The 144179-nt window shown below is 37.9% G+C and overlaps 3 protein-coding genes across 3 annotated transcripts; 2 read left to right on the forward strand and 1 right to left on the reverse strand.

Moving 5' to 3' along the window:
- Positions 1-12133: 12133 nt before the first annotated feature.
- On the forward strand, positions 12134-28985 carry LOC145988776 (8-oxo-dGDP phosphatase NUDT18). The gene is made up of 6 exons (XM_083123953.1): positions 12134-12509; positions 21203-21393; positions 22173-22293; positions 22640-22871; positions 26431-26536; positions 27808-28985. The coding sequence occupies exons 1-6, from the start codon at positions 12407-12409 to the stop codon at positions 28051-28053; spliced, it is 999 nt and encodes a 332-aa protein (XP_082980079.1). The 5' UTR covers positions 12134-12406; the 3' UTR covers positions 28054-28985.
- Positions 28986-42420: 13435 nt separating this feature from the next.
- Non3 (Ribosome production factor 2-like protein Non3) lies at positions 42421-60567 on the reverse strand. Its single transcript, XM_083123955.1, has 6 exons — positions 60406-60567; positions 58281-58413; positions 53935-54094; positions 47551-47830; positions 45664-45808; positions 42421-42879 (listed from the first exon to the last, which is right to left on the reverse strand). The coding sequence occupies exons 1-6, from the start codon at positions 60426-60428 to the stop codon at positions 42649-42651; spliced, it is 972 nt and encodes a 323-aa protein (XP_082980081.1). The 5' UTR covers positions 60429-60567; the 3' UTR covers positions 42421-42648.
- A 346-nt stretch (positions 60568-60913) lies between these two features.
- On the forward strand, positions 60914-119950 carry LOC145988778 (dnaJ homolog subfamily C member 8). Its single transcript, XM_083123956.1, has 6 exons — positions 60914-61104; positions 86366-86524; positions 111340-111406; positions 114093-114187; positions 115367-115606; positions 117783-119950. The coding sequence occupies exons 1-6, from the start codon at positions 60997-60999 to the stop codon at positions 117894-117896; spliced, it is 783 nt and encodes a 260-aa protein (XP_082980082.1). The 5' UTR covers positions 60914-60996; the 3' UTR covers positions 117897-119950.
- Positions 119951-144179: the final 24229 nt, after the last annotated feature.

A 144179-nucleotide genomic window follows, 5' to 3' on the forward strand; every position in this document is an offset into this window, starting at 1 on the left:
ATGCTAAGGCCTGAATCTGAACAATTTGTTGGGTTTCGGCTTTTATAAGAGCTGCAAACATGGGAGCACAAGACACGCTAGTGGTGTTCAGGCTCGAATCAGAGAGAAATATTCGAGAGCTGTCTGCGTCCAGTTCGCAGCCCACAATTTGAATCTCGCGTTGTCGAGTGGATTGTCCATCCCGTGCATGTGTAACAGCTTCGTAAAAACACTCAAAGACACCATAGATGATTTTATGCCTGATGAGAAGAAATGGACAAACCCACATACTGAGATGGTTCCGGCACAGAGGAGTCGAGTGGTAAAAAATGTTCCGATTTCACGTTCTGATTAAAATGATAGCCTTACAGTGGCAACGATTTAAGGGATAGTTGCTCCCCATTTTTATTTTTTTTGCCTGAACATTATGACCTCTTAATGTTAAGCCTTGGCTACCAAGAGAAAGTAAACTTTCCTTGCAACGCCCTCCGCACCCCCCCCCCCCCGTTTTGGAACCCAATTGCCACCTCTGGTCTTAAACACACAATTGTGAGGTTCTTACTATACCCCTTAAAAAAAATGATGTTGAGCCCCCCCCGAAAGGAATTCCTGGATACGTGCCTGGTCTGAGCATTCGGATGCTCGCAGACATGATGAACATTAACAAAGAGACAGTAAGACAAATTTTGCATGAGAATTTAAACATGACAAAAGTGTGTGCAAAAATTGTTCCGAAAAACCTCTCTCAGGACCAAAAAGATAATCGAAAGACCATTTGCTGTGACATCATGGAACGACTCAAAGCAGACCCAGAATTGCTAACACGTGTCATCACATGTGATGAAACATGGATTTTCCAATATGATCCCGAGACCAAGCGTCAATCCATGCACTGGAAGACTCCCACATCGCCAAGAGTGAAAAAAGCACGAATGAGCAAGTCGAAACTGAAGGCAATGCTCATCGTTTTGTTTCGATATCAGGGGTATCATCATGACTGAATGGGTGCCTCAGGGTCAAACGGTGAATCAGACCTACTACAAAGAAGTCCTAAGCAAACTGAGGGAAAGAATAAGGAAGAAGATACCGGACTTGTGGAAGAACGATGCATGGATCCTCCACCAGGACAATGCGCCTGCCCATAATGCCCTTTCTGTGAAGCAGTTTTTAGCCGCCAAGCGCATTCCTGTGCTCGACCATCCTCCGTATTCCCCAGACCTGGCCCCCTGTGACTTTTATCTCTTCCCAAAAGTGAAAAGTGCATTGAAGGGAACACATTTTCACTCCGTGGAAGAGGTGAAACGAAAAACGGCAGAGTTGTTGAACAGTGTGACATCTGATGACCTACAGCATTGCTTTGAACAATGGAAGACACGTATGCAGCGGTGTATTGCTAGGGGAGGGGAGTATATTGAAGGGGATACCAGTCAATTGTAACTTTCTTGCAATACATCACAGTTATGACACCAGTCTCGTTATTTAATTGCCACACCTCGTATGTATGAGAGAGGGAGAGGAGAAAAAGGGAGGAGAAGAGAAATAAAGAGAGAGGATAATACTGTTAGTTTCAGAATAGTCAGATGTATGGATGATGAGGAAGCCTCTCGAACGGTTCGTTTCGTACTACAGTACTACTACGTACGTACCACTACTCGCCTAAGGAATCTTTGTTCTAATCAATGGTCTATTTGTGTATGTATGAAACATGAATTTTTCAAATGAAGTGACGTTGAAAAGTATGACGAAGTTATGTAATATAATGTAGGGTCTCGTATAATTCTGCAAAGGACCACAGCAGGGCGTGCTCAGAAGTTTCGAAAGGATGGAGTTACGTATACTTTTTTTTTAAAATATATATAGTGAAAGTAACATTTTGCCATCTTTTCCTGCATTCGACATTATTATTTTTGAAATACTGAGCTAAAAGGAGGGGGTACGACCCTCATCAACCCTCCTTAGCACACATTTGAGGCTGGTGGATGCAGGATGCACGTAGTTAAAATCGTACCCGCGGACCAAAAGTTCCATTTTTGTTGGTGCGTCGTTTCGGTGCTAAGAACAGGGCCCATTTCGCCGCCTGAATGCTTGCACCATAACATTTGATCGCATCTGCGACTTTTCTTCCTGTTGTGAAGTGTTGCAAGAAAATGTACAGCCCACTTACACGTGATGGAAACGGTATGAAGCAGGGACGTCGTTAGGGGGGCACACGGGGGCACTGGCCCCGGGAAACGTCCACGTGGCCCCGGGAAATTGTTCTGTATTTGCTGGAAATTTTACTTTGATGACAAATATTGCAAAATAATTCTTCAGTAAATTTTTCTTGCAGTTTGAAACACTTCTTCAATTTTCAGTAGCACGAATCCAAGCAAGGAATCTTTTTCCTATTTCCCTGTTTCTTGCTTGCTGAACACAAACAGATGTATTGGGAGGGGATGCAGTTAATGATTTTGTGGTCCGCCCCGGTCAGGGAAGTCTGAGACCTATTGAAAATGCACTTTTCCTCCCTGCTGCACACCAGATCCAGGACCTCCCAAAACCCGCACTTTCCCTCATCTGGCCCTGCACTGGCACCATGGGCGTCAATAGGACGACACAAACAGGAAGATTTAGCTACGGGTGGCTAGAACTTTCTGCGTTAATTATTTTATGGTTCAGAAAGGATATCCCCATGCGTTTCACATTCCAAGAAAAGAATTCTATTGCTTGTCCCTTTTTCGGCGCAGGAATGAATGACATAGAAGTTCTTCTCACATGCACTCAACCCTCCTGCTAATGACCTGACCTGCAAAGGAGGGAAAGGCCACTTTCTGAAAATTCGGAGAAACATCGAAGCTGTCAGTTCATCTGTTGATTTGGTGGACAGTTGATATCTGTCAGATAGTTTGAAGTAGGATTTGTGGTCCGAGCGGTGTAAACTTCGGTAAACGCGAGAAGATAGCATCACGAAGTGTTTGTGATCTCGTTTTCCTCATCGCGAGTAAAATGTCGAATGAGAAGCTGGCAGATTGTCTTCCTCTGGAAACAATGGATCAGGATCGACTGATCGACCAAATATCCAACATATTGGCATTCTAAAAGAGAGTCTGACTACCACACAAGATCCTGGGTTCGACTCCCAGGGTGGGTGATCTCATGTTTTGTGAAGAATAAACCACGTTTCAATTAAGGAAGGAAACTAGGTATGTAGCAATTGTTTTTACAGCCGTCTGCATGCTCTATAAGTATTATATTACAAAATTTGTATATCTTTCTGACTTTCTGTGATTTTTCTTCATTTAGCCTCCACCTGCAAATGCGGGGCTAGGTTGGCTAGACATACAAATATAATAAATCCCTAGTCATACAGCGAATAATTGTTATATAATATAATCATGAGTTATGGAGAACCAAATAACTTATCAAGCATTTTCTGTTTCTATTTGAAGTGCAGTGGTTAACAAGGTGCATTACGATGCCAGGGATTCTGGTTTGAATCCCGGACTGGGCGTGTGTGTTCTTTATGATGGTCCTCTCATCAATTTCACATCACTCATTTTCATCTTCATCTTCACGATTAGCCAAAAAGTGTCAGAAAAACGAAGTAAAATAAACCAAATCAATCATTTATATATTTCTATATTACGTCGCTTTTTTACCTCTTGGGTTAAATGCGACGATGAGGATGAATGATGAGCCGAAGGAATGGCGATGGGACAGACATGGTACAACCATACCTGCCCAATGTCCGAACCTTGGACCTCTGGTTTCGTAGCGTCTTATACTCACGTCAGTGGAATTCTTAGGAAGAAAAAGTGTAAAAGTAGGGTGAAAGGAAGCAAAGTTGTACGATGCATAAAAAGCCATGTTTAGTTCTTCTAAAACCTTCCAATTATCGAGTTCGTGTTTTAAGTCCACTTTATGCACAGTAAGGCTAATCGGGGATCCGAACCACTATGTGCCTCCACCGGTTATCGAACCCGGGACCCCTTGATTGCAAGGCGGCGACGCTACCACTGCGTCATCGAGGAGGCCCAGAAAAACTTACAATTAGTAAATAAAATTAATATTGAGGGACAAAGCCTGCGAAGAGTTCTTTCATTCGGTTGCGCGTGGTAATCACCAGAGCTAGGAATTTTAGGTGCAAAAATTTGCCAATAAAGGTGCAAAAGAGGTGCCAATTTTTGTACAAAAAAGGTGCTAAAATAGGTGCTAATTTTCAGATGTAAAATTTATTGAGAGCAGTGCATACATATATGATTCAACTTGTCTGGATAAACACATAGAGTATTCTCTGGTTTTAATTCGTTTAATATAACTAAGCAAAGAAAATTCTCTGATACATTAGAAAGCGACATAAAGGAAAACATGCTTCTTCTTACTTGCTTAGAATTAGTCATCTAGAAAACTGTTAAAATAGATTACATTCAAAATTTCTATGTTCTTCTGAGTGAGGCTACATCTGTGGTCACTAAGCAGATACTTGTAAGTTGAAAAAGAACGTTCAAAGTCAACAGACACAAGTGGTGCGTATTTTGTTTTCAACCGGTAATCCACATCCTTGTTGGTTGCGACTTCTTGAATATCAGGGTTTTTGGCTAAACTTTGTTCTAACTTCTCTTTCCCGACCCCTTGCAGCTCTCATTGCACATCCATCAAAACAGACCACCGTGCTTCCTTTTCAGGACACTGCTCCTCCAGTTTTGTGATTGCAGTAGTAAGGAAAGAGAAGCCATGTACAATATAGAGTTCATCTTGCAATTCCTGTTTAAGAGCAATTTTTTTGGCTTTTTCTACAGCTGACGAATCACTAGGCAAAGCATCTAAAAATTTCGACATTGTATGGAGATGATTGCAAATAAACACTCCAGCTTTTAACCATGTACCCCATCTAGTGAGGATGGGAGAGGGTGGTAGTGGAAGTTTCGTAATTTCTACGTACTTCTGTATTCTAGAAGAAGCCTTTTTCAGTATTTTCTTAATGCTAGAAACAAATTCGTTCACATAAGTGTATTCATCTTTAAGAGCTTCACAAACTCGATGCAAAGCATGAACAATGCAAGTCACATGTTTTAAGTTAGGATACATATTCTTCAGATTTCTTCAGATTAGAAAATGCAGCTAACATGTAAGATGCTTGGTCTGTAAGAACTAACCACACTCTATCATATTTTACGCCCTCCGACCACAATACAAAACATGCATCATTGAAACTTTGCATTACACTTGCATTATCTGTTTTGCCGAGAAAATGAGTTTTAAAAAGCATGGGTTTTACTTGATGTCCATTGAGAGGTGCTACTAAAATGTTCAAAACGTACCTGTTTTGCCTATCTGTGGTTTCATCTAATATGAAATAGACTGGATGGTCAACTACTACTTGCCTGATCTGCGAGATTTTAGCTTCATAAAGAGGTTGAAGGTAAGATTTCCTTAAGGTGCTCTCATCTGGAACTGACTTCCCAGTATATTTTTGCAAATATCATTTCATGACAGGATTGTTAAGTTTCGGAAGAGGTATTCCACACGCTATAAATGTCCATGCTGTCTCACTGAAAAATACATTTGTATGCAGCGCCTCACCAATGAATTGCTGTCGCTTCCCACCTTTACCATCTCGTAGTTCTTTATTCCTGACATGCTTCCCACTTTGTAGATGCTGCACAACCCGAGTGCGTTGGTGTTTGTCATCAACAGCAATATAAATATCACACACATCACACCTCAGAACAGATCCATCACTCAGGATGCATTCACCGCTAAACTGTTTAACAATGGGTGCGTTCCGAAAGTCTTAACGAAACGAACGCATTCAACGAAAATAACTGGGCTCGTGAATCTGGTGAAACCAGTTATTTTACAGACTTATGGGACACGGTAGGCGAAAGCGCAGGCGCAGCGTTTTGTTTAGAAAAAAGTTTCCGGATGGCGTCAGCAGAAGGGATGTCCTTATGGCAAAAATAAACTCTTATTATGGCCACTGTTACTTATTTTAATCACATTCTAAGAACGGTCAAGGCATACTTATCTTGTGCATGTTGCCTTCATATCGCTATCTGTTAAAATTATAATACATTTTCCGAACTAGTGCAGTTTGAATCCATCAGCACGCACTTTGTCTGCAAGGAGCAGACGATTTTCACGGAACAAACCAGCATCCTGGCCCGTGCGTTTGGTGAATCTCGTTCGTGCACGAAACGTACGGAATGCGACTTTTGGGACAGCATAATGAAACTCACGAAACGCACGGAAGCACTTATGGAACGGCCAGTTACCATGCAAATCCGATGCATCGATCAGTCGATCACAGACTGCAGTTACCTTGCTCGCTGAGATGGGAGAAGGACGGAAACAAAAAAAAAACTTTCCTACAACAATTCGTAAACAGCATAGGACAAAAAGAGCTCAACTTCTAGCAATTGTAACGCGTCATTGTCGGCACTGTTTAAAGTCCACGCGCTTACTACATTAACGTCCAAAAACTGAAGAAAGCAGATTCATTGTTGTGCGGTAAACAAGAATCGCGTGCCAAGAAGCCGTGCCTCGAATGTGGGTGGGGTTAAACAGCGCGCGAGTTGTGTTAAAAAAAATATAAAGATGCAAAAAGGGCGAAAAGGTGCAAAAGGTACCGAGATTGTGAAAAAGGTGGAAAAGGTTCTGAGATTGTGAAAAAGGTGCAACCGAAACACCATGAGTAGAGTTCAATACGTGCTTATTTTGGGCTGAGTCACTTTTCTACCCATTTTCACACAAAAAAATTTAAGGTGCAGCACCTAAAATTCCTAACTCTAGTAATCACATCGAGTCCCATAGTTTCGAGAGCAGAATTTGCTTCCATATCGCTTTCAAGTACTTCCCAAATTGTCCTCACGATGTTGGAACAGCACAGAAATTTTGGAACTAATACAAGCAGGCACATACCCAGGGAAGGGGCTCGGGGGCTGCAGTCCTTTCCCGAAATCCTACAAATATTTGATTTTAATAATGTGTAGTAATAATTAAATTTACTTCATTAACAGGATTAAACATCTTGTATATGGTAAGTTTCAATATACCATATTGAAACTTACCATATAAATTTACCATATAAATTCATCTTCAGCGCATTTACCCCTCCCCCCAACCTTTTCGTCTTTAGATGGCGGCTGCCGATAAGGGATAAGCCTATTCCGAAATCAAATTATGGCTACCGGCCTGACCACCAGGGATCGAACCTTGAACCTTCCGATTGATTGATTAATTGAACTGGTGTTTTAAGTCCACTTTATGCACAGTAAGGCTAATCGGGACTGGACCTACAGTTTAAAGTGAGAGCCGAACAACTATGTGCCTCCATCGGGAATTGAACCCGGGCAGGTTGTTAAACCTGTCGAACCAAAGACGAGAGCGTAATCATTTGAGCGTGTGGGAACTTTGTTTTATCCAGTGCCATCATATATTCAGTTTTCCACACACAAATAAGATTAATTTTATGAAATTAGACGTGTGCATATAATTTCTTATCGTCATCATTTCCCAAGTGAACAATCAGCGGCCCGCCTTTTAGAATAGTGATTAACGCGGTCTCCTTGAACTAAGAGATACCGCCTTCGATTCCGGTATGAAATGTATCCATGAGATGCCTAGCTTGAACTCATTACGCACAAATTTCATATTTGCACTGTTGCCAATACTTGTAAATCTGGTTGCAGCACTTTATATCTAAAACCACGGAAAAGGGTTTTATCTACTTCTCAATTTTCTTCCAGCAAATTTACAAATCTATAACATTGTTCTTGGTGTATCAGCCATTAAGCTAATTAGTTCATTCTGCATTTAGTTTCCCGAATAATGGCTGTGTATTTCGCGAGAGTATATCCGTAGACTGTTGGGGGCTACAGAAGAAAATGATGTTCCTTTCCAATTTGTTGAGTTTGTGTTTTAAGTCCACTTGATACACAGTAAGGCTAATCGGGACTGGTTCTACAGTGTAAAGTGGGATCAACCACTATGAGCATCCACCGGGTATCGAACCCGGAACCCCTTGACTACAAGGCGACGATGCTACCATGCGCCACCGAGGAGGCCCTTGCTCCTTTTCTTTTCAACAGTGTCGTGCACTGAGGAGTAGCTAGTCTAGCAGAGATAGATCAATCAATCTCACATCTCGAATTATATTCAAATCACAATATTTATTGTCTTGTTAAAGCCACAGTTCATATGCAACACTTTCTTTTCGATGCGCATGTCGTCCATCGGTGTGATCTGCGGGTAAAGCTGGCTGGATACCCTATATATAGCTCGCTCTTCTTCCGCCTGACCAGTTTCCAGGTAGAAACAGCCGCCCGAAGTAAAAAGGAACATTTCTGCCTCTACCTCCCTTGCCCCCTCGCCCCCTGCTGCAATGATTAAAAGCCCAGGCTTTCAGGTCCCCCAGTCTATCTCCTATAGGACAGATAGGGGATTGGTTTCTCATAGATTTTTTTGTAAATCCTCTAAAGAACTCAGGGTAAAACTTTCTGCAGTACTTGTTCTCTGTATTTACACAACCTTTTACACGTTTTACAATATGTATGTATAATATGGGATGTAGTTTTATTATTTATGAAATGAGAACGTGATATGTACAGACAATAATGTTATGCTTTTTTTCCATTCTTTTTTTTCAATTATGGAATATATAATGATTAAATTACAAATATGTGCTCAAGCTCTCTCTCTCACTCTCGTTTTAGTAGTGCTTTATTTAAATATACTACTCTTGGCCGCTAACAGTCCTAAATACGGATGTATTTATTTGGGCAAGAGAACGCGCGTTCAATTTGTTGGTTTGGTTTATTTAACTCGCTTTTCTGCCACATTTGGTTATCACGAAAATGAGGATGAGTGATGATATGATGAAATTGATGAAGGGACCTCATATGAACAATCCAGGCCAGGATTTGAACCCGTGATGAGCGCACATTCTTGTTCCTATGTGTTGTACTCTGCAGTGAATAATGAAATAATTTGGAATGAAAAATGTATCTCAGAACTCAAAAAGCCAAATGAATATTATTGAAGAAACTACAAAAAAGTGTGTTTTGTTACCTGTTTTGTTTCTGTGCATAAAGTGTACTTAAAACACCAAATCAACCAACCGTGGGGAGTGGTTATCACAGCGCGCTACGACAACAGGAGTTCCGGGTTCGAACCCCGACCTGGGCATGGGTATTCTTTGTGTTTGTTCCTTCATTAATTATATCGCATCATCTTCGCAATTAACCAAATGTGACAAAAAAAACGACGCTAAGTAACAATGAAATCAAATCATTGATAGATTGCTTGATTTGGTTTATTTTACTTCGCTTTTCCGCCACTTTTGGCTAATCGCGAAGATGATACAATAAAATTGATGAAGGGACACACACAAAGAATACCCATGGTCAAGCCGAGATTCGAACCCAGGATCTCTGGCTTAGTAGTCAAATCAAATCGTTTTTTTTCGAATGTGGGTGGGGTTTACGTGTACTTCTTCTTAGTACTCTTTCATCATTTTGCAATCTTTTCCTGTTATTGACATTCTTTTTTTTTAGGAATAGGGGTGGGACCCGTACCAAGCCCACCTCTCTTGAGCACGCCACTGACTGCTACCCCAAGTGTCGACGTCACCGCACGTCACTGCTTTTCAAGACTATATATATATATATATATATATATATATATATATATATATATACACACATACATATATAATGTATGTATACAGTATAGGCCTGTATGGTGTATAAATAGTTTGTTAATTTATGATACTTTGCTAGAAAAAAATCTTACGTTTGGGCCCCCCAAACTGATCTACCTAGCTACGTCCCTGGTATGAAGGTATCTTAAGCACTGTGTGGTCTACGAATTTGATTAGCTGTATTTAAATATTCAAGCAAAATATAGATAGCAACAAGAGGTTTTTTTTTTGTGCGTTAACTGCCACCACTCGCTTTCTCCTAGTGTATTTTGTTGGATAACCAGAAATCGAAAGAGCCTGCAACTACCAAGACAATCTCAGTGTTCTGCGGTAGCATCTGCCATGTTTACCATCGACATTGGGCCACGATTTTTAATTCCATCATTTGTGTCTTCTGGATGCAACCCATTAAGTTTGCAAGTTTTTCTGCGAGATGTCAGGACAATCGTATCCAATGTTGCAGAGCTCATTTGATCGAACTTCGTGAAGTTCGTGACCCGATAATCGGTTCGAGAAACTTTAACCACCTCTTGCAACCCTGTGAATGAATTGAAAAGTAGGAGGGAGACAGTGTTGCCAGGTCTACTGATTTCGCAGGAGATTTCCTGATTTTCAGCACGATCTCCTGATCTCCTGACAAGTTTCAAGAAAATGTGGAAATCTCCTGATTTTTGCTTTCTTAAATATTTATAATGAACAATTATTTAAAAAAATCGAAAGTTGATTTAAAATTTACATATTCAGCTGGTGGAATGCAAAAACCCATGAATATTCCACAGAGAGAGAGAGTTTGGGCAGGAGGGTCATACCAGGCTTGATGATATTGGGAAAGACGCGCGGCTTCTTGAGCCCTTTATGCATTGGGAACTCCAAGACGGGTATACTAACTTTCCCCATCTGGTGCGGTTTTTGTCAAAGGGGAGGCAACTGAAAACTGGTTACAACTAAATACCAATGTTGCCACCCACACATACGAACAAGTATTCAGTTTTATGGTAGTGTTTAGTGCAAATGCTAGATACAGGTTCAGGTTTTTAACTGATAAAAAAGGGAGTCCACATTACAAATGCAGCCATAGGTTTGTTACAAATGCTCTTAGTAAACTGTCGATTGATTGATTTGGTTTATTTTTCTGCGCATTTCTTCCATTTTTTGGTAATCGCGAAGACGAGGATGAGTGATGATATGATGAAATTAATGAAGGGACAACCATGCCCAGGCCGAGATTCGATCCCGAAACGGGATCCCTGATGTCATAGCGCTGTGCTAGCCACTCAGCCACGGAGGTCGCCTTAGTAAACTGCTGTTGCAAACTTATACGTCGCAGTTTTATTTCTTCTTAATCGTCTCTTAACATAGAAATAGTAGTTCATGTTTTTAGAGCATTGTTTTTTTTAAAGATATTTCTGAGCGTAACTACTACTACAATTGCTCTTATGTCTCTTTATATTCAATCAATACTGTGGCGGTAGAAATTCTCTTTCCCGATTTTATATCACGTAATTTTCGAATGCAAAAACCTGATTTTATTAAAATTTACATTGTCTGGGGTGACTGGGAAAAAAGTTGAAGCAAAACCTGCGACTTGTCTAATGCTAGGTCACGGGTTCGAATCCCGGACTGGGCATGGGAGCTCTTTGTGAGTGTCTCTTCATCAGTTTCACATCTTTACGATTAGATGAAAGTGGCATATGCAAAGTAAAATAGAACCAAACCAATCTGTCTAATACTGGTTGGTTACCTTCAATGATTGAAATAAAAGTTTTAATTCGAGGGTATTTCGGGGGTTCAGTCATGATAGCCCTCCTCCATTACCATTAATGCGAGTATGCTTTGAATGTGTTGTTAAAAAAATTACATCATGTAACTTTGGCTAGTTTTAAATAAAAGCAATCTAAGGTGTTATCAGGTAGAGTATTTAAAAATATGTATCCCCGAATGCGTAGTGGCTGAAACTCTAAATCACAAAATGTTTCTATAAAGTTTTAAACGCCAAGTACATAAATCCACGCACAAAACCATTTATTTTCGAATATTTCTGAGAAATGAACAGAAAATCGAGGTCGGATTTTTTCCAGTAATGTCACAGCTTTTTGCAAAGTGTTGGGGAAGTGCCAGCGATTGGGGGGGGGGGCAATCCTTGCACCCCCTCAGTTTTGGCACCCGATCGTCGCCACTGGTTTGGGGAAACTGTACCTTTACCTTAGGTTAATTAAGGGGGTGGGGTTATTTGAAGTGCAAATTCATAATAAAATTTGTATTGACATAACAGTAATAAATTTATCTTTTGACATCTAAAATTAATAATTAACGTTCAATAATGATAGTGGAAAGCTTTTCTCACTCTACCCCCCCCCCCCAGAACGTTGTTAATCCGCTATAATTTGTTCTTCTGATTTTTAAGCAGATCTCCTGATTTTTCAGGGGACGATCTCCCGATTTTTGAAAATCTGACCTGGCAACACTGGAGGGAGAGGAGTGTTATTTGGAGCAGAATGTTGCCTGAAGGATTTAACGCACAAAGTTTGTAAAATTAAACCAAGTTGTCAGCCGCTTGTTCTCATATAGTACACGTTCTTGTTTTATATTTGTGTTGTTATTTGCTAAGTCCTATCCAGTACAAGATGGGCCACATTTAATTTTCGAACGAGAAGTTTATAGTTAATTTTGGGGCAAATTTTGACAGGTACGTTGACCCGGAACCAAGCCCAAGAGAAACCAAGAAGGGAAAGCTACGTTTTGTTTTTCATGGATAGAATAGAAGATGATATTAGAAGAATATTGGATGGTCATGCAGTTGAAAACCAAAATTTTTGCGACTTTACGTTGGAAGAGCAAAATGAAGCAACAGGTGAGCATCTTAATATGGAAGTTAATAACAAGTTACATACTTATGCCAATGTCGTATGTTAGAAATCACAATTTTTGTAATACGCCATGCGTGTGCCTTGCCACTGGATTTTGTTTCGTTTACCAGTGGCAATACACAGTTAAGTATAGCAGTGTGCTGGCATGAATCCTGTGCATGGAACAGTTAATTATGTAGAAAATTAATTGAGCACAAACGGATGCTAGAGTAGAAGTAAGAATAGGGTACTACTTTACTATACCGGAGACACCTATCAATGATTTATTTCGCAATTTTTTACATTGCGGAACATTTCTTTAGGTGAAATAATGAATTTCTAACGAAAATAATGTCTATTTCTTGCATTAACGAGTACTTACTGTTGTTCCTTATTTCCCACAAACCATCCACGGGCAGCCCCAAAAACCATTGACGTTAGCCCAAAAATTCACGAAAGCCCCAAGAACCATCATGGGGATGAGGTATGCCTACTAGGTTAGGTTAGGCCTGTTAGCTTAGGTTCCATTAGCACTCCTTTCGTTCAATTTAGCATATACGGACAATACGAGAGCGTATTGTGCTCTCGTGCAGAAAGCAAATGGCGGCAGCAGCAATAGCGCGTCGGAAAGAGATTTTCGTAGAAAACCACATGCATTCGCATGGATCAAAACTACATTCCCGAACATCAACAACGCTACAGAAAATGATTTGCGTAAGTACTTTCTCCTGAAAATTTGAAGAAATCCGTATCCGGTATAGTAAAGTGTTACCAAGAATAGTTCAAGGTAACAGTATGGTATAGGGAAAACACATTTCACTCGTTCATTTCGTCATTTTTTACATTCGTACTTACTTATTATGCATTGCGAAACATTGTTTAAGGTGGAATTTCACTTTTTTCACGAAAATAGCTTCAATTTTCCACATATCGAGTAATAATCGTTCGTTCCTCTCTCACAATATGATGCAGAAATCTTGACTAGCGTTGTCGATGATCAGTGGGTTTGCAGTGTTGCAACCTTCACCGAAAAATACCTACTTTCGTGTTACTCATTTTGTATTTTTTTGTGTGTTCGAAAACCCCACGAACCTTGCACGTGTAGCCCCACACACCCACGGATAGTCCCACAAACCATTCATAAATAGCCCCACGAACCATGCAAGCAAGATTAGATTAGGTTAGGTTCTGTGAGGTTAGGCAAACATAGTTAAAATTGTCATGTTCTGGCAGAACAATGGCGAGTTTGGAAACCCTGACCGGGGGTTACGTCATTGAATGCACGGAACAATTGGTTCACATAGTCGAACGTAATGGAGGCAAGAGCTTTTGTGTATCGGAGAGACATTAATGTTGAAAAATATATGATTTACTGGCCAAATAAGTTGAACGAAGGGAGAAAACACTTTCACGAGCTTTCAAAAGTCTAAAGAAACTCCGTTCCATAAGTAGTTTCGGCCCAAGTTCCTTTTGTTTTAGGAACGACTTGAGATGACCGGACGCCTCTCCGATTTTCTTCATATTCAGCATACTCACTAATTGAGGCCTCCTAATCACGAATCCGAAGTTAAAATTTGTCAGAAACGTCTAGAAATTGCAAAATAAGTGAAAATAAGGCGCTACTTTTCGGAATGGAAACTGTCTATTTTCGCGAAATTTTTTGTTTCACAACCAAATATATATATTCCTGATACTACCACGACACCAAATTTTAACTATGTTTGCCTAACCTAACCGAACTAACCTAACAGAACTAACCTAACCACGTGCCAATGGTTCGTGGGGCTAGCGTTAATGGTTCACAATTATTTCCAATTTCTAGATCCTGATACTACCACGACACCAAATTTTAACTATGTTTGCCTAACCTAACCGAAACCAACCTGGCGTCAATGGTTCGCAATTTCTAGGCGTGACCGACAAATTTTAACTTCAGATTCATGATTAGGAGGCCTCAATTAGTGAGTATGTCAAATATGAAGAAAATCGGAGAGGGGTCCGGTTATCTAAAGTCATACCTTGTTTAATTGTGATTTCATCATGCTACGAATGCAATTTTTACATGGTTCGATTTCGATTTACGTGTGTTAACATGCACTGCGGAGTTTTAGCAATTTCTTAAGATTTTCTTCAATATATTCTTTCGTGGTTAGGTTTGGTTCCCTTAGCATTAAAATAAAGTCCCTAAATACATTATAGTAAGATTCTGATTTACTTCTACATTCATTCCCACGCTTCTACGATATTTACTGTCGCTTGTCGACTGAAAATATCTTGTCCATGAGAAGTGCGTAAGGTAATTTTAAAGTTCTTTTTCAACATAAATAACTTTTTTTTCGAGTCGAAACAGTACTCATTACTTTAAGGAAGGTTCAAATTGTGACAATGATTTCCAAAATTCTACGACAATTAGTCTTTGTGCTAGGAGAAATCATAAAACAATCTGAACCGTCAGCGTAGTTTCTCCTGTAAATTTGAAGAAATGTGTTTTCCCTATACCATACTGTTACCTAGTTGAACACATAAGTATTACCACATAAGTCATTGGAAACACATGTGTTTAATTTATTTTTTGCGGCCCAAGTTCCTTTTGCTTTATTGCGATTTTATTATGCTACGAATGCAATTTTAATTTGGTTCGATTTTGATTTACTTCCGTTAACACATACTGCAGAGTTTTAGCGATTACTTAAGATTTTGTTCAATATATTGTTTCATAGTTAGGTTAGGCAGGCCAGGTTTGGTTCTCTTAGCATTATACCAAATAAAGTTCATAATTGCATTCTACGGAGCAAATCAAGAATGCGGAGAATGTCTCCAATTTCGTTAATTTTTGGTATACTAACTAAATTTGGTCATCTAATCACGAATCTGTTGTTAAAATGCGGATCTCACGTCTCGAAATAGGGAAAAAAGCCGATATAAGTTCAGATATTTTTTTAAAAAAAGCTGTATCGCATTGTTTTACGAACAAAATTTTAACTAAGCTTGCCTAACCTAACCGGAAATGGTTTGCGGGGCTATTCGTGAATGGTTTGTGGGTCTACCCGTGCATGGTACATGGCAACATATATATACATAAGTGTAGAATTTTTTCACGTGACCCCGCATTTTAACAACAGATTCGTGATTAGAAGGCCAAATTTAGTTAGTATACAAAAAATTAACGAAATTGGAGATATTCTCCGTATTCTTAATTCTTACCCAGTGCTCGAAAAATGTTCTTCAAAGCTAGGCGCAAGCTCTGAAAATCAGACGCCAGGAAACTACCTACTAGCAATTGTGCATACTACAGAGTGTTTCAAAAGTCACACAACCCAAACTTTGAACATGTATGTCATGAAAACCGTAAGAGGTATTTACACCATGTTTTTTTCACTAAACTAATCATGTACGCTATCACTGGGTTAATAAATTTATGTTAGCATGTATCCAAATAAAAGCAATTCATTATTTTAAAAAATATTGTTAATTTGCTGAAAACATCTGAGAATTGATTTTCAACAATATATATCAACATAGAAATTTTCAGCGAAAAATGCAGGTTCGACCTGAAATTTGAACACTGGTCTCTGATATACCATGCCATTGCTCTAACCACTGAGCTACTGACCCGTACCTGGGTCTCTGGCATACCGTACGATTTTTCTAACCACTGAGCTACTGAGCCAGCCTGGCCTCGCCTGATTTCTCGCTGTTGCTGTTTTACCTGAGTTGAATCTTCTCTGCCAGTGCTACCCCAACGGGATCTGTTGCCTTTGAAATTCAGTAGACTTTGACGTTGCCTGGTTCCTCCCAGTTTAGAGATGTTAATTATTGAAGATCAGGCACACACAGGAAATGCACTAAGTAGAAATTTTCAGTGAAAAATGAATTAACATCTCTACGCTGGGAGGAACCAGTCAAAGTCTACTGTGTTTCAAAGGGAACAGATCCCATTGCAGTAGCACTGGCAGAGCCGATTCCTCACAGGTAAAACAGCGACAGCGAGAAATCAGGCGAGGCCAGGCTGGCTCAGTAGCTCAGTGGTTAGAAAAATCGTACGGTATGCCAGAGACCCAGGTACGGTCCTGGTCGTGCCTGCATTTTTTGCTGAAAATTTTTACGTAGTACATCTTCTGTGTGTACCTAATCTTCAATAATAATACCAACTCTTAACAATTTGTGGGATCATTTGTTGGTGTTTGACTAGTCATAAAACAGTTGCTTTGTGAGGTACAGCAGAAGCAGGGATAAGTCATCAGACATCTAATTATGACCCTTCGATAATTTCTTATGTATTTTCTCATTCAAAAGTGTGTTTCTGGAAAAAATTTAACGCTGCCTTCCGCCAGTTATTAATTTATCTAAATTTTCTGTATGGAGAAAACTGATAATTTAAAGCATTGAAAAATATCTCAATGGATGAGACTTTATAATGCAGAAAACCCAGTGTAAATATCTCTTACGGTTTTCATGATATACATTTTCAAAATTTGGGTTGTGCAACTTTTGAAACACACTGTATAAGAAGCTGAGCATCACGGTATTCAAAACATCGCTTAATCATTTGAGATAACAGGAAATAGGGTGTTGGGGGGCATAGAGTAAGAAATTAGGTACTACTTTACTATACCTGAGACACCTGGAAATGATTTCTTTCGCACTTTTTTACATTGCTAACGTACTATTCTGCACTCCGGAACACTTATTTAGGTGAAATAATGGAATTTGTAACGAAAGTAATGTATATTTCTTACATTTACGAGTACTTACTGTTCTTGTTTATTTCCACACACAACATGGCGATAGCTTACCGTTGATCATTCGTTGTGCCAGTGTTTTGTCGATTTGGAGTGTGCATGCAGTGTTGCAAGCTCCTTTACCAAAAAATACCTACTTTCGGGCCAGATTTCAAAGTATGCTCAAATAAAAAAAAATAAAAAATTAAAAAAAAACACCTCAGGAACAAACCATTGACGTTATGTTAGGTTAGGTAAGGCAAGCATAGTTTAAAAAAAATTAAAAACACTTTAGGAATTTTAAATTGACTTTTTTACTTACTTACGGGGACGAGGTATGCCTACTAGGTTAGGTTAGGCCTGTTAGGTTAGGTTCCATTAGCATTCCTTTCGTTCAATTTAGCATATACGGACAACATCGGCTTGTAGCAGCAGCAATATCGCGTATAGCGCGTCGGAAATATTTTTTAAAAAATTAAAAACACTTTAGGAATTTTAAATTGACTTTTTTACTTACTTACGGGGACGAGGTATGCCTATTAGGTTAGGTTCCATTAGCACTCCTTTCGTTCAATTTAGCATATATGGGTAAAAAGCAAATGGCGGGAGCAGAAATAGCACGTTGGAGAAAGATTTTCGTATTAAACCACATGGATTCGCATTAAAATGGACCAAAACTACATTCCGGAACATCAACAACACTCCAGAAAATGAATTCCGTAAGTACTTTCTCCTGTAAATTTGAAGGAATCTGTCTCAGGTATAGTAAAGTGTTACCAGAAATTATTACTCAGTCTGTGGAATGTTCACAACGTTGATTTAAAAAAAATCATTTGTTAACTTACACTGTACTGCAATTTGAACTTAGAATCATCAAAATTTTGTACATATTACAGCATAAGATCACAGTTGCCAGGCTGAAATTTTTAGTTGCCCTGGCAACCGGGATTTTTCGAGCCTTGTTCTTACCCATTGTACTAAGGTTCCAATTTACATTAATTCCCATTAGTCTACAATACTTAGTCCCATTATCCATGGGAAGCACACATACATGTTTACCTAGGAGTTATCCCTTTAATGCTACCTGATAATGTCACTAATAAGTATTGCTGAACAACTTCTGTGTACTAATAGGTTTTCACTCACATGAGGAGTCATTTGTATTAATACTGGAACTTAAGAGATAATGTAAAGAGTGTAAGACTTCTCTCTACAAATAATAACAACAAAAAATACTTTGGTGGTGACTAACTATTTAAATTACTCAAGGTTTTGACACATTTCACATGTGCATGCCATGTGGTATAAGCAGAATAAAATGCAATGCTATATACAGCAGTGTTCCAAAACTGTTAACCACTGAGAGGATTATTTTCCTGTAGTTTACGGTTATTACAAGCATAAGAAAACAGTTTTTCTTTGTGACGTTTCAGGAGAACACACGCTCCTTTCAATAGACATTTATTTTCATTTTGACTAAAGATACAGTTATAACAATGGTTAGTAATTTTTTAAACAAAAAGAATCCGTTATATAATGGATGTTGTCAATGTTACAGTGTTGTAATATAGCAACTTAATGCTATATTAAGACTTGCTATAATTGAACAACAAACACCATTCAGTGTTAAAAATGCTTATGAAGTGAAACAGAAACTAAAAAATATTGTTTGGAATAATGAGTATCGTATTGCAAGTTTTGATGTTGAAAATTTATATCCTAGTGTCCCAATAGAAGGTGCAACAGATGCATTACACAGATGGCTTATTGAGATGAAGGTTAACCCAGTAGAATCATGGGAAATGGTTCGATGGTTTACTGTATGTGCAAATTACAATTACTTTATATTTGATGGCAAAATCTATCAGCAAAGTAATGGTCTATCAATGGGAAACCCAGTATCCGGAATCATCTCCAGCATTTTCCTTCATTACATAGAATCTCCAGTTGTTAATGCAATAGGTGCGGATATCAAACTCTACATCAGATATGTAGATGATGTGCTAATTATTGCTAAAAATGAGAACACCATCATGGACGTATTTAAATTGTTAAATGAATCACATCGTCGCATAAAATTCACTTGCGAACCCATGAATAACAATGTAATTTCTTTCCTTGATCTGCAAATTAAGACAACTGACTCAACAATTCAAACATCAGTCCATAGGAAAAAATTAGCGGGGGGGAAAATACATCCATGCCAATTCAGAACATTCGCGTATAACAATGGATAACATATTTTTAATTTTTTTCCTGAGAGCACAAAGACTATGTTCTAATAATGAGGATATCAAAAATGAAAAAGAAAGGCTTTTTAATATAGCAAAAGAAAATGGCTTTTACACTAACAGAATAAACCAAATCAAAAAACAAGTCGCAAGAAAACTAAAAGAAAAGAGAAATACAAAGAAAAAAATCTGTTGAAAAGAAATTTGTGTGCATTCCATTCCACAAGGGATTCTCACATAAAATTGCAAAATTTTTTAGAAGTTTTAATTTCAAAATTGTTTTTAAATCCCCAAGAAGTTTGGAATGTACATTTAATGAATTCAAAATGAGAAACTCTCTACCAGATGTGGAAACCACAGGAATATATAATATAAGTTGTTCATGTTCAAAGGATTATGTAGAACAAACAGCAAGGAAAATGGCAATAAGATGGCACGAACACGATTTGGACATTATAAATCTAAACCCAAGAACAGGTTTGTCAACTCATATCATCGAAGAGAAGCATTTGATTAAAAAGAGAGGGGTTTTAAAAAGATTAACGGGAAACACAGAGTTGAATGTCTGGGAAGCTTCGTTCATTGCAGAAGAACACTGGAATAAATTAAATAATGAAAATGGTAACATAGATCCAGTATGGAGTTTTCTTTTTCACAAATGGAGTAAGCCACCATCTTTAAAATTTAATGTAACAGAAAACATCAAGAGACTTTGTGAAAACAATGATGAATTTGAATTACCTGATGATATTTGGGACTCATAATTTAAAAAAAATCTGAAATAAAAATAAAACAGACTGCTTTTTTCACAGTTAAGTTGCTATATTACAACACTGTAACATTGACAACATCCATTATATAACGGATTCTTTTTGTTTAAAAAAATACTAACCATTGTTATAACTGTATCTTTAGTCAAAATGAAAATAAATGTCTGATGAAAGGAGCGTGTGTTCTCCTGAAACGTCACAAAGAAAAACTGTTTTCTTATGCTTGTAATAACCGTAAACTACAGTAAAATAATTCTATAATGCAAGCAATGCATACATACAAGAAAAACACTGAGAGAAGGTGCATGGATGAATCAGAGCTGATGTAAAAGTAAAGTAAAAGGAATCATGTTGCATGTACGCCACAGTCCACCCCTTTCAGTACCCTTCACATATTCTGGCTTACGTAATATTCCTGGAACCACAGTTACAAGAATTTCCTGTCACTTTTTCCTCGTCATGTCCATTCCATCCTACACTCCACACGCACAACTTGCTTCACTGAAATGTCATTTTGTTTTCACACTGACTGCCTCAGGAGTTGTCACATGACTGTTGCACTACATAAAATAGTGTAATATTTCTTTTAAAATAGCTTTATTGGCAGAAGCTTTCAGTATCCCCTGATGTACGTATTTTCCGCACATTTCTTTTCGTTCTATTCTATGCATTCTGAACGTCAAAACAATCATTTACACCATGTTCTTCTCTTGGTAAGATGTTAGAGATAGTCAGCCAACTAGTGTAGAAAATGTAGGTTCTTGAAGAATGACAGGAAGAAGAAAAAAATGACTGGTCTAAAATTCCCAGATGTTAATCACCATTATGCATGCCAACTCTTCTGGGTTAAAGTGCAGATACTTTTTTGAATATTAGTTGTGAATGGACATCTGTAAAAATTTTAAGATTTATCTAGTGATTGCATTTTGAAACTTGCAATTTAACTTTCATGTGTATGCATGTTGTATATTTTTAGCATCCAAAGGTGTTACTCCAGCTGCACCATCAAATTATGTCCCTGTAGTGAAGACTTCTGTGTGTTACATTGTGGCAGCAGTGTTGGTGAATGAGGATGATGAGGTACTGATGATGCAGGAAGCAAAGAGTTCCTGTGCTGGTCAATGGTATCTGCCAGCAGGTCGGATGGAACCGGGAGAGAATATTGAGGTAAGATTTTATTCACAGGGACATCTTTAAAATTTAATTGCTAAGGGTGGGATTAAGCTGGAAGTAACATGAGGCTCTCACATTTTGTTGCCTGCTTCAGAAACCGTGGATCTGGTTTTGAATTTATTTAAATAGAAGTAACAAGTCACAAAATGGAGTAACAACAGCTGTTGCTTATTTAGTGAGTAAGTAAGGATACTGATGTCTAATTTTGTTATGTGCCTCTTACTATGTCATTTTTACATGTAAGATTGTGTAGGGGGACAAAGGAATGCCATTGCATTTTCACACATGCAAAAAATGTATTATTGAAGAAAATGGCAAGGAATTTGAAGGATTTTTTTTATGTTCAGATTTTTACAATGACTAATTCTAATCCAGTACCATCAAGAGGTTATTATGCCACTCTTGTGGCTCTTGCAGTGGCTGGAAGCATGACTCATGCCAACAGAATCGTGTATACGTATGCCCTCAACATTTTTTTGTCCTTTTTTATTTGTATTTTTACATTATACAGTAGAACACCAGTTTTATGTTCCTGGATTTTACATTTTCGTGCATTATATATTCAATTTTCATGGTCCCAATACAGCAATATATTATAAAATTTGTGTGTATTTTAAGTTTTCTAACCTTGATTTCTAAAAAAACATAAACATGAGATTCCACTGTATTTTTTACCAAATGGTTCTTGAGGTTCTAAAGTTTAAATTGAATGCAACAGCTTATAAAAATGTATTTTACTATGTAGATGTTGAAATGCATTCCCCGTCTTACAGGATGCAGTGAAGCGTGAAGTTCTTGAAGAAACAGGTCTTGACATTGAAGCTACAACTCTTTTAATGGTTGAAAGTGCTAGTGGATCCTGGTTTCGATTTGTCTTAACAGGGAATGTTCTAGGTAAACCACAATTTTTACATTTATTTCACCTAATTTTTGCACTTTTGTAATTGTGGCTGTGATGACTTTTGTTTTTGTTCATTATTTTAATTACATGACAATTTTTTCACTTGAGAATGTAAGACTTGCAGATAACGTAAATTTTCAAGCTCTTTCAAGGAAGTAGTGTTTGATGAAAGATGGGCTCTATTGTATAATTAATACAAAATCTTTACTAAACCATGTCCACCATAATAGATTAGCCAGATTTGACGTCTGGGAAACCAGAATTTATGCGTGATATTTGTCTTGTCGGTTGAGTGGTAGTGTGCAGATCCGTTTTGATGATAGCTTATTTTCTTTCAAGGTGGGAAATTAAAAACTCCAGCAGATGCAGACTCTGAATCTCTTCAGGCGAAATGGGTAAAGGACATTGGCCAGCTGAGCTTACGAGCACGGGACATCGTTCCGCTGATCAACCGATGCAGACAGTATCACACGGAGAGAGACGAGCCTTGGCACAGCAGACTGCTGCCTGCCCTCAATCCACACAGACAGCTGCTCTTCAGACTCATTATTTGCATAAGGAAGCGTTCCAAGTGAGTCTTTGTCTTGTTTTGTCAATTTTCTGCACTTTCGGCTAATCATGATGAGGATTTAATTGATGAAGGGAGACACTGAGAGGAACACCCAACTTGAGTTTTATTCGTAGAACCCTCAGCATTAAGATCATGAGTTAGTAGGCGTAGTCGCTTTGTTTTTTTCCTTATGAAATTCCAGTTTGTTTGTGGATGGGTTTTTATGTTAATTTCCTATTTTTTTTATTCATTGCTCTTTTCCCAATTTTAATTGTTTTGATGAGGGTGAATGATAGTAAAACAAGTGATATGACAAACGAATATTCGAAATTGGATCTTGACACTTAGGCACCATGTAGGTCCTAATGCATTTAGTCACCTCTCGAAACTAAGCTGGGGTAGGGTGTAAGGGATCTTTTCTCAAGGTACCCAAATGCCAACCTCACCACGTAGTACACTTGGACTGCATTTTGCAGACTAATGAGGCTCTTGCATCTGGACCCATGGCCAGCTTTGTTGTGTGTTGTCCTTATGTGTGTGTCCCTTCTTCTTCCATCTCGTCAACATTTATCCTCATCTTTGAGATTTGCCCAAAGTGACAGAAAAGCGAAGTAAAATAAACGAATTCAATCAAAAACAAGGCATCATTTGAAACCTGATTTTTTTTAAAAAACAAAAAAGTACTAATGTGTGGAAGACGTAAAGATAATTTTCAATTGGGTAGTGATTACAATAGAAAATTTAGAAGTTAATATCATTTGCAGTTTAACGAAACCCTTTGAAATTCATCAAGCACTTTATCCCAATAACACTCTCAAAATCCCTTCCTTTGATGGTCATGGAATGAGCAATACAATGTCATTTCATTATCCAGAAGATGTGGTCATTTGTGAAGTATAAAAGGTAAAGATATCCTCTGTACATTGAGTCGTGCTATTAGAACATATAGGTAATGTGATCAGCACCATGCTCTGGCTGCCTCCCCCTCCCCTCCCCTGGAATCATTGATCATAGGCTGGGAGCCACCCCACGTAAGGACTTTGATGGAAAAATTTTCACCTGAAATCACAGATGCCAGGAATCAAGCACGGGTCTCCTGTATGACAGTCGGGTACCTACCGACTGACCAACTACAGTAGAGTTAAATACAAAGTGTGTTAATCCCAGTGGTCAGAAGTAGCGTTGCCACTGTAGCTAGCTACAAAATTTGTAGCTGTAGCTGTAGCGACGCTACATTTTGAAAATTGTAGTTGTAGCGGTAGCGAAGCTACAAAATTCCTGTAGTTGTAGTGAAATTTTCGCTACAGCTACATTTTCTCTTGGCATTTTGAGGTGAATTTTGAATGTGGCTACAGCGTCAGAAAAAATCGACAATAACCTTTAATTTTGCAGGAGGTTCATAAAGACAAAGTCTATTACATGGAAATACAGATTATCTAGATTGTAGATTATAGATATCTGTATGTTATTTAATTAGTATCTGAAAAATTCAGATATCCAGATAACTAACTGACATATATGAATATATTCCAGCTAACAGCTACATTTTTTTTAGCTGCATCGCTATTTTGGGGTGAAAGACCAACTGGAAACACTACTGGAAAAAAAGTGCCTCATTTGCATCACCCCCGGAACAAATCCTGTGGATATCCATGGTGTAAGAGACACCAAAATGTCATTAATTGCTGTGTAAAACACAACTTGCAGTGCAAGAATGAGCGATGGATTTTCCACTGCACTGACAAAGGAATAGTGAAAGCAATAAATGTCGCAGTACGTTAACAGCATTGATCATTGTCAGTATATAGAATCTCAAATGCAAGAAATTATTGTTACAAGGATGATAGAGTTTCTTGACTAACAATTATTTTCGCGATAATATTTGTTCACAAATTTTAAAATTACAATACGTTTAGAACACTCGGGTTTACATGACAGTTTCCTCAATACATTGTATCATATTGTAAAAAGTATGTAGGAGTTATTGACTTTCCTGCAGAGTTTTCAAATTTATGTATTTTTCCAACTTTTGCATCACTTTTCTGTAACTTTTGCTAATCATGACATCATCATCCTTCGCAGTTTCCTGCCTCTGACTTGGTCGGCATAGAAGTCGAGCCTCTCCATTATTTCCAGGTCTTCCATCACTCCTCTCTTTCCACGGTGTTCCAATCTTGTCCTCTTCTCCTTTCTCCTAACACTCTGCCCTTTCCACTGACATCTTGGTCTCCCCCTTGGCCTTATTCCCATTCCTTGTGCATTGTAAGCTCTTACAGGTAGTCTTTCTGCATCCATCTCATCTGTGCCTGATCTATCCTGTCCTGAAGCTTCACCACACCCACTGTCTGTCAGATCTCCTCATTCCGTATTCTATAACTTCTAGTCTTCTCCAATATACTCCTTAAAAATTTCATATCCACTGCCTGCATCTTTTTTTTTTGTCTCTCTATGTCACGTAATTATTGGCACATAGTATGTGTTATATATTACCTTCTTGCATTTCATACGTACATCCCTGTTCCATATTAATATTCGAACGCTTTGATATAGTTCACCACCCATTTGTCCTCTTCTGTTAACCTCATTATCTGTTCTTCAACTTTTCTCAATCATGACAATGAGGATGAATGGTTTATTTAATTATTCTCTTATCTATAGTCGCTTTCTGCCACTTTTGTGAGAACGAGGAAGAATGATGAATGATGAGCAATGTGGGGAATGGAGGAGCAGGAGGATCCCATCCTCCCAACTTGGCGTCTTTCCTAGTTTTTTTTAGTCCATTTTATGCATAGATAAGCTGATCGAGACTAGATCTGAGCCACTGTGTGTCTCTGCTGGGTATTGAACCTGGAGTCCTTTTGTAAACAAAGGGTCCCAGGTACTTTTCATTCAAAATGCTGCCTTCATATCAGTCTATTAAAAAATGAAATATTTATTCTCAAGAAAAATATGTTGATGTGAACATAAATATGTAATCCTACCAAATTTCATTTGTGTATAGTTGTAATCATGGGTAACACCCTAATTGTAATATTCATATTTTAATTTGAAATGATATGCCACTTGCATAGGTATGGTATTCTCAAAAACTATAGTAAAGATAAGTAACTGAAGTAACACTGCTATCAAAATTATCGAATGACTGGAATCATGATAATAAATAACAGAATCTATTTACCAGTAGTAGGGGATTTTTTTAATATCCACATGGTTGTTTTTAAGTTTTATTATCCAGAAGTAGCGCAAAAAGTAGCAAAGTAGCGAGTAGCGCACATGAGCAGCGTAACGAGCTACTTTTAGATAAATGTAGGTGTAGCTGTAGCGAAGCTACATTTTGGAAGAGTAGCTGTAGTTGTAGCGAAGCTACTTTTAAAATGTAGCGTTCTGATGACTGGTTAATCCTTGCTTAATCCTATTTATTTTGTGTTTGACAAGTATAATTTTCGTATATAAATAAGGAGAATGTGAGTGGGTATTCTCAACAACGTTTTGGAAGTTACATACGTATTTTACTATGCATTTAGTACACACTTGGCATTTTATGATATGGAAATGCTGCCATGAGTCTTTTTTTTCGTAGCAATCGTGTGCATGTGTTGTTATCTGAGAAAACGGAAGTTCACCTGCCCATGTGCGAAATAAACCCTGGGAGGAGTGTCCACTCCACACTGAAGAAATACATGACGGTAAGTACTATTTATTATGACAAGTTTATTTAAAATAACAGCCAATTGCTGCTCTGATTATGAGACCATCTTAAGAATTCCTGGGAAGCATCCATTTACACGTGGTTTAACGTAGCTATCAGATTTATTTCATGTTTAAAATGCACCATAGTTTTTTGAGGGGGATAAATTTTTGGAAAACTTACACATTGAACCTGCGTAAAGATGTTAAGTTTCATTTTTTAAGCATAAAATGCAAAATGTTGTAATTTCATCATATTTTCCATTTTTTAAATGTTTTGAAATTCACACCTTTTCCTACAGATTTTTCAAATTTGTATTTTATGCCAAATTCACATTATTTTGAGATTTCAAATGCTTGAAAATGTGTGTTGAACATGTCCCTCCCTGCACATGCACCAACATTTTTTTTCTCCAACAATTAATAATTTTCAGTGTTATCTTATTACTTTATTGGTAAAATTGCCAGTAATTGTACCAGTATGATATATAAATGCAGTGCAAAATTCTAATGTGAAAAACCATTTTTAGTCAAAATTGTGTAAGTATAGAATGTCTGCTGACCAGGAATGCTTGGAATTCGGTTGGTTATATTGACACAGGAAATTCTCCACCAGAAATTCTCATAAAATTCCATATGCGGTCTTGACTATTTTTTTTTCTTAATAGCATTGTTGGTGCATGACCTCTGTATTTCTTGTTCAGTAGTACATTGTTGTTCTTTGTTTTGGATTTATAGTACACTAGCTGTTGCCCGGGTGTTTAATGAATTCTAACTGTAGCGTAAAATGTAACTAATTTTATTTACAGGTATTTAAAAGCATAAGTACAGTATACAAATTATAAAGTAATATCTTTTACAAATTCACTATAATATAAATTTAACAACAATTTATGAACAACATTTTTAGTTCCACCTTTGGATTTATAGTACATTCTGTGTGCTAGAATTGAGTGAGGCATGATTGTGTTGCAGTGTATTAGTTTTCTCAATACTTTGATTATTTTTTCATGTGTTTTATTTTTTTGTTGCTACATGACATCACTACATATATCACATATGTGGAGGATAGTAAAATTAAAAGGCTTACACCTGACAAAATCAGATCTTTGAAATGTTAATCTCCTGCATAGTAACATAGGGCAATTTCACATCAAACTGAAGACAGTTTACAATTACCCAGATTAAATAAAGAAAGCATGAAACCTTATACTGAATCTTTTTATTGTAAAAATGTATTACTATTTTTTGCCCTTTGCATTTTTTAAAGGAAATATTTGGGGCAGACCTTCCTCCACACAGGCCTCATGGTGTCCTAAGCGTTGAGCATTGTGGTAAACCGGAAGGCACTCATGACGGAATCTGCATCACTCTCCTAGTTTCCATACGGAAAGCCCTGGAGGAAGTAGGGATCATTGACAAATACACTTGGTTAGAGGTGTCCACAGTTTTAGGAGATGAGATCTTGAACAGGCTAGCGAAGAACATGACTGTCCAATTGAATGTTATACGGTGAATCGACTAAAACCTATCTGGTTCAAAATATTTTGTGATTATATTTTCAATTGTGAATGCCATTACAGTAGGTGAAAGAATGGTGTCTTGTGACGTCGATATGTGATGGAAGGTTGTGTACAGATAGCTCAATTAAAAAAAAAATAAGTATGTTTAGAGGGATCAGCTCTTTGTTGGTATGGACTTTTTTTTTTTGTAAATTTTGTTATGTTTTGTTTTGCGTACAGAAGTTAGAGATCTGTAGTCACGTATATTTTATAAAGGTGGACAAAGTATTGGCAAGTCTTGCAATACTCTGCATAATGTGTCAAGCGTTAGGAGGTTTTTCATAAGATTGTTATTGCCATATTTAGGATTCTGGACAATATTAGTTCTCTCTATTGTTCTCGTAATGGGATTTCCCTAGTAGTAAAAACTGTTAAGACAATTTTTTATTTAGTTTATTTTAGAGATTGAATGACAACTTTTTTACTTCATTTGTTCTTTGACAGAACAAATTATTGTTGCAACATCTTATTAACTGTATTTTTTTTAAAATTGTTACAACTGAAAATATTTGTTTTCAAATTGTGTCTTTCGAGCTTGTAAAATGTTCGTGCTGATATGATGTGCCTTTCATAAATACTCAGTAATATAGTTTGGATAAATTGTTTCAATTTTTTGTGGAGAGATTGGTGATGTTTTTGTTTTGAAGAGTTCATACAGAAAAGTCTTACGACGTGTATGTGCTGGTAGGGCTGCTATATAAAAAGTGCTCTCTGTCTTTATTAAATTGGTTTTATTAAGGTGCAGGTATGATTGGGTATCATCCTGATTATTGTTTTAGTGTTCCGAGAAATTTTATTTTTTACTTGCTGTACATGTAATGATGAAAAGAATGAAATATAATAATGTTCAGCTAAAATTTGTGGCCTGAATAGTTATGTAACCTGAGAGGTTTTTTTTTTTGTGACTTTTTTTTTTAACTTACCTCATTTTGCTTGCTTAGACATAGGTGAATGAGTAGGAACAAGAATAAAAATTAATGGCAGAATCTAAATGCACCAAAACATTACCTTATTTAAGATGTGAAGTTTTTCAGGCTTATTTGTCTGTTTCTGTTAACAGAAAACTGGAAGGCAAAAAATCCATTTCAGATGTTTGAACATGCACTTACCTCTACATAGTTTGCAACTACATGTAACTTTAGAGATTGTGAGTTGCTTAATCAGAGTAACACAGCTTGATTTTAAATATGCAAATAATGACAAATTGTCACTAGCATCCTATGGAACCCTCTAGTTTGCACTGCCTAATAGGGATTGACTAGTCTTTACGCAGTTCTGATATTCTTTGTCATAAATGTTATATAAACAGATGAGACAGACAGTTAGTGCTTTGACTTTGAAAATTATATATCTGCAGCAGGCGCGGCTCGTGCATTATTTACCCGGGGGTTCACTGAAGTGATGTGACATATATTCACTTTCCGCAAAATATACTTCCTTCGCCCAACAAAAGGATGGGGGAGGGTTTAAAAGCTTTGTCAAGAATTCTTTTTATCTGGGAGTATAAGGTTTTGTTGTAGGGGTGTGCGAATAAATTTAGGGCTGAAACTACAATAAATTGTGCCTTTATGAAAAAAGTTGAGTTTTGTTGGAATATCATGGACATCCTCAAGTAGGGGCAAGTAATATATTTTTTCCCCACGAGGAGCAAAAAACACTCCTTCAGTCTAAAGTTACTGCAACGCTTTTATAATAATTACCAAAAATTACTGTGACTGAAATTAAATTATATGCGTGTAATATATAATTTTTGGTTTACATTCAATTTCCATGGGGGGCGCGGCCCCCTTTTCCCCTTCCGGACGTCCATGCTGACTAATCAGAACTGGTCCTACATTTGTTAAAGGGAAATGGCAACTAATGGCATGCGCATACTAGAAATCGAACCTGAGACCCTTTCATTTATACGCGACAGGTTTGTTCAAATTTGGGGCTGGTCGACCAGCACACGCTTTTTTTCAGTGGACAAGGAAGTTTGTTTACGTTAATTATGTGCATTTCTATCGGTCATTTCTTACCTGCGCGGACAGCAACGCCTACACTGCATCAAATGACATAACCTAGGTAAAGTCCATCCCTCGTTTCACTCGCAGCATCACTTAATACTTTCCAACAAGTATCCAAGCATTTCAAAAACTAAAAAACTTGAGACTTTGACACCGAGCGACAGCGAGTCACGTCTTCGCGCCATTCTTTCTCTTTCGCGAACCCGAAGTGTTTCCACCTTTAAGGAAAAACCTCTGAATGCATGCACAAGGTATTTTGGTAATGTATCTCCTTTATTTTAATTCATCGCATCTAATTCCAGCTTCTAGTTGTTTCCACTCATCCATCTCTGACACAATCTTGCATTTATTCCAAGAAGTTCGGTGCAAAAATGATACAAGAGAAGATTGAATATGTAATGTGTGCGCTTCAAACTTGAACCGCACGCAGCAACACTGGAAGGGAGGAAGCAGCGAGAAAGGAGCCTTGTCCCGCGCCTTCTGCGAGAGAACGAACTGCGCATGACCGTTGGGTTGAACATAGGTTCTGCAAATCTCATCGCCCATGTATTTTGTCCTATACCCTCCTCGCGCTTCTGCTCCCGCACGAAGCTTTCACAATGGCACGAGCTGTCCTGTGGGGGTTCAACTGAGGGTCTGTATCAGGGCGGCCGATTCGCGGTTTCTTCTTCTCAGCAAGAGAGTTCGCCGTGTTACGGGCACAAATACATGACTTATTGTGTAGAATTTTTAGCGAAATAATGTGAAAATTTAAAGATATTGTTCATTGTTCATTCTCGAGGTGATTATCGTATATTACTGGGGGTTCACTGATCCTGTGCGCTATAGGGCCAACCGCGCCTGATCTGCAGGTATTAAGTGGGTACATGGAAGAAGCCAACCTATTCTAAATGACTCATAAATTATTCCATATAAATAGTCGATGTTCATTTGATTTTGTGCAGCAAAATTGATTGCCATTCAAAACTTTACACACAACAATAAGTCGTTCAGAATAAATAAAATATTTATTTTCACAAGCACTCAAAAATAATTAAATTTTCATTAATCGCACTTACAGTTTATAAGGGCATTGCTATTTTTGATGTGACAAATTTTCTCTCATGGTGTTGTGTTGGCAAGACATATTGGCTCTCATTTGTGTCACAAAATCACACCAGTTTTGAAACTTGAATTTGTGGAATAGAGTAAAACATGGAGTTGCTGTTGCGGTACTTTATAAAAATAATGAGCACCTTGAAAGGACAGTTTTTACAAGTAGGATGCAAACATACCATTCCTATTTAGATGCTGCAACATGTCATGTTGATCAACTTCACAAGCCGCTAGAGTTGGAATGTTGTTGAAGATAATATTAACATGAAGATTACTTTTTTCCACAAATGAAACTTGGTAAGATTGCAATTATTACATTTGTAATATTTGCCTAATTAAAACAGAATCTCATTTCTTGCATTTAAAATGCCCATTTTACTGAAACATTAATTCTTAAATTCTAGAGCTATGATTGTGATTAGCATACTGTAAAATCAAGTTTCTCAATCCTGAAACTTTCAAAAAATTTATTTAAATCTGGGTGTTCACCTTCAAGAATTTATTTTCCTCTGGGCATAATTGAAGATTGATGCTTTCTAAAACTGTTCAAAGACAAAAAGAAAATATATGTCTTTATTTTCTAAATTCATAACCTTAAAGCATGGAAAAACAACTTAGCCTCTATTTCTATAAAACTACGTAACTTGATTTAATTTATCAATTAATATGTCCTGGTAAATAATGTTATAGAAACAGCAAAAAAATTATAAGCTAGATATTTTAACCATGATTATTTATCAACATATTTAACCTTCATAAACACAAGCTCAATAATGTGTGTTAATGATACTTTAATGTAACCTTAACTAAGCTATGGTTGTATTAACTCGGCAATGAGAAATAGGAAATGAACAAATAAAAATAATAATTGTCAGTGTTTTTGGCTCTTAAACTTCTAGTTTCGCCACCAATAATCTGTTGCAAATAACGTAGACGATAAGGTCTACTATGCATTAAATATAGTAATAAATATAAATCAGTTGTGCACTGTCCTCATAGATTCTGTGTACATAATTTGCATTGACTTTGTAACTAATAAACATGTGTACTAAATGTATATTAAAAAGAATGGTTAATGATGGGAATGAGTTGTATTTAAAATGAAAATATAAGGTACAGCTGGGTAATTAATTTTTGTTTATATTTATAACAGTATTATTTGACAACTAATTCTGTGATTTAAGTATTAAAAAATATATATATGAGGCAGTTTTTTTTATTAGGTCTCCTGTTTGGGGTACAATTATTATATTTTATTTTTTATAAAATGCATAAATAAAGTTTATCCATAATTCATTTTATTTCATTGTTGAAACCCCCCCTCAAAACAAGTATCACAATGTGCAATGACGATAGGGCAATTTGTAGGTTACGTTGTCCCTGCAAAATAAAAAGCTTCATATGAACAGTGCTCAAAGAATAATTGGAAAAGAAATTCACTCATTCCTTTTAATGTTTGTATAAATTACAGCAACTTTTGTACATAGAAATTTAAAATGATGACATGCAAAGGTATAATGCCACCATTACCAGGTAAATACGGTTTAATGTATTGCAGACTACCTAAACACTAGCAAAGGAAATATAATTATATGAGATGCTCTACCCTTAGTGAATGAAGGCAGTGAGCCTTCGAAATTAATCAGAAAAACTATCTAACTGTGGAATGTGGAAACATGTAGGTGATAATTAAACTGTGTTTACCGCATCCATCATGAATGAATGAATATATACAGTGCGTCCATTTCGATCTGCAGCCGAGAGATCGGGAGAAACGTGGCGGGCGGCGCTGACGGAGATGCCGACATTTGAGGCCTGTAATGCCCGCTTATTTTTGTGGACATCTTGCAAAACGAGCACTAACCTGTGTTATAACACGCAAAAGTTCTTCTGTAATTCTTCCAAGTTCCACCCTTATATACACAAATAAATACGCTTTAGAAATGATGTTAAGAGCCACAGATAATACTCTGTAAAACATTTTAATCATAGTTTTGACCAGTAACGTCCTGCTTAAGTTTATATCCTTGAAAGAGTTTTGTGTCGATGGGGATCGTTTGGAGGTTTCGAATGTACAACACTGTATCAAGATTACGCTGCAGACGAACCGTTAAAAGCTAATGGTGTTCGTGAGCTTCCTTGCAATCCGAAATCTCCTAGCTCAAGTTTTTTGTTCCTTCGCGACTACAGAGCTGTGAATATAGTGGCAGGCAGATGTAAACCAAGAGCGTGTTAATTTCGTACTGTGCGTAAGAGTGTTATTCTTGGTTACTTGCCGTTACTTGTTTGTGTTATTGCAGTGTGTATGTGTGTTGTGTCAGTCAGACGATTGGAATGCCAGCCGCAAGGTTCACGTTAGAACAAAGAATTTTTATGTATGACACTTACGTGAAAACAGACTCGTGTCGAGACGTGTGTAGGCAATTTGTACAGAAATTCCCAGGCGTTTCACCTCCACATAGAGATACGGTTAGACGTCTTGTCCTTAAATTACGAGAAACTGGATCGTTAAATTTTAAAACACCTAAGCAAAAACGACGGATTCTAACCGAAGCAAAACTCGATGAAATTGGTGCAGCGTTAGCGTTCTCCAAACAAACCTCTACGCCGTGTTTCACAGGAGATGGGCGTGTCAAAATCATCAGCACATACAGCCACTAAGCTACTAAAATTAAAACCGTACAGAGTTTCTATAGTGCAAGAATTACGGCCCCCTGACAACGTAAGTAGAGTAAATTTCTGTAATTGGGTTTTGCAGAATATTGTAGATGGTATTGTTGATCCACAGTTAATAATTTTTTCGGATGAGGCATGGTTTCACTTGCGTGGTCATGTTTGTTCACAGAACAATAGATACTGGAGCACTGAAAATCCCTGAATAATACACGAAGTTCCATTACACGATGCAAAAATTGGTGTGTGGTGTGCTGTAAGTGCCAAAAGAATAATAGGGCCTATATTTTTTGAAGACACAATAAATTCAGAGAGGTACCGCACACAAATACTCGTGCCGTTTTTTCAGTTATCAGATAATGAGAGATAATATGGGTATTTTCAACAAGATTCGGCCACAGCCCATACCGCCGCTGATTCTTTGGACGCTATAAGGGAGGTGTTTGATGACAGAATAATTTCAAGAGGTTTATGGCCTTCACGTTCGCCAGATCTTACCGTATGTGACTATTATTTGTGGGGAACCTTGATAAATAGAGTCTACCGAAATAACCCTCATAGCATCGACGAACTAAAAGACAATATAAGGGCAGAACTAGGAAGAATTACGGAAGAAGAACTTTTGCGTGTGAATCAAAATTTCATCAAACGATGCCAGGAATGTGTGAATGTAGGTGGACATCACTTTGAACAAGTGCTAGTTTTGCAATATTTATATAAATGTCTGCATATGTCCATAAAAATATGCGGGCATTACAGGCCTCAAATGTCGGCACCTCCGTCAGCGCCGCCCGCCACGCTTCTCCCGATCTCTCGGCTGCAGATCGAAATGGACGCACGGTGTGTGTGTGTGTGTGTGTGTGTGTGTGTATATATATATATATATATATATATATATATATATATATATATATATATATATATATATATATATTATACAGGGTGATTCTAAAGGTATAGAACAAACGAAAACCACAGATACCTCCCATGAAATAGAGACTAAAGTTCCCCTTTCACTTTGCCGAGAGATGCCTCCGTGAGGAGCTAGACAACGCCGAAAACGTGTGAAAATGAACTTCACACCTCTGTACAGCCAGTACCAGTGAAGATAGAAAGGCGGAACAAACGAAGTCAAAAGGAACACCAAAGTCGCCCATCCGAAAAACACTAGGCGGCAGCTGCGCAATGCATGCGCATGGGGTTCCACAAAGGAAATAGGAGTGTCCCGCAAGACAAGCGAAGGGAAAGGGTAGCGATCGACAACGGTAGGGACAAAAGAAGCAGTGAAGCATGAAGTAACAATTGCACAGCGGGAAACAAACACATGCAGCATGTGGGGAGTCCCCAAACACAGTGGGGAGACACCGCAGCAAGAACAAAGCACGGTTCAACAAAAGAGAAAGAGGACCGGACGGGGAATGGTACCTGTCAAGGAGACAACAAATGCGGGACGAGGGATTCCCCGTAGCAGCACCGAGGGGATGTCACACAGAGGTCATGCGCCAGCAGGACAAACACAGCAACTACGGGCACAGGAGGTTATTGCTAATGAAAGGTGCACGTACAGATAGGACCACGTACCCCGTACAGACGTTGTAACAAACGTCGTGATGGGGTCCAATCAGCCTCTTAGAAATGAAGCCGGAGGCACATCGCTTGGTGGGAGCGGGCGAAAGGCTGCTGGAGTGTCGTACGGACCCCACCACTCCGTACGGTGGACGACACTAATGGACGAGGTCGGAATGTTTCCATCTCGATCACCAGGTCCACCGTTCCCAGACCTGACGCGGCTGCTTGCTTCAGAGCGCAACCCCAGCCGAACAACTCGAGTCCCTCCTCGGCCGCAGCCTTCCGCTCCGAAACCAAGCGTGGCCTCACACCACCGCAGCCGCACACTGCCACGTGGGTGTGAGACCGGGCCGAGCAAGACTGGACAGATAAACTGCGTGGGACAATCGTGTAATGAAGCTACGTGGGGGTATGTTCAACTGCTGGGTTACCCCACGTTGGTGTACACAAACACCACACGATCATACGTAGTGCTCCCCGACGGCTTGAGCAAGACGGACGAAGTACGTGTTGTGGGCGAATTGGGCAAGAATGAAGGATGCTACATGTGTTCCACGATGACAAGACCCCAGAGTACATGGCCCCACCTGACGGCAGTGGTCAGTTAGTGAAGAGCACAGGCACGGGTGGCTCAGGAACGTCAGCTGATTGTACCACAGCGCCGTGCGGACGTGTGGGCTGATTGGAAGTGCAGCGTCAGGGAGCGTGTCAGTGAAAGAGCCGGTGCGGTGGTGGTGTGCTTGACGTACGACAATTGAGTACGTTGTTTCGAAGCCGTTGTGACCAGTGTGTGTGTGTGTGAGTGCCACCTGTGCACTGCAGTACAGTATTCCATAATTGGCACTATCCTCACCGTACCATGGAACGCTACACATTTGTAGAACTGAGGGACATGCATTTTGTCTACGGCCTTGCAGATGGCAATGGCCGAGCAGCTGCACGCCTTTATCGCGGACGGTACCCGGAGAGGCGACAACCCGACAGCTGGTTGTTTTTGAACGTGCACCGTACCCTTGGTGAATCGGGTATGTTTTACGTGCAGGCCATCGTGTCGGTCACCCAAGACATGTGCGCACCGCGGCGGTCGAGGAGGACGTACTTGCTCGCGTGGATGACACACCGTCCACTAGCACCCGTAGCATTGCACGTGCAGTGGGAGTATCACAGTCGACAGTGTGGCGTGTCCTTCATGATGATCTGCTGTATCCCTATCATCCACAGCGAGTCCATGCGTTGCAGGCTGGGGATTACCCACGACGTGTGGAATTCTGTCAACGACTGTTGCAGTTTCGTACCGACGATCCCCATTTTTTGCGCCATGTGCTTTTCACGGACGAGGCAACATTCACCCGTGAGGGCATCTTCAATTGCCGAAACAGCCATGTATGGGATTATGAAAATCCACATGCAGCAGTCGAGGTGCACCATCAGACCCAGTTTGCAGTGAATATCTGGGCAGGTATCATCGATGAACATATTATCGGTCCATACCTGCTGCCACCACGTTTAAATGGCTGCCTCTATCGCACCTTTCTTGCATCAGTCCTTCCAGAGCTGCTAGAAGATGTACCCCTCAACGTGCGACATCGTATGTGGTTTCAATTGGATGGAGCGCCTGCACATTTTGATGGCACAGTGCGAACCCTTTTGCACCGTACCTACCCACAGCGCTGGATCTGCAGAGAGGGCCCCGTCCCCTGGCCTGCCCGTTCGCCTGACCTCACACCAATGGATTTCTTCTTGTGGGGCCATGTGAAAACACTCGTCTACGAGACCCCGGTGCCTGACAAGGAAACATTGGTAGCGCGGATACTTGCAGCATCGGCCGAGGTGTGTACCATGCCAGGGATTTTTGATAGGGTTCGCCAGAATTTCCTGTGACGCTGCAATGCCTGCATTGAATGTGGTGGTTGTCAATTTGAGCAACTTTTGTAACAACGTCAGTCCGGGGTACGACTACGTACTACGTACTATTCCTATCTGTAAGTGCACCTTTGCGTGGCAATAAACCTCCTGTGCCCGTAGTTGCTGTGTTTGTCCTGCTGGCGCATGACCTCTGTGTGACATCCCCTCGGTGCTGCTACGGGGAATCCCTCATCCCGCATTTGTTGTCTCCTTGACAGGTACCATTCCCCGTCCGGTCCTCTTTCTCTTTTGTTGAACCGTGCTTTGTTCTTGCTGCGGTGTCTCCCCACTGTGTTTGGGGACTCCCCACGCGCTGCATGTGTTTGTTTCCCGCTGTGCAATTGTTACTTCATGCTTCATTGCTTCTTTTGTCCCTACCGTTGTCGATCGCTACCCTTTCCCTTCGCTTGTCTTGCGGGACACTCCTATTTCCTTTGTGGAACCCCATGCGCATGCGTTGCGCAGCTGCCGCCTAGTGTTTTTCGGATGGGCGACTTTGGTGTTCCTTTTGACTTCGTTTGTTCCGCCTTTCTATCTTCACTGGTACTGGCTGTACAGAGGTGTGAAGTTCATTTTCACACATTTTCGGCGTTGTCTAGCTCCTCACGGAGGCATCTCTCGGCAAAGTGGAAGGGGAACTTTCGTCTATTTCATGGGAGGTATCTGTGGTTTTCGTTTGTACTATACCTTTAGAATCACCCTGTATAATGGATAAAAGCAAGGAGGGCCAAAAGGGGTAAGTAAAAATCAAAGAAGGTAAAAGGAAACACTCACCGGACAGTAGAAAAATTCAAAATTTTCACTAATTTCATAGCATCATCGGTGTGAGGAGAAATAGACGGAACCGGAAGTTGGGGCCCTGCAGAGTTGCCAGGTCCCCATCGAAGAAGAAGCGGTGTGTGGAACAAAAAAAAACCACTGTTTCGTCACCAGGCTCGTCGTAAACTGTGAGTGTGTGGGATGAGCTGGGAGGGTGGGAGGAATGGGCATTACTGAGTGGCCTTTTTCAAGCCAGGTGGAGTGGTTGCACTCATGGCCGATATATATAGGCCCTCTCCCATCTTTTGCGAACAGAGGTGTTGGCTGGTTGGGGTAGGAGATGGATAATCGCTACCCGGAAGCAGTCGTTGAAACTGATGTTGTGGTGGTTGGTGTGGACGGCGACAGTGAAGTCCAGGTTGTGGGTGGAGGAGCGGTGGTTATTGATGCAGAGGTTGAGGGCCGTTGATGTTTCCCCCAGGTAAAAATCACCAGAGATGTTGCAGGTGAGGATGTAGATAAGGTTTGAGGCATGGCAGGTCCCTTTGGGATGGAGGGTAAATTTGCCAGTGGCCGTGTGCACCTGGAGGGTGTGAGAAGTGATGAGGATGGGGCAGGTCTTGCACCTGGGGTGGTTGCATTTATGGATGGGGGGGGGGGGTGTTGGATGCGTGGTGAAGGAGTGTTGTGGACTAGGATGTTTTGGAGGTTGGGGGGGCATTTGAAAACCACTCTGGGTTATATATATATATATATTGGATAAAAGCAAGGAGGGCCAAAAGGGCTAAGTAAAAATCAAAGAAGGTAAAAGGAAACACTCACCGGACAGTAGAAAAATTCAAAATTTTCACTAACTTCATAGCAACATCGGTGTGAGCCAACTTCTGGTTCCGTCTCTTTCTCCTCACACCGATGATATATATATATTAGTTACTAAAGTTCTGTCATGGAATTTTTGTGTGGATGTGTCAATCCATTAGTCTTTGCTAATTGTGCGTGTCCTTTACGTGGTGGTGACCAGCATTTGAAAACAAGATCTCGATATTGAGGTACTATTTAGTGCAGGTCAGGTCAACCTGCTGTATTTGCGGAAAAGTGCTCCCGTATGCATGTGTGGACTGCAGAGCGAGCAGTGGTACTTTAGTGATGCGAGAGGGGTGGAAAGGATGCAGTGGGCAAGGAAGAAGTTTCATTGATCGCATTCATAGCATTGCTATTATAGAAGAAACCGGAGGTGATTGTGAAAAGGAGTGCACTTCTAACACACTATTTTTTACCTCTCAATGCAAGCAACTGTGCCACTGATCTGCTGCTTGCTGGCCTCCGCAAGAGCAAAAAAACAGCTCCAACTGTTCCCTTGCTCTTCAAATATCTTCATACACTGATTGTTCTGTGCTCATTGTGCTGCAACCACAGGGTCTGAGGTGTGGCCTCTTCAGGAGGCACAAATCAACCCTTGCTAGCCTCCATGGTGGAGGGGTTAGTGTTACATGCTTGCTATAAAGCCGATACCCAGACTTAAGGCACCTGGACCCACATTCAGTATACCCCTTGCAGGACTTGTGCTCCATCCAGGTGTGTTTGTGATTGCCCTTTTATCAATTTCATCTGATCGTTCATCCTGATTGTGATTTTAAATAAAACAAATACCAGTGTACTATAGTTTACACGGGCAACGATAGATTGCAGACAGAATTGATAGTTCTTCCACTTGAGCGAAATACACTCAAACTCTCGTAATTTGTCTATGGTAGTGGGCCCTCAAATATGGATCGTGAAGTAAAGGACGAAGTGAAATTGAAAAATAAGTGAACATAGTCACTACCAGTGCAGTACTTCTTACACTGTATCACTTACCGGAAAGGATAATAATATTCTGCGACATAATAAAATACATGTATCTCGGTAAGATACACAAAACTGTATTTTAACATGGAGATGATTACTATGTTCTTTCATTCGGTTGCACATGGTATCAACTGTTCCTGTCTACATTGGACAAACAGGGAGGACAATAGAAAAGCGTTGCAAAGAACACGCCAGCTACATGAATTTTCATCCTGAAAAATCAGGGTTAGCAGAACATTCCATCCAGGAGGGCCATAGAATTGACTTCACAAGCACAGAGATCATCAATGAATCATCAAGTTACTGGGACCATCTCATCAAAGAAGCAATAGCCATTCACGGGGAAAAGGAAAACCTCAACATTGACACGGGACCCAGCCTGGTTAGTGATAGTCGACTGGGAGTGCGAACGTCGGAGAAACGCCACCTACACCAGACCCCTCCCACAAAAAATCCATATAACTTCACCCCGACTCATCTCTGCACTTCAATCCCTGAAGATGAGGTAACGTTAACTCTCGAAAGCTCGGAAGCCTATCCGAAAATCACCTGGCTAATTGCCCGAGAAAATCTCTTTCAGAAAGTGTGTTCATCGAATAAAAAAGTGGTAGCTTGCACAATCATCAACATGTTTCAAGATATTTGGTACTAACGATGTTGTAGAGTATTGGTAAAGTACTCACATCACAGATATCTTTTCCCCTAGGGATTACAGGTTCAAATACAAAACTCTCCAAAAAGGTTCTTTTTTTTTTTGTTGTTTTTTTTTGTAAGTATTGCATTGAGATACATTGAGTATGGAGTTTAGTAATTAAGTTGAATAATTTTGTTTAAGAATGTTCACAAAAAATAATTTGGTGTGGAATTCGACGAATGTTTACAGCAGCTCAATGTTTTTTTTTTCTTTCTGGCAGTAAGGTATACAATTCAGAGATGAGATTTATTTCAAAGCACTAACTTTCCAATCAATCTAGGCATGCTACATGTGAAAAGTCTGGAATTATTTTGAAACTAATTTACATAACATATCCTTCATTATTATTACAAGTCTCACTAAAGTAATTATTTTTATTATTCTTTGAAGAGCAAATAGGAACATTCATAAATTTGGAAGGAAAAATACCTAAATTGTTATTGTATTCCAACAAAGTATTTAGCCAAACAATGAATGTGCCGACTAGGGCTCGGAAGTTGATGAAGAATCAATCATCTTTTCTCAGCCTTCAAAACAATCCTAAGCCCGATATCAGTTTGTTTCCCTTCAGCTAGAACCAGAAAACAACATATTTAGTTTGTCGGCCCTTTTTTGGCTTTTAGGTCATTTTCAGTATTTCTTGCCTTTTTGTTACATTTTTCTTAATTTTAATGCTTATTTTTCTCGTTTTGTAAATTTTAAATTAATTTGTTACCATAACTTATAGATTTAAATTTCCTGATATGGACCTTTTAGTAAGTTCGCCATTAAACGAATATATGGTCAATGGAAAATCACATTATTTTCAAGTGAAATATTTGGCAATGCATTAAATAATTAATCGCAGTAAATTTATTTTTCCTACAGCAAACTTAAAATACTTTGTGTAAATTTTACTTTGAGATTCTCTTGCATTGTGGAAGATCCATTCTCAAAGGAGGTGAATGATTTATACAAAAAAAGCTTGCAGTGCATGTTATGCAACCTTGAAGTTAAAATAAAGAAAGCTAAATTAGTATTTAACTGCTTTTATCCCTTTGCTTCAGTACTTGGTAGTTTAAACCCCCCCCCAATCCATCCATAGTGCATGAAAAGTGTGACTCGTTGGGATGGTAACTCTCTGCATAGACTCTTTCTAAGAATGTTAGAAAGGTTCATGGAAGGTTCATGCATGAAAACATGCTTTGATCAAAACAGCAAGTTCTGACAATTGAGCTTGCAAAAATTATGATGGTTAATAAGGAACTGTATATTTAGACATTTACTTTACAAAACCATGACACAAGAATTGTATAAGAATAACAACAAAATGACAGAATATTACACTAAATTACAGACTACTTATAAATATATCAGATTGGTAAAATTATCGCTAGTATTTCTGATACACTGGATACCAATAAAAATACCAATTAAGCCTATCTCTTAATAATAATATCCAGAAATCCCAGGTTCAAATCTTGGCCTGAGCATGTGTGTTCTTTGTAAATGTCTCCTCTTCAATTTTGTCGGGTCATCACTCATCCTCATCATTAGCCAAAAGTGGCACAAAAATCAAATCCTAATAATTATTTTATAAGAAAGTGAGGGTGGTATGGCTATGAGGGAAAATATAGTCTATTGTAAAATAAATTTAAAATAATATTGCACTATGTATTGAGTACTCTGGAAAAAAATGGAACATTCTGGAACACTCAGGGAAAATAAATTTTGAGTTCACGTGGGAACCCTGTAACAAGAAAGCAATCTTCAATAAAAACCTAATGTTGTTCAAAGTGCCATTTATTATTACATATTTTAATATCGTTATACAAAAACACTTTGTACATTTGTAAATATACAGTGAAGATCAACCAGGAAGCAAAATACAACAATAAATTATATTCTGATTTTACTCTCAATTTTAACACCTTTCTTTTCTAGAGTTATACAGATATTTTACACAAGAAGGAATTCTTTATTTTAATGGTTCCTTATCATCATCTGGAAAAAATCTGATTTTATTCTTTTGCACTTGTTTCTTCCTTCTTTTTCCCTTGTTTCGCGAGAGATTCTGCTGCTGCTTTTCTTCTCTGTATTAGGATGGCTCGTTGCAGTTTCTTCTCTGCTATTGTTTTCTTCAAGCCCTTCATCTTCCTTGTCTGTAGCTTCTCGATACTCTGCTTGGGAACGTGGATTCTTCCTAGCTTAGTACCAAACACATTCCTCGAAATGTTCTTTGTCTTTTTAACCTGTAATTAAAGAACAAATGTTTCCATAATGCTGAAACATATGCATGCAACTTATTTTTTGTTGGCCACCTTCAACTGTCGCAGGAAGATGCAGATAGACATAGAAGTTAGTCCATGGATGTCATCATTTACATTCAATTTCTCCATGAATCAAATTCGGATTACTTCTAATTTTTTTCCATTGCACTCTTACATGCTACAGTGTTACTACTTACCATGTATACATAATTAGGCTTGTTTTGTGTTTGGAGGAAAAAAAAAGCTTTTATATCACAGAAACTTAAAGAGTGCAATCATGCTAACAACCAGTGTGGGCACAGTCACCTGCTGTTGCCACCTTTACTTACAAAAAACTTGGTCAAACAGCCAATTAGGCCTACAGCTCCTGCTTGTTTGGGCAACATGCAGGAACCTTAGAATCTCTGAAGTAGCCAGCAAGGAAACACGATTTTGTCAAAATAACCATTCTGCACTGTAAATCTGGGCCGGGAGACACCAAGGCCAGGTAGAAGAGTAGAGTATGGTTACTTGTGCAAGGTTTTCTTCACTTTTTTGCGAAAATTAGTTTGTCCAAACTTCAAGCTTACTTCCTCACACACACCTGCAAATCAATCAATGCAAACAATGTGGTAGGCAGTCACTACACTTCCAACATGTTTTGTAGTGGGAACACTGTACCGATATCGGAACTTTGACTGCTTCTTCCTCGCTATTTGACCAAGCCCGATGACTCCGGGATGGAGTTGAAAGCTTGGACAGACTTCTAAAGTGTCTTTTATCATGCTGTTTATTTGTTTTTGTGCAGTTTTTGACATGAACATATCTACACAAGGTTGTTATTTCCATGTACTTGTGCCAATTTTCAATATCGCTCAAACTGACTGGTGAGATTTACTAACAAACTGTGAAACACATGGAGAATAAACTGAGAATGCATTTTATGAATAAACGCAATTTTTGAAATTAAGATACAATAATAGCACTAATCTCAAATATAACAGTTAACTACCTTCTTTGAAAAAGAGCCAGGGAATTATTGAAAGCTTAAAAGCCTATTACTGTTGTTCATTACCGCTACATTGGAACCTTGAATTAGATATTCCTGAATCACATATTCAACTTTTCTGATGCTAATAAGAAATATGTTTTTTTCCCCTTCACATTATACATTTTTTGAACCATGCACCATTGAAATAATATGTAAAATCAAAGTTCAGACTAATACAATTTTTTTTTGTGTCATTTTATCGAAAAAAATGACAACTACATCATCTTGTTACTATAAATTCATTAACAAATTTGGACTTGAATCACTTATCAAGTTAGTGGTAGTTCCAAAAATTGTACAGTGTGTTCCGTTCAAATCTCCCTCATTTCAATTAATTACTGTGAACGAAGTACGATGAATTGTGAAATAACTAACACCAAATGAAAGGCCAGATCTTCAAGTTTTGTTTTCATGATTTGAAGTTGTCCGTTTGTTCACTATGCAGCACCACGGTCGTATAAATAAAAATGGCGACAGTTCAACAACGCGTGCAGGCAGTGGTGTTGTATGCTGAGACAAAATCTGTGATTGCAATGCAACGAAATTTCAGACGAGTGTACGGAGGAGTTGTACCTGATGCTAAATCAATTAGGCTGTAGTTTAGTAAGTTTGTTACAACTGGCAGTGTCCTAAAACAATCGGGTGGAGCTCGCCGTCGTGTGTCGGAGGAAAAGGTGAAGACATTCGAGCGGGGTTTCAGAGGAGCCCGAGTAAATGCATCCGCCAGGCATCTAGGCAATTAAATGTGCCTCCAACAACAATGCATCGAGTTCTGCACAAGCAGCTTCGGTTGTATCCATATAAAGTGGAGATTGTGCAACAATTGAAGCCAGATGATAAGCTGTGTCGCAAAGAATTTGGTATGGAAACGCTGCAGCGTATCGACATGAATCCTCACTTCCTCGACAACGTCCTGTTTTCAGACGAAGCAACGTTTCACGTGTCGGGGATTGTCAACCGACATAACGTACAGATCTGGTGATCTGAAAACCCACATGTGTACAGAGAACATGTCCGCGATAGCCCAAAATTGAATGTTTGGTGTGGTCTAATGAAGGATCATCGGTCCGTTTGTTTTCAATGAAGATACAGTAACAAGCCCTGTGTACTTGGGACATGTTGGAGCAGTTTGTGTACCCCCAGGTAGTTGCTCTACAACCGGACATCATCTTCCAAAAAGATGGGGCTCCCCCACACTGGAGTCTGGATGTTCGGACGTCCTTCAATTCAACATTTCCTAATCGCTGGATTGGACACGATGGACAGATACGATGGCCGCCACGTTTACCTGACCTCACTCTGCTGGACTTCTTCCTTTGGGGTTACGTCAAGGGTCGTGTGTTTGCGACTCCAGTGAATAACATCCCAGAGTTACGAACCTGCATACGTGTTAGGATTGCAACAGTAACAGGGGACATGTTGAAGAGAACATGGCAAGAAGTTGAATACAGACTGGATATTGTTCGTGCTACCAATGGGGCACATGAAAGGTGTATTAGTGTGTGGAAAATAAAATTTATGAGTTTTTCTTCAATTCTCTGAAATTTCATTGCTCTATCGTTCATACTTTCTTTTCTACGATTAATTGAAATTAGGGAGATTTGAACGGAACACCCGGTACAATTAAACATCATAATATGAAAATAATCACATTATATTGAGTGCACACATACAGATAAGTAATGCAGTTTTTATTAAAAATATAATTTATGAAATAAAAAGTATATATAATGTACTTTAAGTTCCTCTGGTTTCCTGCATGCCCTCTTGAAAAGATCATCTGATGCTAAGTGGGTTCTTTTAACTTTGAAGTCTATGGAAGGACCAATCTCAACTAGTTCAATTCTAGGTATCTTCGTGCCAGATTTCTTCATAGCAATCCTAGTAATAATAATAAAATAAAGTGAAAAAAAATACTTATTTCAACTAAAGCTATAAATTAATTTTACACATTTTTTAAAGCTTTGCATAAATGAAAAAGTTCCCTAAATATCATTTTCCACTCAAACTCATGTTTTTGGAGAGTAAATGGAGAGACATACAGTAGCAATAAAGAGGAAGGTACCTTGGTTAAAATTAGAATGTTGAATCCTAAAACAAATATGAACTTTATGTTGCACCACATACTTTTCATGTTACTCAACAAGTTAATTCTAGGAATATGAATAACTTTATTATTATTTTTAATAATAATAATCCAGGTATCTTGCAGTGTCTAGTTATGCTGTAAGCTATGCAAAATGCATTTTTTATTTAAGTTTGCATCAACAGCATGCAGGAAAAGTGAATTTCATAATTAAATTAAGTTCCCATTACATCTTATGAAATTTCTCGAGCTTTCATTACGTTTTACAGAACATTTTGTGTAGATCACTGTGAAATAATTGCAATGAAATACTTATAAATGTTCTGAATATTATTAACTTTCAATTGTTACAATTTGTAAGATCATCTTCTTAACTATATGTGTGTGTGTGTATGACATGTACCTCCATGGCAAAGTGGTTAGCACAGCATGCTATGATGCCAGGGGCCCATGTTTGAATCCTGGCCTAGGCATGGGTGTTCCATGCGAGTATACCTTCTCGAATTTCATTATACCATCAGTAGACCTCGAATTTTTAGGTTCTAAAATAGGCTCAAAAAATCCTAAAATAGGTTCTAAAAATCCTAAAAATCTTGTTAGGCTCGAAAAATCCTGAAGTAGTTTAAAAAAACTTAAAATAGTTCCAAAATTCCTGAAAAATGCTGATTAGGTCTAGTCACTGAAAATGAAAATGGGACACCTATATCCTGAAATACGCACTATCTTCCATAACATTATGTGTGTTGCCTAACCCTACGGCAATGGCAGAACTTACCATTGGAAATTTGCTATTAAAATCCACTCTTTGCTGCATGGTTAGGCAACTATCTTTTTTCATGTTAATCACAGTCAAACTCTGCAATTTTGTCTATGACGATCATCTTATATGATGAAATTAATCTTTGAACAAAAACATAGTCAGTGGTGCAAACTTCAATGTTGAAATGTTAGTTTGCAAGGTACGAATGCCAAAAAGTACCAAAGTGACGCGAAAGTGAGCAAGACCATACAGATCAGACTACTGTGGATTGTACAGTGGCACCAGACATTTTGCTTTGTTTACAGCTTTGAAAAATCACCATGGGCTTGGAGGAAGGGCAATCGACAGGGAGTATGTTTCAAACACGTTTGTCATTGAATTTTTTCGTGACCAAACAAAGCAAATGGTGACATAAAAATCGTGTAAAGCATTTAAAAATATATAAAAAACTTTAAAAAATAGGTTCTAACAAGCAAAATAGGTTTTTAGGCACTATAAAACTTCATCAGTTGTTGCATTTTTTAATGAAACTCTGACATAACTTATTATTTCTTACATACCTGTAAAGCAAAAAATAGGTTAAAAACCTAAAATCAGAGGTCTAATCATCACTCATCCTCATTTTCATAATTAGCCAAAAGTGACAGGAAAACAATACTAAATAATAAAAATCAAATGGGAATCACTGACCAGACTAGAAAAATATGAAACTGAGGTCAAACATTTATTCTTCTTCTTCAAGATGCTAAAAAAAGAATTTAGTCGAGTTGAAAGTACCTGTAACTCCTACAGAAGATCATGTCGTCTGTGGCAGTAAATGAGATGACATGCTCCAAACCTTGAAGCCTAATACTTTCCACAATTTCTCCCCGAAAGAAATCCACAAGCAAATTTTTCAATCGGCTGTACTGGTGATTGTGTTCAAACAATTCTCCATTGAAGATCAAGCAAGGCTTCACTCCTGTAAACACCTTTGGCACTTGGAACTCCTTCAGTCCTTTGTACTTGTCTATGCCAAGTTCAATCATGTCAAACAGGTGGTAATCGAACATTCGACCTGAAAAAGATAAATCAATGTTATAGCTGTCCTATACCAATTTGACAATTTATATGTAGCAAACAGTGGTGGTGCACGACTTCATGATGTTGATGGCTGTCATAGATTTAGGTGAGACACTTCTTCAAAGAAAAATGCATGTTTATCGTATACATTTCAATGTTATTTTTACCGGGAAATTACCAATTACATTTTGGATGAGCTGTGGCATAATCTGGTTCAACCTTGGTGCCAAGCACAGTTCTACCCTTAGTCACACGGTCACGTGCCCCTCCATCTGCAATTATAACAATTTATACTTATTTGTAACGCTCTCATTACATTTGCCTTGCCGCAAGCAAGCAGTCTTCATCGGAGCGAAGACGATTAGAGTGGGTTGGATGAAACTTGGCAACATAGCAAGGATCACATTCTGGCTGTGGACTTCCTGCCTCACTGCTTTAACATCATCCCTACATTCTGAGAAGTGGGGGAGGTCCGGGGGTTTATGGGTGTTTTCATTGTGAATGGTCACAATATCGCTGAGACTCAGGCCCCACACTTGGGGTGTTCTTTTTCGGTTTCCCGCTAGATGTTGGCTGGGTTAATTTACTGTACCTTACCGAACAAAAGGAATGGAGGGAACTCTGGAAGAAGGAGGTAGAACCGTGGAGAGTCTGTTGTCGAGGTTCGATGTATTTTGCAAAGTTTTTTTTTTTATAAATTAGTGTGATTTAGTGAGTTGTTTACTGAAGTGTTGCCGTGCGTGTGAAAATACAGCGAAATGAATCAGGTGAAATACTTACAAAGTAAAAAATCACCAAGACCGATTGTTGGCCAAAGAATTAGGCCCGCCAAGACCAGAGCTTTGCCTAAATCTGTTCAAAGGTAAAAAAAAACATATAACAGAAAATTCAATAAAAATTTATACGAAAAGTGGGAATGGATGCGTGGGTGTCCTGTAGCTAATTCCCTTTTTTCGTTTTCCGTGCATTTCATTCAACAGAGAAAACACATGGACTACTAAAAGTGGGGTAAGAGACTTGAAGAATTTGCCTGAAAAAAGCAAAAAACACAGTTTGTCAAAAAATCACTGAGACAATGAAATGTCTGTCTGTCTTGGGGAAAACTGATATCAGAATGCAACTTGATGATGGTTATATACAGTTTCTGTTCCAAGACATAACGAGCTTGTGGACAAAAACATATATATTTTATCTCATATTACTGATGCGATTAAATTTTGTGGGGAATTTGAATTGGCTTTGCATGGTCATGACGAGACAGGGGACTCAAATAACCAAGGTGTTTTCAAAGGACTCATTAATTCCACAGCGACCCTTGACAATGTTTTGAAAGACCATTTAGAAAGTGGTTCAAGTGTCTTCAAAGGTACATCAAAGATAATTCAAAATGAACTTTTAGATGTGATTTTGTCTGTCTGCAAGAAGTATATTTTATCCAAAATTGGTGAGGTAGACTTTTTATCCTTTCAGGCTAATGAAGCAACAGACAATTCATACAAAATTCTGCTATCGCTAATTTTGTGGTATCAGATTGAGGGAAAGTGAGAAATTATGGAGTTATTTTCAAGTGTCCGATAGGAGTGCTGGTGATAAAGCAGAAACGATTCTAGTACAAGAATCGCCCGATAAACTAATATGCCAAACATATGATGGAGCTTCAGTTATGAGCGGGCAGAAGGGTGGGTTATGCACATCAAGGAAACCTCGTTCTACAAAGTGTGATATCATCTTCTTCGCAGAGCAGAATATTTTTTCAGGATTTGCATGGAATAGGGACATTTTTTCAAGATCTCTGAAAAGAATGGATTATTTGATTGAATTTGCTCAAAAGAAGATTGGTAGTGTCCTACATATGAGATGGTATTTTCAACATCACACAGTTAATACTGTTTATGAACAAAAATATATGAAATGTTTTGAGCATATAAGAGACACCGAAATAAGTGACAAAAAATCCTCTGTGGAAGCTATGGGGTTAGTGCGAACATTGAAAGATCCTCAGTTCATTTACTGGCTTACGTTCTACCGCAAAAGCATGCCACACATTGCAATCTTTTTTGATTGTATTCAAAAGAGACACATTGATGCTGTTAAAATGAGCGAGTTTGTCAAACGTTTTGTAAGTGCGATAGGAAATGTTCGGAAACTGTACAAAAATGAAGAAACCTCTTCAAATGACCCCTTGAAGAAATGACAGTGCTTTGAACATGACAAAAATAAGTTGGCAGCTCTGGAAGTTTGTGATACAATTGTGTGCAGTATCAATGGTAGGTTTGAATTTTCCAGTCACTTGTGCATACTGCAATGAATTCCCAGAGCGAATTTCAAACGACTCTTTAACTCGTATCCTAAAATAAATGGTCCAAAATTGGGAACAGAGTTAGAAGTAATGTACAGCCATGAAGATTTGCATTGTACCTCCAGTGCAATACCCCTTCTACGACAATAACATGTTGCGAACATTCTCCAAGTGTGTGATGGTATTGAAAATAGTCGATTGATTTGGTGTTTTAAGTCCACTTTATGCACAGTAAGGCTAATCGGGACTTAACCTACAGTTTTAAAATGGGATCCGAACCACTATGTGCTTCCACCGGGTATCGAACCTGGGACTTGATTACAAGGCGACGATGCTACCACTGCGCCATTGAAAATAGTCGTGACCATTCCCATGATGACTCTGGAGACTGAGAGATTGTTCTCTACCCTGAACAGATTAAAGACATTCTTACAGAACTCCATGGGGAACGAGAAGCTGAATGCACTGATGATGATATTAGAGAAGAAGGTAGTACATGCCATTCCAGATACAACAAGTGCCTAATTGAGGAATTTGCTACAGCCAAACACAGGAGAATAGAACAGATATACAAGAAATAAAATAACAAGGTAAGCTTTTAAAAAGTATTGCATGCTTTTCATTTGATACATATTAAATGCCACTTGCATGACTTTCATTAGCTCTAAGATATAGCCTACATTTGGAATGTGCCCTGCCCCTTCCAAACCCCACGAACCGCCACTGCTTGTGGATTGAAAGCCAAAGATTGTTTTAAGCGCACTTTATGATCAGATGGGCCAATTGGGACTGAACCTACTGCGACGATACGTCAGAGGTGAGGGTTACCTGCACCAATCACGTCATGAGAGCATCCAAACAATTTATTCAACACCAAAATTACAGCAACTTCAAATTTGTACTTCAGATAGCTCCCAAGTGTCTTACCTAGTAACGCCAGAAGCACTGATCTATTGTTTACTGAGGAGGACAACTGACCTCGAAAGGGATTCCTTTTATGTGAACAATATAAGTTTACTCAATAAAATAAATATTCAAATAAAGAATATGCTTGTCAGACACCAAATAATTCAGTCTTTGATATCAAATTTAGAGTTAGCATATATGTATGTGATGAATTTTACATGTTTTGTCCCAGCCTACTTCCATACCGTTCAAGCCTGTCTAATGTAATACCAATTTTTGTAGTTACCCAAATACCTAACCTTTCCCTAGATGATTGTCAAACCAATTACAAGGATGAAGTAATATGAGTTACGTTGGCAAGACACACAAAGTTTTTCCCTCTGAAAGAAAACACACAATATTAGAATATGTTAAACATGCAATTATCACATACCGATTTTTGTAAGCATATTTAAAATGAAATAGGACTTTCGAAATAATTAAACATTTATTCATATGAGAATTTACACCTCTCCCTGATCAATAACAGGAGCTGTTTATGTATTCACCTGCACTCAGCTCGTAGCTTAATGTAGTACGAACAGCTGAATTAGGATTAAATATCTCCACCGTGTGTCTGATTTGGCAACATTGCCTCATTCATGGATATAACTCGTCAAGTTTATATTATTAACAAAGATAATTTTACACAGACAATTCTAAGCAATTGCACATCTCTTACTAACCGTGCAAAATATTCACTAATTCGTCTTTCTGCCGACTACATGCCTGAATTAGGACATGTGACCATCAAATATTAAGACGCAATAAAATACCTTTTGTCTCTGTTTACTACCCAGATCTAAAATTATAAGGATAAGCACTTATTCAAGGTTCTCCGGATAGATTGTATCAGATCATGTTCAAATTATTGGAGAAAACTCCATTTTTACATGTAACGGCATCACCCGCCATTTGCTGTCAACCACGAGATACGGAATGCTTGATTTTCGATTTATTTTCCACACTAGTAACACACGCTAGCATGCTTTATTCGAAACGTACTTTAGGTAGATCTACCCTTTAAGTATATAAACATGAGCTCATGAAAGGTGATTAAAACTGCTGCCGCTTACCTCCTCAAGCGGTGGGTCATGTGATCATTTTTTCGCCCTACCTTTGTCATGGATCTGCCTAATCGCATCACCTTACTTTCATCAATTGCTCGATCCAACGGACGATCTCCTGTTATACAAAGTGCAGTACATTCCTTCACTGTCGATCACTTATCTTCTGTAAGTTAATCAGTGAGGATTCCTTCTCACATGGTTTCGTTTTTTCTCCTTCATTTTCCGCCACTCCTTCTTTCTCTCCATTCTTCCTCCGTCAACCACCCCTTCTTTCTTCCTTTATACATCACGTTTTCCGCGTGACACAAGAAGTTTTACTGAACATAATATTAAGTACAAATATTCATATATGTATGTATCAATAATCTTAATGTAATAAAGACTTAATTGGTTATAGTTATTTTATTCAAGCACAATAATGGAGAATAACCTGCTGTATAATTACTTTTTAAGGTTAAAGGTACAATTTGTCAGACCCAGTAAGTTCGCGGTCAGCCCGAAATGTCCCCGAGCAAAGGCGAAATCAAACTTTTCGCGGTAAATATTATTAAGGTGAAGGATATTATAACCAAACGTCAAAAAGTGCTACAGAAAGCTTAAATATGTATCATCATGTATTTTAACATTTGATCAATCTCTACTCGTGACGTAACTCGAGAATTTACGGTTTAACTCCTAAATTTTCCATTTTTGGGCCATTCAACATTAATTTTTCATAGTAACGAAAGCAATGATTATTTTTAACAGCACGCATACTCCAATTATCGTGAATTTTCTTAATGACTTCAATGCCTTGTACATGGACATGTTCGAATCACCTTAAATCAACCTTCATGTGACTATTTACAGTAAAATAAACCGGCCATATGACAATATCTGTCATACTACAGTTTAAGGAAGCTAAACTGATCTGTAATATGCCTGTAGTAGGGATAAAACCCAGTACCCGTTGATTACAAACAATTTATAATACAAAAGAAACTTTCTTGTGCATTGTAGTAAAGTAAGTCCATTTTACACTCACATATAGGCTAATTGGGACTGGACCTACAGTTTAAAGTGGGATCTGAACCACATGCCTCCACCATGTATTGAACCTGGGATTCCTTGATTACAAGGTGAGGGCATTGCCACTACACCATCAGGGAGGCTGCCCTAACTGGAGTGAGTGAGTGAGTGAGTGAGTGAGTGAGTGAGAGAGAGAGAGAGAGAGAGAGAGAGAGAGAGAGAGAGAGAGAGAGAGAGAGAGAGAGAGAGAGAGAGAGAGAGAGAGAGAGTGAGTGAGTGAGTGAGTGAGTGAGTGAGTGAGTGAGTGTGAGTGTGTGTGTGTGTGTGAGAGAGAGAGAGAGAGAGAGAGAGAGAGAGAGAGAGAGAGAGAGAGAGAGAGAGAGAGAGAGAGAGAGAGAGAGAGAGAGAGAGAGTGTGAGTGTGTGTGTGTGTGTGTTTAGTATTGTTACATTTTGTAGATATGTATTTTTGACAAGGGGCGATGAATAAATTAACCCACCAAACTATGCTCTCTTGCAACAATGCATCACAACTTTACAGATTTTTTTATAGCTCATTGACAATCGATCAGATGTTTCAAATATGAGAGAAACATTATGAGAATCTAAGAGCGAGGCGAATGTTGGTTTTGGCCACGCTTCTAGTGACTCAAAAACAATGATATCGGTGTAAAAAATTCAACCGATACTTTAATATACCGATACATCGGTATCGGCTCAGCCCTAATTACTACTTGAATGTCTAATTACACCTGTACATATGATATTATTCTCTTACCCACAGTCAAATTGTACGGCCTCTTCTTGTTATGTGATGCAAGCATAAAAAGTGATGCATCATATTTAGTGGACAATGCCTCTATGGGTGTTGCATCTTCAAATGGCCGAATATTATGCCTTCGACCCAAAAGCTTTGAATTTGATTTTTTGAGGAGATACTGAAATGGAAAAATTAATATTTAAATTGTTTGAATACAATAAATTAAATATGCTTCATACGCCATCCAAAAACTGCTACAAAAATATGTACACTGCATATTATGAACACTTTTCTTTCTATTGTTAAATGAATCATATAACATAAAAAGTTGAGACACAATACAGAGTGGGATCAACAAGTATTGCTTGGCAAATTGTCCATTACAATTTTCCTTGATTTTCTTCTTGCTTTTAGGACAATTATTATGCATGCTGGTGCAGAGGTTGTAAGCAGCGTGTTTGGCATTTTGTTTCAATTTTTGAAGCTCTCACTGTGCAAAATAAAGAGCATGAATATTGTGAGAATAATTTGCTTGGTAATACTTATCCATTCCACTCTGCAATGCTGTGAATTTAAAACTACAGTATGTTTTAAGAAATAACAAATCAAATATTCTCATTGGAAAATGTGCTGAATTGACTTTATTAGTTAACCCTAGAAAGCTAAGGCTTCGTCAAATTGACGTTGTGTAAATACAAAAAGGTATCCCCAACCCTTTCTTATCACATGATATGCTTCAAACCCTCAGTATATTCAATTGGTCTTGAGAACTGTGGAGGGAGACATACTGCCTGAATTGAATTGCTGTCCAGTTGAGAAATTATTTACTATTTTTTCTGCATAGTCATTCTGATGAAGTGTTAGCTTTAACATAAGCAAATTTGCCACATCTATGTTTTATTTAGACAAGGAAAAAATGAATTGTGTTATGCAAAACAAAACTAGAAATATGGTTTTGCTGCTTTAGACAACTCATGGCAAAGCATCCATCTATGAAACTTCTGAATAACCTGCGATAACGGCGAAAGGAGGATGACAAAACTGTTTTACAGCGCTCGAACAGGTGTTCTCAGGTTACCAGCCAGGTTAAATTGGAGTTAGCTTCCAACGTTTCGAGGGCATACATTGCTCTCATCTTCACGAGAGCAATGTATGCCCTCGAAAGGTTGGAAGCTAACTCCAATTTAACCTGGCTGCTAACCCGAGAACACCTGTTCGAATCATGTCGCCAGGAAAGCTACAATTCCTGTTTACAGCCGTAGTTCCACAGCAATATGTGGGGAATGCCAAACAAATTGCTGTTTTAAATGTAACTATGGACTTTAAATCACATCAAAAAGTTTTTATTTGTTACCAACACTATAAGAAACAAATTTAGGTTATTAGAATAGAAAAGTCTTTTTATTTTCTACTGAACAAGGTTCAGCCTAGGTTCTATCACCTAACTCAGGACCAGGTATTACAAAGTACAATTACATGTGAAAAGCATTAAACAAAATGGTTTACAATAAATTAAATACATGGGGAAAAAAAATTAAAAAAATAGCACATGTACCAATGCACACACACATATACATACATAATTCAAAATTGTATCTAAAAAGAAGTAAAGAAATGTGTACACAACACGCATTATTCGTGATGTTAGGTGGATGTATGGATGTTTTGTGAGTTTAGCCGAGTTTCTTGATAGTTGTTTTTTCACTAAACATGATATAAACTTTTCTTTGAAGTGTTTGATTGAGGTAGTAGACTAAATAACATCGGGTAAGGCATTCCAAACAGTAGCGGACCAGAAAAACAGCCATCAAAGCTGGTGACAGATTGGCAGGGGATGTCTTGTCGAGTTTACGCCTACCTGTGGTGTAGTGTGAATGCACTGAATCTCTAAATACAAATTCATTGTAAAGATAACCTGGTGTTTTTGACTTAAGGACATTGAACATTAGGCAGTATTGATGCAGCATGCGTCGTCGAGACATATTGAGGATTTCATGAGTATTAAGTCAGGGCAAGATGTGCTTACTTCTTCTGATCAAAAAAGCATATCGAATGCAAGAATTTTGATTTTTTTAAAATTCTCTTTGATAGTTTCCTTTGCAAATTGGTATCACACCACATCACAGTCAAATAAAGGGTATATAAATGTGTCAGTAAGGTATAATTTGGTTTCTCTGGTAAAGTTATCTCTCTTTAATGATCTAAGGATTGTAAGTGTGCACTGGGTTGAAACATGAGCAGACCAGGATAAATGTTGATCGAAATTTAGACCTAAATTTTTAATTGTGTGAATTTATATAATGTTTTGATTTATCCAAGATGGAGCCTTGTGACACTCTCCACGTAAAGATAACAGTGATGAAGAGGTGTTGCCAGGACAAATAACTCTCTGCCTCCTTTCTTGCAGATATGATTTAAATCAGTTTATTACTAGTTTGGAAAATAGTAATATTTCATTTTAGCAAGGAGGAGGTTATGGTGAATAAGGACGAATGCTATTGAGAGGGCTAATAATAGGAGTACAGTTACTTTTTTGTCGTCTATGTCCTTTAATATGTTGTCCGTCATGCACAGTAAAGTCGTAGTAGTGTTGTGAGATGCATTGAAACCAGACTCTCTATCAGGTAAAATTTTGGTAACAGTGTTGTATGGGCACAACATATTTCTTAATTTTTACAGAAGAAACTACTTACAGAAATGAGTTTCTGTAGAATGTTGAAAGTTCGTGAAGGTGTGTTTTTTCATCGTGGAATCAATTTGACCGGGAATTCATCTGTTTTCAAGAAAAATATATCTCAGACGCACAATAGATGTTGCTTTCATTTGCTTCCTGTACGTTTGATGACGTAACTCCCTGTCAGTGTTTCCAACCATGCAGTTGTTTCAGGTCTAGGATGTGAACCATTTTTTTTAACTGTTCACCTCAACTATGATGGCCTAACCTAACCTTACCAGAAATGGTTCGTGCGGCTATCCGTGAATGTTTATTGGGGCTATCCGTCAATGGTTTGTGGGGTAGCCCCACATACCATTCACGGATAGCTCCACAAAACATTTCCGTTAAGTTTATTTTGGGTTCGGTTAGGCAAGCATAGTTAAAATTTAAAAAAAAAAAATCCGTGCATAGTAGGTATTTTTCGGTGAAGAAGGTTGGAAACACTGCATACCCACTGATGATGCACAACACAACTCCAGCGGAGCCTGCCATATTGTGTGTTACGCAAGTGAAAAAAGGCAAGAACAATAATTACTGTTAATCTGAAAAATTGAAATTATTTTCGTGAAAAAAGCAAAAGGCAACCTTCAAGAATCGGTAACACTTTACTATACCGGAGACGGATTTCTTCAAATTTACAGGAGAAAGTACTTATGCATATCATTTTCTGTAGCGTTGTTGATGTTCGGGAATCTAGTCTTGATCCATTTTAATGCGAATGCAAGTGGTTTTCTATGAAAATCTCTTTCCGACACGCTATTGCTGCTGCCGCCATTTGCTTTCTGCACGAGAGCACAATACGCGCTATTGCTGCTGCTACAAGATGACGTGTCGAGGATGCATCGTGAAGTTGTAGCCGGGTGTGGAACATGCCATGGAATTTGTAATTCAACACGGAATCTTGAAGAAAGAAGTGGAATGCAGGACATGGAAGGTTAAAATTAAAAGAATACCGTGTATTTTCTTTCGAGAAAAACCGATGTTGTCCGTATATGCTAAACTGAACAAAAGGAGTGCTAATGGAACCTAACCTAACAGGTCTAACCTAACCTAGTAGGCATACCTCGTCCCCGTGATGGTTCGTGGGGCTATCGTGAATTTTTGGGCTAACGTCAATGGTTTTTGGGGCTACCCATGGATGGTTTGTGGGAAATAAGGAACAAAAGTAAGTACTCGTTAATGTAAGAAATATACATTATTTTCATTAGAAATTCATTATTTCACCTAAAGAAATGTTCCGCAATGCAGAATAGTACGTTAGCAATGTAAAAAATTGCGAAATAAATCATTGATATGTGTCTCCGGTATAGTAAAGTAGTACCCAAGAATCTTTAGCAATGCAGAATACGTAAGTACAAATGTTAAAAATGCCGAAATAAACGAGTGAGAGGTGTTGTGCCCATACGACACCGTTCCCATTTTAATTGCCAATAAAACTCTTCATATAAAGCAAAAAGTAAAGTCATCAAAATGACTACGCCATAGCTTTAGCATTCCTGATTTTCCACGTCAGCTATCCAGGGTTAAAAAACCATAAATGTAATAAAATTGCAAGTGTCTACAAGCAATGCAACTAAGAGAATTCACTCGGAGTACTGAAATGTTAAAAAAGCAGAGTATGTAATTTTGTTCTAAAAACAATTCTTACCAGATCTTTCATGCAGTTAACAACAATTTCATTTGTCTTACTGCCTCTAATGAATAATGCAGTTTTTGAGTATTCCACTAATTGGGGCTCTCTTTTTAAAAGGGCACGGTTTCCTCTGCGAGTTTTAGGTTTTCTGGAAAATAATATACATTCACAAAATTAGATGTACATACTTAGGTAAATTCAATTGGAGCAAATACAGAATACCGGAAGTATCTTCAATTGCTTTCAAATTCGGCATACTCACTAATTTTGACCTCGTAATCACGAATATGCAGTTAAAATTTGGCGGTCACGTCTAGAAATTGCAAAATAAGTCGAATAAAGTGGGTCCGTGAACAGAGTAAACACCATTGATTTATGAAGAAAACTATTTTTTTGCAATGATTAGCGTATGAAAACTATGTTTACGATCACCCTGAATTTTTACTATGCTTGCCTAACCTAACCTTACGTGAATGGTTCGTGGGGTAAACATATTTTTCAACTTTAGGCAAGATGCCATTTTCACATGCAATGGGTCTGAATTATTGCACAACACTTGAGCAACGTTGTGTAATGACTACGGTAGCAAGACCGTTGTGCAGAAAGGAAGAAGTCTTCATATCAGAAACATGGTTTCCAAGTTATTGCATAGCGGAAATTGACAAGCGTATTTTGCAATTTGTAGACGTGACCACCAATTTTTAACTGCAGAATCGTGATTACGAGGCCAAAATTAGTGAGAATGCCGGATTTTAAAGTAATCAGAGATACTTCCGGTATTCTGAATATATACATACCATTCAATTTCTACCACAAATATAATAAGCATTTTAAAACCGTTCTACAACACATTCTTGTGACAATTTCAGTTGCAATTAAGGCGAAGAGGGACAATTACGCAACAGGCATGCATTTATTCCAAAATCGTCGGAATGAGCAATGCTACTAAAAAGATCTCCGCCAGAAATTGAAGAGTATGAATTTCTTCCCATGTGGCAAGTGGAAGCGGTTTCCTAAGTTGATTATTAAGCCTATACGATTTTTTAAAAATATGATGAATTAGTATTTACCGAATCCCATGTATTCCTTATGGGGTATCAACTTCAACTTCAAGTTACGGCTCATCAAATGGGAGTTTCGACTTTTCCTACTACTATGACATAGTTCAACGTGTCCTTTTTCCGTCCATGTACTTTTCTATGTCATCGGATGTTTGATATTCCCGAGAGAACGAATAAAATAATGGTCCCATAAGCCTAGTGCATTTCAGCTTGCCTCCTATGGCCATCCTGGCAGTGTTGCCAAACCTGATGTGCATAATAGAGCTATATTTCACCATTAATATAGTTAAAGAGGACTTTCAAGGAGATAGATTAATGAAGGCTGCATAACATAAAGTGCTACTAAGGTAATTTTAGTTGTCAGAGGGGTGAGGGTGCTGCTATTACCGTTAGCTTTAAAGTGATGGCAATTTATTCTTAGTTTTCACCGCCTAGATTTGGCGGCACACCCATCTCAATCCAATAATGTTAATATAAAATCGAAAATAAAGGGTTCCCGGAAAACAAAATTGTTATCTTCATCTTAGCCACAGCGCTATATATAAAATACATGGGGAGGAAAGAAGAGGTGGGTGACGCAGCCTATAGGTATACGAAATATCACGTCACGTGCAAAATGTACACTCATGGCAAAAGTTGGTATTTATGGGCCGGAGCCAGTGGTGGCATCATAGTGGGGCAGAGGGCGGGTGCCACAGTTCACAGTCAAACGAGTGCACGCCCAGCGAGAAAGACCTAGGGGAAATTGTCCCTCTTCACCTTAATGAAATCATATTAAAACTGTATGTAAGAGTTTATTTGGAATTAGTACAGATTTTTAAGCTAAATTATTGTTTATTCATTGTAGTATAGATTTTTAATCTAAATTATTGTGTTTATTCATGGTACCAGTAATCTTGAATGATAGAACAATTGATTGTCAAACGTCTGCCACTTAAGTTGGTTTAGATAGGAACACAGTACATGCTGGCATTGGCACGATTTTGTTCTTTCCATATTATTACTACTTCTAGCGAAGGTTCATATTAGAACCCCAACTTACAACTACTAGCATTATGAGTGCTTAGAAAATAACTTACACAACTCTTCCTAGCGATGGCATGTTGGTAATTAACAATGTAATATATATATTATAATCTGGAATAACACATTTCACGTATTTGGACACGTGCTTTTTTCTACGGTTATGGAACGTAAAGTTTACCACAGATCACATTCCTCCTATGGGCAGTTTACGATCTGTGGTGTTGGACATATACACATGCCTTTTCAAATCTCTACTTGTCCTAATTGTCCATCGTAGGAGGATACCCGCAAGAATAATATCTTTGTAGTAAAAACGGCTTTTCTTAGACACGAATGGTAAAGAAAATCGAGAATTTACTACTTTTAAACGTTGTCTTGGAATTTTCCAGCTGTTCGAGATTGGAACGGGAATTTTTTCCCGGTAAAGTATTTTCGGGATTCCACACATCCCTAATTTTGAACATCGCAGTGAGGTGGTCCGAAATATCTCAAAGGCCCGTTGGTCATTAGCTGTTTCAAAAGTTCATGACGTTACATATCATGGCATGTAGGAGATACGAGATACGTTCCATTTTTAGGAATATTGTTAATTCCACTAGTAGCACAAATTCAAACTCGAACAACATTGTGCACTCTAAACAAGTATGACAACAATGGCGTCTATTAACGACAGTGTGAATTTTACTATAGATTTGGATTCTATACAGCTTCCAGCGAAGAAGGAAGAAGAATTTAAAGAATTTTATACTGAAGTAAGTCTTTATATTAGTTAGGTGCATGTTATTTTTATCTTTTGAAGCCTCTCAATGTTGTAAATTAATCATTTTTTCGTTTACAGTGCCCATGATATTTGCTCATTTATCTGGTAAAAACTTGTTTACATACATTGCATACAGTGGTTGTCATTAGGATTTTAGTTAATAATATTAGTGTGATAATGTCGACTGAAATTCTGGTGCCACATAAGAGACTATCTATGTAGTCCATAAAAATTTAGTTGTTTGTGACGGAGTAAAGTTATATCTGAAATGTTGGATTTAGGACAACATCCATACGTATTAAAAATATATATTTTGTCTTGTTTCAACTTCGTTTTTTGTAACAATTGTTTTTTTTTTCAGTTATAAACATTTCTTGAGGCATCATTCAAATAACATAAAATTTATGAAGGGAATTTGACCGAATTTTAAGTCAAGAATTCAAAGGCCTGGTGCATATGGCAAGCATGGCATTTTGTGTCCTGGGATATTTTTCTTGTGTTACTTTCTCATGAAGATTCTTGTTTTATTGTTATTTTTGTTTATTTTAACAGTGGGTGATGAGAATTGTTTAAAATATAATTGCTGTAACAAATCATGCAAGATCTTAGTGTAGGAAGGGGGATTATGATGCACTTATGTGTGAGGGCAGTGACATTTGCTTGTAACCAGTTATTACCCTTGAACAATTTACAAACATAATAACTTTCCTGGGTACTAATTTACTACAGTTCAAACAGATTTCTTCATTTTTACAGAAGAAACTACTTACCTTAATAAGTTCCTGTAGCATTGTCTAACAAGGGGAAGGTGTTTTGTGTCATGTGGGGATGTATCATAGCGGAAATTTATGTTCTTCGTTGAAAATTCATGCTCCGACGGAGAATAGCCTTTGGCGCGTACATCATCACACGTCATGATTGTGTTTTGTTCATGTTCATTGGGTATCCAGTGTTTCGAACTGTCTGTGTTTGCAACGAAAGTTAGAAACATGACATGTCGTGGATGCGTGGTGAAATTCGTACCAGGTGTGGAAGATCCAGTCGATTTTTTTAATTTAATTTAACACTGGATCGTGAAGAAAGGAAAGGAATGTCCAAAATGTTGTAGTGAATGTGCTACTCGTTAGAAGGAATGGGCTGTGGGTATATGCCTATTGCCTAATATGACGTGTCGTGGATCCATGGTGAAATTCAGGTAAGTTTTCCGTATCCTGGAAACTGAATTCTTCAAATTTAAAAGTTTGGGGCTCATTTAGGAGCAGGTAACTCTGGTCAATTTCTAACATGCCTTTAACAGGGACTCTATAGAGGTAGACGGAGCGGAGGCGGGGCTGCGGTAGCGGTTGGGGCCGGTAGGTCAATTACCCCAGGGGCGGAGCCCGGAATCGGTGGGAAATTTTGACTCAAAAATTTCAAACTAAAATAATTTTTTACTTTAAATTTCCCACCGATTCCGGGACGGATAGCCCCAAAAACCATTCACGGATAGCGCCATGAAACATTACAATTTCCTTCGTAAAAAAAATGCGGAAAAGTTTTTTTTAGAAAAATTACATGAGATGAGCTTTGTTCACGGGTATTTCTTGGGTTCTGAAGGTTGAAACACTGCATAACGAATGAAAATCGACAAAAGACAACAGATTATGTAGGAAGGTGTACGTGCCATATTGTGTCTGAGGCAAGGGAGAAGACTACGAGAAAGAAGTACTCGTAATGTGAAAAATTGCAATTAGTTTAATCAAAAAACGTCAATACATCGTAAGGAACGTTCTGCGAAGCAGATAGGTAAGTACGAATGTCAAAAATTGACGAAACGAAGAAATTATAGGTGTTTGAACTATAGTAAATGTTTACTGATTTAAAGCCAATTTCTGTGTTATTTTTACATGCATTTTTGCGGTTTGTTCTATGCATACGATTTTCACATTGCTTTAGTTATGGAAAATTAAGGCAAATTTTAGTTTTAATGACAAAAAGAAATAAATCGAAGGCTTACCTTTGTGAGAATTTACCAAATTTCTTACATTTGGAAAACTATTTCATCTCTTCGGCCACTAAATATGAAATGTTTATTGAAGGATATCGCCAAAATCTTTGAACACAATCATATTTCAAAACTTTCACTCTCACAGAATACAATTTTCAAAAATTGTTTTCTTAAATTCACTTTTCAGTTTACAATAACATTGATGATTTTCCATGCACAGGTGGTGCGTAGTAAATGTTCACAGTATTCACTCATCACACTTCCTATATAAAAAAGAACTTCTAAATAGAAAAAGATGAGTTTTTTTTTCATTCACTCAAATGGAATGATTGTTTTAACAATTACTTTTGTTGTTGTTGGGCCTCCCGGAGGGCGTAGTGGTAGTGTTGTCACCTTGTAATCAAGTGGTCCTGGGGTCGATACCCGGTGGAGGCATCACACCAGTTCGAATTCGACAAACTGTAGGTCCAGTTGCGATTAGCCTTTATGTGCATAAAGTGGACTTGAAACAGCCTCTCACTTCCATTGTGCTTAATCAAGTAATCCTTCCACTCCCATGTTATTTTGAAATTCAGTGATTACAGAATTATGTAGTTCTATTCGAAACATAAAGTCTCTCAGAAGCAAATTAATGCATTCACTGCTGACTTTGGGATGCTGCGAGGTACACCACAGAAGGAAAAGTAAATGTAAGACACTGCAGAAACCATGCAGCTTCAGTGATCCTGACTGACTGAAATTTCCCTAACAATGCCAAAAAATCCCTCTCAGACCTCAAAATACCGTTTTGTGTACACACATACACCCACACCCCTATGCCCCTCCCCACACAACAGGTGTTTTTTCGTGAAAATTTTCCCGTTCCTGCATAACTTCCCTTCTGAGAAGATCCCCGAGGCGAATTCTGTGTCAGGACGAGGTCAAAGCACTGTCAGTCATTTCTGCGCCAAACTGCAAAACACGAAGCATGACAAACTCTTTTTTGATTCGAACTTTCACTAGCTAGGCTAGAAATGGACAAATCTCATAGCGCTTCTGGTAGTTCTTTTTAAACACTTTATTTTGCTTTCCTCAACTTTTCGGTGTTATCGTTAAAATGAAAACTTTACGTCCCTACTAATAAGGTGCAATCAAATATATATCGTAATTCAGTACTCATATGCTGGGTCATGCACAGCAATCAGTCCACGAGAATATCCCCAAAAGAGTGGGACTGGGGAAAGCAGGTCCATTTGCAGATTTTAAGGGTGGCATGAAGTCTTCCACTGCAGTCAGTGTCCTTGTGGAAGTACATGGGAGTAGATTTGAATGTTAGTTTTTGCTCTTTCATGATTTTATAGGAGTTATGACAGGTGTAAGGAGGAAACATGCTACCATTCATAGTGATGCATGTGAGATTGTAAGAAAAGTTATTGATTTCTGTAATCATGAATCTGCAGAAAAACAATATTTTTGGCCCATTACGCAGAGCACCAAGCAGTCATCTTGGGGCTGTTTACACTCCGTACTCCCTCAAGAATTAGATTGAAATTTATATTAATCAACAGATTTTGATGTTTTGCGTAATATAAAATTGGTTCCAGCATGCGGAAAACACATATAACGGAGATATTCAATCACGAAGTATGACCAGCGTAAGCAAAAATTTGTCACTTCGGAGTGCTTTCACTGCTTTTTATTATTAAAACCCATTGTATGCACACTCAAACAGCGAAAAAAACACGCCGATAATAACTATTGGTACCAATCCTAATCCAACTACGTAAAATTATAGTTGCTGTTGAGGAATGTCGTTTTGGGTGCTAGATTCACTTGCGCGAAGCCTTCAGGCTGTTCTTCTTCACGGTAAAGCAACACACTAAGGTAACAGATGTACTTTTTTTCACAATAACACATTTCTGCGAGCTGAAAATGTTCATAAACAACAATATTCATATACCATACAAGATATTTCACTTTCTCTAGGGGGTACAGAAGGTCAAGGGTACCGGCATCTGCAGCAATAGGTTTGTCAGAGCCAACGATCAAGGCCCCCTAACAGTAGAGTTGCCTGCCACTACATCACTTCACCTCCATCGGGGATCTTCTTGTGAGCTGTCAGCTGTACTTCATTAGTCATTTCAATATAGTTTCCATTTTGACATTTATTTCTCTTGTATTGACATTGGAATGTTGTTGGTTTCCATCAAAGACAATGTCATTCTGAGTATATTGAAACTAATTTTTTGGAGAATTGATACATTTTATCTCGCTATGCATTAAATTTGATTTTTTTAATGTGGATTTTGTGTTACCTCAACTTTTGTCACTGACAAAATTTGACATTGAATACTCATCATTGTATTGACAATACGATTCTTCTCTTCAGTGAAATTGTATTGCCCACTGTTTGAATGGTAGAATTATGGCACATATCTGAATAAATTTCAGGATTAAGCAGTTTTATATTTTATTGTGAACTGTCGTGTTTCAATTTTAATTTAATGAACGGTATGAATATGGAAACACCAATGATGTCTCAAGGAATGTTGGTTATTTTTTCTTGTAGCACTAAATATGTGCATACCATTATTGCTATTTGTGTTCTCTTCCACTGCAGCAGAGATTATATTTCAAAATGTGTCAGTATATGTGATGATTCATACATTTTTTGGCTGTAATATGGCTTCCTTACCAATTTTCACCCCTTTTATGAAATAGATTGTTAGCATTTTGAAAAAATTATATGTGTGATTTATTCACAAAAACTTTGACTTGGTGAGCAGAATAATATATAAATACTGTCTTTGTCATGATAAAATGTTTTGAACAAAGATTTGGGCTTTTGAGAATGTACGGGTCTGATAATTGAAGAAGTAAATTATATACTTATTGCAATATTCTAATTTGAAATTTTACTACTTTCCAATTATAAAATTTGGTCCTAGTTGACATCATCTTGGTAACATTGATTACCATAATGTGTTTGATTATATTGTAACAGTGTGTTGATTCCATAGTGTACGAAGGTCCCAGTTTATTATAGTTAGTGATTTAGGTTAATGTTACTGCAGTAATTTGTTACAAGTTCAAGTATGGCTTGGGGCCAGCTAGGTTCCTTCATTCTCACAATTTTTTGGTAGGTTAAACTTGGACCAAGGACTGAGGATGATGTTGCCATGGAGGATCTGAGGGATGAACAGAGGAATTTCAGCAAGTGAAGGTAACGAGGTTTTTGAAGGAGGAACTAAATTTAGTGAACTAGTCAGTGCTGCGTGATATGCGGGTAAAGAGTTCATTCATCATAAGGTGTTATTGGAGTATTGTAGAAACGTTATTAAATTTCTTTATGGATTAAGTATGCTTAATATTTAGTTACTTGTTGCTCTATGAAGATCATGGTAATGTCAGTGGCATGGAAGATCATCGGGAGGGCTTGATTTTTAGTAATCAGTATTTCCCCCCATTTTTTCTTGTGTGCTTTTATTTTTGTTAAATATAGGTGGCAGCTATGATCTAGCCTGGACATGCCACAGGATATGATATATAGAGCTAAGTACATCTGTGAGAACATAGAATTATGAGTTCATGTATTAGGTCATTTGGACCAAAACAAAAAATATTTTACTATGAATTATTTGCAGTTATGTCATATGTCGTAGTTTGTTTATTTTTGGAAATTAAGTTTAATTTTCAATTGTGTGGAAAGAACTTACAAGGGTCGTTCAAGGTTGACCGGGATTTTCGTACGTAAAAAATCGATGAATAGCCGGATCATGATGAAACATGTGGGTGACGTAATGTATTCCTTCGCGAGTAACTAGCACCCGGCATGACATATTTCGCGCATGCGCAGCAGTTGCAGCGAACATGGCGGCAAGCAGTGTGTCTGTGGCTGTGGAGCAGCAGTGTGTAATCATATTTCTCGTGAAGGAGAAAGTGAAACCAGCTGAGATTTTCAGACGATTGCAAGCACAGTATGGTGAACAAACGATGTCGCGGACGAGAGTGTACAAATGGTGTGAGCAGTTTCGCGAAGGATGGGAGCTGGTGACAAATTAAGCGCATGGACACATTCGCCCGACTGCAGTCACACCAGTGAATATCGTCCGTGTTGAGCAAATGATTCTTGAGAACCGGCGAGTAACAGTGCGGGATATTGCTGCCGAGGTGAATATCAGTGTCGGGAATGTTGAGACAATCATTCACGACCACTTACGCTTCCGCAAAATCTGTGAAAGGTGGGTTCCCCGCCAGCTGACATTCGATCACGCAGACGGTCTGTGAACAGCTTCTGAATCGGTTTCGAGCAGAAGGTGATGAATTGTTGCAATCCATCATCACCTGTGATGAAACATGGTTGCACAATTCAACCCAGAGACCAAAAGATGCAGCATGGAGTGGCGGCATAAAGGTTCCCCGCCCCCCAAGAAAAGCAAAACGCAGCCGTCCGCTGGAAAGATCATGGCAAGTGTCTTCTGGGACATGAAGGGCGTTATCCATGTGGATTTTCTGGACAAAGGGAGCACGATTAATGCCCAGTATTACTCCACATTGTTGAGTGGTGCTGTACGAAAGTACATTCGCAAGAAAAGACCTCGGATGTTGTCTGGAAATGTCGTTCTTCTCCATGACAATGTGACAACAACAACTCTGGCCGACATGCGCTGGGAAGGTCTGCCCCATCCCCCCTACAGTCCGGATTTAGCCCCCAGTGATTATCATTTGTTTGCACCCCTTAAAGACCATCTGGGAGGGAAGAAATTCACGACAGACGAAGCACTGTGGAGCGATGTCCTCCAGTGGCTACGACAACAACCAAGTTCTTTCTACGCCAAAGGAATTTGGGAGCTGCCAGAACGATGGCAATGGTGCCTCGGCGCGTTCGGAGAATACTTTGGAAAACTGACATAGTTTGGTGTTTCTTCTGCTACCTACTTCCTCTGCAGAAATAAAAGTCCCGGTCAACCTTGAACGACCCTTGTATTTAGTTAAGTAATGTGTGAGTTTCTTTGCATTTATAAAGCAACAAAGTACAGGTATACATTTATTATCCTTTTTTTTTTTAAAAAAAAATCATCTTTACATGGCGTTTAGTGAGGTTTTGACATCCCAGTAGAAAATAAAAACATCAAATGTGAAATTTTCCTTTAATGCAATAAAAATTAGAAATGTTATTTCTATGCTACAGAAAAATGAATTTAAAACTTATCCAACTCATTGTCATATTTTTACCAGGGCTGAGCCGATACCGATGCCAATACTCTCACATATTCCCACTGATACCTGTAATATTAAAGTTTTTTATAAATGTTGATTGATGTCAGTGCATAAATTTACCAAGATTTTAGCTTTATGCACCGGTATCGGATCAACCCTAATTTTAACTATTAACCTTTAACAGATGGGTGGTCTCTTTGGAATGACTGTGGACCATTCAGAATGACTGTTGTATGTAGTAATCAGTACTGTGTGACTGCATTATCATCTCTTTTCTCGGAAACCCGAGATGATATTTCAGTTTCCTGTTTTTTCCTTCACGTGTAAGTGTATGAAGATAAGACATGCAGGTATTGCAATTTTGTCGAGGCTATTTTATTTTTGCTTTCTTAAGAATTTTACAGCATGGACTTATATACTGCATGGAAATGTTTCTATAAATTCATAGAATGAGACCTATTCGTCGTGCAGAGGTGGAGTTTGTTTTATTTTGGATGCAATGGCTAGGGTTTTCAGTGGGTACAATGTTGATATTCCATCTTGATACAAGTGCAATTAGAAGAGGAAAGAAGATAATTTACTCAAGGAATCCCTTTTTGGGGAGCTGCCATCCCCTATATTAACCCTAAGTAAATAAATAAATTCCAAAATGTGGCACTGTTATGTACCTATAATCCTACTAAGTATAGTTGAACATTGTCCCATAGTTTATCATAAAATTAATTAATAGCATTAAAAAATGGTGTGTTGACATCTATTCATAAATAGGCTATTGGTTCCAGCAATATCTATGTAACCTGGTTATTTGAATTTTATACAAGAAAAGACCACTTCTTGAGGAATTATTACTGTTTTTTTGGTAAAAATCTGTAGAAATATAATATGTAAATTTCTCATAGAAATGTAATTTTTGAAATTTTCATCTTCTCCTGTCTGGCCCCTATTAGTGCATGGCACTATAAACTCTGTTTGACAGTATGACATGTATATCTATGCACAGTACCCACAAAAAATATTTACCCAACTTGCTGCTCGACTAAGGTACTATTATGTTTTCTTTATCACATTTAATTATTTTTTTGGTGATGAACTACTAACACTGTAGCTGCCATGTACATTTAGCGAATTGTCTATAGCACGCACAGTTGTACCACCTGCGTTTCAAGTGTGCGTATTCCCAAGAGACCAGTTGACCTGCCGGCAGTGAAGTGGCCGTTAAATTTGAATTTGTCATGTTTTGTAGGGCGCTCTGGGCAGATAATTGTAGAGTCAATGTGACTTGCTGGGAATAGTATTTTCATTCTACAAGCGCAAGATTTATATTATGTTTATTTATTATATTGTCGTGATTATTCTTTTCTTTAGTGCTAACTAAAATATTTTTCCATAAATGAATTATTTCCATCTATTTTTTTTTTTTTTTTTTTTTTGCAAGAGAGCGGCTGTGGTCTAGTCGTTGTCGACATCCATGGCGGAGTGATTAGCACAGCACCCTACAATGCCAGCAGTCTGGGTTCGAATCCCGGCTCTGACATGGATATCTGTATTTGTCCCAATGAGAATCCAGAGAACTTAGAGAAAATTAATATGTGTGAAACTTGAGAAGAACGTGAAAATTGGAGATACTACCGCTTAGGGGTATTCCTTTTACCCAAAAAGTTGCTATTTCATCTGACTGCCACGCGGGAGACACGGGTTCGATTCCCGAGGTGTGTGATCTAAGGTTGGAATTCTTCAGGCCTTGTCCTCTCATAAAGCAGCTCCTGGGCTCACCAAGTCTCAAATCAATGGGTACCTAGAGTCAACCCCAGGAAGGTGTGGGGGGGGGGGTGAAGGTGGCCTAAGCATGTAGCTGATCACATCATCTCCAAAATGGCTGAGATCGAGAATATGTGGGACCTTACCTTACCCTTCTATCTTTATTTTCCATCTCCTGCTAGTAGCCTGTGGTCACTGTCTAAGTTTGATACGCCTTGTTTATTTTGGCCATATGTAATAGTTTATTGGCTTTCTGTTAATTTCACAGACATCTGTTCGATATATTTGTTAGTTTCAATACTGTTGTTTGTGTTGATTTAAATTTGTAATTTTTGCTGTAGCTATATTTGTTACACGCAATATCGGAAGCGGAAGTCATTTCCGGTTTATAAACATTTGTAGAACTGTCCAATCTTTTATTGATTCCGTTGCCAGGACAACAGTGCGTGAAATGGAAAAAGTAAGTTGAGTTGCGTAAGATGATGTTTATTTAGTGAAAAACACTGTTTTATAGGAAAAGCCGCAACTTAATTCAAATGTGATTGCGTTTGTGAATATTATTGTTATTTTGCAGTGATTGTTTAAAAGTAAAATGTGTTATTAAATTTGTAAAATAGCAAGAAGCTATTTTTTTTTGTTCAAACCGTTTCGTCCTGAGAATGCTCATTGTAGCATAACATTAAGGAGAGTCTCATAACTCCGCCGCACAAGGAGATTGGGTAGCTACCGTGACGTAGTAATCCGTGATCCAGTGGCGAACACCAGAAAGGAACGTCACAGGTAAAATTGGCGCTCAACGTGAAGGCATCGATGATGTAAAAGGATAAATTGTAACTGTAATATCGTGTAAAAAAAAACGTGTGTTTTGTGCAGTGTGAAGTCATGAGGAAATTGTCGAGCGTTACAAAGTCTGATAACACATGTAAGTCATGTGATCGATTTTGCAGAGATATCAAGGTATGAGTAGGAGAATTTTGAGAAGCCAGAGCAAGAAGAAAATGGATAAATTGAGTTGTTGTGATGATAAAGATAAGCCCTTGGACAAAATATTTCAGTGCAGGAAATGCGAGGCGTATTTCCATTTAGGGTGTGCAAATTTGCCAATATCCAGAGAATTTCTTCCTGATGGTGACTTAGTTTGTAAAAATTGCAAATCGCATAGTGCTACTTTAAATATGGAGGTACTTTGTGGCTGGTTAAGGAGAATTGAAGAAGGAAGGAAAGAAGATCAGAATGAATTGAGGAAGATCATTGAAGAAGGAAGGAAAGAAGATAAGGATGAGTTGAGGAAGATCATTGAAGAAGGAAGGAAAGATGATCAGAATGAATTGAGGAAGATCATTGAAGAAGGAAGGAAAGAAGATAAGGATGAGTTGAGGAAGATCATTGAAGAAGGAAGGAAAGAAGATCAGAATGAAATGATAAAGAGGTTTGAGAAAATGGAAGAAGGAAGGTTAGAAGATAAGAATGAATTGAGGAAGATGATAGAAGAAGGACGGAAAGAGGATAAAAAGGAACTGATGAAGATTATTGAAGACGGAAGAAACAAAACTAAACTAGCTTTCAGGAACTTAGAGGAGGTATTTAGGAATGATAAGGAGGAAATGATGACGAGAATGAAAGCAGACCGAGAAGAATTGATGAAGAAGATTGAGGATGAGCGGAAAGATGATAAAAATGAAATGATGAAAGTAATAGAAGACAGAAGACAAGAAAACAAAGAAGAATTGGAAGCTGTGCGATGTGATTTGTTAAAACAAATTGATGAAGGGAGAGATGCTCTAAATAAGATAGAAGAAGTTTGGGAAGTAGACAGACGAAAAGTAATGAATGAATTGGACACCGTAAGGGCAAGGATAGAATCCGTCGTGGATCAGCAAAGTACTTCAAGGAATTTGTGTATGCAGGACAGTGAGAAGATGAATAAAGAAATTAACCAGAAGTTCTATTTTATGGAGGAATTCCTTTTAGGGAAGTTGGAGAGATTACATTTAGAATCTGTGCAAGGAAATCCAGGAATGACTGCTGGAAATACTGACAGATCTGTGGAAAATATTCGATGGGTGAGAGGTGATAATGACCCTTTGATTTCCGGTATATCTTCAACAGAATCTGTATCTTCTGCTGAATTGTTGACTAAAAGAAACAGTAAGAGGAGAAGACGTATCCAAAGTACAAAAGGGATACCCAGAGAAGATATTGATAAATCTCCTGATGTCTCTCATAGTCCATCTCACACTGGACATTTTTTTAGAATGTCGGATATTAACTCTCTGAGCAAATTTACCGGAGAAATAAATTCCATATCAGCGGAGCGTTATTTGGAAGAACTGAAAACGTCCATGGACATAATGAAAATGCCTATGTACTATAGATTAAAGGTGCTTCCTTCTGTAATGAAAGGGAAAGCTAAAGCCTGGTTTATTGCCAACGAGAGAAGGTGGAAGTCTTTTGAACAGTTTTGTGCCGCGTTTAAAAAACAGTATGCCTCTGCAGAAGCGAAGCAGAGAGAGATCCAGATTTTAAGAAACAGAAGATATTCCAAATCCTCAGGTCTTTCTATGGAGGATTATTGTTGGGATGTCTATGGGTCATACTGTAACTTGGTCGAACGTGTGGACCAAACAGAAGTGTTAAGTTTAATTATCCATCAGCTCCCATACAGAATACGGCAGCTAGTATTGACAAGAGATCCTCGAAACATTGACCAGTTGACCAACTTCTTGGGGAAGTACGAAGCCTCAGAACAGATAGATGGGTGGAGAGGCGACGGTAATAAAGCAGAAGAAAGGAGACCTAACCAACCTCGAGTTCGCAGAGTACAGATGACAACTTCTACTAATAATCCTGGAGGATCCCGCAGCGCAGAGAGCGGAAATGGGAAGGAACCAATCACCAGAGAAGGACAGCAATTCCCGGATGGAAGGTGGAAGAATAGAAACTGGACAAGTAACAGACTTTATAGAAGGACTACGCCGTACACAAATAGTTGGAGAAGAGATCAAAGAGCTCCAGAACGAAAAGAGTGTGCAATACAGACGGAAGAGCTACCTTCCAGTAATCTTAGAGTTACAGCGTCGCCATGGGAAATTAACTGCAATGAAGTTCTGGGTTTAGCCCAGCGCCCGTTGTAAGCGGTACTCTTACGCTTGCAATGAAGGGCATGCAAGTACAAGAAAGCGACGAAAGTGAAGACCCATTCCTAACAGAACATCCGTTAGAAGTATTGTACTTGAATATCGAAGCCACTCCTCTAAATTATTTAAAAATTAGAAAGACGATAATGGAAGAAGATAGGGATAATGTGAAGAAACCTGAAATTTCAGTCGAGGTATTAGGATTCCAAATAAAATGTACTCTGGACACGGGTAGCGAATGTACCCTTATGAATTATAATATTTGGCTTCAAGTACGAGAGCGATTACCAGGTCTTAAATTGCAGAAGTGTCCAGGCGTAATATTAAAAGATTTTGCTGGAAAAGAAAGATCACGGATAGCTGGATGTAGGCGAATAAATTTTGAAATTGGCGGTTTTATATTTGAAGATTTGGTATATGTGGTCAAGTGCTTAGAAGCTGACTTATTATTTGGTTATCCTTTCCTTCGAAGATACAAAGCCACTCTGGATGCAGGCGCAGAAAAATTGTATCTGATCAATGGCGGACACACAGTAGAGCAACATTTACTTCCTAACGCTGGAGATTCAGAGAAGGGCGAGTCGCGGGAGAAGACAGCCTTAATACAGTGTACGAAAGCGGAGGAAGAAGCTAACACTGATGAGTGGACTGCAACAGAATCAGACATGACTTTTGTACTTGATACAGAGTCTGAAGAAGACCTTGCTAGAAGGTTGAAACGTTACGTTAGTTTATGTTTTATAATAAAATAAATTACTGCCTTGGTCAGCATAGACATAAGAGATAAAGCCTTTGCTTCAGATGTTTTGAGAGTTGAGGAAAAGGAGCAGCTATTTAATTTATTGTTGAAATATAGAAGAATATTCGCCGACAAACCAGGATTATCTAGGAATTCTATCTGTGAAATAAATTTGACCAGTGAAGAACCTGTTTTCTCCAATCCTTATCCTGTTCCGTTGTCCAAGAGAAAAAAAGCTGGAAGAAGAATTATTGAAGTGGCAAGAGTGGGGAGTAATTATACCCTGCAATTCGCCATATTTAAATCCCTTATTAGTAGTGGATAAACTGGACGGGTCGGTTAGACCCTGCATTGATTTCAGAAAACTAAATAAACAAATTGTAGCTCCCAGGAGTACAGTACCTCAAATTCAGGAAGCTCTACAGAAATTTAGAGGGAAGAAGTATTTCTCCTGTTTGGATCTTGCTTCAGGATATTTACAAATTCCAATTAATAAGAAGCATCGATTTACACACATACATACAACGGAAGATCTTGGTGTTTTACGAGAATGCCTTTCGGTTTGACCAATGCTGTAGCTGTATTTATGTATTCCATGCACAATTTGTTTAATCCATCTACTGAGAAATTCTTGACAGTTTATATAGATGATCTTTTGATATTTGATGAAACGATTCACAAACATTTTCAACACTTATCATTCGTCTTGGATACTCTTCAGAAGGAAGGTTTTACAGTGAAACTTAAGAAGTGTGAATTCGGAAAGGAAGAAATTAAATATCTAGGCCATATTATATCCGGAACACACATCAGGGTTGATCCTATGAAGAATGAAGCCATTTTGAAATTTCCACGTCCCAGGAACAAGAAGGATTTGCAACAATTTCTCGGGCTGATTAACTGGAGACGTCGTTTTGTAGAGAATTTGGCACAAAAATCTGCCCCTTTAGAACAATGGTTGTCAAAGAACGTTAAATGGGAATGGACCAACACAAGAGAAAACTGTTTCAGAAGATTGAAACAGGAACTAGTGCAACTGCCGGCGTTAGCGCAACTCGATTTTTCTAAGACGTTTTGCATAATGTGTGATGCTTCTTCGTTAGAACTTGGATCGGTTCTATTTCAAGGAAACCACGAAACTTCAATAAATCTGACTGAGATTCACATTATTCAGTATGCCAGCAGAAAATTAAAGCCCCATGAAAAGCATTATACAGTGCAAGAACTAGAGTGTCTAGCTGTGTTATTTGCGATAGACCATTTTAAAGTTTATCTGTACGGTCAGAAATTTTTCATCTATACTGATCATAAAAATCTAATATGGTTAGAAAATAGTCTGCCTGGAATGGCAGATTAACGCGATGGGCTCTGAAACTTCAACAATATAAATATGAGATCATTCATATGGAAGGAAAGAGTAATAAGATCGCTGACGTACTAAGTCGTTATCCTGTGGCTGAAGGGGTTGTGGAGACAGAAGGCAACACTCCTACCATTCTACAGGTGTGGTCAGCTAAGAAAATTCTCATGCCTAACCAGGAGATCCAACTGTGGGAGGAGTCCCAAAGTCAAGATCCAATGTGTAAAGATATATCAGACAAGTTAAATAATGGAGATGAAGGGGCTAAATATTTTTTGAGGGAAGACCTTTTATTTAAGAATTCTAGAGGTAAAAAGAAATTCCATTGTATAGTGGTTCCGCAAAGTTTAAAGGATAAAGTGTTGGAGGCTGAACATGATAACACTGGCCATTTTGGGTTTACAAAAACTTATCAGAGAGTAAGAAAAAGGTACTTCTGGAAAAATATGAAGTCTGACAATTCACGATATATTCAAGAGTGCTTGATATGTTCAAAGAACAAGCCCGATAAGCTTGGGATATGTAGAGAGAGATTGACCACGACCCAAAAGAAACCACATGAAGTTCTGTCAATAGACATCATTGGCAAACTACCTAAGTCTTCATCGTTCTACTATATCCTGACCTTGATTGATGTAGGAACCCGATACTTAACAGCCTATCCGTTACGAACAGCCACTACTGGTGAAATTATTAGGAAGTTAGAGCAGGGATACTTCACCCATTACCCGAAACCTAAGTATGTGCTGTCCGACAGGGGAAGTCAATTTCTGTCCAAGCAATGGCTACAATTTATGGAAAACCACTCTGTTAGACCCATCAGGACCACTCCTTATCACCCAGCAAGCAATCCGATTGAGAGAAGCAATCAGGAAATTGTAAGACTTTTAAGGACGTTTTGCAATCGGAAACACGACTCCTGGTGCAAACAAGTGAGGACTGTTGGCTCATCAATAATTCTATATCCGAGGCTACCGGTTATGCCCCAGTGGAGTTATTTTATAATCGACCTGTAGCAGCTAACTTACTGCAGGAATTAGACTGGCCTGAAGACAGTGAGTGGAAGACTCTAGCCTGGGAAACCAAATTATTCATCGCAGAAAGTCGAAACAGCCGACAGAAGAACAAGAAGAACATACGGATCAATCCCCATTCGTTCACACTAAAAGAAGGAGATCTGGTTTTAAAAAGGAACCACCGGTTAAGTTCAGCTAAAGATAAAGAAATATCCAAGTTCTTTGAATACTTCGTTGGCCCGTATGTAGTTGAGGATGTTAAGCACAACACAGCTAACTTGCTGGATCCTGGGAAGGACAAATTAATAGGAAGGGAAAATTTTTCCAACCTGAAGAAAATTAATTGTTCACCCGAAAGAACACAGGAATTATTGCAAAGATGGCATCACCAGATCAAAAAGGACTAATTTTCGTAGCAAAGAAAATTTCGTACATAAACATTACCTCAATTTTCTTTGTTTGTATGGGAGGAGAACTTGATACGCCTTGTTTATTTTGGCCATATGTAATAGTTTATTGGCTTTCTGTTAATTTCACAGACATCTGTTCGATATATTTGTTAGTTTCAATACTGTTGTTTGTGTTGATTTAAATTTGTAATTTTTGCTGTAGCTATATTTGTTACACGCAATATCGGAAGCGGAAGTCATTTCCAGTTTATAAACATTTGTAGAACTGTCCAATCTTTTATTGATTCCGTTGCCAGGACAACAGTGCGTGAAATGGAAAAAGTAAGTTGAGTTGCGTAAGATGATGTTTATTTAGTGAAAAACACTGTTTTATAGGAAAAGCCGCAACTTAATTCAGATGTGATTGCGTTTGTGAATATTATTGTTATTTTGCAGTGATTGTTTAAAAGTAAAATGTGTTATTAAATTTGTAAAATAGCAAGAAGCTATTTTTTTTTGTTCAAACCGTTTCGTCCTGAGAATGCTCATTGTAGCATAACATTAAGGAGAGTCTCATAACTCCGCCGCACAAGGAGATTGGGTAGCTACCGTGACGTAGTAATCCGTGATCCAGTGGCGAACACCAGAAAGGAACGTCACAAGTTCCTACTGGGTAATATTTTCATGCTGTTCATTTTCTTCTTTACTTCCTTGTTTACCAATATACAATCTATTACAGACTTTCATTCATTATTCCAACTGTCTTTTGTGATTTTATGGCTGTCATATTGCTTCTTAAACCAGCTATTACCCACTAACAGTCCGTTTCTCTTACCAAAGCCCAGTAGCCTCCTTCCCTCCTCATTCCTCTGTCCCCATCCATCTGCTCCAAGTATTTCTGTATATCCTTTCATGTCTCTTCCCACTTGTAAATCACCCATCGCAATTTGCCATTCTTTTCCTACATGTTCTTCCAAGTCTTCTTCAAATTCTTCTTTCTCCTCCCTTGTATATCCTGTTTGTGGGGCATACACTTGAATTATTTCTTTTACTTTTCCTTTTATATTCATTTTTAATTTTATTCTGTCATTTACCCTCTCTACTTCCTCATTTATTCCACTTGTGACCACAAATTCAACCCCACTTCTCCTGCTCTCTTCAGTACCTGCCCAGTACAGTTTATATTCTTTCTTTAATTTCATTTCTCCTCTTCCTTTCCATTTCGTTTCGCTCATTCCTAAGATGTCGATTTCTCTTCTCTCCATTATACCTACAATTTCTTCAGTGTTCTTCCAGCCAATATTCAATGTCCCTTTTCGTAGCCCACGTCATCTCCAATTTCCAGTCTGGCTTGCTTCTTTCTTTTCTCGAATTTTTTATATGTTTTCGGCTGTCTGCTATTCAGGCCTGTCACAGCCTACACCTGGGTGGTGGGGCTGCCACCTGTGGTTTCCCAGGTACACCCTTGTTTTCTGTTAGGGTTGCAAGGGTTGCAACTCCCTTGGCCTTTCTGGATCCCTCTAGGCCCACAAGACAGGGGGGGGGGACACTTTTATGGCGGTGTTTATTCACCATGACACAAGGCTGTCGATGTGTATTTGTGGTATTTGCTGACACCCTCCACACCCTGTAAGATTTGCCGCCTCAGTCCAGGACTGCTTATTTGTGTTTCCCCTTATTCACACCTTCCCCTCATATCTGAGGGAGGTTTCACTATTCGCCACCAGTGACCCGTCCAGTTGCTGAGTCTCGCACCTGATAATGATAAGCAGGTTTTAATCCCTTGAACGACCAGGTGTCATGTTGGCCTCACATGCATCAATTAATGGTAAATCACAAAGAGTCCGACAAAGATTGATTGATTGATTTGATGTTTTAAGTCCACTTTATGTACAGTAAGGCTAATTGGGACTGGATCTACAGTTTAAAGTGGGATCCGAACCACTATGTGCCTCCACCGGGTATCGGACCCAGGACCCCTTGATTACAAGGCAATGACACTACCACTGTGCCATCGGAGAGGCCCTAATGACCGACAAAGGAAAAATGAAATTTTGGGTCTCCTGGGTATGCCAAAAAAAAACCTGCTGGTTTTCTAGAATAGCATATGCTTGTACCGCCGGCGGTACATGTGGCAGCTAAAGTGTTAAACTGTGATCAACAAAACTCTGCATGAGAAGAATACTTCATTTTAGATTTTTTTTATTCACATCAGTTAAGTATTGGTGGCCACATTGGCTCTTCCAATATTTATTTTTTGTGAAATTTTAAATTTTCAGTTTCTGATTCTGTTTTTTGGGAACTGGATACCATAATTACCCTTCATACAAGAGCATGATACTTTGAAGGACAAAAGTCCCAACCACAACTGTAAATAGTTTTCCTTCTACAGTGTTTTTGCACAGCATTGCACATTAGAAGAGTGTCCCCTTGAAAACCTCCTGTTCACTAAAGCTTAACCTGTAGCTACTGAGCACTTTTTATGCCTCTTGGTGACGGAAGATTTTCAAGTGCTAACTTTTCAAAGATGCAGTCATGTACGAAAGAATTTGATAAAAATTTACACCATAGAGAGTTTAAATCATGGTTGTGTGTGTGTTTGTATCATGCAGACAGTTTTCTTTACTGTCTACTAGGTAGGGGGCAAGTCGAGGGTGGCCAAAGTTCAGAATGTTCACCTAAAATTCTGTTTACTTATTTATCCTTTAGTTCAGAAATTTCTCACCTGGTAACATGTTTTCCAAGGAGTGGTCTCTAGTCCTTAATTTCAAGTATAAAGCATACAGGCAAACCTACAAGCTTCTTCCAACACAATGTTAGAACCAATTTTTGGGAATAGATAGCAACACTACCTTTTTATATTGTGTAATACTCTTGATTTTTAAATTTTGTATTATTTTTTTTTTTTCATTTAACCTATTGAGCAGTACGGACATACATGTACGTTTTTGAATGCCTTGTAATCAAGGGGTCCCGGGTTTGATACCTGGTGGAGGCACACACTGGTTCAGATCCCACTTTAGACTGTAGGTCCAATTCCGATTAGCCTTACTGTACGTAAAGTGGACTTAAAACACCAACTCATTACATGTACGTTTTGAACTTTGCACCAAAGAAGTACTGAGTGAATGTCACCAGTACTAAGTGTTCTGACATTTTATTGTGGAGTACACAAGGTTACAAAATTTCATTAAATAATTGTACACCCCTTAAAGTTAATGGGAGGAACAAAGAATATCACGTTTAATACCATTTTTATTATTCATGATATTAATATCATTAATAATAATAATAATAATAACCCATGGCACTACAGTCTGGGAAGGACCTTGGCCTATCTCCCGACTGCCAGTTTCCGTCCCACAATCCTACCTAGAGGTGTGTATATCTTCAACTGATGTGGGTTCAGCACGTCGAACCCTCAGCCGTCATAGGAGATTTCCAAGAGCAGGTTATGCTACTCACTCATAGCATCCAAATTTGCTCACGATGGTGGGTTGCTACCGGTCCTATACACAGGCTGAGAACCTAGGCAGACTCAACCCCATGCCGTTCCACAGTCTGACTCCAAAGCACAGTGCCTTAGACCCACAAGGCCACGGAGGACAGTAGTCACGAAAAATAAAATGCTTGTAATACATTTTTTTTATTTGAATCAAAAAATTCACTACAGGGAGATCAGTTGCAAATGAACGTACATCCTGCTCAATGGGTTAATTCCCAAAGATTCCAATATGATTTATTGCATGATTTACATAGAACCATTACAGCTTAGAATTTTTGTGTTCATTTTCATAGTGATTCAAGGAAGTAAAATGCCCTGATTTCTTCTTCTAATGAATTTGTTGGACAGCAAAAGTCCAGCCCCTTCTCCACACATAAAAGTAATTTTTGCTCTAGTAGTTCTATGATATTATATGTATCTGTATATTCTTATGGTAAAAACCTTTAATTTAAACACCTCAATACGTTTTTTTTTAATGCAACTTTTTGACAAACATGCAATATTCAGTTTAATTCCCAGAAGGGCCCTCTGTATGCTAAATTTGATTATCTGTACATTAGCAGCTTCTGTCACTTTCGAGATACTCTTCTTGTGAAACTATTATACCACTGATGGAAAATCTTGGAAATCATTTTGTTGTACACTAGTAGTAATGTTGTCATGTTCCATTGAATATGAAGAATGTTTCCAAATCTTTATCCCTTTTTGTAATTTTGGATTAATCAAAAAATGTCAGGGGCTACATAAGGTGAATGAGTCCATTTGTGTAAAGAATTTCGCAGTCAGGAACTTTCACCTAACTGTTGTGTAAATGAGGGAAATAGGCAATGTGATTGGTCACTTGCAGGGTTGCCTTTCCTACTAGTTACAGCAGGCACTCGAAACAGCAAATGAGACGGAGGCATTCTTAAAATTTTCCGACACTCTCACACTGTTGGAGGCGGGGAATAATTTCAGCCCTGTTTTAACAATTGAATTGTTTGTAGCCAGGATTCTGTCCCAAAACAGCCCACATTTTTGTTTGGTATGCTACACCTACTGTCACTTTAATTACCGTGGAAGTACAGTGTTTAACAACGGAGAACGTCTCATCCAGTCAGTTTGCTCCACATTTTACCAATTTCACCACTGCGAACCTGCCTGCTGTTTGATTTCTGAGGTTGAGTTTTTTGAGCATACATTAAGCACATATAGTCTAATTAGGACTTGACCTACAATTTAAAGTGGGATCTGAACCACTATGTGCCTCTAACGAATATCGAACCTACGACCTCTTCATTACAAGTCAGTGACGTTACCGCTATGCCTTGGGGAGGAGATGCTAGCATGCCTTGGGAATCAGGAGCATTTGCATTAATGAGGTTTGCACCAATAATTTCCTGCGGCATAGAGAGAAGGTTCTCCATAGACACCAGTAGCGTACGCAGGATTTCATCAAGGGGGGGGGGGGGGGGTTATTTCTAAAACTGCCAAATTCATATTACCAGTGTTTTATTATAGTTTACTTAATACTACTATTACTACTAATGCTGCTGCTGTTACTACTAATATCACTACTACTACTATTAAGTAGTAGGGATCTACATAAATATACTTATGAAAGCAAGAGAGCGAAATTATTTTGTAGTCATTCGATTTTTAACAAATTCCAGGAACATGTCAACTTCGTTATGAAATAATTGTCTAGTCAACGGTTAGTTGTATATGAAAACATTTTAAAAGTGAAGAAAATCCATAGAACAAGCAAATATATTAAAACAAATTTAAATAATCAAAGTATGGAACTCACCCAGCAGGAGGATAAAGAGGCACGATGTAGAATTCAAACTCACTATATACATGTAGGTCAATTTCACTGAGTCTATTTTTGGGTTCAAAAGTAAGTTTAAACTAATAAATAAATCAAATAATATGTACGGCGCCCACCCAGCGTCGAATAACATGGGTACCTGGGGGAAACCCTGGGGGGTAAAGGCGGTCAGGGGCGTGATGCTGATCACATCACCCCCACTCATGACCGGATTAAGAAAGTGTGGGGCGTTACCCCCACACCCCCTATATGCCTTCATGGTGTGGTGCTATGCACAGGGGAGCACTTTACCTTTTGTACGTATTTGTCCCTACACATTGGAAATCACAGCACAATGTCCAAACGACGACTTTTTTTTTCATTAGTTCATTCAACTGCAGTTGGAGTGTGCTTCTTATGTATGTTCAGGAGTGCCAATCCATTTAATTGTGAATTTCCTGTAGAATTGCGCAAATATGTCTTTAGGCGGCGCAATGTTGAGAAAGATCGTTCATTTGTCGACACGGGCAGCTCAGCCAATATTTCTAGCAATGCAAATATATTTGGCATTATGTTTGGATTGCAAATGACTAATCCATCTATAGCAGTTTTTGGTTGGTCTACCTTCTCATGACGTGCAATTTTTCTGTACCATAATTTTAATTCAGTGTTCAGGTCTTCTTGGCAATCGCTTCGTACGTCGCTGGCATAGAACTCCGTGAGCGAAGTGAAAGCAGCAACTTGAGAAGGCAGAGGGTTGCTAGGTAAAAGACACTGAAAACTCTTTAAAATGTCCTTATGTTTCAAGAAACGAGAATCCAATTGGGACATAAAGGCATCCAGAAATGGGATAAAAGTAGAGACGCGAAAGTAAATTTCTGGCATCGCAGATGGTAAGTCCAAGTTCACACGGTTTCTCTGTCGTGCTGCCATGCGGGGGGATTTGAATGGAGGACCCCAACCTATCTAAGACTTCGGAAGCACAAGTGAAGATTTTTAGAAATTCTTCATTGACATTTTTGCGCAAGGATTTCATTTCATTGTTAATATCTTCAGCGAGGTTTAGGGCTTCCAATAGATCAATTCTGCAGGAATTTACACAAAGGCAGACTTAAAGAAAACAGCTTTTGAATACAAAACAGAGATATCACAAATTGACAATCACTCAGAGCACATAAAATTGAATTTGCCTGTGTCGACGAGTCTTTGTCTTTCCATTCTGATATGTTTTGGAGTGTTGCAATAATAGGGTCATACAATTCCACCACCGCGGCCACTGAGTCATACCTTTCCAACCAACGCGTTGCACAGAGTTTAATTAATTTTTCATGCCGTGAAGTTGTAGTTTCCAATTCATTTATCGCCGATTTTAAAACATGTTGCCTTTTAGGTGTATTAAGAAATTCATACAGTCTCGATATTGTGCCCATGCAGTTTCTAATAGCAGCAACTTCACAAGCACTGGATACAGCTAAGTTGAGACTGTGAGCAGAGCAGTGAACATACAAGGCTGATGGAATTATTTCCTTTACACGTGCCTGGACTCCGTTCAGTTGTCCTGACATTGACGCAGCTCCATCATATCCTTGTCCACGAATTTTATTTAAGTCTATATTTAATGAACGCAACTTGTCCAACATAGCCTTTGCGATTCCCTTTCCGGTCACATCATACAATGGTATGAATTGTAAAAAGTTTTCTCTCACAACGAATTCTTTTGTGTCAACATAACGAACGCACAGTGATAATTGTTCTATGCCTGCTGTATCTGACGTCTCATCGGCAAGGATAGAGAAGAAGCTGGAGGAATTAAGTTCGTTAACAAGATCTCGAACAATCAGGTCGTTGCACGCTTCAATTATTTCGTTCTGTATTCTAGGACTTATATATTGAGCATTTCCGGCACTACTAGTCAATATACTTTTTAATGCGGAATCAGTCATACTTCGAAAGCGAAGAAGTGCCCTGAAGTTGCCGTCATTCTCTTCTGGTTCTTGATCAACTTCTATTCGCCCCGAATCCCTGTGGCCTCGCAGTGCGAGACACTGTTTGCCGCAGAACAGGACAGTTTCAATTATAGGAACAACTTTTTTCCTGTTTTCAATTTTTTTATGCATAGCTGCAGTATCTATTAAAACATCGATAGACTGTTTCTTACCACACAAGATATCGGCCAAAGTACTTGCAACCTCCAAACTTTCCTTGTGATAGAGACACTTTTCATGTTCTGAAAACCGCCTGACGGCGTCCTTCCAATTTTCAAACTTCACACTACACAGTTGACCTAAGGGCTGCTTACCTGATCCAGCACCATCACTTGGAGCAAAGAGGGCGCAAAATTTACAAAAACTTTCTTCCTTAAATTCGGAATATGCAAGTCACTTCCAGCGATAAAGCCACTTAAACTGAAATCGCAAATTTCGCTTTCCTTTTGATGGAAACACAAATCCTGGATCTGGTTCCCAGACATTGTTCAAGACGTCCAACTTTTTTTCATTGGACAAGTTTCTTCCTACGTAAAGTCCAATGTCATAAGCGTGTGGTTCATTAGTACGTGAAGATGTAGATGATTCCTGAACAAAAGCAACACATTTATCACTTCCAGGCGATTCACGAGCACTTCGACATTATTTAGCGATGTAGATGTAGGTTCAGCATCACTTGATAGTTCACATGGGGATGCGAAATCGTTACTGGGAAGAATATTCACAGTAACGTCACCACACGAAGCACTCTCCGATGGCGTGGAATTTTCACAATTCTTGCGAGAATCACTACGTGACTTTTTGCAAAAAAAATTCAAAATTGAACTTTGCGATCGCTTAGACATATCGTCGGATCCAAAACGACATGACACTGTAAAGGGTTTATGTTCAAATGAGAAACTCGCCAATACCGTTCTCAAAATCTACTATGCACGTGCACGGTAATTCACATCTGGATTGTCTCGCTGTTCTTACCAACAAAAGTTCCAGGGCCGCAGAAAGGGAAGACAAACATAATTGCTTTGAAAAGAAAAATTCCGCTATAACAAAGTTGAATTTCTCGTAACGGACAACTGTGTGTCACTCTTGTGAAGCCACCAGTAAAAGGTCGCCGACAAGGAACAGCGATGCATTTGTAAATCCAGCTTTCCTTTATTTCCTGCCGTATAGTATTGCTCGACGGAGGACAGGCATCATAAAATGGTCATTTGTCTACTCTTGAAGCCGAGAACAACAAATTTGAGGGTGTGCCACTCTGCGCTCTTGGAATTTACGATGTTGCTAAATTGAGAAAAGATGAAAATAAGGTCTTGAAAGTTTGCTGGGTTCTTTGACGGCAAGATGAAACTGTCTTCCGAGTGTCTGATACCCCACCCCATTAGTGCAAGGAATGAAAGAAAGGTTTGTTGACACGTGTTTGCCGCCTGCTTTGACCCAGCGTCGTGAGGACAATTGAGCAGTTACTTGTAAAGAGATTAACTCTTATTGTTGTTCGAATTCAGAAAATCAAACGTGCCGCGTTAAACAATGGGAAGGCGGACTGTTGACTGTGTATTTTTGTCGGCTTAGCCTTTGTCTCCATTAGCTGCTAGTACAACGAACCAAGTATTTTTCCTTGCTTTCTTACTGGTAATTATTGCAGCTGATACAAAAACAACTTTTTTTCTCTTGAAAATCATAGGGGCTCTCATATTATATTTTAAAGAATTTGTGTTTGTTTTCAAGGCATTCTTCACTCTTAAAGACGTGCGTGTTTGGAATGCAATACTTTCCTCCGAACTGCATGGCAATAATTATTCAAATGTTTATTGTTATTATTATTGTCACAGCTCTTTTACTGTGATAAATTGGCCATTTCTTGAAAAAAATCGTATTTCAATATCCAAAGGGGGGGGGTTAAACCCGGTAACCCCCCCCTTGCGTACGCCACTGATAGACACTTCTGGGTTGTAACATTGAAAGGTAATGGGATTGTTGGGATTGTTACAACCCAGAAGTGTCCCTGATGCATACTCACAGACAACTGGGAGAACTTCACCATGGAGAACATTGAAGCATATGGCGGTGCAGTACTTCAAAATATGATAAAGTTTTTACATTGGACAAATTGTATATTTTTTTATAATCAAAGAATAGTATTCATTACACTTAAAATAGTAAATTGCATCTAAAACCAGTTATTCCATAAAATTATTATTAATTAATAATTATATCTATTAATTTATTATAAGCACCTAAAAATCTGTTTCCTACTTATAACACTCCTGGTTTCAAATATTACCTACACTTTACAGATAACAAAATTGACAAGAGATAAAGTATTTTGTGATTTTTTTGTAATTTGTGGAGAAAACTCACTTTCAGATAATTTTCTATTGTATTTTTCTAGGTCAAGGAGATAGAAAAACGAGACTCGGTTCTAACACCGAAGCAACAAATAGATCGACTGCTTCGGAAAGGCTCAACGTATTTTAATTTAAACCCTTTTGAAGTTCTTCAAATTGACCCAGAAGCCCCTTTGGACGATATTAAGAGGAAATACAAAAGGGTAATTTGAGACGTCTGTGTTTATGTACATGCATGAATGTTAGCATTATGTGTAAAGAAAGCATATCTTGATCCTAGCTGGTAATGGTTTATTAAGTATGAGATGGGATTTTAGTAATTTTCTTTATCCTGGAAGTTGATCACAACTTCATGTACTGTGTTATGAAAGATTTGCGTAGGGCTCCACACATCCTTGATTGAAAATGAAGATGATCTGATCAGCAGCATGTTCATTGTTTTTAACCCTCTCTCCAGGTACTCTGGAAAATTTCACACCTTTGGAATCAACCCAACCATGGGAATCGCCAAAAATTGTGTGTGTGGGGGGGGGGGATGGTTCAGGCCATTGTTGCTTATGGTTATTGTTACAAAATAACAACTATTTTAAACTAATTTAAATAAAACAAATTTTATTCCAAATGTATTATTATATTCTTGGGAAGACTTTTATACTCAAGCCACCAGGTGAGAAAACAACTGTTCTTATTATTATTATTATTTTTTTTTTTTACATACTATACAGTTGCTGTACCGACATGCACAGTTATTCTAATTTATTATTAGCTTTTACACACATCGTTCAGCAAAAATCTTTAAAAGTTAGGTAACTTTAGGGTGATTCCATAAATCATTCATTGGTGGTTGCATGACCATTTTAGAAAAAAATCATTTTTAGTACGAGGGCCACTATTTATATTTTGAGCCTTGGCAACACTGATTGAAGTTAGGCGCGATTTGACGTTTGCATGGAATCGTCTGGCATTACTGACCATAACGTACTTCAAATGTTTTGTCAATAGCTTGATTTGTGTTGTTTATGTTGCCTTGGAGATTGCGCGACAACAATAAAATGGAATTAACTCGTGCGATGATTTTTTACGATTTTCGACGTGGATTATCAAGACAAGAGTGCATCGATCAACTTACTTCCACATTTGGCGATGAAGCCCCATCCTTTGCCACTGTGAAACGCTGGTATAACAAATTTAATCGTGGCCGCCATTCGCTCACCGACGAGATTCGCGAAGGTCGTCCAAAATCAGTTGTTGTTCAAGAAAACATTGATGCTGTGCAAAACCTAATACTGCAAGATCGTCATGTGACATACTGTGAGATTGAGGCAACCATAGGCATTAGTTCCACCAGCATATATAAAATATTACATGATCATTTAGCTGTGAGAAAGGTATGTTCTCGTTGGATCCCACACAATTTGACAAAAACTCAAAAAGACGCTCGCGTCAATTGGTGCAAGCAAATGCTCAATAAATACAATCGTGGTGCTTCAAAAGACGTATATAAGATTGTAATAGGTGCCGAATCATAGATATACGCATATGAGCCGGAACGTTAACAGCAGTCGACTGTATGGGTGTTTCAAGATGAACCCAATCCAACAAAATTTGTTCGCGCTCGAAGCACATCGAAACAAATGGTTGCCTGTTTTTTCTGGAAAACTGGTCATGTGGCAACTGCGCCTTTAGAGGAACGTAGAACGGTCAACTCTGAATGGTACACAACAATTTGTTTGCCAGAGGTCTTCGGTCAAATACGGAAAACAAACAAACGCCGTCGGATCATTCTTCATCAAGACAATGCCAGCTGTCACACATCTCATCTAACAACCGACTTTATGAACAGTCAAAAAATCGAATTGATGGGTTATCCGCCGTACAGTCCTGATTTGTCACCCAATGACTTCTTCTTGTTCCCGAATGTCAAGAATAAATTGCGTGGACAACGATTTTCGTCGGTGGAAGACGCCGTTGATGCGTTCAAAAACTATATTATGGAGGTGTCTCAAGAAGATTGGAAAAACTGCTTTGACAAATGGTTCGAACAAATGCAAAAGTGTATTGACCATAAAGGAGAATACTTCGAAAAACAATAAAGCAGTTTTCAATGCCAAATTCCTGTTTTTCATTGTTAGGCTCAAAATATAAATAGTGACCCTCGTACATATGTTCAGTGGTCAGAAGTAGAGAGCTACATTTCTTCTCAGCATTTTGAGGTGAATTTTGAATGTGGCAACAGCGTAAAAAAATCAACAACTACGCTTACTTTTGCAGGATGTTCATAAAGATAAAGTCTATTACATGGCAGCCCCCTTGGTGGAGTGGTTAGCATATCATGCTATGGTGCCAGGGAGTCCCGGGTTCGTATCCCAGCCTGGGCATTGATGTTTGTGAGTGTCCATTCATCAATTTCAACATATCATCACTCATCCCCATCTTCGCAAATTAGCCAAAAGAGGCACAAAAGTGAAGTGAAATAAAGCAAATCAATCAATCTATTACATGGAAATACGGCTAATCTAGATTATAAATATCTTGATATCACAAATTAGAGATATCCACTTAATTTATTTCATTAGTATCTGAATAATTCTAATATCCAGATAATTAACTGACATATATATATACTCTATGTGATCAAAAATATCCGGACACTCACTGGAATGAGGGCATGAAGTTTGAAGCATCCTCCATCGGATGCACTGGCAATCAATACCGTGTGGGGCCACACTTGGCCTTGATGACAGCCTCCACTCTCGCAGGCATACTGGCAATCAGGTGGTGAAAGGTATCTTTGGGAATGGTGGCCCATTCTTCGCGGAGTGCTGAGATGAGAAGAGCAGTGGATGTTGGTCAGCATGGTCTGGCACAAAGTCGGCGTTCCAAAATATCCCAGAGATGTTCAATGGGATTCAAATCGGGGCTTTGCGCAGGCCAGGCCATAAGTGTGAAGTTGTTCTCTTGAAACCACTGTCCCACACAGCCCGCAGTGTGGACGGGTGCATTGTCGTGTTGAAACACGCAATCATCATCCGCGAACTGTTCTTCAATGGTAGGCAACATGAACGTTTGTAAAATGTCAACGTAATGATGTGCCGTGACAGTACCGTGCAAAGCAACGAGGGGACCAAGGCCCTTGCAGGGTAAACATGCCCACACTGTCACCCCACCTCCACCAAATTTCACTGTCAGCACAACATAGGATGCTAAATGTCGTTCATGAGGCATTCGCCACACCCACACACGACCATCGGATCGCCACATGGTATAACGCGATTCGTCACTCCACATCACGGATTTCCACTGTTCTAACGACCAGTTGCGCCTCTCCTTACACCGTGCGAGGTGGCGTTTTGCATTTCGTTGGGTGATTTGGGGCTTATGGGAGCCACTCGTCCATGGTAACAGAGTCGTCATACCTCACGTCGCACAGTCATGCTGCTAGGATTACATCCTGCCCTGGTTTGGGATTCCTGTGTGATGGTGGCGATCGCTGATTGCCGGTTCTCTCGTACTACCCTATTCAACACTCGGTGGTCTCTGTCTGTCAAGATAGACGCTCGGCCAGAATGTTTTGCGGTTGTACACGTCCCATTACGTTTCCACTTTACTATCACATCGTCAACAGTGGACTTCGGGATGTTTAGGAGGGTGGATATCTTTCACACTGACTTGTGACCCCTGTGGCACCCAATCACTTCACCACGTTCGAAGTCTGTAAGTTCCTTCGACCGACCCATTCTGCTGTCCCGTGCACTATGCTGCCTGTAGTGGTCCCTTGCTTGCCTCACCTCGCTGTAGATGGCACCACAGAGTGGCCTACTATGCGCAACACACATTTTGACTGGTGTCCAGATATTTTTGATCACACAGAATATATGAATACATTCCAGCTAACAGTTATGCCTTTTTAGCTGCATCGCTAGTTTGGGAAAAACATGGCTCGCTTGCGTCACTTCCGGAATAAATCCTGTGGATGTCCATGTTGTCAGAGACTGCAAAATGTCATTAATTACTGCATAATTACATTACGAGCGTTCAATTTTCCACTACAATGACAAAGCAATAATGCCATCAATCAATGACTCAGTATGTTAACAGCATTGATCATTGCCAGTATATATAATCTCATCAGCAAGAAATTATTGTGAGAAGAGTGATAGACATACACTTTCTGGAATTCCGATTATTTTCGTCATAATATTTGTTCACAATTTTTAAAATTATAATAAGTTTAGAACACTCGGATTTACATGTCAGCTTCCTCAATATATTTTATGATATTGTAAAAAGCAGTGTTTGGAAGTAACTAGTTACAAGTAAAGGCTAGTTTACAACAGTCGAGTGACCGGGAGAATTACTGGCCTATCTGCTGGACTCGACCCTCTATGGCAAGTAGCTGTTTAAACACTTTTTACTCGACTCTAGCAAAATGGGATAGTGGGTGCAGCTGTTTGGTGCTCTTTTGACAGAATTAACCCATCAACGTTGTTGACGATTAAGGAACAAAGCTCTGAAACAGTTTACACACTTTTCTTTTTATGAGAAATGAAAACAATAATGCACGAGACGTGTCTAGAAAGAAAACTAACTTCCTTGATTTTTCTATTTTCAATCGTTCTTGGTTGTACGTAAAACGTAAATTCTTTAATTTCAATTTTACTTCTACACCAGATACATCAAGTTCCGTATCCTGCACTTATGGCCTGATACACCTGGTTTCTTTTTTTCTTTGTTCCTATAATTGACAAAATTTCCATGGACACTCATATTCACGTACAGTTCTACAAATTTTATGTTGTTGGACTTGGACCACCTCCTATTCATGGTTGATTAAAAAATAAAATGCAAACTCACGACACATACGCTACTCTCGTCAGAAAGCGTTTACATTGCTCGAGTGATCTGTCGAGTTTACGCGCAAGTGAAAAAAATGATGGGGGAGGAAGCAACTCTGTCGACCTGTCCTCCTTGGTTGCCCAACTCGCTCCAGCTACTCTCCCATCTACTTGACCAATGTAAATCAGGCTTTACTCAGTTACAAGTAACGGTTACTTTTTTCTGTAATTGTAACTAGTTACTTTTAAAATCAAGTAGCTGTAACTGAGTTCCTTTTTTGCAATAGAAGTAACGTTTCAACAGTTAGCGATAGAGAATGCAAGTACTTCGTTGCTGGTTTTCTGCAGTGGTAAATGGTCACTGCTCGCAAACCAAAATTTGCAAATGAACATATCAACGCTTCAATCTAAAATCTCCCTTAAGGGCATGTGGGACAGTCTCTACCCAGGTTTTCCCTCCAAGTTAGTGTTGCCAACTTAGCTCTCTTAGAGCCACAGCTGGCTCTTTAATGCATTTGTTTGGATGTGAACTGGGGCGCCTGCCCCCGTATCCCACTATGATACCATCACTGGTTCCGGCCCACATAAACCAACTTTTGCCATGATTATACATTTTGCACATGACGTGATATTGTTATATTGGCTGCATCACCCCACCCCTCTTATACCCGAGCTACTCTTTTTATAGTGCTGTGTTGACGTGAAATTGGCATAATATTGCTATCAGGGATTCCTTTATTATCGATTTCATACGACCATGAGATGGATAATGCTGCCGGATCTAGATGGTGAAAACTAAGAATAAATTGTCATTAACTTAGAGTGAACTGTAATAGCAGCACCCCACCCCTTTGACAATTAACATTACTCTAGGAAACACTTCGTAAATCTAGCTCCTTGAAAGTCAGTTTTTAACTCCATTTAAGGTGAAATTTAGCTGTTTTATGTGCACCTGGTTTGGCAACACTGCCAGGAGGCAAGGAGAAATGCATTGGGCATATGGGAGTATTATTTGATTTGTTATCTTGGGAATACCAAACTTCCGATGGAATAGAAAGTGATATCAATGGGAAGAGGGCAATTTGGAGAAGTGATTGTCAAGCAGAAAAGTCGAAACTCCCATTTGATTAGCCGAAACTTGATGTTGAAGTTGATTCCCCATAAGGAATACATAGGATTCCGAAAATTATTATTCTTCGTATTATTCAAATATCATGTCCAGCTTAATAATCAACATAAAGAAACACTTCCACTTGCAACATGGGGAGAAATTCATACTCTTGATACACCCAGGTTTTTTTAGTAGCAGTGCCCATTTGGGCGATATTGAAATAAATGCACAATTGGTGCGTAACTGTATCTCCTCGCCTTAATGGAGCATTGATACAGAAGAGAGAGATAATAAGCGGCATGGAAGTTTCACGCAGAAAAGACAAGTGACACTTCAGTCAATCTGCATGCACTCTCTGCGCGAATAAGAAACCGAAGTAAGACTGTATTCAGTCCGAGCGTTATGCTTCAGTTCGAAAGGTTTCATGTATTATTAAGGGTTCATTTCTGTGTGACACGTATTGCTTGTCATCTGGGAAGCAGCACGAGACATGGGAATTTCACACCGAAGCGTCAAACGATACGGCCTCTTCAATATACCTATATAAGAAAGCATTCATCACATATTCCAACAGACTGAGTGACACGCAAGTGATGAGTGATATATATATGTACACACACACACACACACACACACACGGCTTGTCGTGTTGCCTCAGTTTGAAAGACTGCATTTATTTCTGAAGGTTGCTTTCCAAAAGATACATGTTACATGTTGCTTCGGTCTGAAAGTTCAATGAATGAGTGCTCTTTTTCATTACTGCTACAATTCTTATAAGAACTTCTATGTACTGTGAAAATGCATTGTTTTCTTTAAATTCTAAGCTTGCTGCTGGGAAGCAACAAAAAACTTTTTTTTTTTTTAAATGTGGTATTCCGAACACAAAAACTTATCCCGAACTGCAATACTTAGTTCAATACACTAAGGAAATGATTTCCTGTTCTTATTATTGTTAAATATCTTTTTCTAAAATGAAAGCTTTATAAAATGTTTCTTGGCCGTTAGAAACATATGAACTTTGTAAAGAATAAACAAATAATATTTTTTTAAAAAAGCAAAGCCCGCGATTTTCTTCGTACAGTTTACAATATTTTCATGAACTGCCTGTTCTCTATCACAATTCTTTACACAAACAAAAAATAGGTCCCTGAATCGGTATTGTATGAATTGCATTTGTACTACGTAACTCTTAGTACAATATCCTTCTTTAGACATAACAAACGCATGCCTGGGTTTCTAAGGAAACTACTTTATTCCAAGTAAATAAGTATTTGCAAATGTTTAAATATTTTGTTTGTATTTCTTCGAGACTTTCTAGACTGGATGAGACTTTTCTCGAGCCATCTTGTATTGTCTATTGTCTCATCTCAACAATGAGACGAGACAGGCATTCAGTCTCGTCTCAAATTTCAAAGGCATGTCCTGTATTGTGTGTCATTTCATTCATTTTTTAAGAAATGAGCCTAGAATGAAGTGCTTTGGCATAGTGATGAAAACATTTTCAAAATACAAAGATGAAGTAAATATTTGTTCCAGGATGCTTATTATTTTGCTCTCTTATACCAGTAAAATACATTTAAAGTTATTAACTATTAAGGTTTCATTTCTGTGTGTGTATAATAAAGAAAATACCATTACATTCTGCTGCTTACTGTTTGTCTCAAATGCTGTGAAATCAAACATTCAGAGTTAAAAATATACCATGAATGCTTTTGTTAATGTTCTACAATCAATTTCATTGTTCTTCATTCATGATGCAAGTCATGATCAAGGCTAGAGAAGTATGTCATCTTGAAATAAATAAGGAGTATATGATGATGATATATATATTACTTCTCATGTGCTAGTCAGACAAACTGTACAAACTAAATGCATATTTTATACAGGGTAAGTCAAAATGATGGACCCGATTTCAGACATTTATTCTGTGAAATATAATAAACAAATGCTATTGTGAGACATGTGTTAAGAAAGGTAAACTGTCAAGGTTTTTTTTTTTCAAACAAATCACAAGTGTTCTATGTGAGCACCTCGCGTAACATGGCACACATCAACCCCACATGATGAAATCACAGGGGGGTCAAGTTGGGGGAACGAGGTGGCCAATGAAGGAGAGGTCGATCCTCCGGAGATGCATGGCCTATCCAACGTTGTTCCAATGACCCATTGAGATGGTCCCGAAGGCTGCCATGGTAATGCGCAGGGGCACCATCCAATTGGAGAATGAAATCTGCGCTATCCTCTGCAAGCTGTGGAAGGAGCCATAGTTGCAGCTTATCAAGGAAAACAAGTCCTGTCACAGTACGTTCATTGAAGAAAAAGGGCCCATAAATCTTTTCATGGGAAATGGCACAAAGGCATTCACTTTGGGAGAATCACATTCATGTTCCACAAATTCATGGCGGTTAGCAGTTCCCCAAATACTTACGTTGTGTCTATTCACTTTCCCTGAAAGGTGAAAAGTTGCTTCATCACTGTAAATTAACCTCTTAAGAGAACCCATCCGTTTCCATTAATGCGAGGAAATCAGCAAAAGCATAATCAGTGTCTTTTAAGGCTTGAACTAGTTGCAAGCGGTAGGGTTTCATTTGTAAACGTTTCCACAGAACCCGCCAGACAGTTTTCTGTGGAAGTTGAAGTTATCTCGCTGTGGACCCTGTGGATTCCGCACAAAACATTTGCGCACTCGTTCCACTGTCTCTTCCCCAGTCGATTTTCGTTTACAGATGCAGCCCGAATCTCTGAAATGTTCATACCACTTAAGAATGGCCTTCCCCATAGGTGGTTCTCTCCAATATTTGGTACGGAAATGCCGTTGCACACTAATCACAGACTTGTTCACATGATAATCAAGCACACAGAAAGATCTCTGTTCTCCAGTCAACACCATTTTCCTGCTCAGTGCTGACTCCTAGCGGTAGAAAGTGGAAAGTAAACTTTGAAAGTTAACTTTTTTTAAGCGCATGTCTCACAATAACATATGTTTATTAGATTTCACAGAATAAATTTCTGTAATCAGGTCCATCATTTTGACTTACCCTGTACAGTTGTGAAATATAAATAATTACTTGAATACTAATAAATAGTCATAGCACATATTTAATAATAATCCAGTCCTAAAAGTTAATATTGGCATAATTTCTAATCGAAAACATGGTGCATTTTTGCATTATCAGCTGTGGGTGTGTAGTTAAAATATGCGATGTTTATCAATTTAAAATGTGTGTTATTTATTATTGTTGTGGGGAATTGGAAAAGCGGTTTTTGTATTTGAAACTGACCCCCCCCCCTTCTCCATGAGAAATAATTAGTAAGTTGTCCCCTCCCTACAGGTATACCTTCCGCCTCCACTGAATAATATAAATACATGAAGGCTCATGTAATTAAGACTTACGTACCAACCAAAAGCATATATAAAATGCATGTAAGTCTTCATAAATTATTTTATTCCATACATTGTTTGCAAGAAGATTTTCAGTACAAAGTAAATGTAAAAGTAGGTTAGTGTTACTTTTCAAGCACCAGTAACTATACCGTAACTGTTACTTTTTGAGGCAAGTAACTGTAACTAGTTACTTTTAATAAAGTAACTTTCCGAACACTGGTATAAAGTATGTACAAGCTATTGACTTTTCTGCAGAGACAACAAATTGCTTTAGTTAATAAACAGTTTCCAAATTTATGTATTTTTTCTACTTTTACGTCACTTTTCTGTAAATTTCGTCAATCATGACTAGACCCTGGATTTTTATGCAATATCAAAGTGAAGGCCCAGGGGGAAAAACGATGAATGTAGATTTTTCGCCCATTTTGAGATCGCAGCGCCATCTGATAGCTCAGAAGCTGTACTATAAGAATGTGAACGACCTTGGTTGGGAAAACGGTGAGAAGTGCCTGAAAAATGCATTCAAACATACGGGGCTCGGGGGAAGAACGATGAGTGTTTTCTGTTAAATAATTTGTCCCTCACTGAAACGGGTTAGCGCTATGGGAAGGTTATTCCAGTCGTTCTTTGTGAGTGTGTTGAATTGTGCAGTGTTGTGATCAGTTCTATTGTGTACTATTTGTGACAAACATGAATGTTTGCTTAATATTTGTTGAGATATTAAGATTTTTAAATGTTTGTTATATGCAAGATGTCACAGACAACTTTAATTACAAGGCACGTCCAGAAAGTAAGTTCCGTTTGGTAATAAAATTAAATTGTGTACAGATACAGAAAAGTTATTTATTGCACAAAATTCTACAACTCTTAAACTACTTTTCCACATAACTGCCGAAATTTTGCAGGCATTTGTCTTAGCGTGGCACAAGTTTTTGTATACCTTCTTCATAGAAATTTGCCGCCTGTGTCTTCAACCAGTTGGAAACAGTTTCTTTCAGCTCGTCGTCATTGTTGAAGTGTTGACCGCCAAGGAAAGACTTGAGATGTAAGAACAGATGAAAGTCGCTAGGAGCGAGGTCAGGGCTGTACGGAGGATGGTCAAACACGTCCCAGCCAAATCCTTGTAGGAGGTTTTTCGTCACATTTGCAGTGTGTGGTCGTGCGTTGTCGTGAAGAAAAACAACACCTTTTGACAGCAATCCTCGACGCTTATTCTGTATTATTCTGTATTATTATTATTGCGCAATACAGAATAAGCGTCGAGGATTGCTGTCAAAAGGTGTTGTTTTTCTTCACGACAACGCACGACCACACACTGCAAATGTGACGAAAAACCTCCTACAGGGATTTGGCTGGGACGTGTTTGACCATCCTCCGTACAGCCCTGACCTCGCTCCTAGCGACTTTCATCTGTTCTTACATCTCAAGTCTTTCCTTGGCGGTCAACACTTCAACAATGACGACGAGCTGAAAGAAACTGTTTCCAACTGGTTGAAGACACAGGCGGCAAATTTCTATGAAGAAGGTATACAAAAACTTGTGCCACGCTAAGACAAATGCCTGCAAAATTTCGGCAGTTATGTGGAAAAGTAGTTTAAGAGTTGTAGAATTTTGTGCAATAAATAACTTTTCTGTATCTGTACACAATTTAATTTTATTACCAAACGGAACTTACTTTCTGGACGTGCCTTGTATATTGGTAGAGTTGTGGTTGGAACTTTTATGTGTGTTTCGAAATACGTCTTAATCTGTTCGCATTGACGTCACGTTCCCATCCCAACAGAGGAAGTGACTCGTATCAATCACTCTGAAAAATCAAAAAGAGAAACAGAACTCTCAAGACTGGAAACAGAACACAAACTTCATTTACTGAAAGCTCTGAAGTTTTATTCCCTCAAGAAGTTATACAAAAAGAAGAGTAGAAAGGATGACACCATAGCTGCAGTTACCATGGATGTTCAGAAAAATTTACCGAGCCCCAACATTAGCACCAATGATGTGTATTATAAACGTCAGTTGAACTTCTACAGCTTCAATATTCACATCCTTTCCTCTGGTGATTCAGTTTTCTTCATGTACGACGAGACCGTTGCTCATAAAGGACCAGAGGATGTGTGCTCTATTGTCGACAGTTTCGTGCACAACGTTTTTCCGGAAAAAGTTTGTCGCGTGCTCATCTTTTGTGATTCTTGTGCCGGCCAGAACAAGAACTATACTGTCATTCGATACCTCCACCATCTCGTAACAGAAAAATGTCGTTTCGATGCCATCAACATGTTTTTTCCAATCAGGGCCACTCCTACTTAGAGTGCGATAAAAACATGAGCTACATAAATCAACAGTCCTATGTTGAGTTGCCGGACGAATGAAGAGATGTAATAAGGAGCAGCAGACACAAACCAAAGCCATTTCCTGTGGTAAACAGTACGAAGGAGCTCTTCAAGACGTGGACTGAGTTCTTGAAGCCAATTTTCCTGACAAAATGTCCATTTCCTACAAGGCCAGTGCGTTGTTTGGAGATACGAGCTGAAAACCCTACCAAAATTTTCTACCGCAATACCTATCTTGGCACTTACTTGCATGCTGATGTCATGTGGCGACCACCGAAGCGAGGAAAGAACACCTAGAACCATTTTGAGAAATCTGTACGATGGACCGCTGCCCATTCCTTTGCCCAAGTACATGGATCACCAGGATTTGAAGCGATTTTTCACCAACCCAGAGGCTCAACAGTTTTACGAGACCATGCTAACCACCAACGCTACGGTAGAAAATGATGAGGATCTCTCTGTGGACTACTTAGTTGATGATCAGGAATAGTTTGTGAGTTGCCCCCAAGACTGATCCAACTTTTTTCATTTTGATGATAGTTTGATAAATAACAAACATCACTCTTTTTAATGTTGTAGTGTTACTCTCATTTTGTCTTTGTTCATTAGTGCACACCTGCAATGTAGAATTAAAACCACATTTTTCGGCATAATTTTGCTTGTTTCTCTTTTTTGGTTTCCTCTGATTCTCCAGCAACATTTTCCTATGGTTAACTACATCTGTGGGAGTAAAAAGATACTTAAAAATAATTATTTTGGCATATAATGGCGTATTTATGAATAGAAATACTTGTTTTTCATTTCCTGGCAAATCGTCTCGAATGAACATTCATCGTTTTTTCCCCTGCCCCTTCAAGTACATAAATATGTAACAATATACCTAAATATGTATATCAAAAGGATATGTAGCTAAATATGTAGTATCAAATAATATGTAATATTAATAGTAATCGAGCATCGAAGCAATTTCAAGAATTCTTCTAGATATTTATTTTATTTGAACATATTCAACATTATTTTAAGAACATAAGTTGTTCAAATTAAAATTTGTATCAATAAAACATTAAAATGCTGACCAAGGTAAAATTTATTGTATAAAAATATACACTATAAACGTAATGTTTCCACCCTCTAATAGGGTCTTCTTCAGACGAAGATTCACAAAAAAATTGATGAAAGATCCAACCATCATCTTATATATACACTCCCAGAACAGGGTCCATTCACAAAACAACATGAAGGCAACAGTCCTTATCAGAGAACATGTCCTGTCAGGAATTCCTGAGTGTGGAACCTTCTGACAGGTAATTGACACTACCTGACAGGTGATTGGCAGGTACCTGATGAGAGTCTGTGCCTTATCAATTCCTCAACTACTGGACCTTAGACAGATTACTTATTCCCTGGACTCTTTCTGTCCTCTCTTCTTTCTTCATTATTCTTCCTTCTTCTTTCCTCCTCCTTTTCTCTCATCCTTTCCACTCTTTCTAACACTCCTTTCCATTCCTTGTTAATTTTCTGCCCCCCATTCCAGTTCGTTATTTCTTCCTCTCCTTTTTTCTCCATTTCCTTGGCCTCTTTCCACTTCCTCATTATTCCTCTCTTCTCCCTCCCTATCCTCCTAGCCTTCTCCCATTCTATGCCATGTCCCGTTTCTTTCGTGTGCTTGAATATAGCATTTTTCTCCCTCTTTAGTCTTACGTCATCCTTATGTTGCTTCAACCTGTCTTTCAGTCACTTTTTTTGTTTCCCCTATGTACACACTATCACATTCCGTGCACTGAACCTCATAGATAATCCCTTCCTCTTCCTCCTCTCTGTTTTCTTTCTTGTTCGCTATCCTTAAAATGCTGCGGCCTCCCTTTCTGTACGTTATTATGCCCACTTTTCTAAGTACTTTGCTTATCTCTGTGGCTTTCCCCACACTCCTTATACTAAACCACCTCTCTTTTTCTTTCTCTTCCCCCCCTCCTGTTTATTTTTTCTTCCTTCTTCTTCTGTTTACGTCAAGTCTGTCTTCCTTTTCGTATTCATTCTTTTCTATCTGCTCCCATAGGCTCTCAATTTTGCTCTCTTTTTCTTCTTGTTTTGTGCATATTTTCCTGATTCTGTCTTCCATATTCTTTATAAAATTTATTTTTGCCCCCTCACTCACATAACTTCTTTTGTGACAGAGGACCCCTGCTGCACACTTTTTCTGATGCCAAGTGGTCTCAATCTTCTTTCCTCTCCCCCTTTTCATTATTATATACATATAGGAAACTCATCTTCTCTTCCTCTTCTATTTCAAGCTTCAGCAATATCCCTTTGCTTCATCTTCTATTTCTTTGACAAATATGTCCAGCTGCCTCCTTGTTCCCCTCCTTTTTTGATCACTTTCTTTTCCCATTCAGTCATCACCAATTCTTCTAACACTGGGCTTAAGCTAGACCCTATATTTAGGTCTTCGCTCATTTTCATTATTTTATCCCCCCACTTTGCAGTAACCATTATCCCAAACAGTTTGCAGTGCTTTCACTACGTGTTCACCGTCCCATTCTCCTATTATTTCTTGTCCCATCTTCTTCCTAACAATTTCCACTATATGTCCCCTCTTGAGGCTCGGGAACATGCTTTTCACATCCAAGCTAAACATACGTAGTTGTTTGTCAACACTCACCTTCAGTCCTTTTATAAGTTCCACCAACTGCTCACTGTTCCTCACTGCTCTGCTTTCTTGTTCTTTCACTAACACTTTAATTATGTTCTTTAACTTTTTCTCTAAGGGTTCCAAAACATTGTTTCTGCAATACATTACTGGTCTCAATTTTATCTCCTCTTTGTGTATCTTGGGAAAGCCTTTCAAACTGGGCGGTCTTCCTCTCTCCTTTATGCCCTTTTTAAATCCTCTCTAAATTTGTATCAAATTTATAAACTCAAAAAAGCACAGCAACTGTACATATTTAAGAAACTAATTTTGTCAACTATTAATTACTTTTGACATTGCAAATTATTGTATAATATATAAATATGTAAGAGCTCTTTGTAACTTTCGGAGGGGAAAAAAAAAAACATCTACATCAGGGTGGGCCCAGCCCAGTTTTATCTAAAAATGTTTGCTTTGATTGATGAAACATAGTTGAACAAAGCTTATAATTTTTTAATTGTGGTAGCATTTTGGTTATCAGTCACTTCCTTATGTGGGGAAACAATAGTGGAACATCATAGTTTCAACTGTGATGATCAATTGATATAATAATTTTTGGCAGCATTATATGGGCAAATTGAGTACATTTTATTGGAATGTCATTAATTGTGGCATAATTAAATCGGAACATTCCTTAAATGATTTTTCTCATTTCTCATCATAATGGGTTGCTTGCCTATGCAACATAAATGTTATTTATGTCTGGTTTGGAGCTCGATACACATATAAGTCTTGCACCTTCATGATTTACCACAATTTCAGTTTCCTCTTTTTTTTTTCTTTTTTTTTTTTTAAGGGTGTAGGGTTCTCAAGTAAATACTGTGCAAATGTATACCGTAGTTACATATTTTGATCATATTTTACATTTTCAAACCTTTGAATAGACTATAGTTTCGAGCTTGGACAATGTGTTTCAAGATGGTAGATGAAAAACTGATTTTTTCCATTTTCTCTATGCTCTGCTCTACATTATTTTCCCAAAACTGTCAAGAATATATTTTCGGAGTATAAGGAATTAAACTGAGTTACTTTAGAGATTTCATTGGTCCGCAATTTTGCAGTAAAACTTTTAAAATAATATTTCATAGCTTAGAAGAGGAGTGGTGGTAAAATCACAAACATATTTATAATAAGCACAATAAATGGAAGGCTTTTGAGTTGCAATTTTTAAAGTTGCAAGATAACTTGAAAAGTTGGTCTCACATTTTATTTGAGAAAAATTGGTCATCATGTTTAAAGATAGTAAACGACAGACCGGTTTAACATGTCATGCGAGAGCTTTAAATTATGCTCATATTTGACTAGGTTACATTTTTGAAGATTAAGAAACACAAATCTCAGCAATGTTACGGCATCATTTGAGTTTTAAGCTTTTAATAAAAACTCTGTAATATAGTGTGTGCTTAAGTGTGGGTGTAAGTCACCAATTTTGAGACCACGATAACTGCAGTAAATGTTGAGGTTTTTAGCTGAAATTAATCACAAGTAGATACACCTCGGGAATGATTTTGTTTTTCATTTTCATTTGTTCAAAGCATTTAAAGATTGTAGATGAAAAATGGATTTTTCATATGCTGAGGTAGATTCCAAATTATGATGACACTTTCAAATGGCTAAACTACATTTCTGGAGATAAAGAAAAACTCTTTTTAAGATTTTTAGGGCATCACCTAAGCTACAGTTCACAATAAATGTTTTGAAATATAGTGCATGTTTGGGGAGGGGAGCCTTGGGGACCAAATTGGGGGGTCACTAATGTTTTAATCAGGGGAACTGCCATCTTCATAGCAGCTAGATATTTTAGAGGATGTATAAGGTATTCCTTTGGGACTAAATCAGCCAGACAATTGAATGTGGCAAAATTATAATTTGGCATGGGTAATACACGTAGGAGGTATTTATGCTTGAAACATCTAGAAAAATAATGGGAAGACACAACTGTGATAAACTGTGAAGCAGATTGAAAACATTGTGTTGCATTTTGAATTATTTAATGGTCTATGGCATATGAAATAATAAATGTGTTTGTAGCCGTAACATAATTCATTCCAACATAGGCACAACACTGCATTCACAAAATAATTTGTTTCATAAACTGAAGTTCAGAATGGAATATTCACTAATAGTACTTACTAAAAATGTTCTGCAGCTTGAAAAACATATACTTTAATCGCTTAACCCGAACCATCGGTCTGACAGACCCGCTGAAAATTTCATCGGGCATGTGTGGCTATACTGTTGCTCTCTCCACCCGGAAACTCACTGTACCTTTCCCCCTCACCCAGTGGAGGCACATAGTGGTTCGGATCCCACTTTAAACTGTAGGTCCAGTCCCGATTAGCCATATTGTGCATAAAGTGGACTTAAAATACCAAATCAATCAATCAATCAAAATCTTTCCCCCACAATGTTTACCTCTGAACTAGCCAAACCATATCAATGGCTTGTTGAGTACCGATCTTGTGAGACCGGGTAGTTTGATTTACGTCGGAATCGCCCCGATCCGTTGTGTACATTTGTGGTGAGTGTTTGTTTTTGTCCCTTTCGTGTATTTTTGTGAACAGTGTTTCATGGCCCCAGAAAGAAATCGAGCCATTTTGCGAGTCACAGACGACGATTTTGACGAACGTGTTAGGCAACTATTAGAAAATGAAGTGTCTGATCTCGAGGATGAGAGTGCTGATTCTGAGACAATCGATGACTGACGCTGATCACGTTTATTCTCCTGAGTCACAGGATTATGGAGATTCCGGAACAAGTAGTGACGATGTTGAAAACTGATTCTGGACGACTGTGAAGTACCTGCTCATGTCGTCACCTGTTCTCTGCCAGAGCCAACATCAACTGAAATGCCACGCCCCACGACCAGCTCCCCAGTTTTTAGTTTGGCAGTGCGAGAGGCAACTCATACATATGGAGAAGTGTTGAACTGCCAAAACATCGTCGCACTCCTCAAAATAACACCTGATCTTACTGAGCGAAGGGCTCTTCTTATAATTTTCTTGTACTCCTCAATTTTTAAATCCGCTCATGAAAATATGCCTTCAGTGTTCTCAAAGAAGGCTGCAAGCAGCCAAATTTTTACTTTGTTCTAAATAAACAATTAATATTCCTTCTTATTTATTGAACCTTACATTGATAAAATAATTGGAAGTTGATAATTAAGGCTCACAGAACAAATATTTTTTATCATCATTAACAAAAAATAAATAAATTTGATGCAAAAAAAGACAATATGCATGTCGGTCTGAGAGACCGGGTGGTTTGGATTACGCACAAACAAAAACATGGTTCGCACTAAGGGTTAAATTTGAGTGTCGTTGCAGGAGGAAGATAGTAACAAACTTGAATGATAAAATTTAAAGTTTCACTGTAAAGAAGTTTGTTATTGCTTCTTTTTTTCTGGGAAGAATGGTTCCTGCACTATTCAAGTTGATTTCTTATGTTACTGTGTTGCTTATTAATATGTGCATCATAACAACTACTCAAAATTGTGTTATGCTCATAAACAATGATTAGAGGCACATTTTTTTGCTAAATTAAAAAGCAAAATTTTGGTACAAAAACAGTCAATTTCGGGTTCAAATGTGGTAAATAAAATGAAATTTCGCTGTTATAGTGGTGAAAAAGCAGCATATAAAATGACATTTTGGTTTTAAAAATGTAAATACAATCCCAAATTTGATTTAAAAGCTGCACTTACTACACAAAATATACATATCCCTCCTAACAGCACATTAAATTACCAGAATATTAAGTTTATTCCTGTATAAAGGGGTCCATTTTTGCTTCTCAAATATTTACAGCAGAATTAATCAATTTTCCGTGAATTGCATAATTCACACTTACATAACTGATTTCTGAAAGTGACGCGTCTGTATATAAACGTTAAATTTCATGTGTAAGAGTATATTTCACATTTTGCAGTTCATTTCACATTATTTCATGGCAAGACAGGGTAGGAAAATGCACCTCGCACTTTTCAGAAACATGAAAAATTAACATTACAATGTGTTATTTCCGTGATTTCGTCAAAAACGAAATATGCATGACTCTAACGATGATGCATCCAAGTACACACACACACACACACACACACACATATATATATATATATATGCATTTCTCTCGTTTGATTGACTGATTTGTTTTAATTTACTCCTTTTTTCTACCACATTTGGCTAATCGCAAAGATGAGAATGAGTGATGATATGATGAAATTGATGAAGAGACTTGCAAAGAATACTCATGCCCACGCCGGGATTCGAATCCAGGACCTCTGACATTGTACACATTTCTCTTGTTAAAATAAAATGTTATTAGTCCTCACCTATAGTAAGGTACCAGTATGTAGTAACATTGTGTACTGCTATAAAAAAAAGCACTAGTTATAACATATTCTGTACTCCCTCCCCCCCGGTAGTGTGATTGTTGGATATACCAAAGTATATGTACCTCCTCAGGGAATGCCACCCTGAAAACTGATAACAGCATTACCTATTACACCCTCCAGGAAGAGTAGAATCAAACTGTTGGACAAATGTTTTGACGTTGCTGCGAAGGCTGGTATCTGTAGTTGCCCCCCACCATCCACACAATCCAGGTCCTTTTCACATGTTCATTGGGGGAGCGGTCTTGCATAGCTACTTGTGCAGAGACTTGTTTTAGTTTACCTGCTCCAGAGATAACTGGGACAGGGTATAAAGTAATACAAATTGAATGTTACAGCACATTACTACCAGGGGGAAAATGTATTTCGTTTTTAAACATAACCTGAAAAAAAAAAAAAAAAAAAACGTTTTGCCCAGGTTTTTTTGGGGTTTTATCTAAAAAAAACTAAAAAAAACACCTGGGTTTCGGGCAAAATGCCAACCCTGATCTACATGCATGCGATTGTGGTGCTGCATAGTATAGTGAGAGAGTGGTGAACTTCGAGGTCATGCAATAAAATTCTTCGAGTTTTCTCTTTCGTCTCGTGCCACTCACATTCCATTATGCTTCCTAACCTTTTAACAATAATCAGTTGAAATGTGATAGGTTTGAATGGAACATGCTGTATAATTCGTTAATATTTTTCTGTTCAAGGTATGTATCTAAAAACGAATAGAATATGTAATTACATACAGATCCGAGCTCTAATCATGACAATGAGGATGAATGGTTTACTTAGTAATTCTCTTACCTAGAGTAGTTTTCTGTCAATTTTGGCTAATTGTGAGAAGGAGGAAGAATGATGATGAGCAGGAGGATCCAGCCCATCCTCCCAACAAGGCATCTTTCCTAGTTTTTGTTTTGAATTCCACTTGATGCACAGATAAGCTAATCGAGACTGGATCCAAACCAGTATGTGCAACATGTTGTAGTTAATTTCGATACGTATGATAAATATGATAAGTTCCAATTACTTTTTTTAAAAAAGAAGTCTGTGACAGAAATATTTTTGATGACTTGATGAGGACATGCCCATGTGTAAGACCTCATTTCATTAATTTTCCACGTGGGCAGCAAGAATATTAAATAAGAAAAATGATCATTACAAAGCATAGTGTACCCTCCAATTATTGCTCTTTCTTCCAGTATTTCATTATTTAAATCTGCACGGAGGGTAAAACTGCCCCACATGTCTCCCCTTAGGCATAGTAAAATGTACTCTCGAAGAGCAGACAAACAGCCAGGGACCAGTGATGTATCAACATGGTGGATCGTGTTTTGAATTTTTGAGTACCCCGCTGGCCTTGCAACTTTTGTGTCCCTTTTTTTTACCTTAAATTGAATGGACAGAAACGTGAGAATGTGCAGGAGTCATGTTTCTATGGTGCAGTTTTTAAAATTGTTGTACATGAACTTTTAGTGGAAATGTCAGTTGCAGAAGGATTATTTTATATTAATGATGTATATTTCATAATTATCTGAATATTCAAAAAATCTGGTTATCCATCATGTTCACGGTAATTATCATCCTTGAAGGAGTCAGTGAGATATATTTTTTGTTCAAAATACTACCTTCATATCAGTCTATTAAAAAATGAAATATTTATTGTCAAGAAAAATAAATAAATCCTACTAAATTTATTTGTGTATAGTTGTAATCATCAATTTGGGTAACAACCTAATTGAAATACTCATATATCAAATTTGAATTGATACGCCACTTAGATACCTGCAGTAGAAAAAGTACCAGGAATTTGGCTGGTAAAAGTCCACCATTGGAGGTATCGAGAATTCATTTTGTCCGTTGGATGGCGGCACTGTACTGAATGACCACGCAGAGGGGTAGAGTAATCTATCAGTTTGTGCACAGCATCTGTTTACGTTAGTTATGTTGACAAGTGCCCTGCGATTTGCAGAATGGAGACAAATATCGAGCAAAGAATTTGTTTGAAATTTTGTGTTGCCAATGGACTGTCATGTGCTGAATCATTGAAAATGCTACAAGAGGCCTCTGGTGATTCGTGTCTGTCGAAAACACAAGCGTATGCATGGTACAAGGCTTTCAAAGAAGGCAGAGAAGGTGTTGCTGATTTGCCCCGTTCTGGTCGACCTTCCATGCCAACGACTGACGAAAACGTCGGAAAAATCAAGACAATGATGCTTGAAAACTGGCGTGTGAGTGTGAGAGAGGTGGCTCGTGAGCTTGACATATCTACATGTCCGTTCACAACATTTTAACTGATGTGTTAGGCATGAAACATATAGCAGCAAGACTTGTTCCGAAGGAGCTGAATTTCCTGCAAAAAGCACATCGCAGGGATGTTGCTGAAGACATGATTTCGCGAGCCTCTAGTGACTCAACCTTCATGAAACGCATCATAATTGGTGATGAGACATGGGTGTATGAGTATGACATGCAAATAGGTCAACAATCTTTGGAATGGCACTTCAAAAATGAACCAAAACCCAAAAAACCACGCAAAAGTTGCTCAAAAATTAAGGTCATGCTTATTGTTTTCTTTTTTTATCGTGGTGTTGTGCACTCACTCTTGTTCGCGAGTTCTTGGCCAAACACTCAACACATGTCCTCACCTAAGCCCCATATTCTCCTGATATGGTTCCGTGTGATTTTTTCTCTTTCCGCGACTCAAGTTACCACTTCGGGGAAGGCATTTTGAATCAATTGAATCCATTAAAAGAAATTCGCAGAAGGAACTCAGGGCGATACCGTCTTCTGCGTTTGAGAAGTGCTTTGGAGAGTGTGTTAAGCATTGGCGTATGTGTGTTGCATCTGATGGGGCCTATTTTGAAGGTGACAAAATAAATGTTGATGATTAACCACTTATTTTGTCTCTTATTCACAAATTCTGGGTACTTTTTGTACGTAGTAGTATTCTCAAATCCTATAGTAAGAATAAGTAACTGAAGTAACACTACCATGAAAATTATCAAATGGCGGAAATCATGATAATGAATAACAATCTATTTTTCAGTAAGTACAACTATCTTACTAGGGGCTTTTATGAATATCCATATGGTTGTTCAAGTTGTGTTTGTTTGGTAGTAGCGTAGCAAGCTACTTTTTGGTAAATGTAGTTGTAGCTGTAGCGAAGCTACATTTTGGAAGAGTAGCTGTAGCATAGCTACTTTTAAATTGTAGCGTTATGATCACTTCATATGTTTGCACATGTTTCTAGATATCAAAACCAATGTTAAAAAAATTCCCTGTCCTTAGTTCTCCTGGGATGGCCATTTTCACCTACATGGTGAGTGGCTTTTTTTGCTCATGTAGGAGTTTACAGAAACCTTTGTCTCAAAAACCAATAGAGCTAGAGACCTGAAACAAAATTCATTTTGTAGCTAATGAGGTATACTTTCTATGATATTTGAATATGTTTTGCTCAAAATTGCATCGTAAGTATGAAAATTATGGTAGAAATTTGGGTAACAATAGTTAAAAAATTGGATTTTCAATCCCAATTTTTTTAATGAAGGGTTTTAGTCGAAGGCTTGAATTTGTGTGTGTGTGTGTGTGTAAACCTACCTCCAAGGTTTCTGCAAATAAAATATCAGCACTTAGAAATGCAACCCTTTCTTTACAGCATGGCCGTTAATGGAATTTTGACAGTTTTTCGGGTTAAATATCGCAGATGGGTCCTCATGAAAAAGAAGAAGATAAGGCTTTATTATTCTAGGTATACATGTAGCCTAACCTTAGTTCACAATGTAACGAGTTGAGTCTAAAAGTTGAGATTTTTACTGTGAGTTAGGTTCATGCAGGGCTTCCTTTGTGCCAAATTTCAGAATTTTTCAAGAGGACCCATCTGAGGTATCTAATCTGAAAAACTGTTAAAATTTCCATAAACGGCCATGTTTGAGCCCATGCTATAAAAAAAGGGTTGCATTTCTCAGCGCTGATATTTTATTTGCAGACACCCTGCAGGTAAGTCTACGCGCACACAAAAAAATACAAGACAGACTAAACCCCATCATTAAAAAAATTGGGCTTGAAAATCCAATTTTGTAACTATTGTTACCCAAATTTCTACCATAATTTTCGTACTTATGATGCAATTTTGAGCAAAACAAATTCAAATATCATAGAAAGTATACTTCATTAGCTACAAAGTGAATTTTGTTCCAGGTCTCTAGCTCTAATGGTTTTTGAGATATTAAGGTTTCTGTAAACTCCTACATGAGCAAAAAAAGCCATTCACCATGTTGGAAAAATGGACGCCCCAGGAGAACTAAGGACAGGAATTTTTTTTGGAACATTGTTTTTGATATCAAGAAACATGTACGAACATATGTACTGAAATGATTTTTTTCTAAAATGGTTGTTTTTGATATAAAACATGTACGAATATATGTACTAAATTGAAATTTTTCTAAAATGGTCATGGCCTACGATGAGGTATAATTCTATTAATTGTTTCAGAAGTATTATTCTTCGTATAATTTTTTTTTTAGCAATAATTTTAAAATTGGTTTATTTGACATGGAATGAATCCTACTCTTTACCACATCTTTCATTTGCCCAATCCATGAATAATTAAATTTTATTCTGTTATTAACCATAAGAAGAGATTTCATCTGAATATTGATATTTTCTTTCAAAAGTAAAATGTTCTTAACTTGAATAAGACGTACATCTTTTTCCCCCATAAAATAGATAAATAAGAGGTATGGATAAGGGTATGTGTATGGATGTTTTCTGCTGGAAATATAGTTCAAGTGAAAATATGAAAACTTCAAGTTGCATGGTCTTTTAGAGCATTGGTATACGCAGAATTTTATTTCAGACTGGGCTGAAATTGTAAAGATTGAAATTACATAGCCAAGTTCTTGGGGGTGGCAGTATACACAATATTTCATAATTACAGTTTTAACCTTCGTTTAGAAAATTGTAGTCATGGGTCATTTTAAGGGGGCTATCAATTATCATTTTATTTTTTTGAGTTATTTACTGCTTTCATTTAAAAAATTCAGTTTTCTCAAAATTTCGGGTGGAGCTGTAGCCCCATCAGCTCCCCCCTTGCGTACATCAATGTTTTAGAGTACAAGTCTAGCAGACTTGGAATCCAATGAAGGGATCACAGACAGGAGTGTTTGCATGATTTTTCAGGTGGCATGCACAGCATTTTTTCTGAGGCTTTGTGAATTCCCAGAGCCACAATATGCAGACACGAGCCTGGAAAAATTCCAACCTTACCTCACCCACCCCAGGAATTGAACCTGGGTCTCCCATTTTGTGATCAGACGCCCTTCCGACTAGACCACTGGGGCTCTTTTGCTCAGTATAATATGGCTGTACACGTGCTGAAAATGCCCATGTTTATGGTTACCAGAGACTTCATTGTTTCTAAATCAAACTTACTGCAAGCTACACTAGAATTTATTGAATAGTAATGTGAAAATTGTTACTCAACCAGGGATGAAACTTCAGAATAAGTTCTGCCCTTCCTCTGGTTTCAATTTCCACAAGTAATATTTCCGTGCAAATGCATGTCCATTCCATGTTCTGTATTTCATGGATGAATACAAACATCGAGCTACATGAAACAGCTTGTGGCACATGTAGCTTGGCCCAGATAACAACGTCCCTGTGGTTCTGTAGTCAAATTTTCAGCTGTAAAGGAGTATGGACGATGCAATCAGCTGCTTGCATTGCTGTCGTATTCCTGCATTGACAGATTGTGTAGCACTGTCAAGAAGCACAAGAGAAGAGGAAATGAGACGATATAATGTGCACTTTAGTTTGCAAGTTTGCCAGTGTCATTCATATCTTGATTAAGCTGAAGATGATGTTGAAAAATTAGGTACTTTAGTATTATACGGACTACCTCATTTGTCTACGTGACGAGGAATGCTTACAAGCTTAGGTTCCATTAGCATAAATACAGCCTAAATAATAATTTTTCATTGTATTTATACTAATTGAATCTAACCTAACCTCGTAAGCATTCCTCGTCACGTACACAAATGATGTAGTCCGTATAATACTAAAGTACCAAAAATTATTCAAAATTGTTATAAACTTACCCACTTGGTCACGGCCACACGAACTTCCCCTCTCCTGTGCATGTAAGAATCTAATTCAGGTTTTTCGTATCTAGTTCTTTTTGAAATAATGAAAATTATCGCTTTGTATTAATAGATATACTGCAGTTTGATGAGTATCACTCTTTATTTGTTACATTAAAAAGTTATGTCTGAGCTACATTTATTTTTCATTTCCAGTTATCAATTTTAGTACATCCTGATAAGAACCAAGATGACCCAGATAGAGCGCAACAAGCTTTCGAAAGTATGTAATTCTTATTTATTATTAGAAGTAGAATAAAAATTCTTTGCACTTGTTTTGTCGTATGGCAGTAGTAGTTTTGTGAACAGTGAATTTACACAGAGAACAATGTTTCTTCAGAAAGAAAATTATTTGATATCTAAATTTACTGTTCACAAAATAGAAAAGTATTGTAAAGGAAGGCAATTTCACAGAATTAAAATTTTAGTCACACCAATAAAATACTGATTACAGTGTATCAGTAACATTAGCTAATGGTGTGCCTAACACAAATGATGAATGTTTAGTGTATGGCATGACTGTTATCAAAAGTAATAAAAAAAATGCACACATTTTTTTTATCATCGCACTGATTGTTCAAATTGTACACATTCTAACTCTTCTCCATTGCTGGTAAATAATGGATTCCTAGCAGAAGCAACATGACGTGATTGAGTTCTTGACGAAGGAACGGTGTAGGCTTTCTTGACATACACAAAAGAACTGTAGAATGTTTGCAGAGATGACACATCTAACAAGAGCAATGTGAAAAATGCAATGTAGAAGTTGAAAGACAGACCAGTCACAAGCTGTGAACTTGCTGCACAAATGTGGTTGCAATGCCATGCAGAAGGTGGTGGAAAACTGTGTGCAATGTGGGTCTTGGCAGTTGACACCTGATATGGAGGAGAGAAGGGTGAAAGTCTCTGCTCTGATCTGCTGGAAGCATTTGAAGCCAATACAAATACATTTCCCCCTATATTTTCTTCCTTCTGATGTGGAATGAAACATGTTTCATTATGATACGGAAACTAAAAATCAATCACTTGAAATCCCATCAAACCCAAGGCCTAAGAAACCTCTGAAGAAGTGGCTGCACATCAAGAGTTTGGTTTAACAATGGAGCAAATGCATCATTTGTGAGGGAGGCTAAGTAATATCTTAGTATAGAGGAAGAGTTACTCTACCAGTGTGTACAATTTGGACAATGTATACCAGTTAATGTAAAAATTATACCCACTCTTGCATTTCTTTCTCTACATCCCTTGTATATTCACATCTTTACAAGAATAATCTTCGTATTTATTAGTATTCTTGATTTTTAAAAATAATATGTTACTCTTCCAGAATTTGAAAAGTAAATTCAATTGTATTTACATAATCTTTAATAATTGTGGGTTGGAGATTAATAGTGGCAAATATTTATTTACAAAAGAGATACCCATTGCCAGTGATGTGGAAGTCGTACTATACCTTTGATTTGATTTTGATTTGATTTAGTTTATTTTACTTCGCGTTTTGTGCCTCTTGGCTAATTTGCGAAGATGGGGATGAGTGATGAAATGATGAAATTGATGAATGGACATTCACAAACAACCAAGCCCGACCGGGATTCGAACCCGGGACCCTTGGCGTCGCAGCGCGATGTGCTAACCACTCGGCCACAGGGTCGGGCTCGTACTATACCTGTAGCAGCACCTGTTCTGTTGATGGTTCAATTGGAGCAGTATATTGCCTGAAGAATCTCAGTTTGGAAGCAAATGCCCTTCATCTTAGAGATCTAATCAAAGTCACAGGGGCTTGAGTCCAGGGAGTATGGGGGATGGTAGACCACTTGCCAGCCCCATCGAGCTAACAAATCAACCACAGGTTGCGCTACAGGCACCCGAGCATTGTCCTGCAAAATGATGGGAGGATTTTGCAAAAAGTTTTTCTTTCTTTCTTTCAAAATGCAGGTCTCAGGCAACGCAGATTCCCCGCATGCCTCATGAAGACATTAATGACACTGTCGTGCTGTACGGGTTTGGGCACATTCAATCTTTATCCAACTCTGCTGTTCCTGCTTCGAAAACATTGTTGTGACTACACAACTTTAGACCGCCAACTCCAATGATACTCTATTCCTCTCATCACTGCGCATGAGCGTAGTGTTGGAAGGAAGAGTCAATTTACTGGCAGATAGGTTAGATATCAAACTAACATGTGGTATAGAGCGACCACAACAAAAGAACCTTCGGCGAAAAGTCTCCGTGCACCTTCCCCTTCTTCCATTCAACTCTGGCCATAAGGAAGCATGCTCGACTCTGTCCCTCACCTCCACGTGTGAATACGGTGCACAGAAGTCACGGGTCCTTGCAGGCTTTTTTGCTTGTGGTTCCACTATATAAGTGATGAGCACTGGTTACGTTTCATGGTGTATATACAGCAGTGTTGCCACTTAAATCTCCAACCCACATAATGTATATATTTCATAAGCACTAAATATGTCAATACTTAGGTGTAGTGTGGCATTTCTTTCTACAGTACCTGCATGTAAATTAATATTATTCTTTATTTTTTGTTGTTTTTAATTAGAACTGAAGCGTTCATTTACATTTAATTTTATATACAGTGGAACCCCGATTTTACATTCCCAGATTTTACATTTTCCCACATTATACATTCAATCTTGATGGTTCCACCTTAGCAAAATGTTACAAAATTTCCCTCCATTTTACATTTTCCTGTATTTTAAGTATTTTCAGCTTGGTCCCATACAAAACAAAAAATCGAGGTTCCACTGTGTATAAATATAGTTGTATCTAAATCTAATTTATGGTTGTTTTCTCCATTATATTGTGTTTTTTCTATTTAATTTTCTAAAATTTAGATCATATCTATGTTCTAGGTTTCTTCTAGAAACTACTATACATTTGTTTTATTTTCTCAGTCATCAACAAAGCTTGGAAAACTCTTGAGAATGAAGAGACACGGACCAAGTGTATGGATGTTATTGAAGAGGCCAAGGCTCGAACAGATCACATGGTAAGTATTAAACATTTTAAATGTTTATATTACGCTATGATGCCTGGGGTCCCTGGTTCGAATCCCAGGTTCGGCGTGGGTGTTTGTGAGTGTCCATTCATCACATCATCACTCATCCCCATCTTCGTGATAAGCCATAGGTTTCAGGAAAGCAAAGTAAAACAATCCAAATCATCAATCAATTTAAATTACTATGTAGTAAATGTTCCAGCTATCTTTGTTGTTCAGTTCTGTTTTTATCCCCGCCAAAGAAAATGGAACTGAAAGCATATAATAGACCATTTCTTAACTATCGAACAAACACTACTATAAATAATTCGGGAAAACAGATTAACCTTTAAAACAATTGCATCCTACTTCGTGTCTGAAGTTACATTTTTATACATCCCCACAAACAAAAATAGATCAAACTATTAACACCCAGAAAATGTGACCAAAATTCTATTGCACCTTCACCTCAATGGCTTGCGGTGAGAAATGACTTCACATGACTTCACATGACTTCTAGGTCCTGGGTAAAGAGAAAAACCTGGCAGGCATCGAGGCCTGTGGATTCTTGATCAGGAAAGCTCGCTTACACAATGTCAACACATGGCTTGACGTGCATGTTGCATATTATTTTAGGTGCTACTCCTTGTAGATGGGGTTTCCCCGGGTCTTGTGCAAGCCTCTGATTGTAGGTATTTGTTTATTTAATACATAATGACATCAAAATAACAGTAATATCTCAGCTTAAATTGCTACATGATTTTGCAGTATACTAAGTATGTTATGCAGCAGTCACTTCCAATTCTTGGCAACAATAAATCCAACTCTTTCTAAAACAAATAGTCATGTACCTGGTGGTGGCACATAGAAGTACGTCAAGATGTATGTCAAGCCCTGATTAGCCTTTCTGAGCATAAAGTGGACTTACAATAAACTCAAACAAATAGCATGCTTATGTAATCAGAAATAATTTGGTGCTAATCAAGGGAGATGCCCCAGTTTGGTCCTCCCTAGGACGTCCAACCCTTAGGCCACTCCTGATGAAGGGACATTAGAAAAGGTACACCCATGCTCAGGCTAGAGCTACAATCATAACATAAGCATTGATACGATTATATATTTTTTTAATATAACATAGAATTGTCATTATTTTGTACAAATAATTTAATCCGTGAGTTTCTTCTCTTTTAGATAACGGAGAAAAAAAAGAAATTGAAAAAGGAAGGTAAAGACCCAGCTGTAGAAGAAGATAATGCTAATAACTATAAGCATGCGATTTACGTAATGACAATGAAACTGTTTGCCGACATGGAGAGGAAAAAGAGGAGCCTGGAACAGAGGGACATGGAAGAACGGAAAAGGAAAAGAGAAGAAGAAATAGAAGCAGAGGAGAAAGCTACGATGGAGAAAGAGTGGCAGAAGAACTTCGAGGTAGGTGTTAGAAGTAAAATATTTGTGTATTGTCCCCTTAGAGATTGGTGGATTATAATTACTTTTTCTTTTTAATCTGGAAGAGTTGGGAACGGGAATAGTGGACACTTTGAGTTGAACGACCTAGGACTAAGCAGGTATTGACTAACTGATAAGGATACTCGTTTGGCACTGATGCATTTATCATTACTTGTACATTCCAGCACTCTACACTTAACCCCGGGGAAGTGGTGTGTGGGCGAATTGGACTGATGCCAAAGCAAAATGAAATGTATCATCTTGCCACCATTCCAGAGCCCTATCTTCTCAGTGTCACATCTATCACCTCATTGTAACAAACACATGCCGACCTTCGTGACAGAGTGGTTAGCACAGTGTGCTACAATGCCAGGGCTCCCATGTTTGAATCCCAGCCTGGGATGTTCTTTGTGAGTGTCCCTTCATCAATTTTATGTCATCACTCATCCTCATCTTCACGATTAGCCACAAGTGGCAGAAAAGGAAAGTAATATGAACCAAATCAGTCAATCAATGAACAGTCCTCTTCCTGGAACCATGGGTACAAGAATTTCCTGCCACTTTTTCCTTGCCAGGCCCTTTTCACCCATGGTGCGCAACATTCTGCACTGATGTGTCATTTTGCTTTCATTCTAACCATCTCAGGAGTTTTCACATGACTGTAGGATTAATATAGTAGTAGTGCCATATTTGTTATCAAACATATGCTTATTACTAGCAGAATTTATAATCATATGTTATTTTTCTTCATGAAGGTTTCCTGTGTCTTCTGATCCCCATGCCATATCAAAAATCATGATCTTTCAATGCCTTCCTTTTTAATTTAATTCTGCACATTTCAAATGTCAAAAGAATGATTTAAATTTTATTCTGTTTGGCAAGAGTCTGTCAGTGAATTGAAAATGTAATGACAAGAAGAGGGAAAAGGTTTGGGGTCCAAAATAATCAGTTCACCAGTGCATGCGCCACCACTCATGAAACACCCATAGACCTGGAAATCTTGGGAAAGGCAGGGAAATCAACTTAGGAGTCAAAAGCCAGAGATTTTAGTGAAAATGTTCATAATTGTTTTCTTTTCTTCTTTTTTTTCACGCCAAGATGAGAAACTTAAACACATTTCACTTTTTTTCTCCCAACTTGTTTCTCTCTGTGAGAAATACAGGGAGGTTATTTCAGTCGTTTACCGCGACAGCGCCGGCCGCTTAGCGACCTCTTCATGCAACAGGTCCCGGCAAATTGCGTTACAGGAAGTCCGTAACAGAAACAGCTTGTTTTGTAATTTCCACTTTTCACAATTACAGTTACAATTACAATTGAAATAAGCACGTACCTTGTCGCAAGGATGCTGCAAAAGGTGTCCTCCCAAATACAAGTATTTCGGGCACCTTATTTCTGACATCTAACCTTAGATTAGACATCGCTACTTTATCCTCAGTTGTCGCGAGAGAGCCGTTAGCTTATCGGGGGTCGGGGGAGTTGTCAGCTGCAAGAGGGCGCTTCATACTGAACGAACGCGACACCTGACGACAGTGATGCCAACCATAGGGACATGTCCCTATGCATAGGAACTTTTCACTATAATTTACCCGCGTAGGGACAGATTTGACAAATGAGGGAAAACGTAGGGACTTTTTTCAATCTGCAAAGATGCAAAGCTTACTCGCCAGTCAGTTGCACTTTCTTCGTTCTCGGTTTGGAATGAATAGATTAGTTTATCTGGATACTTTTGCGAGGAGGAGAAAAAAGAACTAACTAACAAATCTCATCAAATCTTCAAGGCAAGTTCTTTTTTGAAAACATTTCCACTCTCGCGAAAATAGTGCTAACATTGCAACATTCTAACGTGGAAACGTAAAGAATATTTTCAATGTTAAGTGATACAAAAACAAAAAAGAGAAATAGAATGGGACCAGAATTGTGGTTGGCAATCCAGAATACCACAAGAATTTCCTGTCACCACAGAAACCTGACCAACCTTATTGGTTCAATGGTTCATGTGACACTCCCTGCTTCCCAGCGCAAAAGCCAAAAATAGAATTTCAAGTTGGTTCTTTGGTTGTGTCGACTTTAATCAGTGCAATCTTGTTTTGTTTTTGTTTTTTATAAAATAAATAAAGGAAAAAGTCTGTATTACTATATTGTGTCGATTTGCTTCCAGGAATCCAGGGAAAGCAGGGTAAACAGCTGGAAAGCTTTCCAGGCATCGGGTGGAGGAAAAAATAAAAAGTTCAAAGGTTTTAAACCCCCGAAACACAAGGCAGAATCAAGATAAACTTATATTTCTGTGAACTTTAAGTCAAGAAAAATAAAAGCATATTCTAGTAGAGATATATGTTGGAAAGAAATACAAGAAGAGTTCTGTGCTATTGGAAGACATTTCTGTGTTTCTGTTTGTGATACGAAATTAAGTTTTCCCGTGTGCCCCATATTGGGACATAAAAAAATTTAGAATAGAGTGTTCCTAACAGTTTTTCTTTTGTTTGGACCTAGAATGCCCACAATACTAGACAATATAGTTATTGAAAGTGACGAGAAGCTTGTTCAATGTAACAATGTTTGGCAAAGTTTGCGATGGTAACTGCTGAGAGAAACAGTATTCACCTTGTACTGTCATCAAAATAAGCTTGCACAACAGGAAAGTGTATAAGGTTTAATAATCTTATATTAGAGGGACACAAGCAATAATATAGTGTATGCTAAGATTGACACAAAAGGCGAAAGCCTGATAAAAATTGAAGCCCTTAAAAGTACATTAATTTAAATGCTATTTAATTGGTTGTAAGCAATACTAGGTGCAAGAGCTCATGTAAAATATGTACATTTCTGCATTTGGAAACGTAAGAGGAAATTTTTGTCTGTATATCTGTATCCAAGAGGCATATGTATATTTTTTTAGTGCAATTTTCTCTGCATTTATTGAAGAGCAAGGCAAGGAGTTAATTTCAAATGTATGTTGGGTGCCATGCATCGTGATATTTGAAAACCAATTTTGACAACCCATGTCATAGCTTCAGAAAACCGATATTTAGTTGTAAAATATTGAAATTCAAGCAGTTATGACTTCAGATTCAGTGCTTGTTAAGAAATAATAAGGTGAGTTTATTTTGTATATCTTTGCTAATTTTGCACTAAGAATAGGCATGACATTACAATGAAAATGGGTCAAAATTAAAATTGGTGTTGGATTTTATTTATTTCTTTGTGACACTATATAATTGTGACTTCTATCAGAAGGATATTTGATTGCCATCAGTTGTTCTTGTCAAACATGAACCGTGATTGTATTATTTCCAAAAATATAGGGGGAGGGGTTGTATTATGAGGGTATACATCATGCTGGGTCTTCCTCCTTCTATATTATGTTGTTGCCAGTTATGCGCGTCACTGTTATGATTGCACCGAGTAATATCTTGTGATCATTCAAGATTTCAGAATAAACAGTTAGACATCATCTAGGAAGACACTATATGTATCTCATCACTGATATCATATCTTATAAGAAGGCTGTTAAATTTTACTATTAAGTACAAAAGTAATGCCTGTTGTCAGTCGACATGTTTGCATACCAAATCAACTGTTCATATTCTTGGAAACTGATTTTTCCAAACCTGTTTGCATCCACAGTGCTCCTGAAACAGTTAAAGAGGTGTACATGATGTAGTGATTTTAATGCTGTTTCAGGCAATGCATGTGTTAATTTGTTCAGGTTGGCAACACTGATTTTTATAGGCTGTGTCCCTGTCTAATGATGTTAATACTGCAATGTATTTATATTTTTATTTTTCCCAAATACCTCATTGAATCACTTTACTGTTACGTTTCATCAACTAAAATAAGATAAAATTTTTAGCACTTCACTGCCATAGATTGTGGAAACATTACCTGCAGTGTAAAGTTGTGAGGTATTTGTAATTAAAAATTAACTCTTTCTTCAAAGGTATTTTGAATGACATGTCATGTACGACTGATCTGTTAGAAGCCTTAACTTAAGTGGATCGGCCTATGGATACTGTAGGATAGGATTATGCTGCAGATGCATGAATACTCTTCTCCACCCCCATAATTTCCATTTTCTGTGAGCAGTAAACCTGCAGTATTTGTAGATGTATAACAAACCTTGCTGCTTAACTGGATGTGTTTTGATCTTTTTGTTATGAATTTACAGAAAAGTACAAAATATTTTATGAGAAATGTTGTCTTTTGTATTTGGATTTTTCCCTGTAAATATTGCTTCAAGTTGTTTCTAGACATAATTTACTGTACTTACACATTCTTGGCTTCTACTGAACAAAATCATTTATGACTTTGTGATCCAACCTTCCACCATGGTCGCATTTATGATCTATGGTAGTTCAACTGGAGTCACTTTCAACAACATGTAGCATAAATAATGAATTTCGTACATTGTGAAAATGTTACACATGTAGAACACAAGATTTAAAGTTAATCTCCTTTAAGTGTGTGGTTTACAAAATATGCTACTTCTCACGTTTGGCAAATGCAAGAGGAATTAGCATTTTCAGGACAAAATAATAGTACATACAGGGGATGGACAAAAAAATGGAAACATCTGGTATAAAACCGGTAGCCATTTCAAACAAGATTTGCGTCTGAATGGTAGGTGGTGCTGTGGTCACTGCCACTTTCTGCGAGGTATACACCCTGACCAACCTGGCAGATGGGCCAGTTACAGTTCAGTGACCGGTCCGTGCAGGTTATCGTGAATCATGTGTGAGCTGACAGAGTTTCAAGGGCAAATTGTGGGTGCGCGTATGGTGGGAGCTTCCGTGACGAAAGTAGCGGAAATGTTTGGTGTATCAAGAGGCACAGTCTCGAAGATCATGACCATGCTGCTAGACGGAGACAGACAGTGGTGCAACGCCCATAAAAACTGGACAATGGAGCAGTGGAAGATTGTAATCTGGTCGGATGAGTCATCCTTTACATTGTTTCCAACTGCTGGCCAAGTGTACGTGTGGCGAATGCCAGCACAAGCGTACGATACAGACTGTCTGTTACCGAGAGTGAAGCATGGCGGTGGTTCAGTGATGATTTGGGCAGCCATCTCCTGGTATTCTGCCGGACCCATCATCACCCTGCATGGACATGTCACTGCCAGGGACTACGTAACCATTGTGAGTGACCAGCTGCATCCCATGGTGCAAACTTTGTTCCCAGATCGTGATGCCGTGTTTCCAGGTGACAGAGCCCCTGTTCATACAGCTCACATCGTCCAGGACTGGTTTGATGATCACGAATGAAGTGTCACATCTGCCATGGCCTCCACAATCGCCAGACCTCAATATTATTGAGCCCCTGTGGTCGGTTTTGGAGACCAAGGTGCGAGCCCGCTACCCACCACTATCGTCTCTACAACAACTTGCAGCTGCTTTAGAGGAAGAATGGTACAACATCCCTTTGACAACCATACGCGACCTGTATTTGTCCATTCCACGTCGACTGCATGCCAAAGGTGGTCCTACTCGATATTAATAAAGGTAATGTGCATTTCTGCAGGTGTTTCCATATTTTTGTCCATCCCCTGTAAGTCATTGCATTTTTATTTGTATTAACAAAGAAACAATGGATTTTTCAGTCTAACTGTGCGTTACATGCTACATAAAAAAGTAATATTTATTACATATAACCTTTAGGAGAGTCGTGATGGTCTAGTTAATATGGCATCTGACTGCCACATGGGAGAACCGGGTTTGATTCCCGGGCTGGGTGATGTAAAGTAGGAATTTTTACGGCCTTGTCCTCGCATAAAGCAGCTCTGGGGCTCTCCCGGACTCAAATAAATGTGTAAAAAAAGTAGATTAATTGTATCCAATAAAAATCCCCAGGAAAATGGCTGGAAACTGAGTGGAGAAAGAAGAAAGCAGATAAGGACAACATATTACCAAAGGTAGATTTTTAAGCTGTTGCAGCAAAACCACGCCTATTGGCAAAATATTGTTTTCCCTTTACATTAGGACTGAACAGATGTATAAATTTAGAGGTATAAGCTCTCGTAGTGGTGATAAGCATTGAATGTGATGTATTTTTGCAGAATGATACATCAAATGATACAATATCATTTATTGATTGTACATAATCTGAAATTGCTCTAATGAAATTTTGTATAACAGTCGGGGCTCAAAATACACCGGAACACTGTTATATCTAGAACCTTCCCATTCCATCTCCAGAAATGGCAATGGATAGTTCCGGTTTGTTTAATTATTTTAGATATTTCATTACATTTTCCTTTTCAGTTACTAAATTGTTAGTACTCTTTAACCCTAGAACACTACCGAACGTAAAATTTACGTATGCTTCGCGCTCAATTCCCTCCCCTACCTCCCACACCGCACCCACCTACCCCTCCACCTATGGTATTCCTCGAGCATTCTGTCAGGTGCGTGGCAGCACTGTGGTAAGGAGGGCGGAAGCAGTGAACGTCTTTAGTTTGTGCGTTATGTGAGAGACTGTACGTCAATAATACGTAGTGATAGTAACAGAAGAAATATCTTGCACGTAATTTTGACGTGCATGTAGTAATAACGCCATTTGTATTCACGTAAGATTTGCGTGAATTTTTCTATTATATCTCATTTTTCTATAATATGATCAACATCGCAGCGATCAATGGATACATTATTCACACTCACAACTTCTACAACAATCAGGGCAACTCAGAAAAAATACCATTCTCACGAATTCAGTTCATGCTTCACCTCCATGAGAACTTGAACAAGCTCTGGCAGGAGCAAAGGCTTATAAATCCGGAAGTGTCACAGGAGTTAAGATAGTTAATTTTGAAGGTACTGGGGAAGGAAGAGACAAGTACAGTAGCAGCCACGTCTAGAGGCCTGCACAAGACCTGGAGCAGACCCGTTCGCGAGGCATCGCTCCTGAAATGCCATGCAACCTGTGCAACACCCTCGCTTGAGCACCTTGACTGACCATCTGCCCAGATCGTTCTTGGCAGGTATCGAAAACCTGCCGGGTAACCGCAGTCGTAAGATACCTAGTAGGTCTCAGTGCGTTCATTCAATCAACTGCACGCCCCTCCCTCTGCATGACGTAGTTGCTTTGACTAGAAACTGCACCGGGCGCACACCTGGCTGCAGTGTTGCCAACTGCAATATATTTTCACTACTTAGAAAAGGGAACTCAAAGCTTCGTAAGCCACATCGCCAATGAAATGAGATTTACGAATGTTGCTACTCCCCCCCCCCCCCTTACACACACAGATTGAAATAGGTTTTCCGTGGCACAGGATCCATAAGTACATGTCGTAAACAACCAATATACGTATAGATATAGTGATATAGGGCAGGATTGAAATATGTCACGTTCGACTTTGAGGTCGCGAGTCGAACAACACACTGTTCTACTGCGAACACCAGGGCCGTAGCCAGCCAGGGGCCAGGGGCATTGCCGTTACCCTCGTTTGGGGGGGGGGGGGCAAGTACTTGGATAAACGTGCCAACAACAACAATCACAATAATAGTAATAAAAGTAGCATGAAAAGCATTATTATCCTCATAAATCATGCAAAAAGGGGGTGGAAGTCTGTTCTCACGTATTTGTGTTGAAACAGAGGATTATAAATATTTTTTTCAGCATGTCAATTTCACATTAGCTAATAATGGAAAACAAGCACACAAACTGTTTTTGAAAGAAAGAAAGTGCATGATAAATGCATTCCAAATGTACATACATATAGCATGTAAAATTTCCATCTACAATATTTTCTTTTCACATGGAGCGACATAAAATAAGAAATACATATGCTAACACTAAATTGTGTACATATTCAAAATTTCATTAAAGCATATATATTATATAAATACATTACATAATCAATTCATCCAACTCGTAACAAACCAACATTAATAGCAAATAATATCACGGGCCGCCATGGCATTCTCCGTTTTAAAACTTTTCTCACTTAGATCGTTCGGCGCCCAGGGCCGACTCCCGCTACCCCCTTGCTACAGCATTGAACTTGACGAGACTGTATAATATTTTATAATATATTTCTACTTTCATAAAATTTGAAATCAAGGGGTTGCAATTACCCCTCCATTCCCCCTCTGCAGGTGCGCTTGGCCGTCTGGAAGGAAAATGCAAGAAAAATATGAAAATTAATTCCATCTTGAGTACCCTTTAGCCCTGCTACTCTTAAATTCTGCTAGCCTGTTTTTTCTTGTACTTTAATGTTGGACCCACACCCTGGCCCCTCGGCTAGACTAAGGTTGTGAGCAATGCCCCCTGTCCCCCTCTGGTTGCGCCACTGCGTGCCTGAATAACAATTCGTTTTCAGTGAGGAGATTTTTGTTTGCTCGATCTTTCATTTAGATAAATGAAGCTGCAATATTGCGTGCATTTCCTGGCAATAAGATAAAAACTGCTTATGCTGAACTGAAATCGCTAAGTATATAAATTCTCCTTGGAGGAGAAGCTCCTCCTAGGACTTCGTAGGATTTAGTAGCTACGTAAGTAGGCAACACAACACTGGCTGCAGCCGTCCACGTGGTGATGAAACACCTGGAGCGACACGCTGCCGGAGGGCTGTTTCCTTCCAGCAGGTTTTGCAGGCGCCCGGGTCTTGTTGAATGCCCAGTTACCTTGTAAGCGCAGAGCGCCTTGAAGACCAAGAACCCGGGTAAAGACGCAAGTCGACTCGTTGCCGTGGGCAGGCGAGCAGGTATACCTGTCCTCGCGTGCAAGCAGGCAGCGGGTAGGTAAAAGGCAGACTATGCTGGCCTCTGGCTACGTCACAAGGGAACAGAAAGTATTGCAGTTTCTGCAACTACGAGAAAAGGAGGATGACAAGTACGTACTGCTCCTGTGGGAAGCCAATTTGTGGAACACTACCATACATAAAATTTACATATGCTTTGCGCTCAAATCCCTCCTCTACTTCCCACCTCACACCCACTCACCCCTCTGCCTAGCAGTGCCTCAAGTTGTCTGTCAGACATAAGGCAGCACTGTGGTAAGGTGGGTGCAAGCGCTGATCGTCTTGATTTCGTTTATGTTGTGCACTGTACGTCAATTTTACGTAGCTGTGTAAAACGAGAAGTATCTTCCACGTAATTTTGACATTTGTAAATTCGATTTGGATACTTAGATTTTGAAAACAAAAGTTTAGAACTATTTTCTTGTAAGACTTTAAAATTACATTTGTTCCTTATTTACAGCGTTATGAATATTATTATTGTTTGCTTTTCATTGTTCGAACTTTTCACCTTCATTCTTAATGTACGAACGGGCTTGTCAAGCAAGACCTTCTCTTAAAATATTCTATGTTTAATAAAACCATGCTTATACATTTTAAAATGAAGAATAACATTCCAATATAAGGAAAAATAAACAAAATAATGTTCACAATGAATAGAAATTTGTTTTCATGATGTAGAGATTGTTTTAAAAATAGATTTCTTCATGTACGTAAAATTTACGTAGCGGTAGTTATACTGTAATATTGGGACACGGTAGTGTTCTAGGGTTAACAGTACGTGATATAGTATTCATGTAAGCTATGTGGAGATACGTCGTTGCCTAGCAGAGGAAGCTCACCTCTGCTCATCATTAGGGTGTGTGACTACCATGCGAGAGACCTGGGTTTGATCCCCGCCAGGGGAGAAGTGGGATTTTTTTTTTTTACCTGTTCAATTAGCTCCGGTGCCTACCCAGCATCCTATAAAGTGGGTACCTGGAGGAAACTAGGGGGTAAAGGTGGCCAGGGTCGTGGTGCTGATCACATCACCCCCAGCTTTGGCCGTGATCAAGAAAGTGTGGGTCCCTAACTCCACACTCCCTCTACGCATTCATGGCATGGTGCAAAGCACAGGGGAGCACTTTACTTTTTACTTGTAGTTCTCGCTTTTTCCTTTGTTTGGTTGATTGTCTATTATTTGTCGTGCCTTTGGATTTGATTTTTCTGACAGGTATCCTCCTGCACAAAAAATCTTCACACAAATTTGGATTATCTTTTAAATGCCATAGTTTCGTGGCTATGTTAAGGCTTAGTAAACTATTAATATCTAGGAGAGTGGAGTACCATTCACGATTTCCGTCTGTTTAAATTTTATTTTCAAAAGGGAAGAATATTCCAGAAGTCTTGTGTGCAATGTATTATATATTATTAGCTGCTTATGTAAATATTTTAATATTAACTATTATTATTTTAGTACATCATTTCACTAGTCATTAATCTCATCGCTGTAGTAATCGGAGAGAAAAAAGAGAGAGAGAGACCAACATTTTAACGAAAGTAAAGCATTCCATTTCGTGAAAATTTCCATTTAGAGCTCTGGTAACAATTATCTGCTCAGTTCTGTTTACCATTATTTTACAGCTCAAGTGAAGAAGTATGGAAATCAACTATGTTTTGTTAAGTTTGATTGCATTGTATTAATGAACTTGCAGTGGGTAGAATGTTGAACCTTCTTTTACAGTCAATGCTTTTTGTATGCTGCAATAAAAAAACTTTCTTCCCCATAAGAACTAACATTGTACTATTAAGATTTTCAAACACACAGAGATAATCATTGCAACCCAGAAGTGAACATCATTTTCTTAGTTTTATTCATACAATCCAATCTGTGAAACTGCCATTAAGTTCTTAAAGAACATTTAAAAACTTCCTCGTATTGAAAAATTTTCAAGAAATTCAACATTTGTGTATTTGCTAGAACAGATTAAAAAGGAACAACTTCCGTGATTGTGAACAAACTGCTCTATTCTGTATCACCAAATATTGATTTTTTTAAAAAAAACAAATTGTATATAAGCACTGGAGAAAAGGGAGTTTTTAGAATATGTTTAAAATTTAGTGTTAAAAAGTTATATGGAATTACTTTTAAGAGAGAGAAGCTTGCAGCAGACTTATTATTGACATTGTGCCTGAAAGTATACAAATGATCATGGATTTCTTCAGCAAAGTATTGTAAAATTTACAATAATATAAGGAAGCGCTATTGCTGATGTACAAGAGTTGAATAAAACTGGTAGACAAAATGGAATGAGGTGTGAGAAATTGTGACATAACTATACTTGAAAGTTTAAAATAACCATTTAAATGAAAGGTGTGCGAAGTTGCGCAGTTTAAAAACAATGAAAACTGGCTTTTAAAAAATATCAATTGATTGCCCAATGCTACAGAGTATATATAAAAGAGATGGGTTTGAATGTGCTAACACCATATCTTCAAAATGTTTTTTTTCTGCAATGGCTTCAAATCCCAGTGACAAAATGCAATATGCTGCCATCTGCCTTGATTATATCTTCTGCATAAATACTGTATAAAGAAAAAATGCCGGAGTACTAATTGAGGTGAGCGAGTATTCTGACGTACTGCCACCTACTCTTATCAGAAATGAACTACTGCCCTGTTTCGAACAACTAGACATGCTATCTTTTTGAACACCCAATAGCAAAATAAATAGTAGGCAAATTGTCAATCACCATTTTCAGTCATTTTTCCACAGTGGAAGGGGGTCTAATTGAAATGAAATTGTCAATATGCAGAGGAAAACCTCTTATTCATATCAACAGAATTCCATATTTTAAAACAACACAGGAAGTAGAATAAAAAAAATGAAAATAATGATGGAAAAATTGCCCTCGGTTGTACAGTGCTCCTTCCCACTTGTGAAAATGTACTCTTACAGAAGAGTTTGTTCTGAGGGAGGGGAAAGCATTATCACCCTCCTCCTGATAAGAGGCAACCAGCCTGTTGTGTAATCAACTGGGAGAGTCATTCTAAAAAGAGAGGGACATTGCCCCTTGAGGGTAGGCAACCAGCACATTATGTAATCGACTGGATGAGTTCATTCCACAGAGGGGTGGAACCTGTAGGTTAGGCAACCAGTTTCAAGGTCAATTCCAAAATTCGATGAAAATTGCAATTTTTGCGATTTCCCCCTAATTTGCCCCATTTTACTTCTTTGACCTTTATTTGACCTCTGTCATCCTTAAATTAGTTCGTGGTTCTAGCACCAGGGGTCATTCATGTCAGTTTATGGTTTTGCCCCCAAGAAATTATCTAGCCAGCTCAGTTGGTGGAATTTTTCCCTCAGCAGAATTAAACGGCCATATTGGAAAAATCAATTTGTCTTTATGAAAAGATTTCTGCTTCCCCCCTCCCCTTGTATATCATTGGGGAAGCCATATTTAAAAATGGTATCATCCAGTAATCTAACCTTGTTAGTTCATTTTTCCAGCAGTAGAGAGCAGCCTTAGTGGGAAACTCATATTATCCTTGGTATATTTCACAAGGGAGAAAGCTGCAGAGCGCTACTTAACTTTGTTTATCAGACCAGTTTATTCATACAGCAGGGACTGAGGAGCCATGTTGGAAAGTCTATTAATCCACTTGAAATAGAATTCTGGCAGGCAAGGTTTTTCCTAATTTTTTTTTTTGTAACTGGAAAGGACAGCCATGTTAGAATAAACTAGTAATATTTAGTTCATTTTGCAGGCAGTAGACACAGCTTAGAGCGAAACTGATTTGAATACATATAATTTTTTTCTTTTCTTTAATTGAACATTCCTGCATAAAAATGATATTTTTCACAATGATTATAAAAGCAATAAACTGCTCTTTAAACATGTTGAAAATTATAATGTTTATGCATATCCTGCTACGATCCTTCCAAGGATCATAGAGGGCTATGGTTTTTGTAAACCAGCCATCAAATACAGTTGCAACTTTAATTCCAACAATTTTTATGTAGACATGCTAGTTCCTTTATATTTCTACAGGTTTTGGGCCTCTTTTATATGGCTGCTAGTTGTATTTTATCTTGTAGGTAGTTGCAAAAATAAAGCACCACAATTTACATCCCCCCCCCCCCAAGATTACCTCCCGCAACTCTCATTTTGTCAACCATATCTGTAAAATTTCTTACCAACTTTCCCTGCCTTTCAGTAATTCTTCTGCTCCGGCTCGATTTTGCAATAATTTTATTTTTGTGATGTACAACATGATCTAAGCATAATTATTTTGTTAAGATGTTACTATCCGTTTCAGTGTATGGGAAATCTTTAAAACTTACAGGTTCAAAAAAAACTACAACTGAATATTTCCACATGTAAGATAGATTAAATGTAAACAAATTCCAAAAAGATTCCTTAACAGTTTCCTTTAGAATATCAAAAATCAATTCAAACAGAACAAAAATAAACCTGGTAAACAGTTATTCATAAAAAAGAATTTATTTTCTCTCGTGTTTGACATACAAGTATACATAACACTATACACACACAATTAGGAATTGCAGCTTTCCTGGCAATGTGATTGGATTACCAGACAGGTTAAGTCTGGATTTACTTTCAACATTTCAAGTGCATGGATTACTCTTGTCAGCTGTCCCTGAAACTCTTAGCCACTAATAACCAGAGAATACTGAATATATACACTTACCATTAAAAATAATTAAAGGTCACAATAAAAACAACATGACTAGAGGAATCAAAAATAAGAAGATAGTTGTGACATCAGAGGCTGTATATTATAAGCATATTCAAAGTATTTTTTTTTTAACAATCTAAACTGAAATTGTCATTTTGATTCTTGCAAGATATTTCAAAACATTGTGCCAAGTACAACAGGAAAGAAACCCCTCAACCTGCTCTGATTACCTGCAATAAATCAACAAGTTTTTTTGGTAGAGGAAAATAAAAAGCAAGACTAATGGCATAACAATTTAATCCGTCAATACATGCAAGTCTTTGACTACTTTACCAAAGTCTCTGTAATGGTTCTCTTCAATTAAAATCCTATAGAGCACTCAATATGTGCAAATGGATAAAATTGGTTGGGTAAGAATCCACGTGACATATATATGACTTTATATGCTTGCTATCTAGAGTTATAATTTGTTGATAAAAATGTTCCCACCCAATTGTCTTCAGGTGGTGTTCTAACTATTCTGCCCACTGCACATCTCTGTTTTCCAGAGTTAATAAAAATTATTTTCCAATGTGTCATAAGTAAACTTGGAAAAATACATCACATAAAAAAAAATGATACTTGGAAGATGATTTAAAATATTTTTCAATTTTTAGAACATTTGAATAAATATCTTGCACATTTTAGCACCTAAAATTCCAAGTCCTGCACAGGTTGCTTCCCAAGTTATTCCACTTCAAATTCATCCTCTATCCTTCATCTGCAAAATAAAACAAAATGTCAGTTAATATATTTTCTACAAATAGTTACTGACTGCATGCAGACTTCCATGTAGTATTTCTGGTATGTATTATGTGAACAATTTAATCTATGTGCAATGCAGCAGATCTGCTAAAATGCATCTAAAAATTAATTAATCATGTTACAAAAAGAAACAAGATGTGAAAATAGAATCCTTCAGATGCAGCACATTGTGACCAAGGACGTATTTAGGTGGGGGGGTCCAAGGGGTCCGGACCCCCCCCCGAAAGATTTATCAAGTACTAAACTAAATAATGAAAAATATATTCTTTTAGCCTTTGTTTTATAATTTCCTCTGAACGTATTGAAAGACAAGGATTATATTGGGATCATACGGCTTTAAAGGACAGGAAGGACGTATTTAGGGGGTGCCCCCCCACTCGAAAGACTAATTAAGTATGAAAATTGAATGAAAATATACTCGTTTAGCATTTGTTGCATAATTTCCTCTGAATGTATTGGAAGACAAGGATTATATTGGGATCATGCAGCTCTTTGAAAGACAGGAAGGACGTATTTAGGGGGTCCGGACCCCCCCCCCCCACCCGAATGACTTATTAAGTATGAAAATTAAATATAATGAAAATAAACTCATTTAGCATTTGTTGTATAATTTCCTCTGAACTTATTAGAAGACAAAGATTATATTGGGATCATGCGGCTTTGAAGGACAGAAAGGACATATTTAGGAGGTCCAGGGATGCACTCCCCAGAAGACTTACGAAGTACTAAAATTAAGTAATGAAAATATTAGCATTTGTTGCATAATCGATGGATCCCTAATCTAACCTTCAGTAGCAGATTAGTGCTGTGGGTATTCATTCATTGGAAATAACCCATCTGGTTTACATGTTAAAGTAAATTGTGTGAAGCATTAGTGACACTGTAATAGAAGAAACCATTCAGTAACCAAGGGGGTTCCTATTTGTCGAGTGTCAAACAACTGTTTTTGACTCATAAAAAGTTAAGACAATTTTAATAATGTCCTACATAACCAGTACAACAGTACAATGTCTGTAGTAGCGCAAGAGTCTTTCTTCCCTTATAGCAAATAGTGTCCGAGCCGAGGCGAAAAAGTCTGTACATGGATTAAAAGGAATGGACTGTCCTGACTAAATCGGAACGTCTGATAGCCTTGCACCAATGGTTATAGAACTAAAATAGCCCAATATTGCAGACTGCAGACTTCTAGAGCCTGCCTCTGTCCAGACAGAACCTATTCATTTGCGCAAGGACAAAATCGAAATTAATGCAAAATTTGAAAAAACGTCAACGTATTTTTTGTAGTTTTTTATACGTTCAAATTAAAAATTTTCATTGCTCTAGGGGGGGGGGGGCATGGCTCCCGCTTGGGGACAGGCCTGACCGCCAATAATTGCTGCCAAGCAACATATACTTGAACTCAGGTGAGGGCATTTAAAATAAAAAAGTGGCCAGCTTTGGTGAAGGGAAATAAGAATCAATGGAAGTTCACATATACGAGGGTGGTTCAGCATGCTCCGCCCCTGACCCATTTCCATTGATAGTAGAGACCTGTAATTTTATATGTAACATTGTTCATTCTTTAGACTAATATCCACAAAGTTTCAAGAATTTACAACAATTTCTCTCTTTGTTACCCGTTGATGATCAGTAAGAAATGTAGCCACATGTGATACAATGGAAAAATCTGAGGTCCGAGCAGTGATAAAATATTTACTCAAGAAAAATCTAACACCGAAAGATATGGTGGGAACTCTTGGAGACTCGAGCAACTCATATGATCCAGTGAAGAGATGGTGCCATGAATTTAAATGTGGTCGGCAGACCTTTGAAGATGAGCATGGTAGTGGCTCATCTGCAACGGTGACCACAGCAGAAATGATAACAAAAGTGCATGACATGATTTTGGCAGACCGGCGAGTGACTGTCCGCCATATAGCAGACACATGTGGCATCTCAGCTGGCAGTGTGCATTCAATTTTTCATCATCATTTGTTAATGGAAAAAATCTCTGCACATTGGGTCCCGAGAATGCTGACGGTCAACCAAAAGAGGACACGTCGTGTGACAAGTCAGAACCTGTTGCGGACAATAAAGGCTGACAAGCCAAAGTTTCTGAAGAGATTTGTTACAATGGATGAAACGTGGGTTCACCACTTCGATCCCGAAAGTAAACACCAAAGCATGCAATGGAAACACCCCCAAAGAAATTCAAGGTTCAACCATCAAAGGGCAGAGTGATGGCATCTGTGTTCTGGGATGCAGAAGGAATCCTTTTGATAGATTATCTCCAACAGGGAAAGACAATCACAGGTGTTTATTTTGCAACCCTAATTGAAGAATTACGTACTGCCATCAAGGAGAAACGCCGCGGAATGTTCGCCCGTGGTGTGTTGTTCCATTGTGACAATGCTCCCGCCCACACCTCCCAAGTTGCGGTGGCTGCAATTCATGCAGCAGGGTTTGAAATTGTCCCTCATGCCCCTTATTCTCCAGATCTGGCCCCCAGTGACTTCCACCTGTTCCCGAACATGAAGAAACACCTTTGTGGAAAACATTTTGCCAGTGATTCCGAGGTTATGGATGTTGTGAATGCTTGGTTGCAGGACCAACCAAAATATTTTTTTCTGCTGGGATTGAAGCACTGGAAGGCCGATTGGAAAAGTGTGTTAATGTTGCAGGGAACTATGTTGAAAAGTGACAGTGATTTGGTTTTCCTACGAGGGTTCCTTCTATGTCAGGGGCGGAGCATGCTGAACCACCCTCGTATACTAAATGTTATCCACTCAACACCCGTTTGCTTCATGACACGAGTACCCAATACCTGTCTCAGTCGATGGTTTACTATTATAAGGTGCTTGAATCCAATTTAAATTTTTTCAGTCAACTTTTCCTTTTCTTGACTATTTTATTTGTGGAATTTAAGAAACGAAGTGTTACATGTTTCTTGGTGAATGTTATGTAAATAATATTATTAGGTTTCAAGTAGAAGAAAGGTGCTATTGACTATCTCTTTTTAACAAGATTCTTTGAAGTTCCAATAATATACCCTGGAAATTGGCATCATTCAAGTTAAAAAGCAAAAAAGCTTGGAATTATTATTAACAGAAATGAAGTCCAGTTAGTTAATATCCAAACAGAGTAACCAAAGTAGAAACTGCATTACATAAAAAAAATGGGTATCAATACAGGAACCAGGTTATCTGTTCATATTCTACCATTTAATCCAAGGAATAAATGGTTCTAATTTTCAAAATTTCAAAAATTTGAGCTTTATGTGAGAAGTCGCACAACAAACTTCATGGCCAAAATATCCCCCCTTTCCTTGAAGGAGGTGTGTAAGTATATCACAAAATATAATAACCATACATTTCAGTACAATAGCTATGAAATATTTTTTAAAAATAATGAAAAAAGCTGGTGGATCAAAAGTAAGGACATAATATCTAATAATAAAATTGGTTTATTTTAATAGTTTATAATAGCTATTATTGTATTATAATTAGAGCCCGGAAGTTTGGCAAAATGCCTCTTTTTATCTACTGCATATATTGATAAAATTTTTCCGGATATACGTTTTTATGTTGTTTTGAATGTTTTATAAGCCTTTTCATTTTGCCTATTTTGCCTATTTGGGACCCCACTGCCTATTTTTAATTATAATGCCTTTTTTTTGCCTTTTTCAACGAAATTTGACCATTTTTTTTAAAAAAAATCTGTAGCCTATATAAATTATTTTTCTCCCAAAAAACGTTGTTGGCATTTATTTTTCTTCCGTTTATTATGTGAATAATTTTCACCTTATTTAAGTAATATTGAACTCATGCATGTTTCAACATTGCTGAAGGAGAAAAGTGTGAGAAAAAAGTATTTCATGCTGATTTAGGATATTGCCTTTCGGTTAACATTTCCTTGTGCATGATTGTCTGCTGAAGTGGAGAGGTTGATTTCGAACACAAAGAAGATATTTCTGAAATCTCCTTCTCGAACCCGAAAATTTAAGGAAGTTGCATCTGAGCTTAGTTTACCTCCGCAACCAGTCTTGACCAGATGGGGAGCCTGGATATCAGCAGCTATATATTATGCTAACAACCTTGAAAAAATCAGTGAGGTGATAGATGCTCTTCCAGAAAATGAAGCGGCTTCAATTCATGAAGTGAAAAAACTCCTGTGCTATTCAAGTTTATTTTTGCACATTATGGTGCATTGCCAGAGACAATTACAATTATAGCATCCATGAAAGTCTACGAGGAATCTATGTAGCAGATGGTGGAAGTGCTAGGAGAAAAGGGGTCAGCTGTTGTGGAAAAGTGCAAACGGGTAGTGAGTGCAAATGAGGACTTGAAACAATTTAAACAATTTGTGATATTCTAAAAGGTGAAAATGCTGTTACCAAAATGAGTCCAGCTACATTAGCTTGTTTTATGTATGCTCCAATAACTTCTGTCGAAGTAGAAAGATGATTTTCTATTATGAAAAACATTCTCTCTGACAGACTACTATCAATGAATGTTGAGAACTTTAAAAAACACCTTGTAGTTATGTGCAATCAAGACGGAGAAAATTGAAATGCTCTTCCCAATGTAGATTTTAACATGTTGCCAGAAATTATAGATAAAAGTAAGCGACTTCCAAATGTGCCTTTTTTCGGTTTATTTTGCTTTTTTTTTAATTTTTAGTGCCTATTTTCCACATTATAAATGCCTTTTTGCCTGCCTATTTTAACGAAAATAAATGCCTGAACTTCCGGGCTCTAATTATAATAATAACCATGATAATTATTATTTCTACTATTAAAGATTTATCGATTGCGTATCCCCCCCCTTATAAAAAATTCTGGAGATGACTATGCTGCCAAGAGCTTCAGATGAAAATTTCCAACACTTTTTCTTTGTTGGAAAATGTATTGTCTTTGCGCTTGCAACTGAGAGTGTTGTATTTGATTTCCTTACTTTGAAAATGAACACTGAAATAATTATTTACAAATATAAAATTCTACATCTATTGTCTACATCCCAAAGTGAGGACATTCCCCATTATGCTATAAACCTGCCCGGACAATTTTTACGGCCCGAAAAATAGGACATGCCCAGGTAAAAGAGAATGTCTGGTAACCCTACCGCTACATGGGTTCGAATCCTAGTCTAGGCATGGGTGTTTTTGTGAGTGTTCCTTCATCATCATCATTCATACTCCTCATTGTGATTAACGCAAATATGTTTTTTTTTTTGTTTATTGTTTATTACTTTGATCAGGCCAAGATTTATGTGGAGGGCCGGTGCTGACAACATCAAGAACTCACTCCCATCTATGCACAGTTTCAGTTAGTCTACAACCTTTAGCCCAAGTCATGTCAGATGGTTAGTTATACTTTTTATACTTTCACATTCCTAATATCTGACACACGCATGATAAGAGAAAGAAGAAGAATTTGTATTTTATAGCATGTTATTGATTGGTTGTCATAGTAACAGTGATAGTAAGATGTATGTGAATGGCTTCCATGCATTAAAGTTATGTTGTTTAATTTGAACCTACGTATTTGTATGTCTTGTGCATGTATAGATAAGAAATCACACACACAACAACAAGGCTTACAATATCTTTTTTTCTACAATATATGGCTCATTTCAAAGCAATTTTTCCCCATTGAAAGCTGGGAGCTGCAACCCTCCAAATCATCCTAAATCCTGATGAACTCTTGATCATATACACATACATCATAATTGTGAGTATCTCATAAAACATACTAAGCCTGTTGATTGCTTCGAATCATAGCAGTGTTCATTAGATCACATTTTAAGAAAGAGTTCTGATAGTTCCTTTCCAATGACAACATTAAGGAAGTAGAAAGAAAAGCTTAAATTAATTTCATTCAATAAGATAGTTGCTCTAATCTTCGTAAACTTACTTATTAGAGAAAAGTTTCGCCAAATGACAGCAAAGCTTGTTATGGATGAATTGAATCTTGTGAACTTTCTAGTATCTACAATATTCACAAGTAAAATATGCATGGAGTGAGGACCAGCCTATACTTACAGAACCATTTACATTTCCTAATTGTATATATTTATTGAATTTGATTGGGTGGGCAATCGGGTGGGCACAGGAATTTTTGGGTGGGTGCTTGCCCACCCGTGCCCACCCCTGTCGCCGTCCCTGCCTGCTAGCCTATCTCTCTTAAGAAATATTCTTTGTTAACTTATATTTAAAATACAACTACATTAAGTCATTCCATTCATGTGTCCAGAGAAAAAAGAGGTAATCCGAGAATTAGGTATTCCTTATAAATTTAAAACAAATGATCCTGCCGCTCTAGGCCCGGGCCTACGAGACCTTTTGGGAAATCCAGACCTGGGGAGGATGCTTCTATGCTTTAACTTGGTGACAATGAGACAGCTGGGTAGTAGTTGCTTTGCAAGAATATTGCTAGCTGGGGGGGGGGGGAGTTCCATCCCCCTCACTTCGAGCACTGGGTTAGGAAGATTTTGATTGTATATAGGTAGCATGAATGTATTTTAAATATTTAGGCCAATTTGGTTGATGTAGTGTATACGTAAATAACCACTCACCCCTTCCCCAACCCATGAGGGTGAAATCCGTAAAAAAGAAAGAGAAAACTCGTTAATATGAGAACTTCTGCAAGTTGAAACAAAGCTTAATGTAATAAAATTCAGTTGATTTGATTCATAATCTTTTTGAAGCCTTTCCCATTGTGTGTAAACTGCTTATTCACCCTGAATTATAAATAACAATAAATTTCAGAAATTTGTAAAATGAAATTAGGTCAACCTTGATGGTTATGCCAAAGTTAATTTTTAGAGGAGGGGGGGGGGGCTGTGGTTTCCAAATATCCATGTAGTGGTAGGGTTACCAGACATTCTCTTTTACCTGGGCATGTCCTATTTTTCGGGCCATAAAAATTGTCCGGGCAGGTTTATAGGATAATGGGGAATGTCCTCACTTTGGGATGTAGACAATAGATGTAGAATTTTATATTTGTAAATAATTATTTCAGTGTTCATTTTCAAAGTAAGGAAATCAAATACAACACTCTCAGTTGCAAGCGCAAAGACAATACATTTTCCAACCAAGAAAAAGTGTTGGAAATTTTCGTCTCTGAAGCTCTTGGCAGCATAGTCATCTCCAGAATTTTTTATAAAGGGGGGGGGGGTTCACGCCATCGATAAATCTTTAATAGTAGAAATAATAATTATCATGGTTGTTATTATAATACAATAATAGCTATTATAAACTATTAAAATAAACCAATTTTATTATTAGATATTATGTCCTTACTTTTGATCCACCAGCTTTTTTCATTATTTTTAAAAAATATTTCATAGCTATTGTACTGAAATGTATGGTTATTATATTTTGTGATATACTTACACACCTCCTTCAAGGAAAGGGGGGATATTTTGGCCATGAAGTTTGTTGTGCGACTTCTTACATAAAGCTCAAATTTTTGAAATTTTGAAAATTAGAACCATTTATTCCTTGGATGAAATGGTAGAATATGAACAGATAACCTGGTTCCTGTATTGATACCCATTTTTTTTTTTTTATGTAATGCAGTTTCTACTTTGGTTACTCTGTTTGGATATTAACTAACTGGACTTCATTTCTGTTAATAATAATTCCAAGCTTTTTTGCTTTTTAACTTGAATGATGCCAATTTCCAGGGTATATTATTGGAACTTCAAAGAATCTTGTTAAAAAGAGATAGTCAATAGCACCTTTCTTCTACTTGAAACCTAATAATATTATTTACATAACATTCACCAAGAAACATGTAACACTTCGTTTCTTAAATTCCACAAATAAAATAGTCAAGAAAAGGAAAAGTTGACTGAAAAAATTTAAATTGGATTCAGGCACCTTATAATAGTAAACCATCGACTGAGACAGGTATTGGGTACTCGTGTCATGAAGCAAATGGGTGTTGAGTGGATAACATTTAGTATATATGTGAACTTCCATTGATGCTTATTTCCCTTCACCAAAGCTGGCCACTTTTTTATTTTAAATGCCCTCACCTGAGTTCAAGTATATGTTGCTTTGCAGCAATTATTGGCGGTCAGGCCTGTCCCCAAGTGGGGGCCATGCCCCCCCGCCCTCGAGCCATGAAAATTTTTAATTTGAACGTATAAAAACCTACAAAAAATACGTTGACGTTTTTTTCAAATTTTGCATTAATTTCGATTTTGTCCTTGCGCAAATGAATAGGTTCTGTCTGGACAGAGGCAGGCTCTAGAAGTCTGCAGTCTGCAATATTGGGCTATTTTAGTTCTATAACCATTGATGCAAGGCTATCAGACGTTCCGATCTAGTCGGGACAGTTCATTCCTTTTAATCCATGTACAGACTTTTTCGCCTCGGCTCGGACACTATTTGCTATAAGGGAAGAAAGACTCTTGCGCTACTACAGACATTGTACTGTTGTACTGGTTATGTAGGACATTATTAAAATTGTCTGAACTTTTTATGAGTCAAAAACAGTTGTTTGACACTCGACAAATAGGAACCCCTTGGTTACTGAATGGTTTCTTCTATTACAGTGTCACTAATGCTTCACACAATTTACTTTAACATGTAAACCAGATGGGTTATTTCCAAGGAATGAACACCCACAGCACTTATCTGCTACTGAAGGTTAGATTAGGGATCCATCGATTATGCAACAAATGCTAATATTTTCATTACTAAATTTTAGTACTTCGTAAGTCTTCTGGGGAGTGCATCCCTGGACCCCCCTAAATATGTCCTTTCTGTCCTTCAAAGCCGCATGATCCCAATATAATCTTTGTCTTCTAATAAGTTCAGAGAAAATTATACAACAAATGCTAAATGAGTTTATTTTCATTATATTTAATTTTCATACTTAATAAGTCATTCGGGTGGGGTGGGGGGGGGGGTCCGGACCCCCTAACTACGTCCTTCCTGTCTTTCAAAGAGCTGTATGATCCCAATATAATCCTTGTCTTCCAATACATTCAGAGGAAATTATACAACAAATGCTAAACGAGTATATTTTCATTCAATTTTCATACTTAATTAGTCTTTCCAGTGGGGGGGGTGCCCCTAAATACGTCCTTCCTGTCCTTTAAAGCCATATGATCCCAATATAATCCTTGTCTTCCAATACGTTCAGAGGAAATTATACAACAAATTCTAAAAGAATATATTTTTCATAATTTAGTGTAGTACTTGATAAATCTTTGGGGGGGGGGGTCCGGACCCCTTGGACCCCCCCTAAATACGTCCTTGGTCACAATGTGCTGCATCTGAAGGATTCTATTTTCACATCTTGTTTCTTTTTGTAACATGATTAATTAATTTTTAGATGCATATTAGCAGATCTGCTGCATTGCACATAGATTAAATTGTTCACATAATACATACCAGAAATACTCCATGGAAGTCTGCATGCAGTCAGTAACTATTTGTAGAAAATATGAAGGATAGAGGATGAATTTGAAATGGAACAACTTGGGAAGCAACCTGGAATTTTAGGTGCTAAAATGTGCAAGATATTTATTCAAATGTTCTAAAAATTGAAAAATATTTTAAGTCATCTTCCAAGTATAATTTTTTTTCATGTGATGTATTCTTCCAAGTTTACTTGTGACACATTGGAAAATAATTTTTATTAATTATTAATTAATTAATTTTATCTGGAAAATTGGACAGGTTTATTTTTAGAAAACAGAGATGTGCAGTGGGCAGAATAGTTAGAACACCACCTGAAGACAATTGGGTGGGAACATTTTTATCAACAAATTATAACTCTAGATAGCAAGCATATAAAGTCATATATATGTCACGTGGATTCTTACCCAACCAATTTTATCCATTTGCACATATTGAGTGCTCTATAGGATTTTAATTGAAGATAACCATTACAGAGACTTTGGTAAAGTAGTCAAAGACTTGCATGTATTGACGGATTAAATTGTTATGCCATTAGTCTTGCTTTTTATTTTCCTCTACCAAAAAAACTTGTTGATTTATTGCAGGTAATCAGAGCAGGGTGAGGGGTTTCTTTCCTGTTGTACTTGGCACAATGTTTTGAAATATCTTGCAAGAATCAAAATGACAATTTCAGCTTAGATTGTGTAAAAAAAATAAAATTAGTTTGAATATGCTTATAATATACAGCCTCTGATGTCACAACTATCTTTTTATTTTTGATTCCTCTAGTCATGTTGTTTTTATTGTGACCTTTAATTATTTTTAATGGTAAGTGTATATATTCAGCATTCTTTGGTTATTAGTGGCTAAGAGTATCAGGGACAGCTGACAAGAGCAATCCATGCACTTGAAATGTTAAAAGTAAATCCAGACTTAACCTGGCTTGTAATCCAATCAGAAAGCTGCAATTCCTAATTGTGTGTGTGTGTATAGTGTTATGTATACTTGTATGTCAAACAAGAGCGAAGATAAATTCTTTTTTATGAATAACTGTTCACCAGGTTTATTTTTGTTCTGTTTGAATTGATTTTTGATATTCTAAAGGAAACTGTTAAGGAATCTTTTTGGAATTGGTTTACATTTAATCTATCTTACATGTGGAAATATGAAATATTCAGTTGTAGTTTTTTTTGAACCTGTAAGTTTTAAAGATTTCCCATACACTGAAACGGATAGTAACATCTTAACAAAATAATTATGCTTAGATCATGTTGTACATCAGAAAAATAAAATTATTGCAAAATCGAGCCGGAGCAGAAGAATTACTGAAAGGCAGGGAAAGTTGGTAAGAAATTTTACAGATATGGTTGACAAAATGAGAGTTGCGGGAGGTAATCTTGGGGGGGGGGGATGTAAATTGTGGTGCTTTATTTTTGCAACTACCTACAAGATAAAATACAACTACCAGCCATATAAAAGAGGCCCAAAACCTGTAGAAATATAAAGGAACTAGCATGTCTACATAAAAATTGTTGGAATTAAAGTTGCAACTGTATTTGATGGCTGGTTTACAAAAACCATAGCCCTCTATGATCCTTGGAAGGATCGTAGCAGGATATGCATAAACATTATAATTTTCAACATGTTTAAAGAGCAGTTTATTGCTTTTATAATCATTGTGAAAAATATCATTTTTATGCAGGAATGTTCAATTAAAGAAAAGAAAAAAATTATATGTATTCAAATCAGTTTCGCTCTAAGCTACGTCTACTGCCTGCATAATGAACTAAATATTACTAGTTTATTCTAACATGGCTGTCCTTTCCAGTTACAAAAAATAAATTTAGGAAAAACCTTGCCTGCCAGAATTCTATTTCAAGTGGATTAATAGACTTCCCAACATGGCTCCTCAGTCCCTGCTGTATGAATAAACTGGTCTGATAAACAAAGTTAAGTAGCGCTCTGCAGCTTTCTCCCTTGTGAAATATACCAAGGATAACATGAGTTTCCCACTAAGGCTGCTCTCTACTGCTGGAAAAATGAACTAACAAGGTTAGATTACTGGATGATACCATTTTTAAATATGGCTTCCCCAATGATATACAAGGGGAGGGGGGAAGCAGAAATCTTTTCGTAAAGACAAATTGATTTTTCCAATATGGCCGTTTAATTCTGCTGAGGGAAAAATTCCACCAACTGAGCTGGCTAGATAATTTCTTGGGGGCAAAACCATAAACTGACATGGATGACCCCTGGTGCCAAAACCACGAACTAATTTAAGGATGACAGAGGTCAAATCAAGGACTTTGAAGGTCAAATAAAGGTCAAAGCAGTAAAATGGGGCAAATTAGGGGGAAATTGCAATTTTCATCGAATTTTGGAATTGACCTTGAAACTGGTTGCCTAACCTACAGGTTCCACCCCTCTGTCGAATGAACTCATCCAGTCGATTACTTAATGTGCTGGTTGCATACACTCAAGTAGCAGTTTCCTTCCCTATTTAGAATAGACTCCTCCAGCCAATTACAAATTGTGCTGGTTGCCTACCCTCAAGGGGCAATGTCCCTCTCTCTTTAGAATGACTCTCCCAGTTGATTACCCAACAGGCTGGTTGCCTCTTATCAGGAGGAGGGTGATGATGCTTTCCCCTCCCTCAGAACAAACTCTTCTGTAAGAGTACATTCACAAGTGGGAAGGAGCAATTTTTCCATCATTATTTTCATTTTTTTTATTCTACTTCCTGTGTTGTTTTAAAATATGGAATTCTGTTGATATGAATAAGAGGTTTTCCTCTGCATATCGTAATAATATATAATTGCTACTATGCATATCGGAGATTTTATAATTATGGAAATAGCTTCAGAAAATTATCTTATCATATTTTAACTCCTAATTGGCTCCGTACATTTATTCAGCATTATCCCGATTTTAAAAATTCACTTTATAAAACAGACATAGGATTATTTTATTCTTTGACCAAACTATATTTGATTAATTATGAACCCAGTAGTAGATCATTTCATTTACTTCTAGAAACACCTTTAGTACAAATGAATGACATCGCTCCTATTTTTAGAGCAGTTAACTTAGGCATTTTGCATAACAATTCATGGTCTCGCATTAGAATCCCAGAGTTAACTTACAGTATGCAACATAAGGGAAGTCCACGATTAGTGCAAATTGTGGAAAGTGCATGCGAGCTTAAAAACTTTGTTTATCTCTGCTCACATAGTGAAGTTACCATCGATAGAGATGTACAGTGTTTGGAAGATTTACTTTTACACAATAGATCAGTTTCTTGTAATTTTGAAGTGAAGTCTATTACTGACAATAAATTATTTCAGTTTATTAGAACATGTAATGGTATTTTAATATCAGGTTCAGGTCAATTTATTGTTATTCAGAATTTGAATAATAATTTGAACACCCATAGATCAATTCAGATTAACGAAGGGCAATCTATATTTTTTAATTATCAGGATTTTTCGCAGATTATTGTGGATCAACAAATTTTACATACAATAATTTTAGCTTTTGAACAACTAAAAATGAAGGAAATTGAATTATTACTTAATATCCCCAAGAATTTATCTCATTTCACTATTCCTCAATGGACTCTGCTTGAACTTGCTTTAAAGCAACTTAATCAATCGATTAGTAAGGGCATTTCATTTCAGGAATTAGTTTTAAACCCTTTGCCCATGTCTATATTAGTTTTTGTTATTTGGAATGTTTTATTAACATCAGCACTTGCGTATTATTTCTATAAGCATCATCAGCTTTCTAAACAGGTTCATTCAGAGCAGCACAGTAATAATTAAGAATTTAAGGCAACACATCAATCATGGATATTAATATTTTAATTACGGTTGGATATTTTATTTAAATTTTCCTTATTTATTTTCATACCAGGGCATTCACTTGTTTTTCTCAGCTGTCTCAAGCCTCTTAGGCATGTTTACAATGCATTGTGTTGTGCCATGCAAACCTCCTGAGCATTCAGGAAACAGGTAATACTTCTGGTTATGGAGTCGGCAGTTTGCATGGTAGCAATTATAATAAACACGATTCGGCATTGAGGAAGAGTCGATGGACTGAGAATATATAGAGGTGAGACAAGCTGAGGGAGGACTGACTTTTGGGATTGGGTTGAGAGAGAGAAGGTGGTCAGCAAGCAGTAGGTGAGAAGTGGAAGGATGCTTTGGTCAGCATAGGAGAGAAGCTTACAGAGGACTTCGTTAGTTTGATTCAGCTAAAGACTTCAGATAGACAGGTAATTATCCTACACCCAGCCATGATTCAGGTTCAACGGTTCGCAAAACCCAACGAGTGACCATTGTCTTTTCTGTAGTTAAGTTCCTAGTGTAATATTGTACCTTTCGCATTGCCAAGCGATAACTCGCCATACTAATGACGAGTGGTCTCATCAAGGATGAATGATGACCAATTTACATCACCCCAGCAATTAATTGCATAAACAACTGGTTCAGATCCCTTCATTCTTTAGAATGACATGATATTGACAATTTCATTTCAATTAGACCCCCTTCCACTGTGGAAAAATGACTGAAAATGGTGATTGACAATTTTCCTACTATTTATTTTGCTATTGGGTGTACAAAAAGATGGCATGTATAGTTGTTTGAAACAGGGCAGTAGTTTATTTCTGATAAGAGTAGGTGGCAGTACGTCAGAATACTCACTCGCCTCAATTAGTACTCCGGCAGTTTTTCTTTATACAGTATATTTGCAGAAGATATAATCAAGGCAGATGGCAGCATATTGCATTTTGTCACTGGGATTTGAAGCCATTGCAGAAAAAACATTTTGAAGATATGGTGCTAGCACATTCAAACCCCTCTTTTATATATACTCTGTAGCATTGGGCAATCAATTGATATTTTTTAAAAGCCAGTTTTCATTGTTTTTAAACTGCGCTACTTCGCA

The sequence above is a fragment of the Lepisma saccharinum genome, chromosome 6 (genome assembly GCF_977018435.1).
Source record: "Lepisma saccharinum chromosome 6, izLepSacc3.1, whole genome shotgun sequence".
NCBI classification, from domain to species: Eukaryota; Metazoa; Arthropoda; class Insecta; order Zygentoma; family Lepismatidae; genus Lepisma; species Lepisma saccharinum.

Bases quoted from the DNA above. Each gene is read 5' to 3' on its own strand.
- LOC145988776 (XM_083123953.1), top strand. From the start codon at position 12,407: ATGGATAGAATAGAAGATGATATTAGAAGAATATTGGATGGTCATGCA. The intron at 12,510-21,202 runs GTGAGCATCTTA...GTATATTTTTAG, and splicing joins AGAGCAAAATGAAGCAACAG to CATCCAAAGGTGTTACTCCA. The intron at 26,537-27,807 runs GTAAGTACTATT...CATTTTTTAAAG, and splicing joins CACTGAAGAAATACATGACG to GAAATATTTGGGGCAGACCT.
- Non3 (XM_083123955.1), bottom strand. From the start codon at position 60,428: ATGCCATCGCTAGGAAGAGTTGT. The intron at 54,095-58,280 runs GTAAGAATTGTT...TTTCCATTTCAG, and splicing joins TTAACTGCATGAAAGATCTG to TATCTCCTCAAAAAATCAAA. The intron at 47,831-53,934 runs GTAAGAGAATAA...TATCTTTTTCAG, and splicing joins GCCGTACAATTTGACTGTGG to GTCGAATGTTCGATTACCAC.
- LOC145988778 (XM_083123956.1), top strand. From the start codon at position 60,997: ATGACAACAATGGCGTCTATTAACGACAGTGTGAATTTTACTATAGAT. The intron at 114,188-115,366 runs GTAAGTATTAAA...CTTCTCTTTTAG, and splicing joins AGGCTCGAACAGATCACATG to ATAACGGAGAAAAAAAAGAA. The intron at 115,607-117,782 runs GTAGGTGTTAGA...ATTTGCTTCCAG, and splicing joins AGTGGCAGAAGAACTTCGAG to GAATCCAGGGAAAGCAGGGT.